Here is a 144,179-nt window from a genome sequence, read left to right as displayed (position 1 = left end):
GGCCCTGAGTTCAATCCTCAGCAAAGGGAAAAGAGAAAAGAAATACAATGAGAGTCCCAGGAAGTTTTTTTTTGATAGGACCAGGGTTTGAACTCAGGGCTTCACACTTGCAAAGCAGATGCCCTACTGCTTGGGCCACACCTCCAATCCATTTTCCTCTGGTTATTTTTCAGATGGAGTCTTGTGAACTATTTGCCTGGGTTGGCCTCTAACTGAGATCCTCCAGGCCTCAGCCTCCCAAGTAGCTGGGATTACAGGCCTGAGTCACTGGTACCCAGCAGCCCCATGTAATTTTAAAATTGAAGCCAGCACTTCATGTCGTACACCTTAAATACATACAATATTTATTTGTTGATTACATCTCAATAATGCTGGATTTTTTTCTACTGAACACATTAAAAAAGTAAAGAGGGGTAGGTAAAATTAATTTTAGTAATAGATTTTATTTAACTCAATGTGTCCAAAATAATATTTCAGCAGGAAGGAATGTAAAAAAATATATACTACTGGGATATTTTATATCCTTTTTCTTTCTCAGTCTTTAAAATCCAGTGCATGTTTCACATTTAAAGCTCATCTCTGTGCCCCGTGTGACCACATCTCACATGGTGAAGGTCACCTGCAGCCCTCAGTGTGATTGCAAATGAGCCAGCACTGACTGCATTAGTCACTTCAGCTTGCCTCCAAGCCAGGGCGATTCTTGGCAAACTTGTAGAGGACAGGAAACACCTGTGAGCCCCAGACAGCTACAAATTCCAGCTGGAGAAGGCCTGAGTCGGATGGTTCACACCTGATCAAATTGCTTCCTCCGAGGGGAATTTACCGTGAGGATGAAAAGGGACATGAGGGGAATGAGGACCTACCTCATCGAACCTTGCGGAGGAATGGAATCCTACTTCTTGCCTGTCATCATTCGTGGCAGCTCTAATGGCCCAGGGGACCTCTCAAAGCGACAGTACCCTGCCACTGATCTACAGATAATACTTTTCAGTACTCAATGGATGCCTGAGAGCACAGATCATAATGAGCCCCTCTGTACAAGCATGGTGACCCTGTCTGATAACTGTCATGGACACTAACTGACTAATGAGCAGGTCACTGGGGAGGGGTGTCGAGTGGAACAGCAAGACATTCCATCATGCTAGTCAGAAAGACGTTCCATTTTATTCAAAATTATTTACTTCCGGAATTCTTCCTTTACTACCTTCAGGTCATGGTTGACAATAGGTCACTTCAACCACAGAAAGTGAAATGGCGTTTAAGAAGAGACTGTGTACTTGACTTTCTCAGCTCCCGAGTCCTGCCTTCCACTGCTGTCGCTCTTCTCCAATTTGCTGGCACCCCAGGTGTTGGGATGGCTACTGGCTTTTCTTTCTTGACTTCTTTCCAGAGGTCTGTTCACTTGTGCAGTCAACTTTCCATCGGTATGATGAAACACCTCAGATAAACAACTTAAAGGAGGAAAGGTTGATTTTTGGACTCATGGTCTCAGATGGTTTAGTCCATGGTCAGGTGGCCCCTTTGTTCTGGGAGGAGGCTGCTGTCAGGACAGCCAGAAGAGAGACAGAGAGAGAAAGAGAGAGAGAGAGAAAGGGAGGGAGGGGAAGGAACCAGGGTCCCAATACACCTTTCAAGAGCACACCCCAAGTGACCCACTTCCTCTATGCCCCTCACCTCCCAAAGTTTCCATCCCTTCCCCAAAGCACCAATCTTTCAGCACATGAGACTTCTGGGGACATTTCTGATTGGAACCATGACCACCCTGCTAGCTGCTTTCTCCCCTATGTGTCTCCCATCCAGGTCTCCAGGTGGTGGCATCTATCTGGGCCCCTCTAAGATGGCTCCTCTCAGAAGAAGAACATTCTCCCTAGTGCCTTGGTCTTGGATCCTTGTTGAAGCTTCTCCAGTCAGTAGGAAGAAGTAAGGGAAGAGAGTCGAGGAGTGATATCCCTCAAGGTTGGGTGCCAAGCTGGCATACACTGCCCACACCAGGCCACCTCTGCTCCAAGACCCACCCCAGCCCCTCCTGGCTTTCCAGAACCAATGCCATCTCCAGTGACTTCCTTCACCAGCCATACTGGAAGGAGAAAGAAGAAAGAGAACAGACCCTCCGCCCCCCACCACCCTACACACACACATTTCATATTTCTCAAATTGCAACTCGAAACCCTATCCCCTCCACAACAGGCCCATTTTTCAGTCTCACAAACTCCGCATTGTCTTTGACCTTGATCAGAATGCTTCTTCCTGCTGGTGGAGTGGCTCAAGTGGTAGAACACTGCCTAGCAAGCCTGAAGAGGCCCTGAGTTCAAACCCCAGTACTGCCACCACCAAAATAAAAAAACAGAAACAAAACCCTAGTATCAGAATGCTTTTTCCTAAGTGTGGACTTAGGTGGAAAGAGAGAAGAGATGGGAGCCTTGACCTCTTCCTACATGTGAGAGACTGGGCAACAACCTGGCTTTCCATGGCATCATTTTCTGATGTCACCTCTCCTTCACTGCATGCTACCTGTCCCCCAATCTCCATGTTTGAGCTAAGGTTAAAAGCAGTATGCATTCATTTATCACAGAGGATCCCAACCAGGAATGATTTGCCCCTGTCCCCAGGGGATATTTGCCACGTCTGGAGATATTTCTGGTTGTCTCAGCTGGGATTTAAAATGCTACTGGCTTCTCATGGGCAGAGGCCAGGCATGGTGCCAAATATCTTACAATGCACAGGACAGCCCCCCTGTCCTCCCCTACACACCCAGTCAAAATGTCAGTAATGGTGAAAAATCCTGAGCTTTCATGAAAAAAGGATTCCCCCACTGGTGGTGGCAGGGGGAAGGCTGGAGGAGGGAGAGAGAGGGTGAGGCAACCTAGAAGCAGGTTGGACAATCGGGAGAGAGGCCTGTGACACGGGATGAGCCCACTGGAGTGTTGGGGAGGTCTTGTGTTAGGTTAGGACAAGGGGCTGGAGCAATGGCCTGACGGCCGTGGAGATTTTAAAGTGTAAAATCTAACTTCTGACTGTCTGTGTGCCAAACCCAGGCCAGAGCCTGGCATCACATTTTGAAAGATGAGAGCTTTGCACGGTGCTCTGCAGTAAGTTTGAAAAAACAAGGAGGGGAAAAAAATACAGTCATTCCTTCATATTCACAGGGTTCTGCATCCATGGATTCAATCAACCACAGACAGAAAATATTCAGAAGAAAAATATCATGTCTATACTAGACGTCCACAGACTTCTTTTCTTGCCATTTTCACTGAACAATAGGGTATAACAACAATTTACCTTGGATTAAGATTTGTAAATCGTGATTTAAGGCACCCAGGAGATATGCATCCCTTACACACGAAAGCATGGGATTGGAGCAGCCACAGACTTTGGTGTCCTCTGGGGTTCTAGATCCAGGCTGCCAGATGACTGCATTGGAACTTAAGGGCACAGGGGAGTAACACAGCCTTCACCCAACGTCTGAAGAAGTCACCTGTGAAAACAACCAGCCTTCTTCCCCATCCCCAGGTGGGTCTGCACACAGCAGCCTTGGAGTCTCTGGTCATCTCCCACTCATTCTTCTGTGAACGGGGTCTGATCTCAGCACTTCTCAATACATGACGGAGACAGGGAGAAGGAAGGGATAGCTGTCATCCTCCATTCCTAAGCCATCAAATCTAAGGAACAGAGAGGTTGGGTGAGTAGCCCAATGCCCCACAGCTGGTAAGGTACAGAAGCAGGACTCTAACAAGTCTGACAGGAGAACCTTGACCTTCACACTTTGATAATCATGCCAGGATTCCATCTCCCTTTGGCCAAAGCATTGACCCCTTGCTTGGTCCAGAAAGGCCACAAGCGCCAACCAAGTCACACAGCTGCTTTTCTTCATTCCTTCCTTCTCCCTGTCTCCACCATTCTCCCTCTGCAAATTTAAAGGTGTGGAGGGTAGGTTTGCTTCCCAGAACTCTGCCAGCCATTCTAAGGAGCAACTGAAAAGCTGTAGCTGGTCCCAGCCCTCTGGAGTTGGCATCACAGGGAGGGAACACAGGCATTTTTTAAAAGCTCCTCCATAAGGGGAGGTGAGCTCATTTCCTGAGGAAATGACAGTAGAGGGTGTCTTCAGGGGCCAGCCAGGCCTGGCTTTAAAACATCTGAAACGGCCCACGGTGTAATCAGGCGTGAATAGTGACTCAAATAAATTATGCATATTTGTGCATTAATGTATTATTTGATTCATGCAGTCCCTCCATATAGTTAGTCTGGGTGACCCATGGTCTCATCAGTTTCTTGGATGAAGTAAAAAAATCAGTTGCTTTGAAATATTTAGTGGCCAAAGAGAAACTCAGGTCATTAGTGAAAATTATAAGCAAAATGACAGCAGAATTCTCTCAACTGGAAGGGTTGAGCCCAGGTCGTCAGAGCCAGATGCTGTCCTCATTCCATGGTCTTTCATGAGACCAAGTGTGGATGACCACAGTGAGGCAGGACATGAAGATCCCAACACCCAATTATAATTTTAACAAATAGGGCTCTTTCTAAGAGTCACATTCCTTGTGCATGGCTTCATGAAAACACAAACATTCACCTTATCCTCAAAAAATGCAGGCGCTCTGGGAAGAAAATGCTACCCACTTGGCCCCCTGGCCAGGCAGCAGGAGCTACAGATGGGTGCCAACGCTGGTGCTTCTGCCTCAGCAGATGACCAGTGTGGAGTCCAGGCTTTGGGATGACAGCACCTGATGTCGCTCTGTCTTCCATACAGGAGGCACATCAAGCTGGCCTCTCAAGGTCAACACTTAGGAGAGGAAAGAGGTCTCCCCAAAGCCCTGTGTGTGGACTAAGGCTGATACTGTATTTTGAGCTCCATCTGATTTCTTGACTCTATGTCCATTCTGTTACCAACCTCAAAGGGAAATAGGAAAAAGAAAAAAGAAAAAGCACATAATACAGGGAACCCTATGCAATGTGTATTACTGAAAATAACTTCAGTATGCCTAGTCCCTGGGTAATCATTTTAGAAGGCATCCCCAGCCCTGGGAACCTCCGCCACTCGTTGAGTGTGAATTCATGACTGCCCTCTTCTCTTCAGTGGGGCAAGGTTAGGTAAAATCAACTGGTGACCTGGTGACTCAAATGGTGGGCTAGTGTCAAATCTCACTATCCAAGGCAGAATGCAGGTAAGATTGGAAAAGAGCCAAGAATAATGAAGTCATCTCTGGGAGACAGATAGGGGACTTTCACTTTCTACAATTTGTTAAGCAATGAAGTAAATTATTTATATAATATGACAAAATGCTTTTTAAAGAAAGGGAAAGACATAAATATATAAAATGTAAACACTTAAATTCTCAGGGAAAAGAAACAGTATACCAGAGAAGGAAGGAAGGAAGGAGGAGAGAAGGAAGGGAGGGAGGGAGGAAAAGAAGGTTTAAAAATTATGTGACCATGATTCAGAAGCTTAATTCTCATGGTTTCTCACTGATCACTCCGGTATTCTAAAGGATCCAACCTCCAGGTTGTATCCTAGGGGTCCAAAATGGGCGCCATCTTTAAACAACTGTTCTGTGGCCATGGATTCAGGTCTAGCCTCCATGTACTAACTCCTGATGACAAAAGCCTTCCTCTGAACACTAGTGGAAAGTTCCAGAAACTGAAAACTCCAGGTGCTAGTGGAAGAGAAAAACTGTAATTTTAAGCCAAATTAGGGGGAAAGAAAATCAACATTGGATTGGCTACACCAATCCCTCTGATAACAGAAAACAAGGCTGCCAACAGGCCTTTGAAGGCAGTAAAAACACACACGTCCACGCAATGGATTCCAGTCAAACTAACCAGTAAAAGTTGTTCACAAGCTATGCATTGAGTCCTATTTCCCCTAAAGTTACCTCTGAGAGACTCGTTTCTGCACAAACCATCCCACAAGAAGATTCGCTGGGTGTTCACCATCCTCCCAGAATGCCGCAAGGATGGGGAAATACTCGCACCCTAGGTACTTAATACTTCTGTCCCTCCAATGATGGTTACAAGTGATAGAAGGGGTGAGTCAGGGGACAGTGCTCCTTACCGCTTCTCTCCTGGGTCAGCCACCTTCCCTTGGACTTCCCACTGTCACGTGAGTGGGCCAGTGCAGAGGAGCAGGCTGGCGTCTACACACACCCTCCACATCACACACACACACACACACACACAACAGTGATATATCACATATGTCATAAATACACAAACACATACACACCACACATCACAACACACACCCTCCACACACTATTTAAATACACTACACACACACCACAGCTCAGGACATAGCATGTACCCACACCTCTCACACACCACACTTACCACACATCACACACAGCCCACACGTGATGAACACATTTCATACACACACACACACCACACAAACACACCTTGTAGGCCCGGATTGTGCAGGGAAACCCCTTGTGCCCATCTCCAGTCAGTGTCTGACGGGGCACAGGGACTCGCCAATGCTGGAAGGCCATTATGCCACGGGGAAGACAAGTGTAGCAAGCCCACCCAAGCCACTCTTGTGAGCACCATGGCGGGGCTGTCCCTGGGCAGAGAGACACTGGGTGTCACTGCCTTTAACAAAACAAAATGGGAGACCTTCCACATTCTAGAAAGTGTGAGTGGCTCTGACTCTGTGAACCATACACCTCAACACTGAATGAGCAATCATGTTGTTTGGGGCATTTAAAATGAAATAATAACAGCGATAACATTTTTATAGACAAAAGTAAGCTTCAATTTGCAATTTTGCTGACACCAAACCAAATTTCCACCTCTCAGGTAAGAGCTCAAAGTGCTCAAATAGAAAAGGGTGATCCATTTGTGACTGCGGTCATGGAAAGATCTCTGAGCTGAGGCGTCCTCTGTGGGACTGGAGTTGGGGACAATGCTGTAACAGCAATGCACAGAGTACATCATGTATGTGAAAAGGGACTTTATTCCACGGCCATACATGCATATTGAGCACACAGAAGAGGACTTGAAGGAAGATCCATGACAAACGCCCCACAATTGTCATCCCCAAGGAATAAAGCAGGGAGAAGCAAGCTGCCTGGAGTGGGGGGGGGTCCTCACGTTCGATTTTCTGTATTTCCCACTTATTTGAATCTCTGAGAAAGAAAAATGCATTTGAGTATTAATTGCATAACTTGCCATGCTCAGGAAGGCGACCCAGCCGAAGGGACTTTCCAGGCAGCAGGGCGGCAAGGAGCGCGGGCTGTGAGTGTGTTGCGCCCCAGTTCATGGTTCCTGCAAGCCCTCCAGGAGGCCGGTCGCCGCAGGCCCTCCCCGCGCCCTCAAAAGCCTGCAAGCGTTCCCAGGCCCTCGGGCCTGCCGCAGCCCAGTGCGCCCTGCCCGCGGCGGTGTCTGGCATGATGGTGCGCGGGAGGCACGACGGCCCTGGCTAGCTGAGGCGCGGGGGCGGCGGTAGCGGCGGTGGTAGCGGGCTCCGGAGCGGCATGCCAGTGCCCCCCGGGCGCGATGGCTAGCGGCAGCGCTGGGAAGCCCACTGGCGAGGCGGCTTCTCCGGCTCCCGTGAGCGCCGTCGGTGGGGCCAGCTCGCAGCCACGGAAAAGGCTGGTGTCCGTCTGCGACCACTGCAAGGGCAAGATGCAGCTGGTGGCCGACCTGCTGCTGCTGTCCAGCGAGGCCGGCCTGTACTCTTCGAAGGCCCCGCCTCCCCATGTGCGGGCGCGGAGTCCTTCGAGCAGTGCTGGGACACCATCATCGGGCGCACCACGGGGCTCTCCATCCTCACCCACGACGTGCAGAGCCAGCTCAACGTGGGTCGCTTCGGAGAGGCGGGGGACAGTCTGGTGGAGCTGGGCGACCTGGTGGTGTCGCTGACCGAGTGCTCGGCACACGCGGCCTACCTGGAGGCCATGGCTACCCCGGGTGCTCAGCCTGCTCAGCCAGGCCTGGTGAACCGTTATCTAGTGACACGCTGCCGCCACAAGGTGGAGCAGGGCTGCGCCGTGCTCCGAGCCACCCCATTGGCCGACATGACCCCGCTGCTGCTGCTGGAGGTGTCACAGGGCCTGTCGCGCAACCTCAAGTTCCTGACGGACGCGTGCTCCCTGGCCAGTGACAAGTCCCGGGATCGCTTTTCGCGCGAGCAGTTCAAGTTGGGCGTCAAGTGCGTGAGCACCAGTGCGTCCGCGCTGCTAGCCTGCGTGCGTGAGGTCAAGGTGGCGCCCAGTGAGTTGGCGCGCAGCCGCTGCGCGCTCTTCAGCCCGCCCCTGGTGCAGGCTGTGAGCGCGCTTGTGTGCTTCGCCACCGAGCCGCAGTTCCTGGGTCGCGCGGCGGCCTTGAGCGCCGAGGGCAAGGCGGTGCAGACCGCCATCCTGGGTGGCGCCATGAGTGTGGTGTCGGCCTGCGTGCTCCTGACCCAGTGCCTCAGGGATCTGGCTCAGCACCCTGATGGGGGCGCCAAGATGTCGGACCACAGGGAGAGGCTGAGGAACTCGGCCTGCGCTGTGTCTGAAGGCTGCACCCTGCTATCTCAGGCTTTAAGGGAGAGGTCTTCGCCCAGGACTTTACCGCTAGTGAATTCTAATTCTGTGAGTTAGCACCCCCACCCCTACACACACGCACCCCATACTCCTTCTTTCCCCACCCCCACCCCCAGGCTAAAGGGAGACACTTATTCTCTGCCCCTCTGCATTTATACCAAAGAAATCATGGGTGACACCCCCTCCCCCTCGTGTCAAATGCTCAAGAGGAATCTTCAAAAAGCAGGGCCATGCACACAATTTAACACAAGCACCTGGAGGGCCCAGGGATCCACCCGCCCATACCCAGTAGGGACTGGGAGATGGAAGTTGGGTAATTACTGGTTGTGGCATTACCCTTCATTCCAGCCCATCAATTAAATTTTATTAGTAATCAGGCAGGAAGGAGGTCATGGGTTCATTTTTTTTTAATTAAAAAGTTACCTCAGTTTTCACTCCTTACACATGGATGTAGCTACCTTTTTTTGTATTTGTTTGTTTGTTTGAACTAGGGATATACTTGGTGTGGAAAGAGTATGACTTCGCTACGTGATTTGCAAGTGGGGGGAAGCTACTGTGAGCGTGTGCTTTATTTTTTAATTTACACTATAGAGTGATTTTTTTTCCCCCAATGTCAAGTTTTTACCTTGCATGTACTGGAGTATTTATTTCATCTATTAAATTGTTATGTTTCTCAGATGGCTTTTTGCGATCATTGTAACTCTTTTAATTTTTTTGGTGGGACTGCAGTTTAAACTCAGGGGCTTGGAGCTTGCAAAGCAGGTGCTCTACATTTGAGCCACTCCTCCAGTGCATTTTGCTCTGGTTATTTTGGAGATGGAGTCTCTTGAACTCTTTGCCCTGCCTGGCCCTGAACCTTGATTCTCCTAATCTCAGCCTCCCAAGTAGCTAGGATTACAGGCATGAGTAACCAGTGCAATGATTGAATTTTCAAGAACTAATTTTGCATGCTTTGCATCATCTGAGGAAAAGGCGACCTTGGTCGTGTGGTTATTCTGTTTGCAGCCCTTTCTCCTTTTCCCTTAAGGGATTATTCCTTTGAGCAGCCTAGGGCCCAAGAAGAGACACATGTATGTCATACTCTTTTTAAAGGCAGGTGACACAAATATGATTGAATTATATATAGTGCCTGTGGTGGGCTGTTAGTGGGGGTTTTTGCCTTGTCTCTAGTTTCTCCAGGAAAGCAATTTAGCTCCCTTTGTCTGCTCATCTTTCCATCCTAATGAACCAGGTTCAGGCTGACTGAAGTCTCATTTGTATTCTGCCTGTCATTTTCAGATTAAAGCACTTCCTTAATCCTGTGTGGGACGCCAGCCTCCCCAGCTCAGAGGATCTATGTTTGGAACCTCAGCACTGGGTATCAAGTCAGAGTGCTTAGCATCTTTCATGTGCACAGGGATGAGGCAGACAAGATCCCATGATTTTAGAAAAAAAAATTTAGAAAGTTCTAGACTGTTAAATATTCTGGAAAGTGTTAATGCTAGAACTGCAGCATAATTGCAGGCAAAAGCTTATTTTTGTGATCTTGATGTGCCATGGTTGATCACATGTTGGAAGAATGGTTGCTGATTGTGATTTGAATAGTTTGAAATTTAAGATAGTTTATCTTTTCTGCAGAAGTTTAAAGGAGTTTGAGAGGTGGGTAGTAATGGTAACATTGTCAATCTTGGTTAATAGTTGAACAGTTTCTTACTAAAAGAACAACAGATTTATTTACAGTTCTGGAGGCCTGAGAGGGCCACATGGGCAACCTCATACATTCTTTAAGTCTGTATAATTTACTGTTTTCTTAGAATTTGTTGTGCTTAAACCATGTATTTCCCACAGATCTGAAAAGCATTTTTCACTATTGTACAGTAGAGAGAAGAAAGTCATATTGGCTGTTTCTCTTGCTTATATGGCTGTGTTTATTGCAAGAATATGGAATTCAAGTTTAAAAATGTCATTAAACCTGTTTTGGGTAAAAAATAAAATAAAATAAAATAAAAAACACCACCACCAGCACCAACAACAAAAACAGGATGGGGGAATTGAGTTGAGATCCATTACTAAGAATTACAGCTTTTTTAAATGCATGCCTTCCTCGGCAGGCCGCTGTGGGTTTGGGGTTTGTTTTTAGTTTTGATGCTAAGGAGATTCTCAAGATTCCTAAAAACCCTCATAAAAACCCTGAGAGCTGCATTTTCAGTGTCCTGTGGGCCCCTAATGCACTTCGAAGCAGAGGGACTCCAGGGACTGGATGGCAAAGAGGTCACCAGGGCAAGTTTGGGACCAGAAAGTCCAGTTTCAACTCCACCTCCACTTGGTTTTCCTCTCCATCCTGTAGACTGGAGTCAAAAATAGTACAACCAGCCCCCAGTGTCCATGGGGGAGGGGGTCCAGGTCCACAAAGGACACCAAAATTCAAGATGTTTGCTGGGTGCCGGTGCTCACGCCTGTGAGGACACTCAGGAGGCAGAGATCAGGAGGATCGCGGTTCAAAGCCAGCCCAGGTGAATAGTTCGTGAGCCACTATCTCAAAAATATCCATCACAAAAAAGGGCTGGTAGAGTGGCTCAAGGTGGAGGCCCTGAGTTCGAACCCCAGTGCTGCAAAAACAAATCAAGATTTTCAAGTCCCTTGTGTAAAATAGAGCCTATATACCTCCTCCTGTGCACTTGACAGTCTCTCTAATTTACCCACAATACCTAATGCAATGTAAGCAGTAGTGGACACTGGTGAGACTGTATTGCATAGAGAACCATGACAAGAAAAAAATTCGGTTGGTGTGTGTTCAATGCAGAAGGAATTTTTTAAAAAATGTTTTCATTCCTCACCTGCAGAGCCTGAGAATTCAGAGGGCCAATTGGGTCTGAGCTATAACCACGCCATGCACTGGTATTAATGAGAAATTCATCTAAGTCTCTATAGTTCTTCTAGAAATATTGTCTGTTGTTATTACTAACACACCTCTAGGAATTCCCACATTCGTTCAATGTAGAATGAAGAAGAGGCCACCAGCCGGAGTCAAATTTGAACCCCAAACATTCAGCATCGGATGACTATTTCTTAGATGTTCTCTGTGTACCATCTGTTCAGGGTGTTAGCAAGGGATGGGTGCACAGCTGTCCTCTGGGGTTCCCCTCCACCCCAGGGAAACAGGCAGTGATTACAACAGAGAGGTAAAGGCAGTAGGACTCCCCGGGAGCACGTGCCCTTGGGACAGGCAATCTGGTCACATCCTGGAGAGAGAAGCTGGGTCACTTCTCACACCTAAGATTAAAACTGGTAAGTCCCTGGCACTAGAGTGCATCCCAGACACAACTCAGGAGCAAGAGCTGGCTGGGGAGAAGGGACTTGGCAGGTGCCAGCAGTGAGGGCAGTCCAGAGGGAGGCGGACAGGGAATAGAGACTGAGAAAACACAGTGCATGTCTAATAAACTTGCCCCGTCTGTCACCTCACACACCCTGTCATAGTGGGCTTGTCCAGCTCGGCCCAGCTGAACCTGGGGAGGGGTCAGCCTGAGAACTGCGACCTCAGTGGAGAAAATGTGCCTCTGGTATAGGGAGGGACCTTCCCAGCAGCAGAAAAGGGAAGGCAGGCCAGGCCTGAGGTCCTGGGGAGGTTAGTGCCCAGGGATCATGAACAAAAAGCCCCCAAGAGCTCATTAAAACCTGTTGCCAAGCCCCAGACAGTGAGGTCCAAAGATAATCTAAGTGACAGGAAACTCCCATCACACAGCCCCTTGCAGACACCTGGCCAGGTGAACTTGGAGGAGGGTGGGTTCTAGATCCTGGAGTGAAGCTGGTGAGGTGAAGAGGCCGGGGGTAGCAAACAGACATCATCACCAGTTCTCTTGGGGCAGAGAATAAGACAATCAAGATTCATACCTGAGCCTTGTTTCCTTTTTGGTTATGCTGGCTAGTTTCCCTTTCTGCCACAAAGAATGACCCACAGATAGGATTCGACTCACACGAATGCTAGACTAAGGATCCACCAGTCCTGCTGTCGTCAAAGACCTGGCAGCCATGTGTCCTGTTACAGAGGCCACCCCATCCCTGTCCGATCGACCGATCGGTGTCGCCTCCCCCAGGACCAGCCAAAGAGGAGTGCACTAGAACCATGGCTTCCTACTGTTGGGAGTTTTACTCAAAAGTAAGAGAATCAGGTTGTGTGAATCAAACTGAAAGGAGACAGAGAGAATCTGAAGTCATAAGAAAGTCATGTGATGAGGACAAAGAGGACAGAGGACACTGGAGGGGAACCAGTGAGTAACGGCAAGAGCAGCAAGAAGACAGAAAAGAAAGGCTGAGAGAGAGACCAAGCCTGGTGAAGGTGACCACTCAGAGGAGCCCAGGGTTAGCTCAGTTCCTTCACAGACAAGGTGGCCTCACAGTTCCTCACCTGCCTGAGCAGCCTGAGATCGTCTCTGTCCCTTGGGATTCAAATAGCCTGAGACACACAGATGATGCCTGGGGGGGAAATGAACCTTGTAAGGATTAGAAGAATGGATGTGGCTGTTTTTTCACCCAGTCTCTGCTACTGTGAATCACGGTGGTGGTGCAGAAAATACAGACTGGGGGAAAATTTTGCCTGGGAGAGGAAGGCAGGGTGTAGGTACCAGCACCTTGTGAACTTTGACTGTATCGTGCAGGATGCTAAGACCAAAAACTCAGGCTAAAGGCAGTGATTCATTATAAGAGCCATTGATGATGCCAGACATGGTGGCTCAGGCCTGTAATCCTAGCTAATCAGGATGCAGAGATCAGGAGGATCACGGTTCAAAGCCAGCCTGGGCAAATAATTTGTGAGACCCTATCTTAGAAAAACAAACCCATCACAAAATATACCATGCAATTGGAAACCAAAAGCAAAAAGGAATAGCTATAAGAAGACTTCAAATTAAAAACGTACCCAGTAAAAAGTGGTAGAGTGCTTGCCTAGCAAGCGTGAAACCCTGAGTTCAAACCCCAGCACTGCCCAAAAAAATTGATGACTCCTTTTTAAAGTGCCATGGAAATTCAAAGAGTTTCTGGTAAATATTTTTATAAGAATTGACTTTCTTCATTTTTGCTCTAATGTGAACATCACCTTTAAAATGTAGACTCAAATTCAAATCCATTACAAAAGGTATTAATTAGGCACTGTGGAATAAGCCTTTGCCTCAGTCCTCAATTTGCCTTCCTTGATTTTATCTTTCTCCAATGATAATATCTGATTTGTTATTTTTTTTCTATGTTCCTCCCACCAAATTACTTCTTTTTTCTTGGTGGTGGGGGGTTAGGAAGAACAAAAACTCTCTCTTAGGTAGTCACAGCTACCATCAGTTTGCTGAGCCATCCTCTGTTCTTCCTCTGCCTCCTCTGTCCTGTCTTGTTTTTAATCAGAAGCAGCTTTTGCGAATACTTTGTTTCCTCAAGTCTCCAGCTTATGTTTTGCTTTTTTTTTTAAGATATGAAAGCAATACACATTTGGTAAAGCTCTTAATTCAAATTCTGACTTTTGATCTTTCTCTGGACTAGCAATAGGCAGTCTGATCCTCTGCTGAAATGGCTGGATGCTGGCAGCCACGCTGGCACCCAGTCAGTCCTGCAATCCCAAGGGGATCCCCAGGGGCTGGTGGAGTGGCTCACTGTTACAGCACCCACCCAGCAAGCATGAGACCCTGAGTTCAAGCCCCGATACTGCATAAAAAACAAAAACAAAAACCGAAAACCAAGGGGATCCCCACAGGTTAATTGTAGAAAATTCATTTTCTGCTTCAGGTATTTTCAACTGAGGGTGAGTTTATCAGAATATAACCCATCATGAGTCAAAAACATCTGTTGTAGAAACTTTGAAGTAGGGAGAAAGTTATCTGGCTGTTTCATAGGGACCCAGTCCCAGCCCTTCCTCCCTATGCCTGTCCACATGAAGTCCAGCAGCAATTCTGGTTCTGCATCCATGCCTCCTACAGCTCTTTAGTGAAACTGGTTTAGGAAGTGGGGGGCGGGGGCGGGACCAAGCCAGGATCTTATTAGGAGATGAATGTTGAAGAAGGAGTCAGAACCCAACTGCCCAACGTCTTCCTCCTCCACCCGAGGGGCTGGGTGCATCTTTATGCTGGATCACACCTTCTAGGTCACATCCAGGATCCCACTGCCAGCCCTGGATCCAGGTTCAGAGCCTGGATGAGCTAACAGCAACCTGGTGGTGCACAAAGACATGAAGTGATCATTGTGAGCTCTCTCTCTCTCCCTCTCTCTCCTCGGAGGATGCACTTTCTGGTGCCGTAGGGAGACATATGTAAGATGGTCCAGTGAGATGTCAGCTTCCTTCTTGAGGAGGCCATGGAAGCATTCATGCTGTCACCATCGAGGTCTCTGCTGGTGGGTCTCCCGTGGAATCTGGTCACCGTCCACTGTGTCTGCTCCACAGCAGAGGCGAGAATGGTAGTTCTCTGAATAATTGCAACCACAGCTGTGGCCCTGAGATCCCTGAAACAATGATCCGAGACTTCCAACACCACCTTCATCCTCAGCACAACCCCATGAAGCCAGGAGGTAATCAGTGTCACCCCCACTCACATTTTATTCATCTTATAGTACACTAAAAAAATAAGAAATGTGCTCTGATCCTCGATTTGACATAAATCAAAAGAAGTGTAATGGGAACAGGGAAACATAGGGCCACTGGATTTAAAAAGGGATCTCTTGAGTGTCTGGTGTCCAAGGACTTTTGTGGGACAGTAGGGGTCCTAAGAGTCGGGGGGCTTTAAGTGGACATTCACTTATGTTCTCTGTTCATAATGAGATTGAGCTGGTTATCGAGGGAAAATGCTTAGGAGAGCAGTGTTTGGAAAGTGTAAGCAACAGTTAGCTAAATGCTTCTTTGGGATGGAGTTAGTAATGGGAAGATTTGGGGACATCATTTCTTTTGATGATTTGTTTATTTGTTTTGATGGGACTAGAATTTGAACTCAGGGATTCACAGTTGCAAAGCAGGTTCTCTCCCACTTGAGCCACTCCTCCAGTCCATTTTGCTCTGGTTATTTTGGAGATCAGGTCTCATGAACTATTTTCCTGGGCTAGCCTCGAAATTTGACCCCCTGATCTCAGCCTCCCATGAAACTAGGATGACAAGCGTGAGCCACCAGTGCCCGGCTTCTGTGGGTGATTTTGATAACGGCTTGTGGCAGGCACTACAAATTATCTCTAATATTACCTCCGACATTATCTAGTGTACTTCTGCTCAGGACAGGTTAGAAAGGTAACGCCGTGCTTCCCAGATTCCCCTACAGCAAGCAGTAATGGAACCCTGGCTGGAACCGACCCTTCTCACTGTTTGCCTGAGCAGGCGAGCATTCTAGGTTGTCCCAAATGCATCCCCGCGAGACTCAGGAGGCAGAAGCACTCAATGGAAGGTGACACTCAGGACAGGCAGTAAGAGCTCCAGCCTGGGACTGGAAGCATTTGTTCTTCCAGGACAGGCATGCCAAGCTTCTTAGCTCTGGTCCCAGTCACGTGTGAGCCAGGAACAGAGAGGGCTCTCTGTCCTGTGATGGCATTTCTTTGGATCGCTTCTTCCTGAATAGGTTGTATCCACACTTGGTTCCCTGGCCCACCTGGTAGTGCTGAACTCACTCTGCCTAAAGCAGCTGGGTGGTGTCTGTTGTCTACTTTGAAGAACACCTGGCCTCTTCCTGGTGCTCAGGACAGAAGGTGGCAGGGGGACAATCATGAAAAACCAGAGCGTATCTTTTTGTCTTCTCTGGTGTTCACAACTGACCAGAGGAGACTCCCGGACACTGAAAAATGGTTCTCAGGGTCTCACCAAGACCTCTATGTCTAATAGTTGAAAGGCTAATATTTTCAGATTGGCCAATCTGAAATATGAAAGGAAAACATAATAGTCCATTAAAAAAAAAGATTATAATCCTAGCTACTCTGGAGGCAGAGATCAGGAGGATAGCAGTTCAAAGCCAACCCAGGCAAAGTAGTTTGTGAGACCTTATCTTGGAAAAAAAACCCATCAAAAAAAAAGGGCTGGTGGAGTGGCTTAAGGTGTAGGCCCTGAGTTCAAACGCCAGTAATGCAAAGAAAGAAAGAAAGAAAGAAATGTTTGAAGAAAACTTTTTGTTATTTCTGAAGTCAGATTTTTATTTACTTGGTTTTTTTTTTGGTGGCACTGGATTTTGAACTCAGGACCTCACACTTGCTAGGCAGGTGCTCTATGACTTGAACTATACCCCCTCCAGCCTCAAAAGATCATAAGCAATTATATTTCTTCTGAGAACCATATCTAGATCTGATAACGTGAATATCAGAGAAATTTAGACTTACTTAAAATCTGGAAGTTGGCCTGGGTTTATAGTGAAAAGAACTTCTTCACCAATTTCAACATTAAAATCTTGACCCAGGCCTACCAGGTATGGTGAGCAAGTAGTCACTTAATGAGTTAGTGATGATGGTGAGAGTGGGAAAAGGAAAGTTTTTAACAAAAACCAGAAGTGATTCTTATTTTGAGACTAAATGGAAAGAGATTTGGGGGTTGGAGGAGGATCTGGGTGCAGTAGACCTTAAGTGCCATGAAAAGGAATTTGCTGTCCAAAGAAAGTATTTCCCCCATTTTAGTAAATGGTAGCACCCTTCACCCCATTTTCCAAGCCAGAAACCTGTGAGTCATTCACCACACTGTCTGTTCTTCCCTTCTCATGTCTGGGCCATCACCAGACGTCTTGGTTCCTGTTCCAACATGTGTCTTGAACTCATTCATGTCTTTCCAAGTCTACTGGCAGCAACTTCTCCATCCAACTTAGCATCATCTCCTCCCTGGGTGTCTGCAGTGGCCTTCCAACCAGCCTCCCTGCCTCCAGCTTGGCCTCCAACAACCCAATCTGCTCCTGTAGCTTGAGCTCTCCTTTAACCCCACACTCCAGACCATTTATGTGACCCCTGACCTCACCACAGCCAACCAGATCCCAGGCCTGGTCCTCCTCTCCTCACCAGCCTCGCCTTGTGCTACCTGTCTCCTCCTTCCAGAGCATACACAAGACAGCATCAGGTCTGCTTGGACTGTCCTTCACCTGGTTCCTCACAGGATTCATTCTGTCAGTCCTAGGTCTGCTGTCCTCCCTCGCCTACACCTTCCTATCTCAAAAGGGCTTTCCCTCCCCACAGCTTCATTCTTCCCCCACATGCTACTCTCTTCCCACACAGACCATTGCAGGATTTGTAGTTACATACAGTCAGCCCTCCAGCTACAGCATCACATCCCTGATTCAATTGTTCTCAGATCAAAAATGTCCAGAAAAAAATCGCATTTATAGTCAGGTGCCAGTGGCTCATGCCTGTAATCCTAGCAACTTGGGAGGCTGAGATCATTTGGGCAGAATTTGAAAGTACAGAAAAAAACCGTACAGCGGTCACCCCGTGCCCTTATCTGTGGTTCTAACTTTTCTCGGCTTCAGTCACTGTGGTCAACCCTGGCCCCAAACTCTTACTGTAAAATCAGGTATTTTGAAAGAGAAAGGGAGAGAGAGAATGTTTGTAACTTTTATTACAACCAGTTGTGATCATTGTTCTACTTTACTAGAGTTAATCTCTGTGTTTAACTTATAAATTAAACTTTCTTGTAGGTGTGAATACATGGGAAAAATATAGTCTATATGGGATGTGACATGCTGCAGTTTCAGCATCCCCAGAGGTCGTGGAACACCTCCCCTGCAGGTAGGGAGGGGCTACAGAGCTCACTCTGGTGTCCAGGGGTGCATGTTTAAATGTAGCCCTAAATTTAAGTGCATCCACTGTAATGAAATGCAAGGAAGAGACTTCATAAAATCAAGAAAGTAGTTGTCCTCCCTTTGGGTAGGGAGGACATGACAGCATTGGCTGTATGTTCCATTGTTCTGTTTCTTGACAAGATACTTACTTTCTGGTAAATACCTGTCTTTAAAAACACCAACTATGCCGGACAATGGTGGCTCATGCCTGTAATCCTAGTTACCCAGGAGGCAGAGATCAGGAGGATCGAAGTTTGAAGCCAGTTCCGGCAAATAGTTCGCAAGACCCTATCTCAAAAAAAACCCATCACAAAAATAGGGCTGGTGGAGTGTTCAAGCCCCAGTACCACACAAAAAAAAAAACCCACCAAGTGTGCATAATAATTACATCCTGAAAATACCAGTTCTTTTGAGTGGGGTCCAAGGGGTGTGACTTCAGGCCTAGTCAGCCACACTTCTAACAGTGATGCTCAGAGAGTTAGAAGCAGGTGGGCCGGACTTGGGAACCATTGACACCCTCATAGCTGGATGGAGTTTTAAGGGACTCCAGGAAGTTAGCTCTGGTCCCCAAGTTATTGTTCTGGCCTGGTCAACTCAAGTCCCCACAGGGACTTGGATCCAGGAGAGGTAGATATACAAAGAATAACATCTTCCAGCCTAGCTTGATTCAACTCTGAAACAAAGCAAGGGTGAGGCTCAGAATTTCATCCCTGTGTCTCTAAGATCAGAGTCATGTGTCCCCTGCTTCACCATGAGTTTTCTTAACTGACCACTTTTTTTGGCTTTTACGAGAGCAGCTGTGTGCCCATAACCTGGGATTGTTGTTAGTAACCTGGCATGTAACAGAGGACATCATTTTGCCATAGAGAACACTGGTCCCAGTCCCAACATGGGCATGAAGTGACCATGTGCTCATGTCCAGCAGAACAGAGCCCTGCTGAAAGGCCTGGCTGTCTGGGGAGCCACACCTGCAAAGTGCAGAACACAAGGGCTGTGCATACCCAGACTTTCCCCCAGGCTACTCTACCACAGCTCCAGGACCACACTTCTCCAAGGAGCCCTTCTCCCCTCCCCACCCCACAGGGCTCTGTGCTTGGGAAAAACACCAGAGCTGCCACCAAGGTTTGCAATGCTCAGGGTGGAAGTCCACATTGAAAACCACTGAGCCGGAACTAGCCAAATATACCCATTCAGCAAAGCAAATTTTGTCCTGAGGTAGGCCCTAATTCCTCCTGCTACTCGCCAAAGAACCAGTGTTGTGCTGTGTTGTGTCCTGTTGTGTTACCCCCCACTCCACACTTTTGACATTTGCACACAGCAGGGTCCACCTCTCTCTTTTAAGCTCTCCTCTCCTTTTGGATTTTACAAATTTTTGAAAACCTGTACTAAGAATCCCTCCAGTGTCCACTGAACGCAGATGCATTTGGGCAACATCTGGAATCCCTATCTTTCTTTCCTGGACCCAGCAGGCAGCTTTTTCTGAAAACCCCCTACCCTGACAAGCCCACCTGCCACCTGCTGTCCCCCTCCCGCCTGCCCCATTGTTCCTGACCAGGCCTTCTGTGTGTGGAATCCTCCTCCATGCACAGAGGCAGGAGGTGGCTGCCATCAGTGCCTTCTTAAGCCAGAGCATTAAAACCAGGGTGGGCTTTGAGGCAAATGATCGGGGGGCATTTCCTTGCATCCATTTATTGAGTTTGGAACATCTGTGCAGGAAAAAGAATTTTACATATGCAGGCCTAACCTCTCAGCACACTGTCGAAGGATCGCAAATGAAAAAGTTGTAGCCACACAAAGCAAAGAGGTGCTGCTACTTGGTGGGTGGCATCGTGGAAAAAGCTTTGGGCTGGGAGGAGAGAGAAAAAACTTCTCATCCCCTTGTCCCTGCCAATAAACTGTTCTGGGTCTTAGGCAAATTGCATGGCCTTCAGTTTTTCTCACTTCTATAAGTGACACAGCAATGTCTTCCAGCTCAAAAAGTCTACAATCTGTGTATTATCATCTATGTAAGGTCACAGGCAAAAACTTGACTTCAGGACTTGACCATGCTACTTGTCCCCACCCACGTTCTCACCGCTCTGTCCCAGGCATTTTTAAATTTCCCACATGCCCACTGGGCCAGCAGGGCCACCAGCCCATCCTGACAGCGTGGTCGATCTTGAAGTCTTCCTTCTTTGCCCATGAGGATTCATGCGTGTCCTCAGTAATCAGCCAGCTTCTTTCCTACCTCATCCCTGGATGGCAGAGGGAACAAACACCACCACACACAACAGGAGCAATGACATCACAACCAGAAAGAAGGATGTCCTGCCAAGTTGTTAGTGTTCAGCCTTAAATTTAGTCCACAGCTTCCTAGAAGCCAGGGAGAAGACACCCGGTAGATAAACAATGAGCACCTTGGAACAGAAACTTGGCAAAGATACAAGCCAACACTTAGAGGATTTACACCTTTCCTGTACCCAGTTTCCAAAAGGCATGTCTATGGGGCTCTTCCTACGAGAACAGAAGTGACAGAGCAGACCACACACCAGGTAGCATGTCCGACATGCATCTGGCTCGTTGGTGTGCCATTTCTCCCAAAGACCTGCAGAGTGGCCTGTCTGTCTGTGGCTGTCAGGTGACCACGAGGGCTCAAGAGGAAGGGAAACAGAGTCAGGGCACAGCGGGTGGAGGGGTTGGGCAAGTGTGCTGTTGGGTGTGGGGGTTAGGGAAGTCCTCTCACATTAGGTGACATTTGAGCAGGAAGAGGTAAGCCTCCTGGATACCTGGAAGGAAAGCATTTGAAGCAGAGGGAAGGCAAATGCAAGGCCCTGACACAGACAGAGCATGGAGGGTTGAAGGAAAAGGAGGGAGGCCTGGGTGGCTGGAGCAGGGTGAGTAAGAGGAATTATCTCCCTCCGGGCAGGGCAGAGAGCATATGCTGTATGACCAGCCAGGACATTGGCTTTCACTGTAGGTGACAAGGGATGACATAGTGGCTTCTGAGCAGCATGTGTCCTGGGCCAGGTTCTGAAGCACACATCAAGAAATAGCCACTGTGACTTCTTCCTCCTTCAGTGTGACACAGAGAGTCAGGACACCTCCACCCCTGCTGCTTCATCATCCAAACTGAGGATTTCTCAGGGTGTGCGTGATCCTAAAGATGACTGCCAACTTAGACTCCACCGTGCTGCCTCCTCTCGTCCCCAAATACCACACACTGGGTAATACATGAAGGATAGACACAATTTCTCCCAGTTCGTCTGAGGAGGACTGTGCCTACTTCCAAAATGGCACCTCAGTGCTGGGTCCTCACACCACAGAAAGCCGACAAAGCCAAGATACTGGCCTCTGACTCATACATAAAACCTCAATCCAATCCATGAGGGCAGAGAACCCCCAGCCTGATCACCCACCAAAATCTCTACCACTTAATACTATTGCTTTGGGAATTGCTAAGTGTGAGTCACTCATCACTGGAAAAGTGCCAAACTAGACAAAAAGATCGGAGGGATATTCCCCAGCATCTTCTTAGCTATCAGGTGCAGAAAATAGGATGAAGGCAGAACTCATTCTTCTAAGTTGTTTATTTGTGGACAATAACCAAGTATAAATTTTGTTCATTGATACAAAAAAATAAAACCTTATTTTAGACCCTGGGATGTTACTATTCTGTGATGGGTTTTGTGGGGATGTCATTCATTTTACATAGAGAAGACTGGAAGGAAAGGAAAAAGAGGGATGCCCCAATGGCCACCCCAAAACTTTCTAATTAGATTAGTAAAAAAAGGCAGGCATTGGTGAGTCCCCTCTGTCCAAAGGAAGCCTGTTGAGTTAGATGACTTTCTGCCACAAGGAGCAAAAAGCAAGGGCATCTCTGTTGTTCCTGGGTTGTTGTAACAAATCGCCATGAACTTGGTAGGTATAGCAGCAGAAATTTTTCTCTTCTACTTCTAGAGGCCAGAAGTTGTGGGAGGTCACTGTCCCTCCAGAGTCTCTAGAAGAGTATACTACCCTGCTCCTTCCAGCTTTTGGAAGTTCCAGGCATTCCTTGGTTTGTGGTTCTGACTGATCCTGTGTCCATTGTCACGTGGCCTACTTCTCCCTGTGTCTCATATCAGGACTTTCTTTACATCACAGTTCTGGGACATGGATGGATCTTTCCAAGAGCCACCATTTGATTTTTTTTTAAGCAAAACACAAACTTAACAGCCTGATAGTTGTCTATATGAGGCCTTAGAGTTTTCTGACTTCCTTAAAGATGCCTGGGGTGGCTGTAGAACATCTTGAAATACGATGTTAACTGCACTTTTATTTATTTATTTATTTATTTATTTATTTATTTATTTATTTATTTATTTTTGTGATGCTAGGGATTGAACCCACGGCCTCACACATGCTAAGCAAATGCTCTACCACTGAGCCTCTTCCTTATTTACCTTTTTCTTTTCCCCCATTCAGTCGGGCATGACCTGCATTCTAGTGATCCTTGAATGAACCGCCATCTTGAAATTGTGAACCAGAGCCCCTGAGCCTGGTGCAAGGGCTCCTTAAGCTGCAAGGGGCAGCTCAGGCAGGGCACAGTCTCTGGAGTACCCTGTTCCCCAAAGGAAGTAAGCACAGTAAGCAATACCCAGAAACCTCTAGGAGACTCTGGGGTGACCCACTTAGTGTGGCCAAAAGGGTCGTCTATTGAGAAATGGCCTTGTCGTCTCAGTCAGACATTCTGAGCACCAAACCTTAACTGAAAAACTGACTTACTTTGGGAATGGAAGTAATATTCCACCAGAAATTGAGAATTGATTGCAGACAGAAAACGAAGGGCCAGTGTGTGTGTGTGTGTGTGTGTGTGTGTGTGTGTGTGTGTGTGTGTATTTGTGTGTGTGTGTTACTGGGGATCAAACTCAGGGCTTCGTGCATGCTAGCAAGCACTCTATCACTGAGCTACATCCCCAGCCCTAGTTTGGGTCTTAAATATCCCTTAACTGAAAGAGATGAATCAACTGGGATTGTAATACATATATGCATGAAAATGACAGAAGAAAATTCCTTGTGTAGCTATTTTTATCTCAAACTAGCAAAAATGTCATGCTTCTCTTTAAAAAAACAATTAAATGTCCCCTCAAAGGCTCATCTGTTAAAGACTGACTCCATGTGGCACTGTTGGGAGGTAAGACCTAGTAGCTGTCCTCAAATCATTGGGGTTGAGGGGAGGGGTCCTTGAAGGGGATAGTGGGACCCCAGCCACTTACTCTTTTTTCTCTTCCCAGCCTTGAGTGAGGTGAGTGGCTTTGCTCTCTCTGCCCTGCCATGATGTGTCACTAACTTGTCACAGGCCCAAAAGTAATGGGGCCAATCAGTCACAGACTGGAACCTTCAAAACTCTGACCCAAAATAAATCTTTCTTGTTCTCAATTGATTGTCTCTGGTATTTGCTATAGGATGCTAACTACCACGTGAAGAATACATAAATACCTCTTAGAACAGAAAAGTAGTGCAGGTAGGAATTTCCTGGGAGTGACATTGGCATAGGATGCCCAGCATTTGGTTAAATATTCTGGGTTTATCTCTAAGGCAGTTTCTGGCTAAGATTAACATGGACTGCTGGGCTGAAGAAGGCAGACAGTCCTTCCCTACATGAGGGAGCATCATCCAATCCACTGGAGGTCCCAACAGATTGGAGGGTGAGATGCATTGTTGAATTGCTTATGTCTCAGATGGGATTTCCTAGGAAAGACACTGGGACTTTGATATATGTGGGTGAGAGGTGGATGAGTCAGGACTCACAGCGGCCATCCCAGGGGAGAAATGCAGAAGGAGCAGGGGGGCTGTGGGGAGTCTGGAGCTGAGATGGCCCCTCAGACTTATCCCAACCTCTGCATAGCATCCCTCTCACAATGGACCAGGGAAGGTGTATGCCTCCCATCACCAGCTTTCTAAGCTGAGGTGAGCTCCCCAAGACAGACTCAGCAGCGTTGTCACCAGCCAACACTCATGGCAGCTTGCCCGCGTGCCCTGAGGGAGTTTGGGCCACACAGCACAACGTCCACTGTACCTTCCTTGTTTATCCAAGGAAGGGGATTTTTTTTAACTAAACAATCAAGAGACCAAGTCATCCTCTATGGTATATGGGGAGGTCTTCCTTGAGTGTTTAAGAGCTTTGACAAGCAAAGCTGAGTAAGAAACAAAAAAAGAAAACTTGTCCTCACTGAGTGCTGAAAGAACTCTACAGCAATTGACAAGAACACTGAGACACTAGGATTTGGAAAGGAAAACAAAATGTCTAAGGTGCTTGCACAAAAGATTGGCATTAAAGATGGAGCCCTACATAGGTAGGCCGGCAGACTAGCATGAAGGCCAATGGTCTCAGACTAACATCTTAGGTTACAGCAGCTCTGGGCTTATTTATTTTGCCCCATCAGGTACACTGTGTTCAAAGAGTCTCCCTGTGGTACATGGAAAACCACAGTCCATTTTTTCAAAGGAGAAAACACACACACACACACACACACACACACACACACACACAGAACTATCCCAAATATATATATGTTCTGAGTTGTAATTATTTGCCATCCTCTGTTGCAGGAAAATAGAAGGCAGGAAAGAACCAGGTGATAGAATCAATTGTGTACATCATGGTTGAGAGAAAGACACCAAATTCAACACAGAGTTAACCTGACTGTAAACTGAAGCTTTCAGAGTTCACACTCACCAATGACCACCTCCCTTGGCATAGCACACTGGGGTTACCTCGGAGACCATTGTGAAAAGACCATTTTCTTTTATTTTATGGTATGTTGAATCAATTTATAGACACCAAAGCATTTGTAGTGGCTCTTGACCCTTTTTTTCTTTTTTATTAGGATAGATTCGTTGGGGAGGGGGACTCATTGTGACAATTCTGAATAGACTTACATTGTACATTGGTTAGATGGCCCCCACCTTCACTCCCCCTCAACCCCTTCCTTCCACACCTAAAGCAAGAGGGTTCATCATTGTATTTCACATATGTATATGAAGTCCATCCCCCATATTCCCTCACCTTCATCTCCTCCATTCCCTCCCTTCCATAAGTATCTCCCTCCCTTCCAATACACACACTGTACCTATTTTGCAGTCCTGTCTTTTGTTGTTAATTTCAAAGTCGACATTCAAAGGGGTTTCTCAATGTAGCCACACTGTGAGTACACTTTACTTTGGTCAATTCAACCCTCTCTGTTACTCTCCCTTTCCCCTTCTCTCCCACCCTTGACTTTTCAACAGCTTTCAATACATATCGTTATATCCTCCACCTGCCCAGATGTTATGTATTTCAATATTGCTGACTATCGTTCTCTTTTCCTTTCCCTCCTCCCCCAAGTTCCACAGAGAAATTCCACTATTACGAACATGTTCTACATACAGGTTTGTGTATGGTCGTGTTTGGTTTTGTGGATATGTTTATCGTGTCTTATAGCATTTTCCCCTGCAGACAATAACTTCTCTCTGCAAAAAACCCTATCTTCCCTTCTCTCCTATTGCATTTCAAGTACAATTTAGATTGAAGGATGCCTTCTACAATATCAATGCTTATAGGAAAAGAAAAATCAGACCCCATGCTCCTGAAATTTCCCCAACAGAAAAGTACTTCTCCATGGTATGTATTTAGTAGCTTAATTCAACACAAACTTTCTGTTGGTCTGTGTGCAAGTGTTATGGCAGGCATTGAGACACACGCTCGACTAGGACACCATCCCTACTTTCAAGGTGTGAGCAAGACTCTTCCAATAGTAAGCAGGAAATTCCAGGACAGCACGTAAAAGAAATGATGACAGGATGCTTTGGAAGCCACCTGCCCACTCCTGCAAAGGAAGTTAGAGAATGGGGAAAGATTTCATGAGCTCAGGCTCATGAGCCTCACCTTAGAAAATGAGTAGGAGTTAAGTGGAGGAAAAGTCCTTTAAGAGACCTCAGGCTTGGGGAAAAAGAACTGAAGGCTAGAGAGGAAAGAAATGGCATGTTCAGATGCATAGAGTCATTGAAGAGGAACATGACCAGAATTTTCTTTAGACTAGTTGTTCTGGCAGCTCTGTGAGGAAGGATTTAAAGGAGATGACACAGAATTGATGAGACCAATGAGGAATTTCTTATGGAAGTCCAGGTAAGAGATCCACTTAAATGAGGGACAAATGTGAGAACCATTTTAGAAGTAATAAGAGAGCTGGGTTACTGACAGGTCTTGGGAGGGAAGGGAGGGAGAAATTAAATGTGGGTCCAGGGTCTCTGGATTAAGCAACTGGGTGAGTGGATGGATAGATGGATGGATGGATTGATGGTGGATGGATTGACAAATGGATGTATGTATGAATGGATGGATGAACTGATGGGTAGATGAATGGTTGGATGGATGAACTGATGGGTAGATGGATGGATGGATGGATGAATTGATGGGTAGATGGATGGATGGATGGATGAATGGATGGATGAACTGAAGAGTGAATGCATGGGTGGAGGGGAGATGAATGAATGGATGGATGGATGGATGGATGAATTGATGGTGGAGGGATAGATGAAAAGATGGGTGGGTGGATAGAGGGGTAGATGGATGGATGGGTAGATGGGTAGGTGAATGGATACACAGATAGTTGGACAGACTGACTTTAAAGTTTGAGGGAATAGTTTAAAATGTGTGACTGTAAATCTTTGAACAGAGGTCTAAGGTAAACATGAACTTGGAATAATTCACATACTCAAACCTCATAAATGTATGGAGTTTTGTTAGGTTTTATGTTCTTAATTCACTGCTGTATATACATCACCTAGAACAGTGCATACACGTTAGATACGGTAATTAAACTCTTGGGAAGGAAAGGAATGGGTAGAGAGGTGAGCAGAATGAGAAAGAAGCCATCAGAGGATACACAACCACATAGAACTAGACACTTCATTGGGATCTCCACTGCTACCACTGCAGCATCAAGCACCAACTCTACAGTTCAAGTTTAATCAAAATTATGAAATAATGCTCAACTCATGCAATTATCTACAGATTAATAGAAAAAAGATGAGAATTTTCTTAATCTCTTACAGTGCAGAGAAAGGTCCACTTTATATATTTTGACTAATTTTTATGAGTTAAAGTAGATTTCATAAAAGGTTGAGAAAGTCACCCATGCACATGCAGACACAAACCCTGCATCTTTCATCTATTAAAAAAATGGCTTGGAAAGAACAAATTACCCAATAATAAAAGGACACACGTTGGTGTCCAGACTCATATTCTAGTGCCTACTCAGAAATCCCATTCAAATGATTAAATGGCACTTTAAAACAATCCTGTGACAAGCAACCCCACTCCCATACTTTTGGTGAATAACAACAAGAGGCAAGTCAGAAGTCCCGGAGTCATCCCTGACACCTCCTTCCCCTCATTTCCCATAGCTACGTCATCCCCAGGTCCTGTCAACCCAGCATCCTGTCTAGTCCTTCTCCCCCATCACCCACTCCAGTCCAAGGAACTTCCACTTCCCCCTGGACTTCGGGAATAGACCACTAATTGTCCATCTTTTCTGGTCCTCTAGATGACAGATGTCAGTCTTCTTTTATTTGTTTGTTTGTTTTCCTCAAAATGTAAACCTGATCACATTCCTCTCCTACACAGAGCATCTTGTTGGCTTCCCATGGCAGACAGGATGAAGACAGCTCTCCTTTAAGTGGCCTAAACTTCACCATATGTCCTCCATGTCTCTCAAGCCTCATCTGGTCCTACTTTCCTTGCCATGTCTGTGCTTGACATTCCTTCAGGTCTTCATACAAGCAGGAACAATCTTTCTCATTGGTCCCCCAACCCAAGCCAATCCTTGAGTCTCAGATAACTCTACTCATCCTTCATCCTTCAGCTTGAACATCTCTTCCTCAGCCCAGGGCAGATTTCACTGGTAGATGAGTTGATGGAACTGCTCTGCTATCCCTCAGAGCACATGACCTCACTGCACAATCATGCATTGTCTTTACTGGGTAATTAGACTCTCATTCGTGCAATCAACAAATAATATCTGCTTTGCTTCCAGCTGGACCATACACCTCATAACTGGTTTTTGGTCATTATTATACTAACATCTAACTCTATGCTGTGCTCAGGTAGGAATTCAGTAATATTTGTTGAAGTGATGAATGAATTTATGTGTACACTTCCTCCAGAGGCTTTGGAAAATAGCTCCCCAAACATAAATACTACGTTTTTGCTCCCACCTCTCTGTTATAACACAGCTTGTGCCCAAAGGTCCTCTTTGACAAAGGGCTCAGTTATTCATCCAATTTAACTTCTCAAGTTGACGGAAAAACTAGAACAATACCCATGTCACAAGCTCCTTGTGTCTCTTCCCTCCACTAAAAAGAAGGAATGAACTAGAAATGCCAAATCAAAGGCCCTCCCATGCTATCCTTTACCATGACACATAACATGGACACTTTGCAATACAAATAAAGCATGAAATGTTTTTAAAGCATTACTTTGAGCAATTCATATATTATGGAAAGTTGTTTTCATATTACTGATTAACTATTCAGAATTTCAGAAGGTGAAGATGGGCTTTGCAAGTACCTTCGAAATAACTTACACTGTCTTTTAGTTAGGGTTTACTCACTTCCTCAGTCATATGAAGACAGGTCTTATTGATGTCATTATTATCAGGGCCCCCAATCAATAATTGCCATTTTCAAAACTTGCAGATTTCTTTCTTTTCTCAAAAAATCAGGCCAGTTCATCTATTTTAAAACAATGTCCAGAGGTTGCAATTCTAGTTTATAGATATTATTGTTTCCTTTTTGCTTCCCTCCCCCAAATACTAATGTTTAAAGAGAGAGTGTTGATGAAGCGTCTTATGAAAATTGAAAACACAAGGAACAAGGGCTCAGAATATCTGAAATTTCTGAGGCAACAGAAACCCATGTGAAAGGTGTTTAATCTTTTGACTGAAGCAGCTCCTGAGCAAATTGTCTTTGGGTCCATTGCACTGATTAAGAAAAATTCCATTTATGACTTAGTTGGTTCAAAGACCTCACAGCTTATGTATAAGAAGGTTCCTTGCAGGAACTGCAGAACTGGGTCTATATAAATCCAACATGGGTAGTGAAAATTCTTTTCTCACATTCAAGGAGATGGTCTTCGTGTGTGTGTGTGTGTTTGTGTGTTGTGGTACCAGGGATTGAACTCTGGGACTCACACTTACAAGGCAGGTGCTCTACTGCTTGAGCCACTCTGCCACTCCTGTTTTATCTTGGTTTTTTTCGAGATAGGGTCTCTCAAACTTTTTTTACCCTGGTTGCTTCAAACCACAGTCCTCCTGATCTCTGCCTCTTAAGTAGCTAGGATTATAGGTGTGAGCCACCTCGCCAAGCTCAAGGTGATTGTCTTAATGGAGGTTTCCCCAGAACCAATCCTGAGGACAGATCTGAGTAATGATTTGAGAGTGGGGAGTGAGAAAATACATCAGGCAAACACTGATAAAGGCACATTATCACCAAAGTCATCCTTGTGGATAACTAACAGGAGTCCAGTCCCAGTGAGGAACTTGGGGAGCCAGTGCTAAACACAGAGGTCAGAGTGACTCCAGTGCAGAGGCAGGGGAGCTGGGGTGTTTATACACCCGTCAGTTCTTCTTTCCAGGTTGCTTCCAGAGCTGTCATGTGCTTGCTTTTCTAGCATGTCCTGTGAGGGCCAGAAAACGGCCAAATGCAGATGCTGACAGATAGAAGTTGCATTTGTGTCTTCAGAAGGGTAAAGGAAGGGGCCTGGCACCAGCACCAAGACATCTGCCACCAGGTGTGCACTGTGCAAAACCAACTCCCGTTTACTGATGCTTGCTCCATGCATGGTCCTCTGAATTTATTATTTCATTCTCCAACAATAACAGCCCTCTGAGGTAGGTATTATCTTTACTAGCATTTTACAACTAAAATGTCAGCTTCTCCAAGGTCATGCATTAGTGTTTAGCATGGTGGATCTGGCTCCAAAGTTTCCATTCTGAACAAGGGCTGTCCCTGTCCCACCATGACTCCACACAGACGCCCCCATTCCACCGGAGCTCAGCTCAGGCAGGACCGAGACCAGCCTGTCCTTCCTGACCCCCAGTCCTTCCTTTGCTGGTTCTTTCCTGTTGGCATTCTAAAGCCATGCCAATTATTCAACAGTCAGTTGACCAAATGCAGGCCAACCTTGTGCAGTGTAGAGGAGCTCTGTGAGCCTTTGAAACTTCCAAGCAAACACTCCGTGTGGCAAAGGCTCAGGGAGAAAGGAGGTTGAATGAATCTTCACAGCGTGTGACTAAAAGCAGACCTGAGCCACCAAAGCTGCAAGAGGTGGCCCCGCACTTGGAGGCACAAAGTCTCTGTTATCTGCAGTTGGAGAGGAAGTTCCTGAAATTGTTAGTAATTGTACGATGAAGCCTGGGATCCTCCACCTCAAAACCAAAATGGGACCAGTGACAGCACTAATGTAGACTGTCAAATTATTTTCAGAGATTTCCCCTCCAACAGAGAAAACTCCACCTACCTAAAATAACCTCCCTTTACTAGAGTCATTACTGTGGCAGTAATAAAAGGCTTTCTTTTATAGAACTTGCTGTGGACTCCGTGAATTCAGACCAACCCAAAGGCCTGTTCTTCTCTGAAAGTATCATAATGACTTCCTATATACACTCGCGCATTTAAGTCACAGTCTTTTAATTTTGTCTTGAATAAACCCTGAACTATTTACAGTGCTAATTTCTTAGGGACCCTCCTTATTTTTTTTCTTTTGTATTTGTCCAAAGAATCTCCTTCCGTTCTTTGATTCCATGGGAAGCCCACTACTGAGGGAGAAAAACATCATTTGCCCTGTAATCTTTTTAAAACTAGAAAGCTGTTAGTTATGTGTGGTGGTTCTTGCCTGTAATTCCAGCACTTGGGAACCTGAGGCAGGAGGACCTTGAGTTTGAGGCCAGTGTGGGCCACACCTGCAATCCTGGCTACTTGGGAGGCCAAGATCGGGAAGATCAAAGCTCTTCCGTCTCCTCCTCCTCCATCTCCTCTTTCCCCATCTCCTCCTCCCCATCTCCTCTTTCCCCATCTCCTCCTCCCCATCTCCTCCTCCTCCCCATCTCCTCCTCCTCCTCCTCTCTTTCTTTCTTCTTCTTTTCTTCTTCTCCTCCTCCCCCTTCCCCTGCCCCTTCTCCTTCTTCTTTCTCCTCCTTCTCCTCCTTCTTTCTACTACTTCCTTTTTTTCCTCAATACTGGGGTACTCAGAGCTTCACACTTGCTAGGCAGGTACTCTAACACTTGAGCCACTCTGCCAACCCTTTTTTGTGTTGGGTTTTTTGATAGGGTCTCCAGAACGATTTGCCCAGGCTGGCTTCAAACCACGATCCTCCTGATCTCTGCTTCCTGAGTAGCTAGGACCACAACCTGCCAACACCTTGATCTTGGACTTCCAGCCTTCAGGACTGTGAGAAAATTAATGTCTGTTTAAATCTCTAGCCTGTGGTATTTTGTATGGCAGCCAGAGTGAACTGATACAGTCTCCATCCATGCATCCATGAATCCCCTGCCCCCTCAGCATCCTGCTTCCTTTGGATGGAGCTGGACTAGGCATCCATCCATCCACCCATCCATCCATCCGTCCACCCACCATCCATCCATCCATCCGTCCACCCACCATCCATCCATCCATCCACCCATCCATCCATCCGTCCACCCACCATCCATCCATCCATCCACCCATGCTTCCATCCACCCGTCCACCCGTCCATCCATCCACCCGTCCACCTGGGCCTGGCGGGAGGCACGCACCCTTCCCCCGCGGCAGGCAGCGACGCCCAGAGTCTGGGCCGGACGATGCACTCCAGAGCGCGGCTCCCCAGCGCATCTCAGAGCCGAGGCCTCCCGGGACCGCTCCCCGCCGCTTGGCAGGCTATGGGATCGCGGAAATTCCGGCGCGTCCGCCGCTGCCACCTGGACCCTATGCGCCAGCAGCGGCTTCCCCGGGAACTTCCTTCAGCCCCAGGATCACGCCGGTGAGGTGGGGGGGCGGAGCGCGGCCGCGTCCTGAGGTGACTCGCGGGGTGGCAGAGCGCAGGGCCCCAACCCCGCCCCCACCCCCGGGATCGGACTGAGCTGGGGGAGTGGGGGGTGCGCGGCGGCTGGGCTGGGGGAGCGGGAGGGGGGCGGGGGGGCGCGCGGGGCGGGGCCAGGGCGGGTGCGCGGCGGCGTCGGCGGCAGCAGTATGAGGCATGCGCTCGGGGTCCCGGTCGCGAGGAGGAGGATGTGGCGCGCAAAGGGGAAGTGGGTGCCGGATACAAGCTGGGAGGTAAGAACCGGAGCGCGAGGGCCGGGAGGGGCGGCGCGGCAGATGGCGGGACTCGGCCCCGCCGGACATCCCGGGCATCGAAGGCGCCGAGCGGGGGCGCGGCGGACGGGCGCCCTGGCCAGGGTGAGGGCCGGTAAGGTGGGAGCGAGGAGCGCGGCCGCGTCTTGAGGTGACTCGAGGGGTGGCGGAGCGCGGCGCCCCACACCCCCCAACCCCCGGGGACGGGCTGGGCTGGGGGAGCGGGGGTGGGGGCGGGGGGGCGCGGGGCAGGGCCAGGGCGGGTGCGCGGCGGCTGGGCTGGGGGGGCGGGGTGGGGGGGAGGCGCGGGTGGGGGGGAGGCGCGGGTGGGGGGAGGCGCGGGTGGGGGGGCGCGGGGCGGGGCCAGGGCGGGTGCGCGGCGGCTGGGCTGGGGGGGGAGGCGCGGGGGGGGGGCGCGGGGCGGGGCCAGGGCGGGTGCGCGGCGGCGTCGGCGGCGTCGGCGGCGTCGGCGGCGTCGGCGGCGTCGGCGGCGTCGGCGGCGTCGGCGGCGTCGGCGGCGTCGGCGGCGTCGGCGGCGTCGGCGGCGTCGGCGGCGTCGGCGGCGGCGGCGGCGGCGGCGGCGGCGGCGGCGGCAGGAGCGGCAGGAGCGGCGGCAGCAGTAGGAGGCGTGCGCTAGGGGTCCCGGTCGCGAGAAGGACGAGGAGGATGTGGCGCGCGAAGGCGAAGTGGCTGCCGAAAACAAGCTGGGAGGTAAGAGCTGGAGCGCGAGGGCCGGCGCGGCAGACGGCGGGACTTGGCCCCGCCGGACATCTCGGGCATGGGCGGCGCCGGGCGGGCGCCCCGGCAGGGGAGAGGGCCGGTGAGGTGAGGGGGTGGAGCGTGGCCGGGTCCTGAGGGTGACTTGTGGGGTGGCGGAGCGCGAGGCCCCACACCCCCGGGGACGGGCTGGGCTGGGGGAGCGGGGGGCGTGCGGGGCCGGGGCGCGGCCAGGGCGGGTGCGCGGCGGCGTCGGCAGCAGTGGCAGCAGTAGGAGGCGTGCGCTCGGGGTTCAGGTCTGGAGAAGGGGCCGGGCTGAGCGAGGAGGAGGCATCCCAGCTGCTCCTGAGCCCTTGACAGCAGGGGTCCCCCGCGCCAGTCTGTGTTGGGGCCGCGGGAATCTCTTTATTTACATTACATCATAAGGTAAAATCATTTTTTCTGTCTCAAGTAAAAATTTCATTATTTCCTTGGGTCATTGAGGTCTCCTTGTTACTTTAAGAATAATTTAAAATCAGGTGTAATGTGATGCCAGGCAGTCTTCTCCTGTAACTCTTATCATGTGCTCTTTTTTGGGTGGGGGGATGCGGGTAGGTACTGGAGTTTGCACTCAGGCCTTCACACTGGCACTTACTGCTTCAGCCATGTCTCCAGCCCTGAATCCTGTGCTCTTTTTTGACTGATAGGCCATGTCGTGGGAGAAAGATTTAAGATTGAGATGGCAATTATGTCCTGCTTATTTAGAGACACACCAACAGTGTTTTTAAAAATGTTACTTGTAACATTAATAATATGAAAGATCTGTGGTTAGTAGTTATGCTTGTTTGTGCCATACACATGTGTATCAGTTTTTCTTTACCCTTCTCCCTTCTTTCTTTCTGTGCAAGGAAAGTTTTTTTTAAATCACCTTAACTAAGTGACTTTGGTGATTTAACATCCCAAAAGATCCACAGTTTCTTCATATACTACTCTAACCTCTTCTGGGAGCCCAACCATGATGTAAGCATTTTCATTCATGAATTTGATGATTCCACATCACTTTTTTTACTTTGTATACTGAGCTATTTCCTGGCATGTACACACACCAGTTTACCATTAGCCTATAAAGCAACGATAAAAGGTAGAACAAAAGATAAGTCTGGAGTTATTTTAATAGTGTTGGAGTTGCTCATACTGATTTGCATCAATGCAGTTTGGATAAGGTTCCTAGCCAAATAAATTGAAATCTAAAAACAGCTTAATTATCTCATGATTTTTGTGGATTGAATTGTGTTGTGAACATATTGACACAAAATTTTTGTTCTCTCTGCAAGTTCAGAATGCTCTGCTATATAGCTCTTTTGTTATAAAGTAGTATTTCTCTTATGATTTGGTTGAAATGTAGAATTCTGCGTTATTTCAGAAAGGTTAGGCCTGGAATTTAAATTATGTTCTACTCAAATTATTTTTGGAATGAATTTGTGTTTTTCTGAGCATTCTGTTACTCTTGAAACATTTTAAATAACTTTATTATTTTATATGTTAAAATATTTTATATTTTAAATAAACTCAATTATTATGGAACTGGCGTAACATCCCTTGTGTTGGAGTCAGATTTCAGCTCTCTTAGATTGTATTCTCATGTAGCTGTGGACTCCAGCTCTTCCTCCAGGAAGGTCAATGCTTGTAATTTAGTACTGTGTGAGAACAGTTCTTAAAGAAATATTTGGAGTTTTCCTCTGTAGGACCAAGTTGGAGGCTGGGCCTTTGGCCCATGGCATCTTTCAAGCCTCCTGTGGTTGACGAATGGTGAGCTGTAAAAAAAGTTCTTTTTCTTTGCTTTCTTAGGGTTTTCTGACTTTTTGGGATACTTAGTTGCCAAGAACATTTAGAATAAAATGAGTTGCATTTAGGAAGTACGATTTTAGCTCAGTTGTAATTCATGGTTCGAGTAGATGATTGAAAGTGAAACCATTTTGATTGATACCCTATGTTTCTCCCTCTTTTCCTCTCCCCCCTCTCTCATGCTGGGTATTGAACCCCTGCTCTCACAAATGTCTCATGCTAGAGATGATTTTTTTTAAAGCCTGGTGACAACTCACAGATTGTCACCTATCCTTAAATGATAGGAGAACTAAATGAAACTAGAGCTTCATGTTCCTTTAGGTTGAACTGAGTTGTTTGATGGGGAACAGAGATGAGTAGTCAGAGATGAGTGGTAGATGAACTAAGAGGTAGAAAATAAAGCAAGCTCGTGGTTATGCATTTGAAGACTTAAGTGGCATTTGTTATTTTTCCTAAGAACCAGATAGCTTTGTTATTTAAATATATATAAGGAGGAATCTATTTGTAAGTAATTGTTTTGTTGTTGTTTTGGGGATTGAACCCAAGGCCTTGTGGATGTTGGGCAAGTGTGTTCTACCACTGAACCAACCCCCAACCCCTATTTGTAAGTAATATTGAAGAAATGAATAGTTCTTTTTAAAAACTTTCTAATTTTTAATACTGTGTACTTCTGTAGGATTTATGAAAAGTTGGGGACTGTGATGATTAGTTTTCCCAGTGTTTGGAAAAATGATATATATAGTGTCAGCATTGTTGTTTTTGTCTTAACCTAAAGGAAGCAGTGATAGGTTAGTCCTCTGGCCATGAAGGCTTTAAGTTTTTCAGAGTCTTTTAGAACAAGTCCTTTTTGACTCCTGTCTAGTGCTTTTATCCTTCAGTAGCTGGGACTGCTGGCCACAGGACTCAGGGTCCCAGCTAGCAATGCATTTTTTGCTGTCCTTTCTCAAGCCACTTCTGTGGACTGGGAGGTAGAAGCTGTTCTCTCTCTAGCCTACCCACCTTCTCCTTCTTACCAGGCAGTACTTCTTCTTTCATCACTTTTTTTGCAGTACTAGAGATTGAACCCAGGACCTACGCACGTGCTCTATGACTGAGTTATACCTCCAGCTTTTTTGGTTTTGATTTGTTCTTGACACAGAGTCTCTCTTCTACCTTTGCGCTGACTTACCTTCAGCTTAACTATTCCCCTCTCCTGTCTCCTGAGCAGCTAGGATTACAGGTATGAACCACCATGCCTGGCTTCTCCTTTTTGATTCTAGCCCAGCTTTTCATTCACCTCTATGGAATGAGTTAGTATTGATGTTGAGAAGATTCATGTGTTGGATAACGTATTGTTCTAGAAATGACCTCTAAAGTTCTTTTCATCATGGTAAGAAAATATAGGGATTTCACTTAATTGTTGCTTTGCTGATACTCAGCTGTTCTGTGTAACGGTTTGTTTTCCTTTTGGGTACTTGCTCCAGGTCTAGAACAAATATGTAAGTTCAAGCCATATAAGAAGAGTTTGAGCTTCTGCCTTTGTAGTGCCTCCTTTCTAGTGTACTTAGAAGGCTAATTTTTTACATCTGACTTTACCACACTGTGAATATTATGTTAAGGAATATAAAAACGTTAAGGATTTTTGGTTTTTTGCGGTGCGGGGGCTTGAACTCAGGGCCTTCACTTTGAGCCACTCCACCAGCCTGATTTTTGTGAAGGGTTTTTCGAGCTAGGATCTTGTGAACTATTTGCTTGGGCTGGCTTTGAACCTTGATCCTCCTGATGTCTGCCTCCTGAGTAGCTAGGATTACAGGCATGAGCCACCAGCACCTGGCTATTGTTAAGGTTTTTTAAAGAATATGCTCAACATAAAATGTTCATTCTTCCTTGTTATTCTCTAAGATTTCAGGTCGAGGGCTCATAGTTTTGGAAAACAGACAAGTAATACATGATTACAGATGAAAAAGTATCTGCTAACCACAAACCTTTTATGTTCAAGTTAGTATTTATATTCATTTAGGTGTATTTTTGGAGTGGATTGATATAACTTATTAAAATGTATTGATTGCCAGTAATTTAGTAAATGCTCTTCCTGTTAAGAAACTCATGTGGATTGGGGAGTTGCTGTGGGTCCACTCTAATCAAAATACAGAATCTTTACTTGAGCATAGTCCCTGGGCTGCTATTGGCCTGGCTATTTGAGGAGGCCTTGGCATCATTCATTTTTGAAAGTTTCTTATTTAAAGATTCAGAGGGGCACACAAAGTTCCTGGTGTCTGGTAAACACTCCCTGCCTTATTCTTTCTCTCTCTGTGCTGATTGAGTCATTTGCTTTGACAAAGCTTCGATGGAGGTTTCTTCCACATTTAGTTTTATTGATGGAGGCTGTTGTGCTAAAAAGAAAGCTGTAACATGTGGAAAGGTGGTGAGTGGGTACTCAGAGCTTTTGAAGTACTTGTCTTTCTTCCTAGGGGTCCTCTAGAAATTGATCATAGATTACTTGGCCAAATTTAAAACCCAGGAATTTATTGCAGGCATTGTGGGTGGGAAGGAACATCAGTCTTTCTGTACTGAATTTAATTATTCTAAATATGACCCATTGCTGCTTGTATGAGTGCCTTCTGATGCAACTATGGTGATAGCGATGACCTCTCTAACAGCGCTGAATATCCTTGACAGCTTGCATCTGTCCTCTTCAAGTATTTTTAGTCTGTCTTGCCTCTGTGGCTGTGTCTGGAAGAACTGAGGATGGATTGAACTGCTCTGGGGCTGCTCCAAGTTGTGGCGGACGCTCTTTGCTACTGTCTTCACCATCCTACCACAGTCCTGCCCTGATGAGGCTCCTTGCCTTTGTCATTTGGTGGATTAACAGAGACAGAACCATTTGTTAGTAAAAGTAAAAAGTCATGATTATCAGAACGCTTTTTAAAATAAAGTATGGCTAGTGTTGATGGTGCCTAACAGTGTGAAAGTACTCACAGCCACTAAGCTGTATGGGGATCAAAAATGACTAAAATGCTTAATTTTATGTTCAGTATATTCTGCCACTATTAAAAAAATTAAAACTTCAAATGGATTTGAATGAAAAATGGAAGTACTTTCATTACCCCAGGATTGAAGACTGCCTTAAATAAGTCATCAAAAATCACACTCATCTCACATACACACACACACACACACACACTCACATACACACACAAAAAAAATCACAACAACAACAAAATAAGCTAATAAATGATGGTAATCAGACCCTGAGATTCATCTATACAGAAAGTGATTTTTAGGTCAGACTCCAATATTTGCAGTATTTATATTTGTAAGGAGGATTGACTGGTTTGTCTGAGGTTCATGGTGGACAGTTGGAAACAGTTTGTTTGGGGTTGTTGTCTGGGATGGTAAGCTGGCCCCACTTGAAATAAGAGTAGTTTGGATTGCAAGGATCACAGGTCACTAGGTTAGGTCAGATAGAGGCAGTATCAGTCTAAGGGCAGAATCAGTCTCAGCTTCCAGGACAGACACTAGAAGGGCAGTGGGATAGTCTGGGAACTGTCCCTGGAGTCTGGATGTTCTTGCTAGAGACGCCTTGGGCTGAGCTGGGATCTCTCCTGGAATGCCAAGACTCCTGTTTCTGCTATTCCCTTCCATTTCTCCTTGCCAGTGGGCTTTCTCCAGTAGTTTCCTTGCTTAAGTTGCGTGCACGTGTGGCCCACTGTGGTTGCAGTCATGGCCCATCCATGTCTTGACTCTAGTTCTAGTACTCACTATCGTCTGACTTCACCTTCTGTGGCTCTCTCAGCTGGATACTTTGTTTTCGTAGACCAGGTGTTCATCGCAGTGGAAGGTTGACTAGGATCAGTGGCCTGCTGATCATTTAGAGGAGTCAGAGTGAGAAGAGATTGTGTGAGAAGGGGCTGTAGCAGAGGCCCTGGCACCTTAAACTGTCTCCATTAAGCAGTAGAAAAGAATAGATATTGACTCCAAATGGGTTTCTTCTGTTCGGTTGCTGTAGTGATTAAACTTTTTGCAGAGAAAATGTTCACTGTAGCTACAGATAGGAGACCAAGCATCCTGAGTAGCCTCTGTATGTGAGTGTGTGTGTGCACGTGTGGGCATGTGTGTCTGTAATAAATCGCTGGTGGGTGGTGTTAACTGTCCCAAAGCTTGCACTTTGAACAGTGGCAACTCAGGATGCCCCAGAATGCAGTGTCTGTGTAGTCTTTCCTCTGAGGAGGTTCTCAGGTAGAATAAGGAGGTTTGGGGGATGCCAGTAACATCTGAGGTATCATAGTTCAGATGTTTGGGTGGGCCTTTTCCCCCTTCCACTAATCATAGGGCCATAAGATTAAAAGATTAGAAGGGTGCATCCTTAGAAAGAAAGAGAAATGTTGCCCTTAGAGTGGTTTGGGAGGAAGAGCACAGAAAGCAGCCTCTGTTTAAGCATCTGACACCTGTATACACCCTTATAATGGGCTTTTCTTCATATATCTTCCCTGTCTGTAATCTCTTGTTTTTCATGAATTCTCACAGTACAAGGAAGAAACAGAAGGAGAAAGTAGGAGTAGATGGCAGGTTGAAGCCTCTGAAACAACAGTTGTTTGGAGGTACTCTGTAAAAGGCTGAGAGCCTGAGCAACATTGAACTATTTGGATTTATAGTGGCTTAGTAATTGATGTTTCACAGTGATGACCTTGAATATATGGTATTCAGAAAAGCAACGCCTAGTATTATATCTGCTTAACAAAAGAGGAAAGTATATAATGTTTTAGTAAAACATAATCACCAAAGTAGTTTTAGTAGTTTAAGAATTTGAGTCCCTTTTTCTTTTTGGTGGTACTGGGGTTTGAACTCAGGACCTCATGCTTGCAAAACAGGTGCTGTATTACTTGAGCCCTCCATCAGCTTAATTTCTATTTCAGTAACAACTTTTTAAAGATATAATTCATATACCACAACAGAGGTGTAACATTTGAATATCTTTAAAAATTCAGTGGTTTTTAGTATATTTATGCAGCTTTCATCACTATCTAATTCTGCAACATTTTCATCACTCCAAAAAAGAAAATCTGTATTTATTAACAGTCACTCTCCATTCTCCCCTCCCCCAGGCAATTACTAATCTCCATTCTGTCTGTATGGATTTGCTTATTCTGGACATTTCATATAAATGGAATACTACAGTGTTTTTTTGTAACTGACTTATTTCTGTTGGTATGATGACTAACTTATTTCTGTTGGTATAATATTTTCAAGGTTCATCTGTGTTATAGCATGTATCATTACTTCATTTCTTTTTTTTTTGCAGAACGGGGGTTTGAACTCAGTGCCTTGCACTTGCTAGATAGGCACTCTACCACTTGAGCCGTGCCTTCATCTCTTACTTCATTCCTTTTATGGCCAAATAATACCCTTTTGTAAGGATATCATTCACTGGTTCATGGGCATTTGAGTTATGCTGCCATCTGACCATTTTGAGAAATGCTGCTATGAGCGTTAAGTTTTTGTGTAGACATGTTTTCATTCTCTTGGGTAACATAATGAGTGAAATTGTAGCAATATATGATACAGATAATACTTTTTTTTTGTGGTATTAGAAATTGAATCCAGGGCCTCATGCTGGCCAGGCAAGCTCTCAACCACTTGAGCTATGCCCTAACTTTTTTGTTTGCGAGATAGGATATTGCTAACTTGGCCCAGGCTGGTCTTGAACTTGTAGTTCTCCTATCTCTTGTCTCCTGAGTAGCTGGGCATATAGCAGCATATTACCATGCCTAGCTCTATGCTTAACTTTTTTTTTTCCTTTTTGATCATGCTGGGTTTGAACCCAGGGCCTTGGACTTGCTAGGGTTGAGTCACAACCCCACCCCTTTTTGTTTTAGTAAATTTTGAGGTAGAGTCGATTTGTGTCTGGGCCAGCCTGGACCACGATCCTCCTGTTTCCCTGTATAGGGGTGACAGGTATATGCCACTACTTCCAACCATTGGTAGATACAGGGTCTTGGGAACTTTTTTGCCTGGATTGGCCTCAAGCTGCAGTCCTCCTGATCTTTGTCACCTGAGTTTCTAGGATTATAGGCTTCAGCTACCATGACCAGTTTAAACTTGATTTTTTAAGGAACTGACAAATTGCTTTGCTAAATGACTGCCTTGCATTATATTCCTGCTAGCAAAGTATGAAGGTTCCAATTTCTCTGCGTCTTTACTAACACTTATTATTGTCCATTCTTGTGGATGAGAAATGGTCTTTCATTGGATTTTGATTTTGTTTTTTTTGTTGTTGTTGTTGTTGTTGTACTGGCGTTTGAACTTAGGGCCTTATGCTTGCTACGCAGGTACTCCTACTGCTTGTTCCACTCTGCCATCCCTTTTTTGTGGTCTTTTTTTCCAGATAGGGTCTCCAGAACTACTTTGGCCGGGGCTGGCTTTGAACTGTGATTCACCTGATCCTTGTCTTCTGGAGTACCTAGGATTACAGGTGTGAGCCACCATTGATTTGCATTGTTTTTTGGCTGTTTGTATGCCTGCTTTGTAGAAATATCTGTTCAATTTCATGTCTGTTGTTGAGTCAAGTCAATTACTGTTTTGTTGCTGAGTTGTAAGAGTTTTTTAAAAAAATTATTGTGTATATCATTATCAAGTAAACAATTTGCAAATATCTTCTTCCATTTTTGGGGTGCCTTTTCACTTTCTTGATAGTTTCTGTTTAAGTGCGGAAGTTTTAAATTTAAGTCCTATTTAACTTAAGTTGCTTAAGTTTTTGATGTCATAATTCAGAAGCCACTGCCTATTTCAAAGCCATGAAACTTTACACCTGTCTTCTATGAGTTTTATAGTTTTAGCTCTTTCTTCCATTTAGGTCTCTAGTTCACTTTTGAGTTAATTTTTGTATATGGTGTGAGGTTGGCTTTCAACTTTGTCTTTTGTGTATAGAGAGCTGTTTTTAGTGACATTTATTGAAATAAGACCATTATTTCCTCATTGAAGTGTCTTGCTACCCTTGTTGAAAATCAAGTGACTATAAATGTGTGGGCTTATTTCTGGAGTCTTAGTTCTATTTAGTTGACCTATATGTATTTATCCTTCTGCCATTACCACACTTTTAATTGTTGTAGCTTTGTAGTAAGGTTTGTTTTTTGAGACAGGTCTCACCACAAAGCACAGATTGACCTGGAACTGATTGCAGTCCTCCTTCCTCAGTGCTGGTATTACAGGTATGCACTACCACATCTAGCTATAGTGAATTTCAAAATCAAGAACTGCCAGGCCTCCTTCCTCCAACTCTTCTTTATTTTCGAGGTTGCTTTGGCTATTCGAGGTTTCTTACATTTCCATTTGAGTATTAAGATTGTTAATTTCTACAAAAAGGCAACTGGAATTGTTAAATCTGTGTATCTATTTAGGGAGTTAAAGTCCTTTCTTGGGGATCTGCTATATGCTTAAGAACTCTTGGCTAGCTCAAGCACTCTTGCCTCAGCAACATAACATGCTTTAATTTATTGACACAGTAGGCTGACTTGGTGAAACACTGTAGGTCACTTTTAGGCTGGAACTCTACTTTTCAAGTTCTAAGAGAGCTTGTAGGATGGTTTCTTGTAGTATGTGTTCTTTTGATGTGAAAATTTCCTGATGCCTTGCCTGTATAGGATAAAAAGTATTCTGGTTAACACACATTCCAGTTACTAGGAATTAGCAGATTACATATTAAATATTTAATTATCAGAGTTAAAACATGTTACAATAAAACCACGATACTGAAATTTATATAAGTTTTATTGTTGGATGCATTAGAAGATACTTTGGAATCTTGTACTGCAGGGGCCATGTGATCATCAGTTGTTATTATACTTTTGAGTTAGTTCACTTTCTGAACAAGTAATAGCAAAGTGCCTATTTGTGCCAGTCCCAGGGAAGGACAGACTCAGCTCCTGCACTCATGGAGCTAACAGGAGGAAGACTAACATTAATCAAGATGCCATGTGAATTCCAAGTAGAATACAGTGCTATGAATGTGAGTGCATTGGATCGTAAATGGATTTGACTAGTCTGAGTTTGGGGACACTTTCTGAGCAGAACTCTGGAGGAACATGGAGATTGATTGAGGAAAGAATTAGGGGAAGAAATTCCAGGTAATCAGGTGAGCTGGTTAGTGGGATATGTGGAGATGACGGGGTTGTTTTGGCTGTGTAGCTTTTGGGAAAAAGTATGTGAAGACCTAATTTGTCTTTGCTTTACTCTGTCCCTGGAAGAAATTACCTACTGTTTCTGAGCTTGCTTACTTACGTTAAAAAACTTACATAGCAGTTTTTATTTAGAGATAATTATATGAAAACACAAAGAAATCCAGGCTTCTGATTGTTTTCATATAATTCAAAAGTAATTATTTCTTTGTGACCTTCCATGATTGTCCTCTTGCAAATACAGTTCTGGCAAATTGAAACTTTATCTGATCATTTTTCGTAGTCTGACATTAGGATTTACTTCATTAACTATGTACTCCAGAAGCCTGTAGAGATAAAAGTCTGTAGGGGAGCAGGTGAGGATGTAACTGACTCAAGCAGTTCATAATACTGTCGTAGGGCATTTGGAGGAACTGGGAAGACTTCCTGGTGGAGGTAGACTTTGGCCTGGAATCATTGATAGGTCAACATGATGGTTGGAGGAGAAAAATCAAGCAGAGGAAATGGAGAAAAGGCAAAACCAGGAGAGGTGGTGGTGGTGGCTGTGGCTGGAATTCATGGTGCATATGGGTAGATAGTCCTGAAATAGTAGTAGTGACTAGGAGCTTAGGAAGTCTCACTGAGGAGCCTGGGTTTTATTCTGTGCTCTGGGAGAGGCATTTATTTATTTATTTATTTATTTATTTTCAGAGGAGTGGAATTGATTGGATTGTCAGTTCTTCTTTCAGATGCTAATATGGACCACCTTCTGACCTCTTTAATCTCCTCTCCACTCTGCACAGACACCATATTAAATAATCTGGATTCTGATTGTGCCAGGATCTCATTCTTCCTCATGGCTATAGGCTTTGTACCTTGTTCTTGCCTTGATTTAGAAGTTACACCTTCCTCTAGAATGCAGTACACATCTCACACATGTGCTTTCTGACTCTGTGCCCTGGGTTTCAGCTTAGATTAGACTTGTCTCTTTCCAGATTGGATTGAGGACCCTTTCTCTGTGTCCTCAGTCATAGCATTCTATGGTTTTCCTGGCTGTAGCATTGGAAGTGCTTGTTCTCATTCTTCCTCAATTAGATGCATGTTTGTAGATGTCAGAGACTTGAGGCTTGGACTTAGAAAATGCTTGTACGTTAAGTGAATGAATGAGTAAGCAAATAGGAAGGACTGGAGTTAGGAAAATCACTCCTGGCAAGAATTGTCTGTAGTAAGAATTATCTGGGTTGAAGAAAGAACTTGTATGGCTGAGGGTGGGTGGGGGTGTGTATGTGTGTGTGTGTATGTGTGTGTTTTGTCATTTTGTCAATTTGATAGTGACTTGGAGGGACAAGGAATAGAGATAGGGTAGATGATTCTTCCAAGAATTTGGTAGTATATGCAGATTACTGGTGGAAACGATAGGGAAATTACTGATGTTCAAGGTGAGAAACAAAGTCACATGCTGGTGTATCTATTGGGCTATGAGTTTATTAGATTACCAACTGATGTTATAACAAGTGACTGCAATTTTAGTGGCTTAAAATAGCACATGTTTATTGTTTCAGGGTTTTCATGGGTTAGGAGTTCAGAATGGCATGGCCAGTCTGCAGCCTCCCAGCCCCAGCAGCCACAGTCCAGGTGTTGGCCAGGACTGGGCTCTCATGAGAAGGCTCAGCTAGGGAAGAATCTGCTTCTAAGCTTCTGCATGTGGGTCTTTCCCACATGGCAGCTTACTTCATCAGAGCTACAAAGGAGAGTCAGCTAGCAAGATAGAAGTAATTGAGAGCCCATCATCACCTTTGCCACATTTTGCTGGTGGGAAGCAAGTCTAGTCACGTAGAGGGGGAGGGGATTGCACAAAGGTATTAACATTGGGGATGGGGTTTATGGTAGGTGTATATCATGAAGTTTGTCTACCACGGTAGGGAGGGACAATGTGACTAGGAGACATTAGGGCAGTTCCTCAGATGGAAGCCCTGTAGAATGGAAAGATGGAAGCTTTCAGTAAGGGACATTTTGGAAGTGAAGAAGTTCTAGGAGAAGGTTAAGATGTGGCCTTGAGATGACCTTCTCAGGCAGCTTTCTTGGCTCTCTCCCTTCATCCCCATCTAGGGGCATAGGTGCCTTTTCATGTCTTCTCTCCTGTTTATAAATTATCATACTGTCTTATACCTGCCACTGATAAACCCATCTACCTTGCTAAAATAAAATTATTTACCAGAGGTTCCTGGCCATTGGAGGGGTCTGCTTTTATGAGGTTGTTGAGGATGAAATGAAGTGATCCATTTGGGAGTATTTTATCTGAGGTAATGTGATATGCAAACTAAAGGTATTAAATATGCAACCTTTTCTCCCTGTAGTAAGTAGAATGCATGAAATTTAAGTTATATTTTCCTTTTTAACTTGGGTTCATGTTATATATGTTATTGAACTGGGCTTTGTTTAATACCGTGATATTTTCAGGGTCTTTTGAGTGGAGTGTTGCTTTTATGATAAGTGATCCCAAACTGCTGTACCTTTCAAGGTCTTGTGTTCAGTTTTTACTGTTTAAAAAAAACCTGTCTTTGCTATTCCTTGTCACTCTTTTGCTTCTGCTTCTATGTCAGTTTTTAGCTCTCTTTCTTCTGGTTTGTTGCCTCTGATCTTCTGTGGGCTTGGCAGCCTGATAATTAAGCTTGTTAGAACTGTGAGTAGTTTAATAGTAACTATGCTAGGAATGTGGGTCAGAGAGCCTCTTCTTGCAGTAAAGTAGGTGAGCTGGTGTGCGTGGACTTTATAAAAATCTCTTGGCCTTTCGAGTGTGTCCTGGCTTCCTTCCTAGTTCTAGCTGTGTTTGGATTAAGAGAGGCCCAGATAGCTGAGTTCCATTCAGGGACATGTGGCTGCCATTTTCTCGGTATACGCCTCAACGCTCTGTTATGAGAAACTGTGTCATTCCTGCTTTAGCTTTGATGAGGTTTCAGTTTTTTGAACAGTAGTGATAGGTGACGGGTGGTCTGGTTCATGGACCAAAAACTGTTTGAGAAGCACAGAAAATCTTCTTTAGACAAGATCAATATCCAGGCATGCACAGCAGTGTCTGTGCCACTGCCTCAGTGCCTTTAGGAAGTCCACCTCCCAGGTTACATTACAGATAATCTGTGCTGCTCCTCAGTATGTCCATTGGCTTTAGCTTTCTGCCAGAGCAACCTGAGTACTTTCTTTGTGGAGCAGCATTTCTGAGTTCCTAGGGAGTGAGTCCTGCGTTCTTGTGAAAATAATAGCTCAGAACAGTATGGGGAGCCTGGTCTGGGGCCCTGGCCAAATGCCCGGCCCTGCCTTGGCATCCTCTTTTCTAGAGCAGGCATAATGTCTTGTACCTTTTAGGATGAAAAAATTTTATGTAAGAAAATGATTGTCGTATGTATGCAGTATTAGATGAAAGACCTAGTTTGTTGGGTTGGTTCTGTTGGTATTTTATCTTCGAGTAGTTAAAAATGGTTAGCATTACTACTAAAGTACTACTGAGAAATATAATTCTCAGTCTTACATAGTTTTTTTTTCTGAATATGTTCTAGAATATGTATATTTGTACAAATGGGGATATTTATTAAGGGCTGTCTGATTACTTTCAGACTGTTGAGTATACTTGCTTCCTGGCCAAATTAAATGTATGAAAATTCTGCCATATACCGTCACCTTAATCTCCTTCTTTCACAGTATATGGCAGATGGACTTCATATACCTATATGAAACAGAACTAAGAAACTGCTTGCAGTTGCTTTAAGTGGGGTGGGGAGGAGGTTGAAGAGGGAGAGACAATGGGGGCAGTGTAACTAACGTAGGATATAAGTCTCATTGGAGTTGTCACTACGAATCCCCCCTGTATAATGACTATATCCAAATAAAAATTTATTTAAAAAATTTATGAAAATTCTAATGCCACCATGATTCATAACAGGAAAGATTTTTTAAACTTCTGAAATCACTTTAAATATACTTCATATGGATCTCTGGTAATAGTGACTCAAGTAATCTTATTTTTCAGGCCATAAATCAGGTTTGATTTATAGGGCTAGTTCCTGCAAGCTGCTTAGACTCACAATTATTTTGTGGGCTGTTGTAGCCACTTGTTTGCTTTTGAACTCAACTCTAGGTGTTGAACTTTATTTGAGAGCCTAAAATGACCTGTGCCTCAGTTCCCTTAGAGGCTAGCATTTCCTTGTTTTATTGTACCTGCCCAAGTGGAGTGTGGAAAGAGTAATAGTATAGTAGCATGTGTGTGTGTGTGTGTGTGTGTGTGTGTGCATGTGCTATAGTTATACTATAAAAATTTACTGTAAAAAGAGCTTTTGGGAGGTACAAGATTTGAACTCAGGGCCTTGTGCTTTCTAGGCTAGCATTCTACCACTTAAGCCATATCTCCAGCTGTTTTTGCTCTGGTTATTTTTGAGGTAGGATCTTGTTTTTTATCCAAGATGGCCTGGACTGCAACTCTCCTATTTGAAATTTCCCACTGTAGCTGGGATGAGAGATGTGCACTATCATGCCCACCCTTTTGAGATGAGGTCTCACTGACCTGAAACCACCTTCTTTTTGATCTCAGCCTCCTGTATAGCTTGGGATGATAGGTGTGTGCCACTGCTCCCAGCTGTTGGTTGAGATGGGGTCTCATGAACTATTTGCCTGGACTGGCCTGGACCTATATTCTGCTGATCTCAACCTTCCAAGTGGCTAGGATTATGGTTATGAACTATTGGTGGCTGGCCAAAACATGTCTTTTGACAGACCTTGTACTTTCTTATTTAGCAGACTTGTGCTGTAGCCAAAATTTTAGTATTTGTGAAAACTATTGCGCACCCCCCACACACATTCTTCCTTAGTTGGCCTAAAGTAACTTTACTTATATTGCCTGAATTCTTTTTTTTTTTTTACAGGTCATTATTTTATTTTATATTTTCCTACAGCCCCTCACCTACCACCCAGTCTCTCTTATCCTATGAAAGGTCTACTTCTACCAGTCTGAATAATCAATGCAGCAGGCAGGCAGCTTGTTTCTTTTTTTTAATAACGGGAACAAAACACATCTAAAACCGAAGCTTCTGGAAGAACTACTTACTCTTGCCAGTCTTGTACCTCTCCTCGAACTTGACTTTGGCCTCCCATCTGGCTTTGTGTTTAAGAGCTGGGTCTCTAAAGACATCCTTATTGACAACAGTCTTGTCCAAGGGGATGTCCACAGAGTACCTTGTGGGCATAAGGTGATTGTAGTTATAAACTTTCACGAAAGACTTTATCTTTGACCTCTTGGCGATTTTCTTCTTGCCCATTGCAGCTGTCACTTTGCGGGGATATCAGTCAATTCCAGCCACCAGAGCATGGCTGTAGGGGTGATCTGAGGTGCCATCATCAGTGTTCTCCACGATGACGGCTTTGCGTCCGAAGTAGCGTCCGGCTAGGACCAGCACCACTTTCCTGGGTTACATGAATTTGCCCATTTCGACAGCAACCAGAAGTCCCACAGCAAAAAGGGTGCCTGAATTCTTGAATGAGTAAAAGAATATGACTCCTTCCAAAAAATTCACAGCATTGCTGGACTGAGACTTGATGGCTACTGATTCTTAGGGGCAGGAGCACTGAGGCACAGGATCTCAGAGTGATTGTCTTGGGGACCAGAGGATAGGAAGCAACAGGGCAGTATTACCAGAGGAGAACTGTGCTTAAGGGACAAACGGCCTTTGGTAAATCCCAGGGCAGGAGATGGGACTACCTTTTTTTACTTTCTGTGAACTTTAAGAATGCCATTCATCCATAAATGCAACAAATGTTTGAGCTTCTGTTATGTGGCAGACATTGAATTAAGTACTGGAGGTACTGGGATGAATAAGCCAAACATCCCTTCAATGATACCATTGATACAGTCTGTTTTGGAGTATGTCAGAAAAATGTTTATCAGAGAAGAAAGTTCACTAGACTTGTTTTAGATACTGAATGACTAGGGATTAAAGGTGGAGTTGTAGGTTAGCAGAAGACATTTTTTGAAAAGAGTAACTCTTCTATAATTAAAAGACAATTTACAGATGACATTGTGCAGAGACTTTTAGCTGATCCTGAACCTGTCTCTTCTACTGGCCTTTTTCCAGATGTCCTTACAATTAGGTATGCCTGCTTCGTGGCCAAATTCTTGTCAATGGAGTGAGCACAGAGAAGTATGCTACTTCCAGGCCTGGGCCCCAACACCTTGAGTCATGAGTATGTGTCCTTTCCTCAGTTGTCTCAGTGCAGAGGAGTCCAGTCACCCAGGAAGCCCCCAGCCACGAGATGGAAGGGTCATGGGTGCCAGAGCCACTGCTTAGAGGAGAGCTGTCTGCTGACCAAGGACACATGCTATGGACTTTACATGAGCTAGAAGTAAATAGTTATGGCATTTGAGTCATTATACAATTTGTTCTGTAGAGTTAGCTTGCCTAACTAGATACCTTGCCTAGAATGCCAAATAGAACTGGTGAGTTTAGTAAAGGGGCTAAGAGTTTCAGGCTCTGCTTTAACTTTTTTATTTATATGTAATGATCTATGCAGTTGCCATGGATTTTAAGAGTCTGTCTAAGTCATGATAGAATAAGTGGCAAAAAATGTTTAATGTATTCACTTCTAGTTGGTACAGTGGTTTGTCGCACTCAATATGGCCTTTCTCCATATTTGATTTAATAAACTATGTGGATCCTCAGTTAGCTTTAAAGGTACTCTGTGGAGACTTAAACATCCTCAGTTCTTATTTCAAAGAACTGTAAATACAGTTTTCATCATGCTACTTCTCTTTTCCAAAGCCTGTAATCACGTCTTATCATACAGCATTTTGTTTCATTAATCCATTACCCCATACCACATACATATAATGAAAGTGCCTATGTTTAACATCCTGACCTAGGTTCTTTGAAGACAGACAAAATGAATAATATATAGGTCCTGCCTTCAAAGAGTTTGTGCTTGGTACACTGATGGTTACTACCTTTACTCACCTTTACCAACTACTCCTCATTTTAGCCTTTCTTTTTCTTTTTTTGGGTGGGACTGGGGTTTGAACTCGGGTTTTACCTACAAAGCAGGCATTCTACTGCTTGAGCCATACCTCTAGTCAGTCCATTTTGCTCTGGTTATTTCAGCCATGGGGTTCTCACAAACCATTTATCCTGCCTGGCCTCAAACCTTGATCCTCCTGATCTCAACTTTCCAAAAAGCTAGGATTATAGCCACTGGTACCTGACTCATTAGCATTTAAAAGTCCATGTATTATTTTTTCATTTTTTTTCTTTTTTAGCATTGTCTCCTTAACTAGATACTGTAATTTCTGAAAGCAGGGATTATATTTTCCAGAGTTCTGCATCTCCCCTCTTGGGTACTTCTAGCAGATACAGGGCACTATATTTAATTGAGTATTCCTATAATTTTTCTTAATTATCTTGCTTGGATATTCGAGCATAGTTTTGTATTGTAGTCTGCATTAACAGACAAAAGTGCTTTTTTAAAGTTGTTTAGGGATTTATGGTATTATGCAGTTGAAGAGTGTCAGGACTGGTAGGGTCATTCTTAGATATTTACCTAATTCCTGATCTTTTAGGTTGATCATCTGGTTATCGATAGTAAGGTATGACTGTTAATCTTGGCACGGCATCACCTTGGGCTTGTTAGAAGCATTTGCTCTTGTCCCACATAGACCTGTAAATCAGAACTTGTATTGAAATGAGATCCTCAGATGACCACATGCCCATAAAGTTGAAGAAGCCCTGCTCAAGGTCACCCTCACATTTGACTTTTGAGAAAACCAAGAAAGTCAGAGTTACCCAGAGTCACAAGACTGGGATCACTTGGAAACCTTTAAAAAATATTGGTGCCTGGGTCCCTTCCCCAGACATTTTGCCCTAATTGGTCAGAATTGCATCTTGGGCATCAGAATTTTTAAAAAAATCAATGATCAAGTGACCACCTGAGGCTGAGAACCCTTGATTTGGTTAGTGACAGAATCTAGTCTTTTTTGATGCTCTAACCAAGCATTCCTTTCACTCCATCATGGATAATCTGTTCAGGAACAAGGCGAAAATACCCAGAGTGTTCACAGTAATGCACCTCTTTTTAAAAAAAAAAATTCCTTTATAATGTTTACCCCAGTTAGCATCCTTCTTACTGTCTGCCTTGCCCTTCTGGAATGTTCCTCCAGGAGGGCAGGACCTTTGCCCTCCTGTTCCCTGCTAGGTCTCAGCTGTGACAGTATCTGGCATGTGGCAGGTGCTTCTTTCATATATATAGACCAAATGGAAGGAGTGACAATAAGGAGGCATGTGTTTTTTGGGAGGGAGATAGGCTACTCTGAAAGTACCTGTGGGGCTGCATAATTCTGGGACCAGGGGCTTCCTGAAGGACCATTGGCCTGCATGAACTGAAGGTTTGGCCAGGAAGAACAGCAGGACTTCTGCAGCTGAGGGAGGACTTGAAACCATCTCTCTCTGACTTGAATGCTTTTGCATTTCCATTCTGTTGTGTTGTTAGCAGTGAGTAGGGACAGGAATAGACCACTCCCGCTTTTTAGGTACTTGGGACTGGCCCTCCTACTTCCTCAGGGGGTAAAGCCATTATAGTAATGCAGAAAGGCATCTCGAGGTGGTTCAGTATGTGATTCTGTGAACAGGGCCTGGCACCAGAGTATCTACTTCCACTTGTTACCAATCACATTTTCTTGTGCTTTGGCTTATTTGCTTTGAGAACCTGGAGTTTTTGAGGTTAGAAGGACTTAATAGATTTTACTTTCAACTTACATGAGTGCCTTTCCTATAGTTAATTACTAAGACTGTTTATTATGGCAATGCTGTGGAGAAAGCATGCTTGGTTTTTGCCTATAATACTTATGTTATGTATGTTATTTTAGTGTTTACGTCTTCCTATTTGTTATTTGGAATGTTTTACCACTAATGATCAGATTTTGAAGTTCAGTGTGAAAATCTTTTTTTGTGAAGCTGTTTTTTCATATGTCCTACCAAGTATTAGTGATTTTTTTTTTACTGCAATACTAGGGTTTAAGCTTAGGACTTTGCACTTGCTAGGTAGGCTCTCTACCTCTTGAGCCACGCTTCCATCCCATTTTGCTCTTGTTATTTTTGAGATAGGGATTTGCTTTTTTTGCCTAGGCCAGTCTGGACCATGATCTTTCTATTATAAGCTTATTGCCATAGCTGAGAGATGACAGGTATGAACCACTGTGCCCAGCTATTGGTTGAGATGGGGTCTCATGAACTTTTTGCCTGCCTTGGCCATGAACTCTGATCCTCCCTGATTTCCACTTCCTGCCTCTCAAGTAACCAGGATTACAGCCATGAGCCACCTGCATCCGACCAACCATTAGTGATTTTTAAACTTTTGACCTAAGACCATTGTGAAGATGTCTTGAAAAGTTATCTTACGCTATTTATTTTCAGTAATAGAAAGCCAGAAAGTGTTAAGCCTTGAATGTAAGATGTCTTTTTAAGTTCGAGTTCAGAAACTGCATAGAGATTAGATGTTATCTTCGTGTGACCTAGGAGTCTGCTGCTGGAAAGTGGCAGATGTTAGAGGAAGTTGGGGTTCTGTTGACTTCACATCAGTTGCTTTGCATAATCAACTGTAATTCCATGTTCGTGGTCATAGATAGAACTAACATTCTGAGGATAGGCCAGAATTTATAGGGAGAATCCTGGGATCCAGATGTTACTACAGGCTATTACCATAAGCGGCTACTGTTAATTGGTGGGGGGGAGGGCAGAGAGAGAGAGAGAGAGAGAGAGAGAGAGAGAGAGAGAGAGAGAGAGAGAGAGAGAGAGATCCTACAATAAGAATTTTCCAGAAACAAAAGAAAGAATTAAAGAGCTGATGGTTATTCTGGTTTCTAGGAGTCATATTATGGGGAAAGATTTATTGTATGGGCCCTGACAATAATTTGACTTCTGAAGCACTTGATAATGGATATAAGGGAGAGGAAAATTAGAAATACATGGAAGTCAGTTTAATCAGATTTTAACATTCCTTTTGGCATTAAAAATTCAGGCAATCATCAGTTTATTCTTAGGAAATCTTAAGGTTATTAAAGATTATTAACAGTAGTGTTTTATAGTTGTGAGTTCTTTTTGAATTTAAAACACTTTGGCATATATTATCTTATTTAATTCCCTCACCTGCCCTGTGACATAGGAGAGAGAAGTGTCATGTTTCCTTTCTGTTGATGAGGTAGAACAGAGAGGTTCAGTTACTTTCCAAGGACAACTAATAACTAGTAGAACTGAGCTCTTTCTTTATATTTTAAATATAAAATGTTACGGGTTATTGTTGAAGTTGTAAACTGTCTTTTGTTTTCTAAGTATAGGAATGTGTGGCTTATAACTAGGATGAATAATCTAAAATTTTTCCTAATATTGCAGCCATAAGAAAAGTTTTCTTAGGATTTTACCTAATATTGCAACCATAAGAAAAGTTTTTGTAGGATTGCTGGGTGGCAAGACCCATTTTTTTTTTTTATTTTTAAAGTTACCATTGTATATGTTCTTAAAACTTTAATTTTATCTGAGTGAAGTGGTCTGAGATCAGAGACTATGTCTTCCAACTTCCTCTTGACTTACTCTGTCTGCCATAGTGCCTGTTGGCACTCAGTGCAGATTCTTTTGTGTGAGTTGGGTATTGGGTATATTGCTGGGAAATGGTTAATGATGTTGATCTGACTAACTGCAAAATGCGTACAGTATCTGTTCTTAGTAAATGTTTACTCTATCCACAGCACATGTGTCCCATTAAAAAACTACACGAGTAATACATGTTCACGAGCATAGATGTCTTATACATACACACCCCCTTAAGTTTTGAAACAATCTTTGCAGTGCAAAGAACTTGGCCCTGCTCACCCAGCCATTTGTAAGTTGGCAATATTTTTATCATTCTCAAATATTTTGTGCATTTCTTACAAACAAGAACATTGTCCTTCACAACTAAAATACAGTAATCAAAATCCAGAAATGAACACCGAGGCATTTTTACCATTTAATTCTCAAATCCTATTTCCCTTTTGCCTATTGTCCCAGCAGTGATCTTTGTAAAAAAAAAGTTCAGTCAGAACCTTGGGACACATTCAGTTATCTCTTAAGTCTTCTTTAACACAGAACAGTCTCAGTGTTTTCTGACTTTTGTGCCCATGACACTTTGAAAATTGCCAGCCAGTCATTTTTTGGAATGTTCCTCATTTTGGATTTGTCCAGTGTTTCTTTATGATTAGATTTAGGTTTTGCATCTTTGGCAGGAAAATCACAGAAGAGCCAGAATATATCTTTTTCAAAGATTAGTTTTACATTTTATTTTCTGTTTCCTTAGAGCGTTTCCCAAAGTGTATTCTGCGGAACTAGCACCTACTGTGTTCTCAACACCGTGCCACCTATAGAAGGTAGGATTTGAAAAAAGCTTTTGACTTTTGGGAAGGGGTGGGTTTGGCAGTGAGAGTCACTCCTTCATCACAGTGCAGTGAAACAGTCTTTGACCAGGTCTTTAGAAGGCCTGGGTTCTGCCTTTTAACTGCTGTGTGATCTTAGATAAGTTACTTAATCTTTTTGGGGTTAGTAGAAATTTCCTCATGTTTCTGTGGGGATTCAAAAAGTCAATGGATTCAGTCACACAGAAAAGTCAGAGCACTCTGTGTTGGTCGTAATACAGTTTTATAGTTCTGGAGTCCAGTACCAGGTGATATAGAGTAAGAACATGTGGCATTGTGGGGAAAACCACGGGTCATGTTTGAATCCCTTTTGAGCCATTTGTAACTGAATCCTGGGCAAATTAATCTCAGCCTCAGGTTCTCTATCTGAAAAGTGGGAGTGATTAAATTTTTATGTTTTATCATGAGGAGATAGAGAGCACAGTGTAAAGTCCTTTCTGGGTGCCTAAGTCCCACAAATGTTTGCCCCCTGATCAATAATAGAAAAGAGATTCACTTGATCATATGCAGGTCAAGTTGTAACCCAGTGAAATACAGTAGGAGAGGATGTGTCTAAGCTTAAATTGAAGTGATAGATCACAGGGTTTATGTGCCTCCATTTACATTTTTTTAAATTGAAAATGTAAATACAGATAAATAGAAGTTTATTGACTCCAAGCTATGAGTTGACCTAAACCTGGACCAGAAATTTAATAACAGATTGATAGTAAACAGATACATCTGGACCACACAAAAATAGGAGGGTGCCATGTGTTGATCGCATAGCTCTATGAAAAGGAGAAAGAAAGGTTGTTTAGTAGCAAAACTAGCTATGCTTTTCTGCTTAAAAATTACTTTCTTTTATTTTTAACCTTCAAAAATATTTTGGATAATTACAGCTGTGTTTAATTCATTTTGGAGACTGTCTGGAAAAGAATAATGCAGACTATGATCAATGCTTGGCACATAGTTGGTGCTTAATTAATGTTTACTTTGGATGAGTAGTGATTTGAAAGTTGTAGATTAGTCATGGAAGTATTTGTTGCTGTGAGCACTGTGCTGCCTTGAATGCAACAATGTGTGCTTATGTTTTCCTAAACCAGTTCCTGTCCCAATAATTAAATCTGAGCACATAATAATTATACTTAAATAGGAGATTGTAGAGCTTCCTTTAGTCTTACCATTCCAAGTTACTGATCAGATATATTCCTAATAAGATTTAGCAAGTGGATACACTGATACACCAATTCATTTTGAACAGTTTGGTCTAGAGGTTGAGAAGTTAACCCTAATCAACTTGATTGAGTAAGTGTTCATCATTGCTTATAGTACCAAAATTATTTAATTTTTATTATGAATCAAAATAGATGTATCATATCTAGGTTAGAGTCATTATACTTACAGTTTCCCTTGTAGAAGTCAGAGTGTTCAAGGAGCAGGTCAAATACAAATCTCTGGATTTAGATTTAAATAAAGGATTGGGCATTGTGAATGTCAAGTTTTTAGAAATAAAACCAGAAGCAGGAATATTTTTTGTCTTAATGAAGTGAATGAGCATTTTTTGTACATTTTAGAAAGATTTAGCTAAATTATACTATACCTATAAAATTATCATTTAGAAAATATCTGAAGGTTGACTAGAAAGGATGGTTCATTCTCCAGAATTGTAACTGTCAACCAAGTAAATCATCTGTCAATTTCAAGAGCTTCACTAGTTATGTTTTTTTGTGAAGTAGGTTAGAAGATTATTTTGGTCATCTATCACACATGCATATGTGTAGATAATGCTAATGAAATGTTTTACTGCCATTTGGTTGGCACTCCCGTTTTGCAGTGTCAAAGTTTATCTTTGAATTGACTACTGAGATGCAATTGAAACCAGTGTATACCTTAATTTTTTTGTTAACTTAAGATACTGTTACTAGATTTCAAAACTGGCACATGTATTTAATTATTTAATCATTTATAGCTGTTCTAAAAGCATGAAACAGTAGCTTTTAATTAAAAAAACCCATTTTTATGCAGTATTGCCACATGAGCAGTTCTTTTCCAGTATAAAAGCAAAGTTTCTCCTTATCACACTTTAACCTGAAACACTGAAATTTGAAAGTAGGAGGTGTAGCATTTTGCTTTTTCAAGTTCCTAATAATTCTTTCTCCAGTATTGAAATTGCCATCTTCACAATGCGCAGTGGGAAAATTTACCCATGTTTATGTTTCTTTAAAACATCCAATTTATATTCAGTATGAACCTAAAATTGTAGAAGTGGCACAGTTTAAAAACTGATTAGGGCACCCATTGCCCTGTCATACTCCTCTTCCTTTTTAACCCCTGACTGCACATTCCCACAAAGTGCTGTCTTTAGAAACTTGATTGAGACAGTGCTTACACAGCCTTCTGCTTCTCTTTAAAAGCCTTTGGGCTAAATCACCACCACCTGATTTGGTATCAGAGCAGAAGACCAAAGCTTTTCCTATAGCTGTTAGTTATACTGAAGAGAAGAGAACCCCTACCCCCCCTCACACTGTATTTACCACAGGGCAGCTGGACTCTTTAAAGAGGCTTAAAGGGACAGGAAATTAACATCAGGTTGTGAGCACAGAGAGACAGAAGCCAGCGTTTAGTATTCTTTTCATTTGTGTTGAGAATTCTGCTTTAAACAAATTGCTTTCTCAGGGATATGACTGTTTATATGCAAAGCATAAGCATTGATTGAGCACATAGCCTAGTGGTATTTTCTTATAAGGTCCCTGTAAATATTGAATATTTGAATTGAATATAGATTTTAGAATTTTATTTCTACTTTAGAAATCGTATATATCATGGGAGTTTTTAAAAAATGAGAATAAAACCACTTTAGGAGCAGAGAGAAGGGAGGTAAAGGCTCTTATGATTTGGTCTTCTTTGCTTTAAAGTTTTATAGCCCATGGCACCTCCCTTGGGAAGATCGAGTGCAGGGAGCATGCATGAGCACATAAAATTACAAAGATGTTACAGTGTGCAGTTAGTACAGAACTTTCTCCTAGTCCAACAATTTTCTTGGTTTCTAAGCAAAATATTTAAAAGAGTTTAATCTTATTTTGCTATCAAATTAAAACTTTAGATTCTTAAAAATAGTTTTTAAGTTTTTCCAAGTTTTTATACTGTTGTAGAAATACATGATGGTGTTATAATTCAGTTGGTTATGTAGTTCATGCCCCAAAAAAGATTTAGTGCACTAAAACTCAGTCTTAAGTTCATCCCTATAAAGTATTCTGTATGATGTAGTAAATTTTTTAGACTATTTCTATGCCCAGTGTTTCCCTTTTAAGATCTTTTCCATGAGAAGAAATGTGTTAATCAGATGAGAAATGTTTGGAGAAGGTTTTATGACCTTAGAAAGTATTTTTTAATTCTTTTATATTTTTTACATGTTCCAAAAAATAGACTCTGCCAAACAAAATTATAGTAAATAACAGGAAATACTGTTTTTTACTTTTAACATTATCAGTGTATGTAAGATTGCTGAATTGCAAGGTGTGTTAAATTATTGATCGATTTTATAAATTTTACAGGGATTTGTACATGAAGGAGAATGAAGTGATCTCTAATTCTCTTATTAATGATTTGGGAAAACTGAAAATATTAAGTAACTTAGCCAAGGTCACACAATTAGACTGTAGCAGAAGTGGGGTAGATTCTTGGAATCTTAACTCTTGAGTTTGTTGTTATTATATCTTACTAATACCAGAAAAAATGATAAAACTGTCCAACTAGAGCAAATCCAGTCTTCAGTGTTCCTTAGTACCTACTTATGCATTGTATCCTTTATATGTATATTTGGGATTTCATTTAATATTAGCTAAAATGTAATTTGAAACTTTTGGCCTAAATTTGCCACAGCTGGCAAGGAGTTTTGAACCAGGCAGAGGACATGTGTTACAGGAGTGGGATAATAAATACAGTGTAAATAAGTGATTGAAATAAATGTGATCTAAAGAAATGATCTCTTCTAGAAAGCACCAGCTAGACAGATTACCAAGTTGTCAGACACACTGTCTAGTCTAAAAGTAATCATTTTTCTCTAACTCATTTAGAAGAGTTACATTTTGATGATGTAGCTGAAGAACCAATAGTTCTACAGATATGTACATGTAAATCAAGTTAATTAAAGTGATATGTTTTTAGATTCAGGATGGAAATGCCAGCTCTGTCTTATCTGGTAGCCAACTATAGGTTTAATTCCTTATAAGTTTAATGATTTGCTTTTGAAAGGATAAATTTCATTTGTGTTCTAAGGGATGAAGTTGTATATAGTTTATGAATAAAGTAGTCATGTGTTACAATTCCTACCTAAGAATCTTGAAACCTTTTCAACTAGTTAATAAAAGATTTATGGGTTTTGTGGAATTAAATGATTTTGCAGTTTTGATGTACTTCATGGAAACATGGGGAAAGGATCTTTAAAAGTAATATTCTGGTTATGGGCAGCTGCTGGGATATTCCCTGTTCGCTTGCTTGTGTTGGGGCAAAACACAATCCTATTTTAGAACCTCACAGCCAGGTTCCTGCTGCCATCCATGTGATAAGAGTGTAGGCAAGTGCAACCTAGAGGAATGGAGACTAGAGGCCCTTTGATGCTCTTGGTCTTACAGCTACTAAACTGAGCTGCTGTTTCTTACCTTGCCAGTGTACTTAAAAGGAGGCTTTTTTCTTATTTTCTCTGAATTTATTGTTTTCTTCTTTATAGATGATCATGGGAACAGCAATAGTAGTCATGTAAAAATCTTTTTACCGAAAAAGCTGCTTGAATGTCTGCCGAAATGTTCAAGTTTACCAAAAGAGGGGCACCGTTGGAACACTAATGAGGTAGATAAATCACTGTTTTTAAGGGCATAACTATTTTAAAGGCAAACTTTCTAGGCTATTCTCATAGCACTCCTTTATATTAACTTGAAATTCAAAAAATACTGAATTAGAAAATTGTCAGTGAGATTAATCTGGATTGGACAGGAACCAACATGTGGACTGACCTGTCTCTGATCTGCTTGGCTTGCATTGAAATGTAAAATGTGCATGCTGACTTAACCAGGGTAACATGAGTTTCTGTGCTGTGTGTTTTCTTGCCTTTTGGCGTCTTGCATTTGGTGGTTAACCCTATCTGCTTCTCATTTAAACATTATCATTAGTTCCCGTGTTGTCATGAATGAATGAATGTGCAGCCCCAGTGTTTCACAGAAAATACAGCGCTTTAACAATGTGAAGTTTCTATAATTGGGAAGAACAGGCTCCTTATGAGCAAAACATCTTTAGTCCTCTCTGGTGAAGAAAGTTTGCTTGGAGAATTCTCTGAGTTACCTTAATCATAGGAATTTTTATTAGAACCAAAGGCAATAATAGTAGATTATATATTTGGCATCCAGATAAAAAGTAAATCAATGAAATAGAGTGAACAGAAGTTTATCTTCTTGGGTGACGTTTCCTTTTTTGGTAAATTTTAATATGGGACCATATTACCTTGTCATCTTTTTTTTTAACTTTGACTTCTGAATTTTTAAATTTAGGATAATAGCCATTAATGTGGATAAGAATTGGATATGTGTCTGTTTTAATTTAAGGTAATACTAATTACTGTGCTGCTGAGAATTGGGTATATGGCCATCAATATGTGAATTATATTCCTTTAAGTTCAAATGGCTGCAGTTAACTAGTTTTGACAAGTTGGTCTAGGTCCATTCCTGTTCAACATTTACTTCCAATTTAGGTTAAAATACAGCTTCCTACCCTTGATAGTTACTCAGTTTTGTTAGGACACAAGAAGAAAACAATGCTTTTGAGCCTTAATTTTGAAAGATTCTTTTGTTTCAACTTAACTCGGGAATGCTTTTGTTTTTGAGTTGTGGGAGGTTATATGGATGAAAGTCTCTGTACTTTTCACAAGTTAAGCATTTAAATACTAGAACCTTTCAGCTTTGCTACCTTGTCTTAATTGATTTTTAAATCTCTCTTAAGGTATATGTATTTTGATTATTTACATGAATGGTATTTGCCCTTTAGGTAGAATACTTTTGTGTTGACAAACATTACTTTAGAGGCCTATGTTTTTAACCAGTTTTTTTAATTGACAGTGTCATACATTTTAGACATGAAAGCAAATATATTAAAAATTAGTCTTAATCATGGACTGTAACTCTTATCAGTAATATAGTAAAATTTGGAAGCCATCCAGTAATTCTCTACATGGTTATGAATTACTTAAAAACACAAGTTTCTTCCGGGTGTTGGTGGCTTACATTTATAATCCTCGCTACTTGGGAGGCTGAAATTGGGAGAATCATGGCTTGAGGCTAGCCCATGCAGATAGTTCTAGAGACCCCATCTCCAAAATACCAGAGCATAAATGGTGCTAGAGGTGTGGTTCAAGTGGTAGAGTGCCTGCTTTGCAAGCCTGAAGTACAGAGTTCAAACCCCAGTCCCCCCCCCACTTAAAAAACCAAAAAAACAGGAACCTCAAGATTCTTAATATTCCCTGAGACATAAATTTGATGCAATATTATTATAAGTTAGTTCTACTTTATAATTGTTAGAAAACACATAATATATGTTTTCCAGTATTATATTCCATGTAGAATTGATAATATAATTATAATTTAAAATTATATTTGAAACCAGATAGTCTAATGATTAAAATTGTTGGCCTTAAGAGTTACAGAAGTAGATATAACCATATCAGAAATTTAATTGGTAGCTTATTTAGATTGGTGGCTTAAGCTAAAAATTTTGAGCAATATCGTTCATCATTCACATATTTATTTATTGTAAAACACCAATAAAGAATTTTTATAGAGGACAAGATTAAAGAATATGAGGTTGACTCCTTTGGAGACCACAGGTTGCTTTCTCTCAGCTTACAGAGGAAAATGCATCCCTCTTTCTGTGAAATGTGAAATTGGGGATCTAGATGAGAAAAGGTGGATTGCTTTGAGCAGGTGATTGCTGCTACAGTAAGCATAACAGAGAAGGTGTGTTTCTAAGGGTGGAGACAGCAGGAGGCAGCACAGCTAACAAGGGCAGCCACACAGCATCCATTCCCCTTGGGATTGGTTGTTCTTTTAGTAATTTGTTAGTTCAGCACTGACAAAAACTCTTAGGAGAGAACTGAATTTAAAGGTTGGCCCATATTTCTGTGTAAAGGACCTTGGCATGTTTCCCCATTTTCTATTTCTTGGTTTTAGGAGAAAGGAATACTAAGTATGATGGTGGGAGACTTAACTTACATTAGGAGCTGTTAATGCCATAGGATGTGATACAGAGATGATACCCTGTCATTGTTACTGTTTCTTTGCTTTTTAAAAGCTGCCTTGGATAATAGGAGGAAGAAAACAGTACAGTTACTAAACTAGTTGTTTCTTTGGTCTTCCTGGGCATTGGCATTTTCCCCATACTCTTCAGCCTGCCGTCATTCATGGTGACATTCAAACCTGAAAGAAACTGAGTTCGATGGATTTACTTCTCACAGGGGCTTTCTAGTCCTAGGTGAGGAAAATCTTGTTTAGTCACTGTTTCTGAGAGATCCCTTGACACTCTCACAAAGTGAAGCTAGTCACACTGCCATTGTTAAGAGCCCATTTTCCTTCAAAAGTGGAATAACTGCATTTTGGTTGAGGGCCACATGAAGTAGTCAGCTTGTACTGTGAAGCTGTGTTGTACAAAAGCTGAATTTCTTTAGATCTGACTTCCTGGGATAAGGGGCTTGTACTTGAAGATGTGTGTGGGCCAGAGAGCAGTGGAGTGCATAGTGGAGTTGTGTTTTCCATCTCACTTCTACACAGTCTGTTTGCAGAGTACAACTGGCAGCCAGAATTGCCTGTGTGTAAGAAATTGCAGCTCTCATCTTTCTCCGTCTCCAGTGTTGTTTCATATTCTCTGTATTCTCTCTCTCTCTCTCTCTCTCTCTCTCTCACACACACACACACACACACACACACACACACACAGAGCTGGAACTCTTGGGTGTAATGTGACTCTTAAACTTTTTTTTGGTATTCAGGTTTGAATTCAAGACCTCATACTTGCAAGGCAGGCGCTTTACCACTTGAGCCACTCTGGTAGCCCTTTTTTGTGTTAATGTTTTTTGTCTGACATTGATCCTGCCTCCTGAGTATCTAGGATTACAGGCACTAGCCATTAGCACCTGGCTAGACTCTTGAACTTTAAGTAATTCCTTTATTCACATTTGTGTTCACATTTTTGAAGTTATTTGAAAAAATGCAAGTTTCAATGTGTATGTGTTTGAGTGTTAAGAAAGCGAGAATGAGATTGTGTCCTGTAAAATGTTGCCATGTGTTGAGTACCTGTTCTTTGGTAGTGACTGTGTACTTTATATAGTTACTTCTAAGCCTTACAAATAAGATTGTAAAATGAGCCACAGTTCCTTTTAGAGATGAGGGAGTGTAGGTAGACAGGTTAAATAATTTGGTCAGTATAGCACACTATCAAGTTTCTGAACTTCATTTCTTCTGTTACTTAACTCATTCCTAGGAACTTTTTGGCATTGCTGGGGATCCAACCCAGGGCCTTGCAACATACTAGGCAAGCACCCTACTCTCAGTGAGCTACATCCCCAGCCCCCCCTAGAAACTTTCATTCTATTATTTGTTGTCTAGGCCTTTAATTAAAGACCCCATCACTCTAAACCACATTAGTGTGCTCAGCAAATCCATTCTGTAATGTAGTTTTGAATTAGAAAGAGTGAATGGAGGATTAGTATTGTAGGTTCATATCCAAGTGTTTGGTGAAGCTGAAAGTCACTAAAAGGAAGACTTTGAGAAGATGAAGAGAGATCCTCAGTCTAGTTAAGGTACTTTAACCTTTTCTAACTGATTGGGATACATAAAGTCTCCTGCCCTTCTTGAATAGTATTTGCAACTTCAAAATAAATGAAGTGCTGCATCGAAAAACAAATCAACTTTAGGTCATGCTTTCTCAACCACGAACATTGTTCCTCAGGTTCTGAAGACCATGAAGGAAATGATGATGGTGACTACATCAGTAGTTGTGGAAGCTAATGTTCATTGAACATTTTTTGTTTGATAGCCACTATTGAGTCCTTTACAGTGTGCAGTCACACACAATCCTAGAAGTAACCCTTATCCTCATAGTACAGGTGAGGAAGCCCGAGTCCCACAGGATATGAAATAGTGCTTCTGGAGTCAAGAGAGCTGCAGAGTTGGGCTGCCTGGCTTCAGGGCTCATTCATTCCCTCCTGTTCTGTCCCAAAGATCATTTTCAAATGGACTTTTCCAAGATTTCATTGCTATTAGGACTTCTAATCCTTCTGTCTTATAGAATTATTTGGCTTCTTTATTCATTTGCATTTTAAGTATGATAAACTATTTTTTTGCATGGTTTTATATTTTTTAAAGTAGCGCTCATTTCTTGTGGAAATAGTTTTGCTTCTTAATAATGAATATTAATATGTGCATTCTGGATAATGAAGAAAATTATCCAGCTAATGAAGAAATTTTGTTCCTGTGTATACTTTGAGGGCAAGGCCTGATTTTTATTTCCCTGGCAGGGGAGAAAGAACATATTAAGCACAGTGCTTGTTCTTTAATGGAATCAACTTTTATTTCAGTTGGTATTCACATCTTTATTGGGTGAACTAGTACAAGGTTTTTGCATTTTAAGTTAATATTTTTAAGGCCCAAAGCCAGAAATAATTATGCTAATGCAAGTTTCTGATTGCATAAATGACTACTTCATAATTACATTCATTTGTACTCCATACATGTTGTCTAGACTGGAGTTTCTTTTGTTTAGTCATTAATTAGCTGTTTGACTTAAAATATAACTACTGTATTCCTGATTCTCCAGTTCTAGATTTCAGATGGCATTCTTCCAAAGCTAAACCAGTGTAGTACCATCAATCTTTTATATTGAAAATGTTTGCCCTCAATATGTTCAAATCACTTTCGTGTGCTACAATTTTTGAACTATTAATGTTCTTTGTTTTCCCTTTAGTACAAAGTTTCTCTACAGTAAGCAAACATGATGGAATTGTTTGTACTGACACTTAAAACAGCACCGTGTGTTTTCAGTTTGGTGGCATCTTCACAGGTTGTCATATTAAAATGGATTTTTAATGGTAAAAAATCTTTACAGAGATTTTAGGTCACAGAGATGATACGTTCTAAGCCGCATTTTAAGATCCTGAAGAGAAACCTGAGTATAATTATAGTGGGGTTTTTTGTTTGTTTGGTTGGTTTTTTTGTTTCAGGGTAAAGGGAGAATTATCTTTTTAAATCCTGAATACTTTTTTAGGAAAAGTGAACTTTTAATTTGAAGGCTGTGAGAATTATTAAATTATAGTTTCACTTCAGTTTTTTTTAAACAATAAGCTACCTTTTGAGATCTTTCAAATCAATTTTTTTTGGTGTGTAGGCATATATTAGATACAGTGCTTTTTGTGTTTTTAATTTTTTCCTTTGTATAACTTCATAAAGTCATGGATTTAGGACTATAATTTTTCAGTGATTGCTTTGCTAGTGTATTTACATGTTAGCTCTTTGAAATACAGAACCACATTTTGGAGGAGATCATTTGGGTCTTAATGTGAGCTTAGCTGGAAAACACTAGTAGTGCTCTAATCAGAAAGACCAGAGAGATATTTTGGCTTTGATGACCTGGAAAGTTAGTTAACACTGAAATATGGCTTTGTTTTGCTTAGTTTTTAAAGGAGCTCGTGGTTTGAATGGTCCCAGATTATTTTCTGAGTCCAGGCAGGGCCTTTCTAATTAAATTGCAAATGTGAAAATGCACATATGAACAGCACACAGAGAACCAACTTGGTTTGATTTGTGAATACAATATATGGAATTAAGTTTCAAATTGAATGTGATAATTTGTGACAGTGGGTTAAATATAATTCCTGTATTCAGTTTAGCAGTATGAAATGAACCAAATATATTCTATGCCCCAGGTAAGCACAGGGGTGTTTATTAGGCAAGCTGTGTTAAGTGGGCACTTTCTCCTCTGTACATACATTGGAAGCTCTATCCTTCCGCACTGGTGAGGACAAACAGGCGAAGACCACTTATTCCAGGCAGGGTGGACTGAGGAAAAGAAAAGAAGCAGCTCTCACCTGTAGAGATTAATGTTTATAACATTTGAATAAGATGGTAAAGGGGAGGAAATTCCTGTGAATTTCAGATTAGACTTTAGCTGTTTTATTAGATTACTTTAGTATGCAGCACCCAGAAGAATATTGAGCCCATAGTCATTGTTCAGTAAGTGCTTGTTGAATGAAATGTATAAAACCACAACAAACTCTATAAGCTTCTTTATTCTTGGAGTTCTTACCAACATAATACTCAGATATAAATAGAAGCTACAAACGCAATACAATATACATTAACAATGTTAGTTAATGCAATGGATGGTGTTTGCTAAAACTAAATTGTGTCTTGCAATATGAATATCATACTTGCTGTTCTCAAATGGGTTCTTTGGAATTTGGTGTGTAGTACTATCCTGTGCCCTTCAGTCATTCTACCCCTTTTCCTCATTGGGAGATCATTTTTTGCAGAGCAAGCATTGTTTTAAGTCCACGTTAGGCTCTGGTACAAATATGTCATTCGTTAGCCCAAGAGCAATGTAAGTGGCACGTAAGCAAATGTAGTCACGGCTTGCCAACTTGGACAGTGGGGTTTTCTGTCAATATTTTTGTAGTAGGTATTATTTTTTTCTAATTATAAATTAAGATGTGAAGTTAAAAATCTTTTGTAAACCATGTATCCCTGATAATCATTCCACAAAGCCTGAATTGAGACCCACTACTGTCTTAAAAAGCATTAGGAACTGGTGCAGAGCAGGATCTTGTCGCGTGTGTTATATAGGACACTTGCCTGCCCAATCTCTGAGTTGTAGGTGGTGGCACTCAGTGTCTGTTGAAGATTTGTCTTTAAAGACTTTTCTTGCTTTCCGAGTTGTTTGAGAGTATAGGATCTTTCAGGAGACTGGAGTCCAGCTTGTGATTACAATGTTTTTGGAGGAACTGGGGTTTGAACTTAGCCTTGATAAGCATGTACTCTGCTACTTGAGCCACACCCCCAGCCCCTTTTACCTTTAGCTGTTTTTTGGGTAAGGTTGTAACATTTTTGATAAGACTTTTCCTTGGCCAGTGATCCTCTATCACACTACCTGCCTAGCTGAGATTAGAGGTGAGATTTTTCAGCTTTTTTTTTTGGCAACATTGAGGTTTGAACTCAGAGCCTCACACTTGCTGGGTAGGTGCTCTTATGGCTTGAGCCACTGTGCGAAACCTTTTTTTGTGATGGGTATTTTCAAGATAGAGTCTGGTGAATTTTTTGCTCAGGGCTGGCTTTGAACCAAGATCCTCTTGATCTTTGCTTCCTGAGAAGCTAGGATTATAGGCGTGAGCCACTGGCACCCAGCTAATATATGTATATATGGATATATATTTGATGGTACTGGGGCTTGAACTCAGGACCTCATGCTTGCTAGATGCTCTACCACTGGAGCCACTCTGCCAGCCCCTCAACTGTTAACCATTCTGTTATTTTTATTAGGAAAGTGTACAGTTCACTGGTTTTTAATATATCCACACAGTGTGCAACAACCACCACCCATTTCCTAATTCCAGAATGTTTTCATCACCCAAACAGCCTCTGAACTTGATGGGGTTAGCAAACTTGGGGGCAGGCTGCCTGTTTTTCAGGATCTTGGGTTCTTCTTTTATATTGTCTCTGAAATTTCTATGTTCATTTAGTCCTGAAGCTGAAGTTTGGACAGATTGTCCTTTGGTCCAGGTTATAACTTACTGTCCTGTGTCCTGAGATTGCATTTAAAAAATGTTAAGGTGCAGATGAGGATCCACTTTGGGTCCACACTGTCTAAGTCAGAGGTTTTAGTGCAGTCAAAACTGTGACTGTGCAAGAATGTTATTGATCCACACACCCTTTAGGGATACTTGGAGTGAGACTTTGGGTGATGGTGACTTCCATAGAGGAGAAGCTGAAGCCTGTGGTAAGGTAGACTGAGATGGGAAGGGAAGGTTTACCTAGGGAAGCTGGCATTCTTTACCTGAGTGGACTTGAGGCTTGAGTGGGGCACAGTCACCTGGAGACTGCCAGGATCCATGTGAATGTCTGCTCCAGTAGATCTGGCTAGGGTCTGAGAATGCATGTCTTCCTTTTCTGTCTGTATTTTTGTTTGTTTGTTTGTTTGTTTGTGGTACTCAAGAGTTGAACTCAGGGTCTCCTGCTTATTAGGCAGGGACTCTACCACTTGAGCCACACCACCAGCCCTTTTTGTTTTTGTTGTTTTTAAAATAGAATCTCGATTTATGCCCAGGTCAGCTGCCTGCGCATACCAAGATCCTACTACTTGCGCTTTCCTTGAGTAGTTGGGATGACAGGTGAGTAGTTGAGATAGGGTTTGGGAACTTTTTGCCCTCACTGACCTTGAACCAAGATCCTCCCAGTCTCTGCCTCCTGAGTAGCTAGGATTACAGGCGTGAGCCACCACGCCTAGTGAGAATGTGTGGTTCTAACATGTACCCAGGTGAAACCCATTTAAATGATGCTGCTCTACCTACAGTGTCTCCTAATTGACATTACTTGATCTTAGCTTCAGCTTTGCTGTCTCCACACCGTGTAGGTATATTTCAGTGTACTTTGGTTATGAGAATACAGTTGAGCTTCCTAGAGTCCTTTTCTCTATCCAGTAAGTTCAAAGCATCGCTGAATGCAAGTGGGTTTTTTGGGGTACTTAAGTAAGGTATCTGTTAATGTCTTGTTATTTAGGCAGCCCTTTTAAAGCAGGGGTGGTAGTAATGGGGTGTGTGGGAACATTGTGTTTTTTTTGATATCTCTCCAGGTGGTAGCATGATGGATAGTCTTCCCTCTCTTATATCTCCATTTGGTTCTGGTAGCTGAAATTGACTGAGATTCTCTTATCTCTGCTTCCTGGATAGATGAGATTATAGTTGCATACCACCACACCTGCTTGTTCTTTGGAATAAGGGTCTTACTAACTTTTTGTTATTGTTTTGTTTTATGGCTGGAGCTGGTCTTGAACCTAAATCCTCCTAGGTCCACCTTCCAAGTAGCTGAGAGCTAAATGTCATAATCTACCTATCTACCAGCCTACCAGATATTTACAAGGACAAGTTCTGTTGAAGTGTTTAAAAGCTGTTCCTAAAAATAACCCAAGTTTTTTTCCAGTGTTAATTCTTTTACAAAGTTACAAAATCAGGGCTGGTAGAGTGGCTCAAGTGGTAGAGTGCCTTCCTAGCAAGCATGAGGCCTTGAGTTAAAACCCTAGTATCACCAAATTAAAAAAGAAAATCAAGTGAATAACAACAACAAAATGCAAAAAAGAATTCCCTTCTAGCAGACGGGCCAGGGTGAATGTGGTGAAACAGAAATGTGTCTAGGGGGTTGTTCGTCTGTAAGGAAGGATGTTAACTTCAGGTACGTACTTTCATGGGTTTCTGCTGACCTGCTGAAGTATGTTGAAGTGTAAAATGTAGAGAACCGAGAATTTACATTTGAGGAGAAAGGAGGGAACTGGGAGAACCTCAGCTCTGGGGAATTGAACAAGATGAAGGTAGGGCATGCCACTGTGTGCATGCATGGGGCATCTGTCCTGTAACTGCAGTAGTCCAGCTTCATGTAACTCTGCTGTCATTATAATTCCAAAGGAGTTCTTTGGAAGGAAAAAGAAGTGTCTGTGGAAGAAATAAGGAAGCTTGTCTAGGTGAAGTTGGCCACTTGTAGTGCCAAGTCAAAAGAGAAGCAGGTGGTCTGAGTGGCTGGGAATCAGGGAATGATTGGGATAGTCAGCACTTGAGCTATACTGTTACTGTCTGTGTAACTCATACAGGGTACTAGTCTGCATTCCTGCTCCCACCCCCCAACACACACTTTTGTGGTGGTACTAGGGCTTGAACTATATACCACTTGAGCCATGCCTCCAGCCTTTGTTTTTGCTTTAGTTATTTTTCAGATAGGGCTTCATATTCTTACCTAAGGCTGGCCTCAGACTGAGATTCTTTCATCTCTGCTTCCTGGATAGATGAGATTATAGTTATGTACCACCACACCTGGCTTGTTCTTTGGAATAGGGTCTCATTAACTTTTGTTTTGTTTTGTTTTATGGCTGGAGCTGGTCTTGAACCTAAATCATCCTAGCTCTACCTTCCAGGTAGCTGAGATTACAGGTATGAGCCAGTGCACCTGGCTTTTTTTGTTTTTTGATCTCCCCATGTAGCCCAGGTTGACTCCCAATTCTCCAGCCTCCTGCCTCTGCCTCTCAAGTGCTCCTTTTTAAGGAGATTCAAGGTCAGTCAGAAGGCCCCAGGATAAAGTGTGGAAGGATCACACCCTCGTAGTGTCTGGGGGCTTTTCCTGGGAGCTGGCCCAGAGGAGGCTTTTCAGCTGCCATTCGGGTTCTTACTCAAAAAGGCTGCAGGGGACACTTTTCCAGAAAAGAAGGGGGAAGACACTTAAGTCTGTTTACCTTTTTAAAAGTTCAGAAGGCATTGAAAGAATGGGAAAGTGCCTTCTGCTTCCCATTTCTGAGAAAAGGTTCATTGAAATGGCTTGAAATTAGGCAGGATCTGTAAAACTGATATCTGAGTAAAGTCACTCCCATTTTCCTGACACATCTTTAAGCTGTGTGATGACTGATTGTCTTTCCTGGTATCAGAAGACACTTGCTAATGTGTGTGTTAGAATTCTGTTTTTGAGCTGTGGAACAAAATTTAGACTTCTTAACTCCTGATTATTTAAGATTCATTTTTGTTAAATACTTTAATTATTACTAATCAAATTTTTTTATATTGAAACATTTGCAGTTTTTAATAATCCATTCCTCAAGCAATTCAAAGAATCTGCTGTGGTGATTATGTATTTTTTATTTCATAAATGAGGATAGTTTTGGAATTAGCACCTGTCATCATCCAATACACTGATGACTGATGTCTTTTCATTGAGTGTCCTTTGGCTGCCCCTGCTAGGCTGTAAGTTCTGTATGGACAGGGATCTTCATCTGTGTGTTCACTGCTGGAGCCTGAAAGTTTAGACCAGCACCTTGCTACTAGTGCCTACGGACTGTTCATTGAATGAATGATTGAGGAACCCATCAACACTTGCTGCTAAGTTGCTGCTTAAGTGGACTGCTCTTTATCCCTGAATTAAACAACCTGCCTTTGAAATAGTCACTGTAGCACCCAACAGATCCATAGGAACTATCCCCAAAAACTTGTGATGCAGAGAGGAGCAAATGTGTGCTCCCTAAATGCCCACAGATTCCCAGCATTGCAGAAGGAAGGAAGAAAGGAAGGATCGAGCGAGGCAGATATGCTCAGTCTAGACCTCAGACTCCTCAGTCAGGGAAAGGCACCAAGGAGTGAGCGAGGGGAGGCAGGAAGCCATGATCATCCTCTGTGTAGGAGTGCTTGCAGGTGGAAACATGCAGCCTGGGAAAGAGGGATGCTCTTCCCCACCTGCAGCTTTCCACGATACAGCACTTAGAGAAAATGCTGCTCTTCTCAGAGTCCGGCCATCAGAAACACAGTTGTGTTTCAGAAGTTTTTCTGTGCTGGTGTGGGCATGTGTACATGTATGTGTATATGTACATGCACATTTATTTACCCAGAATAGGTCTACTCACCCGCAATTTTGTAGTCTAGTTTTCTCATAACATGTTGTATGTTAGGTCTTTCTTGACAGTAACCATGGCATCATGTTTACTGACTGCATATTAATACTGTCTTTTACTTCATGCCATCATTTATGCATTCAGCAATGTTTTTGAGGGCCCACTATGTACCAGGCACTGGTTGGAAATACTGAGGGTACCAGACAGGCATAGTCCTGTTCTTGTGGAGCGTACATTTTAGAACATAAGTGAATAAGTAGGGAAGAGTTTCAGAGAGTGCTCAAAAGAAAACAACAGGATGCTGAGGTGAGCACTCTAGGTGGATGTATTATAGTGTTATGGGAGACCTTTAGAAGTGATACATGAGCGACATCTGAATGATGAAGGAAGGCCAGCTGCCTGAGGATCTGGAGGAATAACATTCTAGGTGGAGTGAATAGTCTTTGCAAAAGCCCTAATGCGGGAAAGTGCTTAGTTTGAGGAAGAGTGAAGAAGACACTGTTGGTTAGAGCAGAGTGGCCTTGTGGGAGATGAGCTAGCAAGGTGGACCAGGTTGATCTAGGAGTGCTGCATAGGGATGAAGCCTTGGGGTTTAGTTTTAGGCAGTGGGAAGTCATCATAGGATGAGGTTTCTGGAGGTGACACCATGTGGAGTTTTCTTTTTGTGGTCATTCTCTGGCTGCTCTGGGGCTATCAGAGGAAGCAGAGAGACCAGTTAGGAGACTGTTACAGTCATTGGTGTCTTGGTAAGAGATGACGGTGGCAGAGAACAGGGAGAGAAGTGAAAGTATTTTAGAGATGGAGCTATCAAACCTGGGGAATTGGATGTAGGGTAAGGAAAGGAAAGCCCAAGAAAGAGCCCTTTGGGCTGGGGGCGTGGCTCAAGTGGTATCGCTCATGCATGTGGCCCTGGGTTCAGTCTTTAGTACTAAAAAAAAAAGAAGAATGAGCCCTCTGCACTGTTGGTGGTCTTATCACTGAGACAAGGAAGACTGAGGGAGGAGAAAACGGGGCAGGGGAGTCAAACAGTGCTCTTCTGGGACGTGTGAAGTGGGAAATGTTGGTTAGACAGCAGAGTGATGTTGAATGGGCTGCTGTGCATAAACCTGGGTGGAGGTCCTGTCTGGAGATGTACATTGCAGAGCCATCGGTGTACCAGTGGTGTTTAAAGCTGTGGGCTACATGAGGTTACCCTTGGTGCAGAAGATAGATGGAGAAGGGGACGTGAACCTGTGCAGAGCAGGAGGAGCCAGCGCAAGTGGCTGCAGAGGCCACAGCAGTGGTGTGACGAGGCAGGTGTGAGACTGAAGCTGAGAAAACAGGTTTTAAGGGTGGCACCTCAGTTTTCTGCTTCAACAAAGCATCACAAATTCAGTGACTTAAAACAACACAAATTTTATTATCTATGGTCTGTAGGCCAGACACCAGACATGGTTCTTACTGGGCCAGAATCAAGGTGTGGCAGGGCTGTGCTCTTTTCTGGAGACTCTAGGGACAGTCTTTCCTCCTGCACCACTCTCTAGTGGCTTGTGGCCTCTTTCGCCATTCTCAGAACCTGCAACCTAGAGTTTCTTTGGCTTGCCTCCATCTTCACATTTCTTTCTCTGAGTCTGACCTCTCCTCCTTCTCTCTCTCCTTTCCCACTTTTAGTGCTTTTTCTTTTGGCATTGCTGGGGATGGAACACATACTAGGCAAGAGCTGTACCATGAAGCTACGTTCCTAGGCCCCCCACCCTTCTACTTTTAAGGTCTGTATTGTTTACACTTAGTCCACTTGAATAATTCAGGAAAATCTCCCTCTTGAGAGGTCAGCTGATAAGCAACTTAAACTCCATCTGCTGCTTCAATTACCTTTTGCTTTTTAACATATTCACAGGTTCTGGGGTTCAGGATGTGGTATCTTTGTTGGTGGGGATGTGCCACTATTCTTCCTGTTGGACAGGGTATAGCCAGAGATTATTAACTGGGAAGTTGAGTAAAATGGGGATGGAGAGGTCACCATTGAATTTGGTCATGCAGAGGCTCTTATTGACCTTGATGAATGGTTGTTGGTAGAGTGGGTTGAAGAGAGAGAGATGAGGACACAGAGGCCATAAATATAAGTGATTTATGATGGGAGTTTTGCTGGGAAGGAAAGTAAATTGCAGCAAGTATTACAAAGGAAAGGCACAGAGAACAGATCTGAGGGTGAGATAGAAGACCTACTGTAGGGCAGAGGTCTCATGGAGGAAGGGGCCTGAGGATAGTGTCTGTTGGTGTAGGATGGCTGGATGAAGAACCTAGCGCAAAACCATGAAATGGTTTATAGAGACAGAAACATGAAGATAGAATTAATGAAGCTATTATAAATTAAGAGACAGAACACCCTGATTCCTGTACTTGCCCCTGGGTCTGTGGACAGGATATTCGTCAGTGGCCACTACAGGGCCCTCCAGCATCAATGATATGCTCTTATTATTCCATGGGGAGTTGAAGTCAGTGTTGGACTTCTGGCCTTTCTTCCTCAGGGAGCCTGGACCACCTGTGATCTGGCTACAACTCAGTGCTATGGTGCCATGCATGCTCCATGCCACACAGGGATCCAGTCCTTTTCTCCTTACTTCTGCTCTTACCTGCTGCCTGCTGAGTTGTAGTCCTGCTTCAGTTTTTCATTGCATTCCAGTAGCATTTATTTATTCACCAGAGTTAAAATCTTTTGTTTTTTTGGGGGCAGCACTGAGGTTTGAGCTCAGGGCCTCATGCTTGCTAGGCAGGCACTCTACCACGTGAGCTACTCCACCAGCCCAAGGCCTAGATTAACTTAAAAAATTTTTTTGGCAGTTGTTGGGTTTGAACTCAGGACTTCATGCTTACTAGGCGGGCACTCTTACCACTTGAGCCACTCTGCCAGCCTCACCAGGGTTTATTGAACCCTAGGTTCTGGGGAATACTGGTCAAATGCCAGTCTTCAGCTAGCCTAATCTTCTGGCCTCTCTGTGCCTGCACCCAAGCAGCTCAGTGTTGGTGGAGAAAAACAAGACACAAGGCCAACTACGACCTGTATGTAATTGGTGGCCATATGCCTCAAGTGGGCATCATCACCAAAACCTTCAGTCTTGCAGGATTCTGCCCATCTCCACCTGTTCTGTTGTCCATGACCATTTCATCTTTTTGCCTTCCTCAAATTAGGCTCCAGCACCCCCCACCTGGAGCCGATGAACCTGCTTCACATCAGGAAACAGAAGCCAGTGGGAGCTCCAGATCTGCCTGTCACCAAACTCCCTTTAAAAGCCAGTCTGCTCCCATGAGCTATGGACCCCAGCCCTTCTCCCCTCAAACACTCATGTCCATAGCTGCCCTTCACTCTCCTGCATCAGTGATTCCTCCAGTTCCACTGTGCTATTCAGGTGCAGAGATGTACAGAGCCCCTGTGTTGTACCTGTCCTGGGATGGAAGTCAAACCTTGCTGACACATGGTCCATCCCTCTCTCAAAATTTCCTTCTTAACATCAAAACATCCCCAAAAGTAATCCGCATATTTCTTGTACTTTCTCACTGTAAAGTGATTCTTAAGATTCTCCTGCCTACCCCCTCTACCCCCTCTATAAACTACCTGCCAAGTTTTCCAACAACATGCAAAATGCCAAACCCAACGGCTGCTTTGTCCGCACCTTACTTAGCCAGGTAACTAACAGCTTCTAGCTGTTAGTCCCCTCTGAGGCACTGTCTTCTCCAGGGTAACATCCTCTTCTGGTGTCCTACTTTGTGGATCACTTCTTTTGTCCCCAGTTGTCATATTCTTCTCAGTCCACTTTTTCAAGGGTAAAGGCCCTTGGTGTGCCCCACCCCAATATAGTAATTCCATCGCCTAACAGAGCCTCACACACCTTCTCCATGTCCCACATTAAGCCCCGACCTTTCCTCAGACAGCTCCAGATGCTTATTGGCAGCTCATGTGTAACTGTTCAAAATCAACCGACTCTACATTAGTCTGTTTTTTGTTAATGTAACAAAATAGCTGAAACCTGACTACTTACCAAGAAAAATTTATTTAGTGCAGAGTTTTGGAGGCCGAAAGTTCAGGATCCCATGGCCCCATTGATTGAGCCTCTGGTGAAGTCCTAAATGTAGATAGCATCATTGTGAGAACAAGTTCGGGAGGGAGAGGTCATGTGGCAAGACAGGAAGCCAGAGAGCAGGGGCCAGGCTTGCTAGTTTATAACAACCTTAGTGAAAATTACCTGGAGTTTTTTGAGAACATCATGGGTACATTTCAAGGGCAGCACCCTCAGTGACCCGTTTCTTCCCACTAAGCCTCACCTCTTAAAGGTTACAGCACCTCCCAAAATTCTGACACTGAGGACTACATTCCTCACACGTGACTTTTAGGGATTACACTCAAGCCACAGCAGACTCTTTCCCCAAATCTGCTGGCTCTACAGTAGACTTTATTTTTATCTCCCCAATCACCAAGCTCTCTTATGCCTTCCCCACTTCTCTGTCACACGGTTTTTTGGTGTGTACCCAGGCCTTTCTGCAACTGAGTGAAAGAGTCTGTAGTTACTTTCACAGAATCATGGCTTAAATCATGCATTGGATTATAGAAGAACTAACTATTGAAAGACTAGCAGTCTTTCAATATGAATGATATAGGTTTGTGATACACATACATATGCTTCTTAAATGTTCTTAAGTATCAGTATGTAGTGATGGGCTGTAATTCCCGCAAATTTGAAAGAGTGATAAACACAAATGATATTTCATGCATCAGTGTTGGTGATTGGTTAACAAAACCATTATCACAGGTGCTGCCTGTGCTGATGCTTGTTGTTTGTATTTATATCTGTGAAATAAGGATGTTCTTCTTTTCTCATCTAAGTTCATGGATACTCTGTTGTATTTTCACCATTTAATCCTTTCATTTTTCTCCTGCTCACTGTTACTACTTATTACCTGGACACCCACAAGAGCCATCTTCTCTGGACCTTCTCTACTGCATTCTCTACCCAGCAGTCAGGAATGTTCCCAAAAAGTAAAATGCAAATCAGATCTTGCTGACCCTTACTTTATACTCTTCTATTTCTTTTTACTACTTTTCAGATAGAGACTCAAACATTACTGGGTTGTCAAGTCTCTTTCTTGAGTCTGGCTCCTCCAGTATCCCCATCAAGTCTCCCTGAAGGTCTTTCCCATGCCTGCCCTGGCACAGCCATGCTTTTCTTCCAGGTCTTTGAATGTGCCTTGTCTTTTTACTTCAGGGCCATTGTCCCATCTTTTGTTCTGCACTGAATTAATCATACTACCTAAACATAGCACCTTTGAGCAACATAACATTTGTTGTTTGGCTTTCTCCCAGTCTGGCGTACAGGCAGGTAAAGTTTAGGTGATTCCTTTGTGGCTAGGGCTAGATTATAATCTGGAGGTCTGACTGGAGAAGGATCTGTTTGCTAGTTAGTGCGATTATTGGCCTTGTGAACCATTGCACTGAAGTCTTCAGTTCCTTGCTGGTTTTTGTCTGAATTGTCCTCAGCTTCTGCCTATTTCTGCCTTCCTAGAGTGGCTACTTGGCTTCCTGAGAGCCACCAGGAAGCCAGGATCCTAGCAAGGAGGATGTTATAGTCATGGTAACATTCCATTATGTTGCTGTATTCTTTTGGATAGAATCAACTCACAGGTCTTGCCACTCTCAAGGGAAAGGGTTTACAAAGAGGACCACAATTTTGGGAACCACCCTGGTGTCTGCCACATCCCTCTGCCCCATGTTCCTGTCCTTGTAAGTATTTTTAGAAGAAACAGTTTCCACATACCTCTGCAGAGAATGTCTTGCATAGAGAAGCCTTTATGTCACCATGTTCGAGCTGTGCACAGCACGCAGGAGCCAAATCCCACTCTTGAATTGGCCATCTTGAAAGATGTTGTATCAGGTGTTTTCCAGAGTGGTCAGTTGAAGCAAGCAGGAGAACACCTTTTCTCTCCTAAGGTTCCTTCTTGTCCTTCAACAAACTTTTCGTTCAGTGCTCATTTGCTAACGCTTTGTGCCTGGGTTAGAAGCAGGATGAGCAAGGTAAGAGCTTGCAGTTTGGAGCTACATGTTCCTCACTTAAGTGTTAGTATTTTTTCAACTGGAAGGTCTGTTGTTTTTGTTTTTGTCTTTTTTTTTAATTCAGTTCCATTTGGACATAGCCAGCATGCTGTATGTCAGACTGCAGTGCTGTGAGGCCAGCTTCAGTATCACTTTCCCTCCTTTTATGACCACCAAGGCCAGCGTTCACAACTGACGGCAGGGGAACCAAAGGGTTCTGGCAGATTTAAAACTGTTTTCAGTAGCAGTTGTTCTATATTTTTTCAAGCATAATCTTTGGGGAACCAAGATCTATAAAACTGGCAAAAGTGGAGAAGGGTTTGAAGCCAGGGAGTGGGGCAAACTGCCTGCTTGGGTTTGTCACCTCCTCTGGTAGAAGACTCCATAGTGAGCACTTGGAACCCTGGGTGGGAGAAAGGAAGGTTAACAAATAGCTGAGGAGACAGGTACCTAGACAGGTAGAACACCACGTTAGTGCCGCTCCATTCGTTCCCTGACAAGTTGCTCTCAAATGGGGAGTTGCTGGCCTCTTAAGGGTATTTTTGTTGTTGTGTTACGTTCTTTTTCTTTTTTTGTGGTTCTGGGAATTGAACTCAGGGCCTCATGCTTGCTAGACAGGCTCTACCACTTGAGCCACTCTACCAGCCCCTTAAAGGTATTTTGAAACAAGTGGGCATCATGGTGTGGGTGCCATGATGCTGTACCAAATGGTAAAAACATCCTTACTGAGAAGCTTCAAGAAGCCAGACTTCTCCTCTTAGTCCAGTGTTCTCTCTTTGTGTTGTTGGTGGTCAATCCTAGTTGCATATGAGATAGTTATTCACAGCTTTTTGCACATAACTGAGCTTGGCCAACATGTAAATCGATTCAATTAGAGTCCTGGGGGTAGGGCCCGGTAGGGTTTTTTTTTTTTTTTTTTTTTTGCTGGCACCGTCTGTCGGCAAGCCCTTTTATGCGTTTTTTTCCCCCATAGTTCCACAGCCTGGGTGCTCCCTGGACCTCCCCTTGAGGGTCCCCCATTCTTTGGTCTCCCATCCACCATTCCTTGGCTCTGACCCGTATCCAGCAGCAGGTTTGAGATAGCCAAGTTCCCATGGGATACACTGTAGTGCAGGGCTTTGTTCCCATTGCCATCGGCCAGGTTGACCACGTACGCCAGCAGCTCAGTTCCCATGCGTGTCACACCTCGCAGCACCCCAGCCATGGACTCAGCCTGAGAGCGCCGCTGACTGGACACTCGAAACCATTCCTGGCCCACAAGACACGCTGCGCTCTGCCGGGATAGGGGCAAAGAAGGTGTCACGATGGTTCAAGGCAAGGTGGCAGAGGGAAGCTGTGGAGGCGGCATGGGGAAGACCCCTTTGGTGATCCCGGCAGTGTGGAAGTCTCCTGATGGTCAGAGTACGGAGACCATAGGAACTCAAGTAGAGGGCTGAGGCCACACCTCTTTTGGAGAGTTCCCAAGTTCTAGAGGACACGGTTCTACCCTTCCGGGAAAAATCTGAGGGAGAACTTGGAGGGGAGATAGTGAGCGTTTGCTCTTGGGAGTCCAGGAGTGGGGCTGGTACTTGCATTCGTGCTTTGGGAGAACCAAGGAAAACAGTGCTGTGCTAGGGCAGAGATTCCTTTGGAAAATCTGGCCTCAGCGGAGGCCCCAGGCGACAGGGCACCAAACTTGGGATTCGAGCTCCAGAAAACCGAACGCACTTCCCTAAGAGAGACTGAGGGAGTGAGGGGAGGTCCCTCAAGGGACCTCAGCGCCCCCACTGGCAAGCCGTCGCGGGTGACTCCTCGGGCCGGCTCAGCTGCCAGTGCAGCACAATACACGCCTCTCTCAAACGCGGACTCAGCTCACACCTCCCCTGTGTGGCCAGCTGAGGTTCTGACTCCGCCTCAGGCTTGGAATCTCGGGTGTCCTCATCGTTGGGAAGCCCAGGGGTGCTGGAGTCGGATTTCCTGCTGCAGTCGTCCCCAGAGCTGGAAGAGCTACTCTGGGCTTCGGCGGCACCGTCATCACTGTTGCTGTCGCTGGCATCCTCACTGGAAGAGCTCTCATACTCTCCGTTGAGGACCCCAACAAACTGCAGGCTCTTGGGTCCCGGGCTAGGCTGGGCACCAGGTGTACCATCTTTCTTCTTCATAATGGACTTGAGGATGCCTGCAGGGGCCATGGCCTGGTCTCCAGCAGTGGATACAGATGGGGTCTCCAGAGTAAGGAAGGGGGTCTCTGCTGGGGGGTCGGTCTGCGTAGTCTTCTCTGCACAAACCCACGGAGTCTGGGTGGCGGCCTCGCATGATGGGGACCTGGCCGCCATCGCTTTATTCTCCGCAGCCTTGAGGGCCTCTTCCAACTCCTGCAATCGGCTCCGCAGGAGTTCGCTCACCCCTTGCTGGTGTTCCAGGCTGGCGCACAGCAGCTCCAGCTCGCGCTCTGCGGCCTCGCGCAGCCCCAGCAGCGCCTCGGTCACCCACGCGTCCGCCTCAACGGTCTTGGGGACCACTTCCACGCTGGCCTCCCGGATCTCCGGCACTGCCTGGGTACCCGCCTCTCGGGTCTCGGGCACAGCATCGTTGCCCATCTCCTGGGTCTGAGGCGCCCCATCAAGGGTTGCAGCCGCCCCGTCTAGGATTTGTATCGCGCCCTCGCTGCACCTTGCAGCCAAGCTGTCGGGGCCATCAGCCCGAAGGCTGGCCCTAGAGCGGACGCCTCGCTCAGAGGTGGCCAGGCGTTCAGTGAGCCGCCGCAGCTGGGCGAGCTTGTCCGGGTGCAGCTCAGCTTCCCCGTCTGGCTCTGGTTGCGCGCGCCCAGCCAGTAGCTGCGCCTTCTCTGCATGCAGTGCGCGCACCTGCTCTTGCAGCTCGGGCAACGCGCGCGCCTTATTCTCAAGCTCGCACAAGCGCCGCAGTGCCAAGGCCATCTGCTCGCGCACCAGCTGCAGTTGCACAGGGCCAGGAGAGGCAAGGGCGGGGTTGGGGGCGGGGCTGGGGTAGGACTACTGCGGCCAGACCCACGCTGACTGCGCCGAGCCGCGCGGTAAGAGCTGAGCGCGAGCTTGCACGCCTGTTCCTGTGCCTGCTCCAGTCGCCGGCTGGTCTCCAGGAGAGTGTGCTCAACCGGAGGGTTACGCACGAGTGAGCGCGGCGACAGCGGCGGCAACAAGAGACCCGGAGACGCTCGGGGAGAGAGTGCGCCCAAAGCTCCTCCATCATCACTGGCCAGGGACTCCCTGGATGTCCAGGCGCCTGGGCGCCACACCCCCTGGAGGCCCGGCCGCAACGTGCGGGGACGGCGCGCAGATGAGGGTCCTGGGGCTCGGCGGGAGGCAGGGCCGCGCTCCAGCTCCTCCATGTACTTGAGGAAGTCCAGGTCCAAGTGGAAGCTGTAGGGCATCTCCACAGTGTAGGGCGAGCTCGGGCTGCGGGCGCTCCCGTGCGGCCCGCTCACAGGTGAGGGGCGGTCAGACCAGAGAGTTTTTAGAGAGAAGGACAGAAATAGGCGCCCCCCACCCCCCGTAGGGGTTTTTTAAAAGTTCTCCAGGAGTCTGGGTGCAGTGGCTTAAACCTGTGGTTCTAGCTACTTGTGAGACAGAGATCAGAAGGATCTCTTTTTGCCCTAGGCCAGCTAGGGCAAAAATTTCCTGAGACCTCATCTTCACCGGTGGCTGGGTGTGGCGACTTGTACTTTGTTATCCTAGTTATGCAGGGAGGCACAGATAGGAGAATCATGGTTCAGGCTAGCCTGGGCATAAAGCACAACCCTGTCTCAAAAATAACCAGTGCAAAAAGGGCAGATGGAAGGACTCAAGTGGTAAAGTGCCTGTCTAGCAAGTGTGAGGCCTTGAGTCCAACCCCCAGTACCACTGCCCTCTTTCCTCCTTAAAAGAAGAAAAAAGTTCCTCAGGAGATCTGAAGTACTGCCAGGGTTGGGGATCATTGCCTTAATTTACTGCTAACTGCTTTCAGAGGCTGTCGTTAAATAAATTGTGGTTAAAAATAAGCAAAGGGAAATCTGGAGGGTAACATGTTGTAATAGACAAGTGGATCTGAACCAGTTGACACATCTCAATTCGGGTTCAAATTGCTAAGCAGTGTATAATACTCAAAACTTGGTATCTGTTAGGGCAAAGACTATCTCTTTTTTGGGGGGTTACTTCTTTACTCTTTTTTTTCCTTTCTGAATATTTAAGGCTAATAGGGTAAAGCATTTGTTTGTAACACACAAGGTTATTTTTTGATCTTTCCTTCCTGAGGTCCATCTCTATCAGTTAGCTCCTGTTCTTTGTCCATACCTTTAATAAGGCCCTGAGATGTCCATTTGGTTCCCATTCACCCCTCAACACTGAGCATTCCTAGTAAGTGGTCATTCAGTTTGGAAAGATGTATTTTAAAGTTGTTGTGAAATCCCAGTGGTTAGAAAACTTTATATTGTTGTTTAGTGAGGGAAAGATGCAGAAAAATGATCACATCACCTGATGTAGGGAGTTCTCAGAATAGGCATTGGCTATGAATGGCCTTCTAGTTTTTCCCTTGAGGATAGCTGTATTATAAGGCTAATTTTAAACACCCTCTTTGAACACTTTCAGATCACTTTTAGTATATTTCTCTCTGTCTCTGACATGCCTCTCATTGACAACTAATTTAGTTTTAATCTTACTTTGCTAACTTTCCAGAATAGTTCTTTTCCTCCTAGCTCACTCATTAATCTATAGATTTCTTGTTTTATATCAGTTTCTGCTTGTGAATTTTTCTGTAAATTGGTGGCAGTGATAATGGTTTAGGTCAGTGTCTTTTTACTTTTTCATGAGATTGCATTGAAAATATAATTTAGTCTTCAGTTAGGTTGATGACGATGACTACCACTACTACTACTACTACTACTGGTTTTTATTTTTCTTTCATTCTTCAGACAGGTCTTCCTATGTTTCCTAGGCTGGCCTTGAACTCATGATCCTCCTGTCTCAGCCTCCTGAGTGCTGGGATTACAGGCATGTGTAATCATGTTCAGCTGTATTAGTTAAGGTTGACCTGATAATTTTTTTTTTTAATTTTGCAGACTGGGTCTTGCTATGTAGCTCTCAGGCTAGTATTGAACTTGTGATTCTCCTACTTTTGCCTCCCAATGCTAGGATTGTAGATCACGTGCAAGTGGGTAAATGTTTTGCACACATCATGGGTATGGGTAAATATGATGTATATATTACATAGTGCTTCGGAGTTGGTTGTGAGACCACTGTCTGTAGCAGTTTTGGAGAACTACTCTTTATGCCAGTGTACACAGTGTGGTGTTTAACAGTGAGGTTGTGAGAGTCTGTTTGCTGGATCTGGCATTCTCTCCTCCTCCTGTCTTGTGCAGCTCAGGTACTCTGTGCTTCTGGACTCAATTTTTAAGGATGGTTTGGAGTACTCAGTGAGTTAACAGGTACAACATAAACACAATGTATTATGAACCATTAGTCACTTGCCCATTGCTGATCTGTACAGTAAATAATATTGAAGCAGAAGAAAGCACTGACTATAAAGTAAAAAATGATGGCACACTGGCTTGCATTACCAGGAGACCGAACTGAGTGAAACGTCAAGTCACACAGTGGTAGGCGCCATGTATCGTAGCAGCTCCACCCTAGGTGTGTTCTCAGCAGAAATGTGTGTGTGAACCAAAAGATGTGGAGGAGTGCAGGAGCACTATTCCAAGTTCTCTAAAACTGGAAACAGCTTAAGTATGTGCAAGAGCTGCATGGAAAGTTAATTGTGACATGCTCACATAGCAGAAACTGTGAAGTCATGGAGGCAAATGAAGCATTGTGTGTTCAAGAAATGAATAACTTTCACAAACATAGTGTTGAGACAAAAGAAACCAGACTCTCACAGTTCAGTATTGAATGATTCTGTAGACAAGTTCAAAACATCTTTGAAAACAGGTAAACTGAATGTATGGTGTTAGAGTCGGGAGAAGTAGTTAGCTTTGGAGAGTGGGGAGGAAGTGGAAGTCTGGCTTCTGGGCTGCTGGTGGTGTTGTGTTTTGTGTAATACACATATGAACAAACACACTGAAGATTTGTGGGTTTTTTTCTGTTTGTAGAACTTTTCAGTAAGGAGGTCATTAAAGTGGCATAGAATATAAAATAGCTTGTTAAGCAACAGTGAGAAACCAGCCAAATACTTGCAGTAATGCACATAGTCTTACAAAATGCATATTCTGATTTTGTTTTTTTAAAGTTCAAAAAGTTAATGCCAGGTTGTTGTTTAGGGACACATAGGCAGCTAGTGAGGGAGGCAGCAGTGAGGGAAGCAGAGCCACTGTGAGTATTATGGAATAAAGAACTCTTTTATTACAGAAATAAGATCTTATACAACTCTGGGAAAAACTGGAAACAAGAGCCCAAAAGAAGGGACTATAGGATCAGGGAAATTCATTAAGCCACCTTTCCTGAAGCACCTGTGTTTGGGTAGGCAGGTCAGCTGCTAGCACCTGCTAGCGTGAGACCACATGGGCAAACTGATGAAAAAGTGTGTGATAGGTCTGCTCTTAGCATGTAGTGGGAGCTGGGGACTTCTGTTGGTTGGCGAGGCCAACAGCTAGGAGAAAAGCTCTTGAGAGAAGAGTGTGCAGACAGTCTGTTACCCTGCCGCACCTCCTTTTCTTTGTTTCAACATCTCTTTGGAAAGTAGTGGCTGTTTCTTCTCCATATCTCTCTGTTACCACCTCAGCTACCACAGCCTTGGAAAGTAATGGGTGTTTCACTTTCACCTTTTAAATCTTGTGCAAATGCAGGAAAGGGCATCGTGGGAAATCCAGTCTAAGCAAATCATTGGAGTTAGAAACTGCCACAGTGATGGTTGCACAGTTTATATGTAAACTTTTTAAAAACACTTCTCAAGTTGGTAGAGTTTATGGTATGTGAATTATGTCTTAATAAAGTTGGTATTTAAGCAAAAACAACCATAGGTTGAAACTGTAAAGGGAAGCATGGAAACAATTAGTAAAAAAGTTAGGCTGGTGATTCCTTTGTGGGAGGAGGGCTTATGAGAAGGAGTTTTCCACAGTTTAGAAAAGTTTGTCCTTCATAGGAGAGAGGGTCCACACGTGCTTACTTATTAACATGCAGTCCTGTGGTGGCAGGGAGTAAAATAGCCCAGTTTACAAAGTTATGGTCATAGTCATTTTCTAGCTTTATAAAGATGAGAAGATGCTAACCTGGATGATCTCAGGGTTCCTCCTTGAGGTCTGGATTCCAGAATGGTAATTGTTTTTTTTTTACCAGGTTATACCTATGTTACCCTAAACTGCTGATCTTTGAAAAACTAGAGAGTAGTAACTATGATGCTTGTTAACTAGGGCTCCAGACAGGTCTGAGAGTAAGTTTTTAAAATAGGTCAGTGGGGTAGTTGTGTCACTTTTAACTGAACGTATTAGATTTCAAAATCTGAGCCACGATTTCTTTGTACTTAAAAGTAGATTTTTACAGATTCATTAAATCTTCCATATCAAATCTGTTTTGATAATCAGAGAAACTGGAGCATTGTCATCATCTTTATGTACTGGAAAATGCCCCTATCTGCTCCCTACTTACGTGGTGCCACTTTTCATTGAATGCTTGTTAGGGCTCTTTTCATTCTGTATTTAATAAGGAAGCAATTGTCCAAGTAAAAGGCATGCAGCTTTCCTGCCGGGGTAGTAGTCATACTGTAGTTTTGAAATGGATGTGAAAGTTTTTTAGAGAAGTTCAAAACAGAGAGTATCGTGTATCATTTGTATGCAAAGGTTAGATTTTTTTTTTTTTTGATCTAGTTATGTAGGCTTTTAGCTGCTGCTTTTGGTGTAGAACATACATAGAATGTTTTTTTGAATGAGATTATTTCGACATGGTTTAAATTTGTAACAATAGTCTCCTTATTACTAGTGGTACCTTCAGACTATTTGTAAAACTTCAGAGATACATTTGTCACATAATGAGATTCTTCAGAGTTTGATGATTTGAGTCAGATGTCACTTTTAATGCCTCTTCCATTAAGAAATAAATTTTGATGTTTTCTAAACCAATTCTTAAGCATTATGTCTGCTAATCCTTTTCATTCAGTGGTCATTTGGCGTGCCTACCGAGTACTGTTAAAGAAAAATTTATTCATGATACGCCTGCCCTCACATAACCCCTCCCCCAAACCAGTTAAACAGTAGCCAGACTGTATTCAGGTGGCTATCCATAGGAGTACAGCAATGGAGTTTTGCAGTAGGGGAGAGAGCAGACCCAATTCTGGGTACAAGGACAGATGAGGATTTATAGCCACGAAGCTGGTGGATGGAAAATTACTAAGAAGAAACATGTAATGAGGGAAGGAGCAAGGGAGAGAAGGAGGGAGGAAGGGGGAGGGAGAAATTATGACCGGTGTTAAAATAAGCATGGTGGTGCATGCCTGTAGTTCCAGTATTCAGGAGACTGAGGCAAGAAGACTGTGAGTTCAAGGCAAGCCTGGGGTACATAGCACATTCCAGACCAAGACAGGACTATATAGGGAGACCTTATCTCATGAAATAAAAAAACAAAACTACAAAGACAAAAACCCTCTGTTTTTAGTTACAGAAGGATCTGACTTGGGAGCTAGAACCAGTAGGATTTAATATGACCTCTAAGATGTGTTAGCTGTTACCTTTTTCCAAAACTGACATAAGACAGATTAACAAGAGAAAAGATAGATTCTAGTCATATAGGTACTTATTTCAGGGGTATTTACAAAGAAAGATGACTGAAAGGAACCAGAATTTAGGACTTGTATGCCATCTTAATAAGGTGGAGGGGAGGCAGAGAGAGGGCACTTATATGAAAACACGTAGCTCTTTGAAAAGTTAAAGGGCCCTTAGGATAGATGGGAGGTAGGCTAGTTTTGTGATGTGATTTGGATATGTAGTCTGTTTGGGTGTCTTCTTACCTCACAAGATTTGAGTTGTTCCTGAGCAGGGGATTTATAACAATTTAGTTCTTTTGGGAGGCTCTACATTTAGGCAGATAAGGCATTTTAGAACTCAAATACTTTGAGCTTAAATTTTTTTTAAAATGCTATGGTGACCTATTCTGGATCCCTTTTTGGCAAGGGAAGGGAGAAATTACTGAGATTCTGACTTGAGAGTGGTACTATAGAGAATGAAATACATAAAGAAGAACAGCTTTTTGCAAATTTGGTATTTATATTTTGTAGTTGAGCTTGGAGCACAAGTTGGTTATTTAGGTAGAGATCCTAGGAGGCAGTTGGGATGTAGAGATGTAGATCTGGGAGCTCAGGAGAGAGCTTGAAGAAACTGAGAGTACTGATGAAATTTTCCTAGGAGAGTAGGAAGAATGAGAAAAAAAGAGGTTCTAGAAATAAAATAGAGGAAGCTAGAAAATGGGGGTAGTTAGGAAGGAAGTTGAGCTTACAACAGAGCTAGTAAGGAGGACTTGGTGATCATGAGGAGACTTGGGAGAGTTACATACCTGTTACTAGAGTCCTAGACTGTAGGAAAGCCTGACTTTGGGGACCAGCAGACCAAGTCTGACTACTTTGCCCCTGAAGTCAAACAGAAAATAATGGTGAAAATCAGGAAAGAAATTTATTCTGTGTAGCCATACTGGGAAGGCAAGGGGGACCAAGCATCTTCAACCTTGTATTCAGGGGGTACTGACAAAAGCTTCAAATTTAAATAGGGAAGGAAAAGAAGTGGGGGGCAAGAAGCATGCAAAGGTCAAGCATAGTCTTGGTTGATCACTGCCTGCATATTGGCCTTGTGGAGATTGAATAAGAAAGTTGTGGTTGCCCAGGGATAGTTTGAACCGATCACAAAATGTTCAGACCTGTTGTTCCTAGACTAAGGCGACCACAGGAGAGAGTGGTACAGAGAAGAGGATAAGTCAAAAAGGCAAGATGGGAGGTAGTTCGTTTAGGTTTAGGGTGATGACTAGAGACTTCTAAGGCTCCCTTCAGGTGGACTGGAACAGGATATTGTAAAAAATTGGGGTTGGCAATCTGTTGATTATCTTGTCTCTGCAAACCTTAAAAATACCTTAGTTACTCTTATCTTCATGTCTTCAGCCTTGAACAAGAGGATTACCAGCTTTGCACAGACATTCCTTAAATGATTAACCTGTCTATGTGCAGAGTTGAGCAGGAATTGGACCCAAAGTTTAAGGTAGACAGATACAGAATGCAAATCTTTGTCCTCCTTTTAGTTACCCACCTGGCTGATGTAAAGATTTAGTACTTTTTTGCAAAAGCATCCTCTTAAGACACCATTATAAAACCAAGGGAGCACATAGTAGGGAGAAGAAGCAGTAAGGATCAGCAGTGCCAGGTTGCAGAATAAAATACGTGTTAAAACATTTCTTGGTTTAGTATATGAGAATAGTAGTGTTTTGAGGAGGAAGTAGAGGACTATTTAGGATTTGGAACAGTTGGCTTATCACTTAAAAAAAATTAGGTCCCTACCTTATGCCCTATTAGCAATGTAAATCTAAAAATTAAATGTAAAAGTTGGAAATAATAGAAATACTAGAAGAAAATATAGGTTGATATTTACGTAGTTTTCAGATGGTAAAGGCCATTCTAATCATGATACCAAAATCAGAAAGGCTGGCAAATTTGAGTGCATATAAATTCAGCATTTCTAAGTGCTAAAAAATACCATAAAATTAAAATGTAGATGGCAGTCTGAGAGACATATTTGCTACATATTTGACAGAGATTTATTATTCTTTTTTTGGGTGGTGCTGGGGATCCAACCCTGTGCGTCATGCATGCTAGGCAAGCACTTTATTACTGAGCTACATCCCCAGCCCTGCTTAATATTATATTATCCTTAACATATAAAAGAAAAAACCTAGCCCTAAAGATAAATCCAACTAAGACAGACTGTGCAGTTGATTTATCTCCCTCGGGGTTAGAGAGAGGTTGGTTAATGGGTACAGGGTGTGGTTGGACAGGAGGAATAAATACCAATGTTCTGTGGCACAGTAGGGTAGCTGTGGTGGACAATGATTAATTGTGTATTTTGAAATAGCTACTAGGGAGGATTTTGAGTCTAGCTAACACAAAGAAATGATAAATGTCTGAGGCCATCGATACACCAACTACCCTGATTTGATCACTACATACTTTATATAAATATGAAGTGTCCCACAATGATGTACAATTACTGTGTCGATTAAAAATTTTGAAAAGGAAACAGTCTATCCACAAATGACTAACTGGAGATTCTCATTAAGCATAGCTCATTGAAGATGTCTTTGTCTCTCCTTCCTTTCAAAAAATTTGATAAAATGTCAGAAGGAAATCACAAAAGGTACAAACAAAAGGCAAGAGAGAATGAGAGTGAGAATTTTCTGTTTTTGTTAATGATAGGCAAAGAGTTCGGGCCTCTTCCTGATGAGAACAAGTAAAAGGATGTGTAAAATTTAAAAGAAATTTGTGCCAAGGTAGTAGAGTTGAGTGTTCAAAGACAATGGATAATTCAAGCTACCTTGAGGTGGATATTGGGAGGATCAAGGTTAGAGGTTAGCCCTGGGCAAAAAATTAGTGAGACTCCATTCCAACAAATAAACTTGGTGTGCCTGTGATCCGAGGTATGCAGAAGGCACAGGTGGGAGGCTGGCAAAAATGTGAGATCTTATCTGAAGAATAGTTAAATCAAAAAAGGGCCAGAGGTGTGGCGTGGCTCAAGTGTTAGAGCTACTTGTGCATCAAGTCCAAGACCCTGAATTCAAACTCCAGCACTGCCCTCTACCAAAAACAGACAATGGAATGAAGTTTCAAAATGTTAAAAAGGTAAACTACCAAAGTAGAATTCTATACCCAGCAAAAACCTCCTTTTTTTTTTTTAAATTTTATTAATTTTTTTGATGGTCCTGTGGTTTGTACTTTGGGCCTCATGCTTGCTAGGCATGCCGTCTACCACTTGAGCCACTCCCCTAACCCTCCAAATCTCCTTTAAATGTGAGAACAAAATTTCCCCCTTTTTAGGGATAATTGATAAAATTACAGAGTCAGTAAGGACATAGAAAATCTCAGTAATACAATGAACAAATGTGACCTAATTGTGATCTCAGTGGGCTTACCAGTAGATAAGACACAGTGGAAGAGAAAAATGGCGTACTGACAATAAGGAAATTAAGATGAGAGATGAAATACAATGAAACATGACATAAATGCAACATTGTACCTAGTAACTGTAGACTTTACATCCTTTTCCTATGCACAGAGAACATTAATCAAAATTGCTCATCTTGAAAGCAAGTCTTGACAATTTCAAAAGACTAAACTCAGGATATCAAACTTACTATAAAGATAGGTTCAATATTTGAAAAATTGATCAGTATAAATCACTAAATTAATAGAGTAAAAGCAGAAAAATAAGATAATGTCAATAGATACAGAAATTGCTTTTGATAAAATCTAACATCCTTTAAAAATGAAATCTCACGACACGTGAATAAAAGGCAACTTCCTGAATTTGGTAAAGGTTACTTAGAAAATCCTACAACAGGCATCATGTTTAAAGATGAACATGTTAAAAGATTTCTTCTTTCAGGTTGAGAAACAAGTACCTTATTTTTAAGGTACTTCTGTTATTTCTCTGGAAGTTTTACCTAATTCAATTAGACAAGAAAAATAGAGTTCAAGAATCAGCCTGGAAAAAATAAAGTTGTGATTTTATAGATTATATAAAAATATCTACATAATACAGGAAATTCAGCAATATCTCTATAACAAAAAGGTTTCAAGATTCAAGGTAACTTTGGACACATCAGCAGCAAACAGGAAAGTATTGAAACATTTACAATATAAAAATCATAGTTTTCAGGAAAAAACTAAAACGACGCAAAGGCTCTATACAAAAGCAATGGACATTATTGAGCGATGTTAAAGACCTAAACAAAAAGGGGATATACCGTGTTCATGGATTATAAGACTCAATATTGTAAGATGTTGATTCTTCTCAAATTCATCTGTACATTCACTGTATCAGTCAAAATGGCAACAGTTATTTATTTACTTATTTTTGATGTGAAAATTGACAAGTGGATACTAAAATGTATGTGGAAAGGCAAACAACCAGGAATAGCTGAAATAATTTTGAAGAAAAACAAAGTGAGTAGACTTATGCTTCAGGGTAGCAAGACTTGCTATAGAAGGCTACAATAATGAAAATGATATGGTTCCAGTGAAAGACCATTTAAACAAAATAGTCTAGGAAAAGAGCCACACTTCTATGGAAATTTGATTATTATCACAGAGGATTTTACAGAATAGTGGAGAAAGGATGGTCACTGCAGTAAGTGGTGTTTGGGGACTGGGGATATAGCTTGCTCTAAGATGAACAAGACCCTGGGTTTGATCATTACAATGAATGGATGAAGAAAAACACACACACACACACACACACACACACACACACAGAGAGAGAGAGAGAGAGAGAGAGAGAGAGAGAGAGACAAGGAGTTAGTTACTCATGGAAAAAATATAAGAGTGACCCCTACTTTACCCCCTTCCCCACAATTCCTAATCCATATCAGTCTGGATCCAGTCAGGAGTAAATTTAAAGAAAAATGTAATATGAGGAATTACTGATTATTACAGGAAATTGAAGTATGAGGGACTGGCTAGTAAAAAGTGAAAAGAAGTCTAAAGAATGTGAGGAGCAGATACATGGAACAGCTGCTGACCCAGTGCTGAGTTAGGAGCACCCTTCTGTCAATCCATCCCCCTGTCCTGTCCCCCCACCCTCCCTACCCCCGGGACTGGGATCCATACTGAATCAAGGGCACGGCTGTTGTTTACTGTTTTTGCACAGCAAGAGAGCCCTCAGGTGTTATGCTGGAACGTGATGGAAATTACCCTCTGGAACTTGCCAGAAGCAACCCTATAGAGTTCCAGAGAAAAGCTCTTTATGGGGAGGTGTCCACTGGAGGTACCTTGCTGTAAAACCACCTAAGTAGGATGCTGGGAGGAGCTGCTGGGAATTGCTGGCTGCATTGTGCCAGTCTCTGGAGTCCAGAGAGGCTGAGTGTGCTGCAGGATCAGATGCTGTAGAATAACACACTTAGTGTGGAAAACCTGGAAACTGTACATATCAAGGTACCAAGACGACACACCTTTGTATTAACTCAGCATTTATTCAGTAAACATCACTGGATGTTCTCCCTATGCCAGATGAGATATATGAATGGACAGAATAGACATTGAGCTTGCCTTTGCAGACTTTAAGCTCTGGTAAGACATTGAGCCTGTATTGAGTCACTTGAGGTTCTTCTTTGTGCCAGGGAATAGGTATGGAGTTGCTACCTTCAAAGAGAAATAACCACTGAGGCTTCAAAGAGAAATAAGCCACTGAACAGGTGACTTAGTTAGGTTTATTAATAAACTAATAAAGCAGGTTTATTTTTAATCATAAGAATAAATAAACATATCATGTAAAGGGATGTGAAGGAAAAAATCCAGGCTGCTACTAGAGAGAAGGCTTTAATTTAGAGGGCAACCTTCTTTCTTTTTTTTTTAATATGGAATGCTTCACGAATTTGTGTGTCATCCTTGCGCAGGGGCCATGCTAATCTTCTTTGTATCATTCCAATTTTAGTATATGTGCTGCCAAAGCGAGCACTAACCTTCTCTTTCTTAGGAAGCTTTTTTTTTTTTTTTCGGTACTGGGGCTTGAACTCAGGGCCTACCTACACCTTAAGCCACTTCACCAGCCCTTTTTTGTGAAGGGTTTTGGAGATAGGGTCTCCAGATAGGTCTTGCAGACTAGTTGACAGGGTTGGCTTTGAACCTTAATCCTCCTGATCTCTGCCTCCTGAATAATTAGGATTACAGGCGTGAACCATGGTGCCCGGCTTCTTAGGAAGTATTTTGTGATGGAAATGATGGTGATGACTTAGTTCCATGAGATAAGACGAGTGACCCAAACAGGGGAAGCTTGTGGAAGACCTTGTGGGGAAGAGCTTGGCTTCTCTGAATAAGTGAGAAGCACAGGAGCTTACAGGAGAGGGTGAAGTGAATAGTCAGGCTATGAGAAGACATGTTACGTTTTGTTTTACAAGTGGGGTAGCATGTGCAGCTTCTGTTGGGATGGAGAAACCTTAGAATACAGGGCATTCATTAGCTCAGCAAACATTTGAATGTGTGTATGCTAAGCTAAGCAGTATTGAATGCCCCCACAATGTACAAATCACAAAAACTATCCCTCTCTTTGGGGAGCTTACCTTCTAAAGGGAGGAAACTGTTGACAAATGAATAATCTGCTATGTGATGTAAACCTGAAAAACAGAGCCTCTTAATGAGAGGTACAGGGATGCTGAGGTAGGGTGGACAGTGGGATGGACTTAATATCACTAGAATGCCAGGCACACTTGTTTTACTGTCTTCAGAGCTAGAATGACACCTGCCACATGTGAAGTGCTCAGTATATAATTGTTGTATGAACAAGTTAATGACACATGATCCCAGAGATAGGAAGAAATGAGTTGTGAAATATGGAGGAAGGAAAGTGAGAACAGTCATGAATGAAGACATATTGTAGAGATATTAGTGTGGATATTCCCAACTCAAATTATAGTTGTATTTGCTTTGAAAAGATTTGACTATTCAATTGTATCTTGAATTCTTTGAGTTAGCTTTGTTTCATGGTACGAATTTTGTCTACTCCATGTTTCTCAGGTTTATTAATATAATTTATAGATCTTTCTTACCTACTGAGGCATTCATCTAGTGGAGAGGCACCTGTTTTCATTAATTTAAAAATCAAATTTGTATTATGTATTAGTTTATATATTGGAAATCTTTGATGACATGTCTTTCAGCATCATCCTGCTTAAAGTGTGTGTGTGTGTGTGTTGTTTTATGCCATTTAAAAAAACTAGTTTAGCTGCATTTAAACTGCAGTGATTATGTACTAAAATTAAAGTTACATTCCTTGCATTGCTACTGTGGTGATCCTGTAGTGAGTATTTATTTTCATGGGCCTTTGCTAAGTTTGCCTCATGGTGATCTTGTTTACTTGAAATCATATCGGCAGGGCATAACTCCTTTTAATTTAACACATGAGATTGTCCTTTATTTGCTGAGTCTTAGCGTTTTATGTAAGGATTCCAGTGCTTTGTATGACTTTCCTATAGCTAGAGAAGGTCTGCCTCCTTCTGACTGCTGGGTGTAGGGTGCTCTTTGTCAAGAAGACTTTGATGTGAGCATTGTAAGATCATTCTGGAAATTACCTTATGTTTGAAAGACTTCTCATGTTAATGAGAAAAATAGCATATAAAATCACTGTATCCTTTTTGCCTTGGGTTGCCTATCCCTTTCCATACAAATTATATTAGATTTCTGTTAGAAAAGTGCATAAAATAATTATAAAAATTATTTTTATAATTTTATTATCTGAAAAATTCTGACAATATAGGAATTGGAGATTTAAAAAATGAAAACTTTTCTGTAAAGTTGTACATTCTAGAAGATGATCAATGTCAACAATTTGATTTTACTTTTTTCAGTGCTGGAGATTGAACCCAGGACCTTGGATTTGCTAGGTAAGTGCTCTACCACTTGAGCTATGCCCCCAGTCCATTTGTTTTTATTTTGTTTTTTGAGATGAGTCTCACTAACTGCCCAAGTTGGCTTTTAATCCTCCTACCTCTGTTCCTGAGTAGCTAGTATTATAACATGCACCACTATGCCTGTCTAACAATTTTTTTTATACCTACGTGATTCCATTTTTGTGACTGTAATAAAATACCCATGGCTGGGAACTTTAAAAAGGAAGGAGGTTTATTTAGCTTACAGTTTGGGAGGCTTCTCTGGTGAAGGCCAAACTGCTCATGATAGGTACATGTGTGAGAGAGAGAGAGAACATTGCTAAACAGGAAGCAAGTGAGGCCAAGCTCAGACCCTCATCCCCTATGCTTACTTTTTATTGACTTTGTTCATGTTAAAGAGTTCTTACACTGCAGAAACTTGCCAAAGCTCAAGCTATTATAACAACCTTTTTGCAAAAAACCAGGGGCTAGAGAAGCATCTTAATCCCTTCCAGGATGTGCCCCCAGTTGATCTAATGACCTCCTCCTAGGTGCCACCTGTTAGAGATTCCACACGACATCTCAATACCTCCACCTGGGGATCAAGCCTCCGATGAACAAACTTTTGGGTGATACTCTAAAAAAATCCAAACCATAGAATATCCTTCTTTGGGCTTAAAAATGTAAATCATGAATGTGTGATATATGTATGTATGTATGTGTATAAGTACGTGTGAGCACACACACACATACAGGAGAGGAATCATGTGTACCTCTTCCTTACGTGTTTTCTCCTCATCAGTGACACAGTGTATTATGGGCATTTTCCATGTCAGGGCATACTCGTGGGTGTGTCCATAATTACATAGCAAACTTTTAAACCATTTTCTACTTTGTTCTTGTACCTCAGTGATGCACATAACATTCTCTTTTACATTTTAGTGTGTGTGTGTGTTGGGGGGGTGAGGTGTGGCTTTTTAAAAATTCATATGTGCATACAATGTTTGGGTCATTTCTCCCCCACCCCGCCACCCCCTTGTACTGGGCAGAAACTGTTTTGCCCTTCTCTCTAATTTTGTTGTAGAGAGAGTATAAGCAATAATAGGAAGGACCAAGGGTTTTTGCTGGTTGAGATAAGGATAGCTATACAGGGAGTTGACTCACATAAATTTCCTGTGTATGTGTGTTACCTTGTAGGTTAATTCTTCTTGATCTATCCTTTTCTCTAGTTCCTGGTCACCTTCTCCTATTGGCCTCAGTTGCTTTAAAGTATCTGCTTTAGTTTCTCTGCGTTGAGGGCAACAAATGCTTTCTGGTTTTTTAGGTGTCTTACCTATCCTCACCCCTCCCTTGTGTGCTCTCGCTTTTATCATGTGCTCAAAGTCCAATCCCCTTGTATTTGCCGTTGATCTGATGTCTGCATATGAGGGAGAACATAAGATTTTTGGTCTTTTGGGCCAGGCTAACCTCACTCAGAATGATGTTCTCGAATTCCATCCATTTACCAGCGAATGATAACATTTCGTTCTTTTTCATGGCTGCATAAAATGTCATTGTGTATGGATACCACATTTTCTTAATCCATTTGTCAGTAGTGGGGCATCTTGGCCCATTTAGCCAAGTTTCCATAACTTGGCTATCATAAATTAGTGCTGCAATAAACATGGGTGTGCAGGTGCTTCTGGAGTAACCTGTGTCACAGTCTTTTGGGTATATCCCCAAGAGTGGTATTGCTGGATCATATGGTAGATCAATGTTTAGATTTTTAAGTAGCCTCCCAATTTTTTTCCAGAGTGGTTGTACAAGTTTACATTTCCACCAGCAGTGTAGAGGGTTCCTTTTTCCCTGCATCCTCGCCAGCACCTGTTGTTAGTGGTGTTGCTAAGGATGGTTATTCTAGCAAGGGTGAGGTGAAATCTTTGTGTGATTTTAATTTGCATTTCCTTTATTGCTAGAGTTGGTGAACATTTTTTCATGTGTTTTTTGTCCATTTGAATTTCTTCTTTTGAGAAATATCTGTTTAGTTCACTTGCTCATATCTTTATTGGTTAGTTCACTTGCTCATTTCTTTATTGGTTCATTAATTTTGGAAGAATTTAGTTTTTTAAGTTCCCAATATATTCTGGTTATCAGTTCTTTGTCTTTTATGTAGCTGGCAAATATTTTCTCCCACTCTGTGGGTGTTCTTTTCAGTTTAGAGACCATTTCTTTTGTTGAGCAGAAGCTTTTTAGTTTTATGAAGTCCCATTTATCTATGCTGTCTCTTAGTTTCTGTGCTGCTGGGGTTCCATTAAGAAAGTTCTTATCTATACCTACTAATTTCAGAGTATTTCCTACTCTTTCCTGTATCAACTTTAGAGTTTGGGGTCTGATATTAAGATCCTTGATCCATTTTGAGTTAATATTGGTATAGGGTGATATACATGGATCTAGTTTCAATTTTTTGCAGACTGCTAACCAGTTTCCCCCCAGTTTTTGTTGAAGAGGCTGTCTTTTCTCCATCGTATATTTTTAGCACCTTTGTCAAAGACAAGTTGGTTATAGTTGTGTGGCTTCTTATCTGGGTCCTCTATTCTGTTCCACTGGTATTCATGTCTGTTTTTGTGCCAGTACCTTGCTGTTTTAATTGTTATTGCTTTGTAATGTAGTTTGAAGTCAGGTATCGTGATACCTCCAGCATTGTTCTTTTGACTGAGTATTGCCTTGACTATTCGTGGCCTCTTGTGTTTCCATATAAATTTAACGGTAGATTTTTCAGTGTCTTTTGAATGTCATTGGAATTTTGATGGGAATTGCATTAAACATGTAGATTACTTTTGGGAGTATCAACATTTTTACTATGTTGATTTTACCAATCCATTAGCATAGGAGATCTTTCCACTTTCTATAGTCTTCCTCAGTCTCTTTCTTCAAAAGTTTATAGTTTTTCTTGTAGAGGATGTTCACATCCTTTGTTAGGTTTACACCTAGGTATTTGATTTTTTTTTTGAGGCTATTGTAAATGGAGTTGTTTTCATATATTCTTTCTTAGTTTGTTCATTATTAGTATATAGAAGTGCTAATGATTTTTCTATGTTGATTTTATATCTTGCTACCTTGCTATAGCTATTGATGATGTCTAGAAGCTTCTGAGTAGAGTTTTTTGGGTCTTGCAGGTATAGGATCATGTCATCTGCAAATAGGGATATTTTGACAGTTTCTTTACCTATTTGTATTCCTTTTATTCCTTCTTCTTGCCTAATTGCTCTGGCTAGGAATCCCAGTAGTATGTTGAATAGGAGTGGAGATAGTGGGCATCCTTGTCTACTTCCTGATTTTAGAGGGATTGGTTTCAGTTGTTCTCCGTTAAGTATAATGCTGGCTGTAGGTTTGTAATATATAGCTTTTATAATGTTGAATTACTTTCCTTCTATACCTAGTTTTCTTAGAGCTTTTGTCATGAAATGGTGTTGGAACTTATCAAAGGCTTTTTCTGCATTTATTGAGATGATCAAGTGGTTTTTGTCTTTGCTTCTGTTAATGTGGTTTATTAACGTTTATTGATTTTCGTATGTTGAACCTCCCCTGCATTCCTGGGATGAAGCCTACTTGGTGGTGGTGAATAATCTTTTTGATGTGTTGTTGAATTCGGTTTGCCATTATTTTGTTGAGAATTTTTGCATCAATGTTCATTAAGGAGATTGATGGCCTATAGTTCTCCTTTTTGGAGGTGTCTTTGCTTGGTTTGGGGATAAGTGTAATACTGGCTTCATAAAATGTGTTAGGCAGTTTTCCTTCCCTTTCTATTTCATGGAACAGTTTAAGGAGGGTTGGTATCATTTCTTCTTTAAAGGTCTGATCAGCAGAGAATCCATCAGGTCCTGGACTTTTCTTTTTGGGGAGACTCTTGATTGCTGCTTCAATCTCATTTTGTGTTATAGATCTATTCAGGTGATTAATTTCCTCTTGGTTCAGTTTTGTATGATCATATGTTTCTAGAAATCTGTCCATTTCTTTAAGATTTTCGAATTTATTTGAATATAGGTTCTCAAAGTAGTCTCTGATGATTTCCTGGACTTCCATGGTGTTTATTGTTATCTCCTCTTTTGCATTCCTGATTCTATTGTTTTGGGATTTTTTCTCCTCATTTTAGTCAGGTTTGCCAGGGGTCTGTCGATCTTGTTTATTTTTTCAAAGAACCAACTTTTTGTTTCATTGCTTCTTTGTATGGTTTTTTTGGTTTCTATTTCATTGATTTCAGCTCTTATTTTTATTATTTCTCTCCTATTTGTTTTGGGATTTGCTTATTCTTGTTTTTCTAGGAGTTTGAGATGTATCATTAGGTCATTGATTTGGGATCTTTCAATCTTTTTAATATGTACTCTCATGGCTATAAACTTTCCTCTCAGGACTGCCTTAGCTGTGTCCCATAGGTTCCGGTAGGTTGTGTTTTCATTTTCATTGACTTGCAGGAACTTTTAATTTCCTCCTTTATTTCATCAATGACCCATTCTTCATTAAGTAATGAGTTATTCATTAGAATAGCCATCATCAGCAACACCACCAACAACAGGTGTTGGTGAGGATGCGGGGAAAAAGGAACCCTCTTACACTGTTGGTGGGAATGTAGACTAGTACAACCACTCTGGAAAAAAATTTGGAGGCTACTTAAAAAGCTGGATATCGATCTACCATTTGATCCAGCAATACCACACTCTCGGGGATATACACAAAAGACTGTTACTCCAGAGGCACCTGCACATCCATGTTTATTGCGGCACTATTCACAATAGCAAGTTATGGAAACAGCCAAGATGCCCCAGCACTGACGAATGGATTAAGAAAATGTGGTATCTATACACAATGGAATTTTATGCAGCCATGAAGAAGAATGAAATGTTATCATTCGCTGGTAAATGGATGGAATTGGAGAACATCATTCTGAGTGAGGTTAGCCTGGCTCAAAAAACCAAAAATCGTATGTTCTCCCTCATATGTGGACATTAGATCAAGGGCGAACACAACAAGGGGATTGGACTATGAGCACATGATAAAAGCGAGAGCACACAAGGGAGGGGTGAGGATAGGTAAGACACCTAAAAAACTAGCTAGCATTTGTTGCCCTTAACGCAGAGAAACTAAAGCAGATACCTTAAAGCAACTGAGGCCAATAGGAAAAGGAGAACAGGTACTAGAGAAAAGGTTAGATCAAAAAGAATTAACCTAGAAGGTAACACCCACACACAGGCAATCAATGTGAGTCAATGCCCTGTATAGCTATCCTTATCTCAACCAGCAAAAACCCTTGTTCCTTCGTATTATTGCTTATACTCTCTCTGCAACAAAATTAGAAATAAGGGCAAAATAGTTTCTGCTGGGTATTGAGGGGGGAGAGAGGGAGGGGGCGGAGTGGGTGGTAAGGGAGGGGGTGGGGGCAGGGGGGAGAAATGAACCACGCCTTGTATGCACATATGAATAATAAAAGAAAAAAAAAGTAATGAGTTATTCAGTTTCCAGCTGTTTGCATGTTTTTTTGTCTTTACTTTTATGTTGAGTTCTAGTTTTATTGCATTGTGATCAGATAGAATGCATGATATGATTTCTGTTTTCTTATATTTGTTGAGGCTTACTTTGTGCCCTATGATATGATCTAATTTGAAGATGGTTCCTTGGGCTGCTGAGAAGAATGTATATTGTGTAGGAGTTGGATGAAATGTTTGTAGAAATCATGTAGGTCCATTTGATCTATGGTATATTTTAGATCTAGGATTTCTTTATTGATTTTTTTCTTTGGATGACCTATCTATTGATGATAGTGGGATGTTAAAGTCTCCCACAACCACTCTGTTGGAGTTAATATATGCTTTTAGGTCCTTCAGGGTATGTTTGATGAAATTGGGTGCATTATAGGTTGATAATTGTTATTTCCTTTTGGTCTATTTCCCCTTTTATTAGTATGGAGTGTCCTTCTTTATCTTGTTTGATCATTGTAGGTTTGAAGTCTCCTTTGTCAGAGATAAGTATTGCTACTCCTGCCTGTTTTGGGGGACCACTGGCTTTGTAGATCTTCTTCCAGCCTTTCATCCTAAGCCTGTGCTTATTTCTGTCTGTGAGATTGGTCTCCTGTAAGCAACAAATTGTTGGATCTTCCTTTTTAATCTGTTTAGTCAAATGGTGCCTTTTGATGGGGGAATTAAGTCCATTAACATTAAGCATTAGTACTGATAGGTATGTGGTAATTCCTGTCATTTAGTTGCCTTAGTTGTTTGAAGGTTTGATTTTGTGTACCTAAGTTGAGGTTACTCTCTACTTTTTAGCTTTTTCTTTTCCTGTAGTTTGGTGCTGTCTGCCCTTTCATGGTTATGTTGAGTTTCACTTTCTGTGTGCAGAATCCCTTGAAGAATCTTTTGTAGTGGTGGCTTTGTGGTCACATACTGTGTTACTTTCTGCTTATCATGGAAGACTTTTATTGCTCCATCTATTTTGAATGATAGTTTTGCTGGGTAGAGTATCCTGGGGTTGAAGTTACTTTCATTCAGTGCCCGGAAGATCTTACCCCAAGCTCTGTTGCTTTTAACGTTTTTGTTGAGAAGTCTGCTGTGATTTTGATGGGTTTACCTTTGTATTTTATTTGTTTTTTCTCTTTTACAGCCTTCAATATTCTTTCCCTCATTTCTGTAGTTGTTGTTTTAATGATGATATGCCATGGGGTATTTCTATTTTGATCTGGTCTGTTTGCTTTTCTGGAGGCTTCTTGCATCTGTATGGGAATAGATTTCTCTAGATTTGGGAAAATTTCTGTTATTATTTTGTTGACTATATTACGCATTCCCTTCGCTTGCACCTCTTCTCCTTCTTCAGTGCCCATGATTCTCAGGTTTGGTCTTTTGATGGAGTCGGTGAGTTCTTGCATTTTCTTTTCACTGGTCTTGAGTTGTGTAACTAATAGTTCTTAGATTTTTCCTTTAATTACCAGTTCATCTTTGAGTTCTGAGATTCTGTCTTCTGTTTGTTCTAATATGCTGGATTGGCCTTCCATTTTGTTTTGCAATTCTGTTTCCTTCTTTTTTCTGAGGTTTTCCATATCCTGGGTTGTTTCCTCTTTAATGTTGTCTGTTTTTGTCCTGAGTTCATTTATGTCTTTATTAATCATGTTCTTTGTTTCATTTTGGTGTTTATACAGTGCTTCTGTGGTTTCCTTTATTTCTTCTTGTGCTTTTTCAAATTATCTATTTTTTTGTCTTGGAATTTCTTGAGTGTCTCCTGTACATTTTGGTTGAGCATATCCAGTATCATCTCTATAGAATTCTCATTGATTACCTGTAGTATTTCTTCTTTTAGATTGTTCTTGTGGGCTTCATTGGGTTCTTTGGCATAGTTTATCTTCATTTTGTTGGAGTCTGGATCTGAGTATCTGTTTTCATCATTCCCCTCTGGTTCCTGTACTAATTTTTTGCTGTGGGGAAACTGGTTTCACTGTTTTTTCTGTCTTCCCTTCATTTCCTTTGGTGTTTTTACTTTTTACTGTCCCTGTCCTGTGTGCGATTAAGTATTTTCTAGTTTGTAATAATAACAATGGTGGTATTTAGAATGGAAGTGTGAGAGGAGATGGAAAGCAAAGAAGGTAAAGAAAAAGAGAAAAACAAGTAGAAAAAAAAAACAAACAAAAAGTTTTTTTTTTCCTGAGGTTTTCCATATCCAAAACAAACCAAAAAGTTTCCATATCCAAAACAAACCAAAAAGTTTCATAGATATAAACAGGGAGAGATAGTGAACTAATCAACAGTAAGCTTGTGGTCCTCGTCTTCCCAAGCCGTCTGGGCACTGCCATCTGGTGACGGCGTGGGAGCCCTCTGGTTTCTCCGTTTAATGTGAAGTGAAGATGCTATGCACAGGCTGGAGGTGTGGAGGCATCAAAGTTTTGCCTTTTCTGGGTGGTTTTTCCTGTAAGGTATATCTCCAGCGTCTCTCCAAGATTTTACTTTAGGAGGCGCACTTTCTGCTTCCTCCCTCTAGCTGCCATCTTGGAATCGAGGTGTGTCTTTTTGAGACTGGGTCTCACTAATTAGCCAGCCTGGTCTGAAACTCATTGTATAACCTAGGCTGGCCTCAAACTGCTTCCTTATCATTTGCATATTTTTGCATACTTCTCTAGACTCGTTTCGTTACTTTCTTAGGACAGATGTGCTTGTTGAAAGATAAACATTGGCCATGTACCCTTTGGAAGTGCTATACCATAGTTGACTACTCAGCTGAGTATGGGTGTCTGTTTCCCCAAACCCTCATCAGCAGTAGGTGTGTTATGCTCTTTCTCAGGCCAGTAAGTGAGAAACTTATGTCTGCCTCCCCTCTCCCCTCCTCCTCCCCCTTATTTTTTAGACAAGGTCTTTCTGTATAATCCAAGCTGGCCTCAAACTTACAGTCATTTCTAGTTCAGCTTCCTGAATGCTGAGAACACAGACATGTATCACTGTGCCCATGTCTCCTTTTAATTTGCATTTCTTTGTTTATTCCTGTTATTTAGCTCGTTTTGATGTTTATATTTATGTTATGTTGATCTTACTTTTTAAAATTATCTTCTTTAAAAGTAGGTTTTTCATCTTCTTTCTAATTTCTCCTGTTAGTCACCTATATTTCATCTTAATTTTCTTAACGCATTTATGTCCTCAGACCAGTCCTGTGAACAATGCACCTAAACGTTGAATCTTTCTGGCTGTGATAGCAATTTTAGGAAAGTGTTCTCCACATTAATTATTAGCTATTCTGTCTAGATTTTCTTTTTTGTTTTCACATTTTATCCTTTAAAATATAAATTTTATTTTCCTCCCAAACTGATTACTTACTACTGACTTCAAACACTCCATTTACCATGTGGTAAATATTCACAGTTACAGAGTTCTTTTTCTGGATTCTCTGTTTGGCAATCAGTTTATTCTGTGCCTACATTAGTTTCACATTGTTTTTTCTTTCCTTACATGGTGATTTTATTTTATTTTTCTTTTTCATATACTAGAAAGAGGAAATTGCCACTTCTGTTCTCTTCTTAAATGTCTGTCAAAAAATGGAGTGTTACCGTGGCAGTAGACATTTATTTGTCTGTGTGGTCTCTGTTACTAGTTTCAGTGAGTGAAGAGTACGTCTTCTTTTAGAAGATGTGGGTTGGTAAGGAAAACTAATTAGACCAACTGTTTTTGCCATTGAGGATAGAGTTGAAATAATCTCCTCTAGTCATTTCCTAGCTTTTTTCACATCTTGGAACACATCAAAATAAAGGTTTTTGTAGGGCCTGCTGCTGTGGGTATCTTTGGTCAAGTCTAGGTGGCCTTATTCTCCTTGTAGGGCATGACCCATAACCCACTTGCATTGTGCTGGGAAATGTTTTAGAAGCCCTACTCTGAGGCTATATTCTCCTGGTTTCAACTTTTTCAATGTAGGCCATGACAGCTTGATGTTGATTTAATATCTGGAGAGCCAGATTGTTCTAAAAATTAAGAAAGTTGGGATTAAAATATACCTAACAAAATTTACTGTTGTAACTTTTTATATATATAACTTAGTAGTGTTAAGTACTCTCACAGTGATGTACAACTATCACCAGAACTTTTATTTTCCCAAGCTGAATCTCTGCCCCCACTGTCCTCCCCTGAGTCCCTGACAACCTCCATTCTACTGTCTGTGAGTTTGACTACTCAAGGAACCCCATAAAGTAGAGTTACACATTTTTTTCTTCTTCTTGTGACTGGTCTCTTTCATTTAGTGTAATGTCCTTAAAGTTTCTCCATGTTGTAGCATGTGTTAGAATTTAAGGCTGAATAAGATCACTTTATGTAGAGAGTACCTTTTGTTTATCTGTTCATTCACTGATGAATACTTGGACTACTTCTGTTCTTGATATTTTGATTAATGCTGCTATGAACATGGGAGTGCAGATAAGAGAGTCAGACTTCTTGAGCTTTCTTTTTCCCTCAGTTTTTTCAGCTTTTACTCAACTCCAGTTGAATTTAGCTCTCATTATTCCGTGGACCCTTCTTTCTTAGATTATTAAGCGATCTCAAAACTGTTAAATATAAGGATCCTTTGGTATTTGTTTTATGATATCTCTGGCATATTCAACCATGCCTCCCCACCTTCCCCAGCTCCTGGATTGGTGCTTGTGCTTATGCCTGATTTTCTCTTGTGTATTGGATGCTTCTTCCTGCTGTCCTCCGCCTGATGTTTGAAAGTGTAATTTTCTGAGGATTGGACCCTAGACCTTCTCTGTGACCATTAAATGTGAATATTTCTCAGGAATTAGACCAAGGGGATGTCTGTCTGTCTCTCAAAAAAAAAAACCACCAAGATAACCGTTTTTTGTTGTGAAAAATAAGGAATAGAGGTGACAAGAATGTGGACCATATGAATCATACAATTTTTCTGGGCATAGTGACTTGAGCCTGTGATCCCAGCACTTGGGAGAATGAGGCAGGAGGATCACAAGTTCCACGCCAGCCTGGGCTACATTGTGAGACCCTGTCTGAGGAGAAGAAAAGAATCACAGTGCTTTATTTTGAAAGGTATGGCAACATATCCCTCTGCTCCCCCAGCTTTATGAGGTATAATTCATAAATAAAAATTACATATGTTCAAGGTTTATATACATGGTTCGATACATGTATATATTGTGTGATGACTAATAGTCAGTACATGCTATAGCATACATATTCTGTGTGTTTTGGGGTAGTTGAGGACCCTTAAGATCTGTTCTCTTAGCAAATTTCAAATAAATTATCCAAAGGCTTGGTGGTGTGGCTCAAGTGGCAGACTGCCTGACTAGCAAGCATGAGGCCCTGAGTACCATCAATAAAACAAAAACAACAACAGATGCTCAAGTCAAATCCTGGGGTCAGGTTTAAAACAAACCTTTTAATTTTAGGAACGTTTTAGAGCTATAGAAAAGTTGTAAGAATATTACAGTTTGGTGTACCTTATACCCAGTTTACTATATAGTTCACTTAACACACCAATGAACAGTACATTATTATAAACTGAGCTCCACATTTCATTCAGATTTCCTTAATTTTCCCCTAATGTTCTTTGCTTTCTGAGAATTCCATTCAGGATGTTACATTATATCCAGTTGTCACATCTTTTTAGGCTCTAATAACTGATGGTTTCTTAGACTTTCCTTGTTGTTATTGACCTTGACAGGTAAAGTATTTTATATGGTGTTCTTCAATTTGAGTTTGTCTGCTGTTTTGCTCATAGTAGACTGGGGTTACATTTTTTTTGGGGGGGGTGGGGTTGGGGAGAGGAAGACCACAGAGGAAAAGAACCATTCTCATCACATTATATCAAGGGAGTCTGCTATCAACAAGGCTTATTACTGATGATTAACCTTGGTCACCTGACCAAGGTACTGTTTGGTTTCTTCACTATAAAGTTAGCATTTTTCCCCCCTTTGGGGGTCATTTTGACACTTTCCCCTTTTTTAATCTATATTGGATCTAAACCAATTTCTGCAGGTTCTTTTTCCCAAATAAATTTCCATTCTGTTCAAATAACTTTTTTTAAAAATTAATTATATTTTATTTTTCATTCATTCAAATAACTCTTTACAGCCACCACTACTGAGCTCCATAGCAGAACTACCTTCTCAATATCTCTGCTGGAGGACCCGAAGATGGCTCTTGTCTCACATGTCTGAGAGGAGAGGCTTCCTCCTCTGTGTCCTTTGTCTAAGTAAGAGGCACTTTAGCCTTCCAGGTATTCAGGTCACAGTGACTTGTGCCCAGACTGCTTTGGAGCTCTCAACCCCATGTGCCTGGTATACTTTGATCTCTTCCCAGCCCAGTGTCCACCTAGACCCCACAGTGGTCTTTAGAAAGCTCTTTCCTCAAATCACTTTTCCTCACTGGGAGCAGTGACTCCCGTTTTATTTAGATGTTACCTCTGCCTCTCAGCATACTCTACAGGCCTCTGTAATGTGGTTTGTCCCCTCTCCAGCCTCTTGCCTGGTCCTTCTTGCCATTCTGTGGTCTAGCCACTGGTTTCATGCCCTGAATTCTTTCAGCACTGTAAACTGCTTGTATAGTGCTTTCCTCCTTAGAGCTATAGTCACTCTCCACCTGTTTTCCTCCAGATCTCAGCTTAACTATCACATTTATTTCTTCAGGGAACAATTCCCAAATCCCTTGCAGGATGGAAGAGGTACCCTCACCATCAGTTCCCACAGATTCTACACTTCTTCAGATACCTGTGATGCTAGAAGTTGTTTGTTCTGTGTCTGAATCATACCTGATTGCTAAGGTAGTTCACTCTTCACTGTGTATGCTTCCTTGTTCCCTGGTCCTGAAGTCTGCTCTAGAATAGGTGCTTGATATATATTTGTTAAATGGGTGAATTTTGTCAGAAAACAGTCATGTCATTTTTAGCATGCAAATAAATTCTTGATTTCTTTCCCTTAGTCCACTGATTTAAATACCACGTGTGTCCTTTTAAATGCATTGTGTAAGGTGCTGTGAGAGGTTCAGTAGTAGATCTTGAAGTATTTGTCCCTTCATTCATTCTCTCATTCATTAAACATGAATTGGGAGTCTCTGTGTACCTGAGCCCTGTGCAGGGTGGGGATCGGAGTTTGTGTGAGCCTGTTGGGGACTGGGGAGAACCTTACAAGACTGACCCTTCAGTGCTTGTGTTGTGGAGGAGGAGAGATTGAGACTAATGAAGTTTGAATTCTAGCTCTACCAGGTTTAAGATTTATAGCCTTGAAATTAACATTTACACATCTACAGATGGAGACAGGAGTATCTCCCTTGTAAACTGTGGAATCAAGTAAGAAAAGGGATGTAAGCTGATTAGCATAGTAATCATAGAGTTAATGTTTATTACTTTTTAGATTCTGATCACTATGCTGTGCAACTTACATTAATTGTTTTACTTAATTCTCATGGCAGCACTGTAAGGTAGGTAGGATATTTTTATGTGATAAGTGAAGAAAGTGAGGCTTAATTGAGAAAGTAAATAATACATTACAGGTTGTAGAAGGAGTAAGATGTACAGGTATTGTTTAAAACCAGGTTCAACTACATTTGATTTTTAAAGCCTAAAAAGGACTTTTTATCTCCTATTACTATCCGAGCTTTCAGTGGGTTTGGGTTTGTTTGGGTTTTAAAGACTTTAGGCATCTCTTGGCATTTAAAATTTTTTAAGTCTTGGGGAAGTGCTATCATAGCTGTTACCCATTTGAATTTGTTTTTAGATTTGCATTTTAGCAGCTTTGATACCTATGACTGCTTCCCTCCATCCCCCTGTATCTGTGTGGGGACTGGAGGATGAGGTTGGATCAGATTGGCTCCACCTTGGCAGGCTTTTTGAACTTCTGACCCATCTCACCTGGGGGGTTCTTCAAGAGTGCAGATTCCCTAGCCACTTCTTTGATGTTCGGAATTGTAACTTCCTTGTGTGGTAGAACAAGGAAACTATTTTTTACAAGTGATAAGGTTTAGATAGGGGATTTTAATTTTTTCAGTCTGAAGTTTGAGAATCAGTGAATAGAAGTCTTAGTGATCCAGACTGATTCATAGGAAGCCAGTAGAATAATTCAGTGAGCACTTAGGTAACATGGCTAGTAAGTTTAAAAGCAGGTAACATGGGAATAAAATCAACAGTGAGTGAATTTGTTTCCTTTCTTGTAAATTTGTAGTTGGGGGGAATTTAGTATATATTTTGTCATCCTTTTCCCCCATATGAGGTAGCCCTAGAAAGCAGTGGGTCTTGACCATGACAAGGTTGGCTTTATTTTACAGACACGGTAGACCAACTTGTAGAAAAAACTTAATATTTTGTAAATTAGCTTGTCTAAAGTTCATTGAAAATAGTTTTTTCTAAGAGAATCTTGTCAAAGTATTCCTTGATTTTTGATTTAGAAAATAGGGTAATTTCCAGTGTATGACCAATATAAAAGTAATCAATACCAAATATTTTAAATGCATGGTGTTTATGTGTTTATTGTGTATTTATTTTATTTGTGAAGATTCTTTTTTTTAATCTGTGAAGATTCTCTTTTTTAATGTTAGCTAACAGGAAGACAGCAAACAGCTCAGGGACAGCAGCTCCCTCTTGGTGTTCTCTGCAGGGATAGCCACAGCATGGCTGTGTGAGGGCAGATCCCTATCTTGTGCACCCCTTCACCTTTCTCACCCTCACACAGCTTTATTGAGGAATATTTAACATATAATAAATTGTACATTCTTTTCAAAAGTACATTTTTAATATGCACATAGAAACTGTACATATTTGTGGAGTACAGTGTGACCTTTCAATACATCTATACAATGTATAGTGATCAAATCAGGGTTATTTGCATTATCTGTTAACTCAGACTTTTAAAATTTTTCTTTGTGTTGGGAATATTCAAAATCCTCTCTACAGTGTGTCTTTTTTAAAAAATTTCCTTTATTCATATGTGCATACAATGATTGGGTCATTACTCCCCCCTTCCCCCCCCACCCCCTCCCTCTCGCCCCCGCCCCCTCGCTTCCATGCAGATACTGTTTTGCCCTTAGCTCTAATTTTCTTGAAGAGAGAATATAAATATTACTAAGGAGGACCAGGTCTACTAGCTGTTTTGAAATAGATAATTGCAGCCCACCATGGTCATCCTAGTATATTACAGAATATTAGAAGTCCTATCATACTGTTAAACTATCCTGTCTCCCATATCCTTCTCAGGTTTGTAGCCACTCTTTTACTCTCTATTTCTATGAGGTCACCTTCTTAGCTTCCACATATAAGTGAGAACATGTGATATTTGCCTTTATTAAATTGCAGTCTTGTTTATGTTTCACTTCATAAGTGAACATAAGATATCACATGACCATCTTCATGTTATGATAATGAGCATATGTGCCCTTCAAATATTTCCTTCCCCCCACTGTTTTCACCTTTTTGGGAAATCTTGGAAGCCATTGGGGAAAAAGGTTACATTGTTGAGGATAAAATAGTAGGTAGGAAGGTGTTTGCCTTACAGCTTTTAGCTTTTGTTTCTTTTTTCCTCTTACCTTTCCTTTCTCTCTTTTCTTTCTTTCTTAGTCTTGGTGTGTAGTCAGGCTGGCCTGGAACTTGAGAGCCTGCTGCCTCAGCCTCTCAAATGCTGGGATGACAAGTATGTGTCAACATGACTAGCTTTGATTTTTTTTTTGAGGAATGTAGTGAAATGATGCAGTGATTGTAGGCATAGGTTGTTGTATTATTTATAGAAAGTTTTGAGAAAATTACATATATCTTAGACCATCTTGGAAGTGTATTTTCTAAAAAGATTGGAAAACTGGTAGAGATGGTGAAAGAAAGACACCTCTGTTGGACCACAGTGGATGAGCAACAACGATGACAAACAGATACTTCTGTTTTTCTTTGGTTTTTTAATGGATGGCATTTCTGTCATGCTAGAAAAACTAACATAAATCTTAACATGAAATGGTAATAGAAATATAATGCCCACTTAACTGAAGGACATATTTAGCTGAAGTGCATTTCATGTTTTATAGAATGACATGCTGATTTATTTATATTTATAGATTAAAAATAATAAATTTTGCCTATCACTGTAACCAGCTTTTGCCTGGGTATTTCTTTAATTGCTGAATATACTTGCTGAGGTTAGCTTCTGTTGCAGAAAGCCATTCTATATATGTTAATAGCCATTTTGTAAAGAGTTAGTAAAATGTCTAGGGTTCTCTTATAATGGATTTCTTCAGCTGCCTCTTGTGTCTCTGACTCTGAATTTCTTTCCAGTTCTTTCATTTATTTTATTTTGATATGCTTGATGTAAAAATGGCTGCATTTCTGTCATGATTTAGCCTTTTTAGAAATGGTATTCTTTGTTCTCTGTTTATTTGAAAGCTAAACCGGTTTCTTGTGCTTTATAGATGCTCCTTCTTGACAAAGAGAAGAAGAAAGATTTGTAATGGGTAGTACCGATTGAGTTTATTGGGGGATGTATCCTAGCAGAATGTTGTCCAGATAGAGTTTACTGTGAGAGAGAATCCCCTGGAGAAATCCGCTCTTATGGGCCATGATAACTTAGAGCTCTGTGAAAGACTCTTGGTGCACTGCTTCCTTCAGACACTCACCCACAAATGTGGTGGTAGAGAGTCATTTCCAGATTCAGCATGTATGCTACAGTTACATCTATGAGGTTTTGGGGGTTGGTTAGGATTTTTAAGAATTTTCTGTTTAATTCAGTTACTAGTCCCAGAAGAGACAAGTTGTAATTTGAGTAAGTCTACCTGAGGTTGACCTGCCTTCTGTACCCTTTATAAGCCTCTTCAGTTGGGGCTTTGGTATAACACTCAAGTTTGTTCCTGTACCATTTCAGCCATTCATAATCCTCAGTGACTGAAGAAAGGTGGGCTTCTGGGGAAAAAGGAACATGGATGATTTTGGTTCTCGAGGCCTACTGCTGTTTGTGGCCTGGGATAGGGCTAGGAGGCATTGAATCCACTGAGGGCTAGGACTGGCCCCTTGAAGGTGGTGGGGAAAGGTAGTTAGGTCTGATAACCTCTGAGGATTCAAAGTATACTACTTTTGAGGCTAAATAGACAGGTACCAACCAGAATTGGTGTTTACAGCATTGTTTCTGTGGGAAAATGTATGTGAATTCCACACTCCAGTTGCAACAAATGGATTGGACTCTAAGAATGTACTCTTCACTATTGTTAAAGTGAATCAGTTCTTCCTAGGGTTGTGTTTGCCCCTTAATGGCTTCTAGTCTTTTTTTTACTTACTAAATTATTTCCAAGATTCTGGACTGTGAGGACCATAGTAATCTCCTGGCAGTCTTTGACTTCTCCTTCCCAAATAGCAAACTCATTTGGAAAAGATTAACTAAAATCCTTCATTGATAACTTTCTTTTTTGGAGGTACTGGCGTTTGAACTCAGAGCCTTGTGCCAATTGAGCTGTGCCTCCAGCCCCTTTGCCTTTAAGTTATTTTTTTTTTAGATAGGGTCTTGTAGTTTTTCCTGGAGCTGGCTTGGACTATGATCCTCCTATCTGCCTACCTACTTACTTACGGCTTCCCATGTATCTGGGGGCCACAGATGCGCACCACTACAACTGACTTGTTGATTGAAATAGGATCTTGCTAATTTTTTGCTTGGGCTGTCCTTGAACTACAGTCTTCCTGATCTCCACCTCCTAAGTAGCTGGGATTTCTGGCTGAGCCACTGCACCCAACTAATTTTTAAAAAATGATCTAAAGCATTTCCATTTTACATGAGGAGATTGACTTCCTTTCTGTGGAATTATTTGTGGGCATTAGCTTGGTTGTAATATTAGGTATTCAAGAGCACTTCCTGAGGACTTGGAGATTGCATTATGTTCTGGTAGTCTGTGAAACTTCTGGGAGGGATTAATAAACTGGCAGAAAATTTGGGGTGTAGCTTTTTTTTATTGAGTTGGTGAGTGTGAGAATGACTTAGATGACTTTTTAGAAACATCTAGAATTATTTCATCTTATTGTCAGGAAGAGGTCACTTAATAAATACATTTTTAAAGTGATACATAGAGATATTTGATCTGAATAGGTTTTGTTGGGGGGGTTGTGTTGCTGGGGGAGGGGTGTTGGTGAACTCAGTGTGTTGTGCTTGCCGGGCAGGCATTGTACCATTTGAGCCAAGCCCAAAGTCCTTTTTGCTTTAGTTACTTTTCAATAGGGTCTTGTATTTATGCCCAGGCCAACCTGGACTGCCATCCTCCTATTTAGGCTTCCTGCATAGCTGGGATGTCAGGCACATACTACCACATCCAACTTTATATTGGTTGTCGTGGGGTCTTGTGAACTATTTTGATTTTGCTCATGCTGACTGTGAACTGTGATCCTCCTGATCTCTACCTCTCAAGTAGCTGGGATTACAGGTGTGAGCCACTGCGCCTGACCATTGCTTTTTTTTTAGTACAAAATATTTTAGGAAAACAAAATTTGACTAACATTACACTGCTGCCTTCTTGCTTTTTGTGGCAAACATACTGAAATAGTCTAAATGATGCTACTAGACACGTGTACTGTTTTGATGGGGTATCGATGCCTTCTGTAGCTTTTAAAATTGCTTGCATGCATCCCAGCAACAAGTACATATATATGACAGACTCTGTGCGAGATGAGCATTCCAAAAATGGAATGCTGGTTTACTTTTCAGTAACTGTACAACTTAAAGGAAAAAAATCATGTTTTTAGCAATGTGGCCTTCAGGCACTAATACACTTCTAGTCAGTGCATGAATCTTTGCAAGTTATTTGAACAAAACCTAAGCAGAGGGAACAAAAATCTGGCATTTATAGTCTATTTATTTATTGATTGCCATAAATCACTAGAAAGAATACCCTTTTCCTTTAAATAATGAAATCCGTTTGGACAGTTGTGTATATTTTAATATTTATTTGGGGAACTTGATTTTAACAAAGTTAGATCAATTGTTCAGTACTGTGGAGTACAACTGAAGTGGGATAGTGGAGGAGGTGGAGCTGGAATTCATAAAGGAGAACAACCATGTTCCTTTTTGCCAGTTTTGTGCTCCCCTTTCACGGGTGGCAGGCCATTGTGTCCATTGCTGTCTAGAATCTGCATCTAGTAAGCATAAGGAGTTTGGGTCCTGAAATCAGGGAATGTAGCTTGGTCACACTATCTTCAGGAAAGATACTCTTTCCAGAGATGATTATAGTATGATGCTGGTCATTTGCTAGGGAAACTTGAAATTATCACCGTAACTGCTGCTGCAAGGTTAAATAACTTTTTCAAAATGAAACCTCACCTCTTTCTATTCTTTAAAAAAAACCATAACTTAGTTTGTTAATGGGGACAATGAGTAAATAGTAATATTTGTTGAAGAAATAAGGCATGATACCTTTTTCCAGTTGTGGATACTCCTCTGTCAAGCTCCTATTAACTCTTATCTAATTCCAGTAGAACTAGCAAGATATTTTGCTTAAAATGTCTTTTTCCGCCCTCTGCAGTGAAAGTTGAATGTGAGAACAATTCTTAATATAGATATAGTTACACAGTTTATTTTTATCATGATTCACTTTATTGCTGTCTTGCAGAACATTGTTATACTAAATGTTCCAGTAATGGAAATTTCATGCAGCTACTTCAAATGAAAGAAATTTGCAAAAACTCAATTTTGGAACTCATTCCTTGAGTAGAGGCAAAAATCTTACCATGCTGTGACCAAATTAGATTTCTGATATGTTGGCAACTTATCAAACACTGTCATTTCCAGAAAACAGGGTGTAGGCTCCAACTGAAATGCTAGTACTTCTCAACTACTTCCAACTGGAGACATTTTACATTTTAATATGACTGATTAAATGTTTACAAAAATATTTGTTGGTAACAGATAACTAAAATTTGGTTTTGTACCTAAGTAAAAATGGCTCTCCATGGAGTCAGGAATGAGCGTGTTCATTTACAGTGGAGCCTTCTTTTCAAGAGCTTGATTTATAGTTCTCAGAGATATCAGTTGTACTTACTGGAGCTCCTTTGTTTTGCAGAGATCATGATGCAGCTGTCCTTTTGGATTTCTTTTTAATAATGTGTGACCCTTCACCTTTGATTCCCTGACCTGCATTACCTTGGTAACCATTTCATTTTTTAATTTAATTTAATTTTTAAATTTTGGTGTACAAGCTGTAACATTTCATCTCTCAAAGTGTAGCACACTGATTTCCTCAAAAAGAGATGCCCCTTTGAGTGATAAACTTGCAAAATGCTGTCTTCATTTTCTGTATTGAAATTCATTTCAGTTTTTAGGGCTTGGATGTAGCTCGGTGGTACAGCGCTTGCCTAGCATGCGTGAGGCCCTGGATTCGATCCCAGCACCAAAAAAAAAAAAAAGAAAAGAAAAGAGAAATTCATTTCAGTTTTTAAAAACAAAGTGTAATCTGTGTTTTCATCCTTTTAAAACTTAAGTTTAATGAGTACATTTCCCCATACAGGATATGCCCTTTTCTATCTACATTTTGCAAAAGCTGTCAATTGGCTGATGTTCACATAAAACTCACACACACACACCCAGAACACCCCCACGTAATCTCTTTTCTTGAAACTGACACACATGCGCTCATACCCTACTGTCACCATAGTTAGCTGCAGCTTGAGCTTACTAGTCGTAGCTGCCACATTCACATCTTCAGATTATGTTTTGTATTCTCATTACAATTGAAAGAAAAAGCTTACACTTTTAATTTTAAGAACTAGGAGAATACAAAGTTGTCTCATTACCAAAATTCATCTTTCCCCGCCTTTAATATTTTATGTCTTTGAAGCGTAAAGAAAAGCAACAGTTTTAACATGATCAAAAATGTGCTTTTGTTTTTGCTGAAACCTGGTCCACTCTGGTGGTCCCTGTACCAAATTGATTTATGCCATTTGTTATTATTTCATGATTTTTTTTTCAATAATACATTTCTTCTTTTTTTGGTGCTGGGATCGAACCCAGGGCCTCACACATGCTAGGCAAGCGCTGTACCACCGAGCTACATCCCAGCCCTCAATAATGCATTTCTGTTGTATTCTTTTCATAAAATTCTTAAGAGCAAAACAAACCAAAATCAAAAATCAAACTTTTGAGTTAATTCTTTGAACTGCCAAGATGTTCCTAAGAAACCATGTTTTGTTTTTTAAAAAGTGAAATGTCTTAGCATGACCCAGTGAGGCACAGATTATTTTTTAAGTGTCTCATTATTTTATTCTCTAACATTTAATGCCAATGTTTTAATTGCACACAGCTGAAGCTGCTAAATGAGCACTGAAATGGATTTAGGTCTTCTCTGAGCTTTGCTGATACCTATAAAAGTTTATATCATTCATTAGAACCAAAAATTAAAATTAGTCATGGTGAGCTGTTCATTGTCGATCGAAACTCTTGTGAACATTTCAAGCTTGTAGCTTATTTTTGCTTGTTATACCTGCATACCTGAAAAGCCGCCTTTGGCCTTTTGGGTATCTTTTCTTTTCACAGAATTGTAGAATAACAGATTGGAGAAATATACAAGGTAAAGCATCCTATGACTATAAAGCTCCTCTGATTATAAATGTGCCAACATTTGGGAGCAACTTCCCCGTGGAACCTTGAGTTTTCAAGTTTTTTTTTAAAAATTGCAGTGCATTCTGCAGTTGTGCAGAAATGTTTTCCAAATCTCAAAGGACTCTTTTTTTTTTCCTCTCTGTCTCTCAACTCTGTCCTTTATTTGTTTCTTTGATGCCATGTCCTTCAAGAACCAAAGGAATGACTCAGTTCATAGAACCACAAGGCTGTAGGGGACGGAGACTGCTTGTTGGCTCCACTCCTTTTGCTGAGGGATGAACTGATTGTCCCCTGGAGAGTCACAAGCTCCTTGTTGACAAGAGTCAGTTGACTAGGCTCGCCAGAGTCAAATACTTTATTTATAAGTGTAATAAAAGCTGAAGAGACATTAATAGATACAGAAGAAAAATGTTTTCACTGGCATGTTTTATTTTGTGATTAGATCAATTAGATTTTTCTTTAAAGTACTCTGCTTAATTCATTTTCAGATAACCTAATTTTTCTAAGAGAGCTAGCACATGAGTAAATTTATTACTTATTTTCAATGAACTTTGGTTATTTGGTTAGTATTTAAGACTTCTGGTAAGTTGTAAGTCACCTGGATATTGTTTTTATAATAGTTATTCACTGAGAAACCCCTCTTGTGAGAGTTAGAAAATTTGCTTTGGACTAGCAAGGTCATTGGTTATGCTCTTGGTATGTGCTAAAGGAGTTACCCAATAGTAAAGCACTCAAACAGAAGATTTTTAAAAGCCTTTAATTTTGATGTAAACACAGTGAACCAGTATTTGGCTGATCAGGAGTTTTTAAGACATTTAATTGATGCTGCTCTGTTTTTATCATGTGTGCAATGCAGGTACTGTATGTCTCCGACTTGCTTTTTAGGGTTGTTGGGAGGATAAATGAAACACACTGGGAACTCAGAAGAAAGGTGCTTTTGAAACTGAACCTCCTCCTATGACTGTGCCAAGAGGCAGTGGTAGTGCACCCCGTGGTGAAGGGCCAGGACCATGGCTCTGGAGCCAGGCTGCTGTGGTTCGAATCCCACCTCGGCCTCTTGCAAGTGGCCTGACTGCAACACATTACCCAAGCTCTCTGTGCCTGAGTTTCCTCGTCTTTAAATTGGGGAAATAATAGCACCTCCTCTCAAAGGATCATGGTGAGTTTTAGGGGAGTTGATGTATGAAGGTCCATAGAGCAGTGATGGCATGCAGTGTGGGCAAACCTGCACACTGTGAGCGGGACACACACCTTGCACAAGATGACATCTTAACACCCCCCCTCCCCATCCTCTTAGTCTTTTCACACTGGCTTTGAGACTCTAGCATGCTTGGAGGGGACTGCATAGTTCATGGTAATTAAGTGCCTCTAAAACAGATGCAGGTTGATGGGTAAATTGAAACCTGGCTTCCTAATCTTTTAGGAAGGAAAAGTTCAGTTTGAGAAGAGCTGCCTTTTTAAAAAAAAAAAGCTATTTTTGACTATGGAGACAAGGAAAGAGACCCACCTTTTGCCTGGTTAGTCTTACTCTCTTTTAATTGGTTCAGTTGTCTAGCTAGCATTCAAGAAGTGAGGGTATTGAACTGCTGAGAAGTTTCTCTTAGCTATACGAGACTTCAGTGTCCTCTTGAGTAAGCAGGAAGAGACCTCACTACAATCCCGAATGTCTAAAGTTGTTTCCAGTGCTTTCCATATGTTGTAATCATTCAGTTTATCCAGGAGGTGGTTGGAATACAACCCCATTTTGCACATAAGAACACCAATGCCTAGGTAGGTTAACTACACTGTCCCAGACTACTAGGATTTTGCAGAACTGGCATGTGCCATCCAGGTGCTTGCTGTTCATCAGCAAGAAACAATTTTAGCATAATAGCCACCTAGCTTAGTAAAGATCTCATATGCTGATGTTGCTGGCTCCAATAGTTCACTACCACCATTGTCAGGAAGGGTATTATGTTATGTGTGTGGCACTTAGAGGCCCTTGGTCCTGGCTACATACTTGTTGAGCTTTTTCAAACTTGGAACACTGGCCCCACCCTGTGACTCTGATCTTTTTTGTTTTAGCAGAGAACCATGGATTAATAAGTTCAGGAAGTTTATTTTATAAACAAGAAGACGTTAATAATAAATAATTTGTACACATAGAGATTTGTGCTTCTAGAATATGGTCCAGTGCTAGTAATCCTACAGTAGGCTGCTGTGTAAGTTAAAATGGTCTCTGTGGGCCAGTTGAGTTGTTCAACCAACACTAATCAGTATCTGTCCTGTAGGCAAAGTCCCTCCATAGTTCTGCAACATTCCTCTGTGAGTGAGAACTGATCATCATGCTTAGTTACAGGGTTCAAGAAGTAGAAGACTGTGCTTTCTTCCATTTTTCTTATTTCTCCCCTTCTTTTATGAATTTATTGTCCCTTTTCCCTTCCCCTGTTCTCCTCTTCCATAGTTCTGCCCTCCCTCTTTTTCTCTTTCTTCCATCTGTCATCAGACTGTAAAGTACTTGAAATCCTCCAGGTGCCTAGCACATAGTAGGTGTTTCAAATGGACTTTCTTAATTTGTCTTCCTATCTGTTTTCCAGTTGGGTAGGTAGGAACGACCCCTTATTAGCCTGAACACTGTTAGGTTTTGTTTCTGATCGTCTAGCCTAGCTGGATTCATTTTGAGAATTTAGGTAATTTAGTAGCACTTTTTTTTGTTTTGTTTTGTTTTTTTGTTGTTGTCACTATTGTTTGTTTGGTGAGACTGGAGTTTGAACTCAGGGTTTTGTGCTTGAGCCACACCTCCGGTCCATTTTTCCTCTGGTTATTTTGGAGATGGGGTCTCGCAAACTATTTGCCCAGGCTGACCTCAAACTGTGATTCTCTTGGTCTCAGCCTTGCAAGTAGCTAGGATTACAGGCGTGAGCCACTGGCACCCAGCAGTCGAATAGGTTTTGATAGGCCGAGAAACACCAGGCTTTAGCCACTGAGTAGACAGGAAAGGTGCTCGGAAAGGCTTGGATTGTTCTGGAGCCAGCTTAAAAAGTTCTACATACCTGCTGCATAAGTTTTTGTGCTGTAAGGTCTCTGATTACGTGGTTTGAATCCCTCTCTTTTGGTGATGAGGAATCTGCTCCTCAGAAGAAGGAAAGTCAATAGGACTTGCTGCTGTAGCCTCCACTGTCATCACATTAATAATGTATGTTGGGATGGAGAACAGAACAAACTTAACAGCACAGAGTCCTGCAATTAACTGTCTGCCTTCAGAAATGTTGGCAGAATAGTCAAAGTACTCCTGTTTCTACCTTCATAGGTGCAGATGACATAAGGTTGTGGTGATTCTGATGCCGAGTGTAGGCCTCCTTAATGTGGAGTCAGGAAGCTCTGTGTGTGGCCCCAGACCCCAGCAGATTGGCCCAAGTACCAAGTGGCTGCCTTAGGAGTCCCTTCTGATTGCCTTTAGACCTCCTGAGACTTTTGCAGAGACTAGAAACACATGGTGAAGGTATGGAAGGATATTTGTCATTCCTCAGTGAGAATCTGCCCTAGCCAGAAAGGGAGTTAATGAAGAATACAGCATCAAAATTGCTACCAGGCAGGAAGTCACGTGGCATGTTCAGAAACATGCGAGATGGCAGACATTCACATACTTACCATAATACTTTGATTATTGAGGCTTGACTAGTTGTTTTTCTCTCTTCTGTGATGATCCTTTTTCTTAATTCACCATCTTTTCCAAAAGAGAATAAATGACCTAGAACTTTATTGTGATGATGTGAAGATGGTAGAGGAGAAGGTTGAAACTTGTGGCCAAGTTCTGGGTCTTGGTCTCCCTTACCAGCTCTAGTTTACCTTACAGCACCTGAGTTATATTCGTGCATATAGTAGACACTCAGCAAATGCTAACTCTCTTCATTTCTCATTAGCACAGGTAATTAAGAACAGGAGCTGTAGACTGCATGTATCTGTGCAGAGATATATCTATAAAGTTTTAATTAAAGAAGCACCAGACCAGACAGATGGTTCTTCTCCCTGCATCCCATAAACCAAACAGCCCTGGCTTTTCGATCTTGCAAGCAGGCAAAGCCGAGTAGCAGCTTTCTTGGTGGTACCAAAGGGGAGAGGCAGTCTTATTAGCTGGTCATAATCTAATTTTGGTAGCACTCTGTGTGATGACAGATCTGGGGAAAATCATTATAGTTTGATATGGAAAGACAACACATCAAAGTTATGTCCCAACCAAAGCTTTTAAGCTTCAAGTCAAGGGCATTACCATAGCCCAGCTGATAGATCACAAGGCCTGTGGTTTTGTGCTAGATTACAAGAGCTGACAAAGTGTTATTTAGGATCATCAGCTAAATACAGTATTAAATTAGAGCACCATCATTCCTGTGTTTCAGGTTTTGTCATTGTATAGCAATGCAGAATTGAGATGTGACTTGTGCCAGCCTGTCTCATGCTGGTCCTCTGCTATGTCACAATGACCTTAATGGTCAATCAAGTGCAGAATTTAAAAAAATACATAAAACAACCACAGGGGTAACAGAAGTGTACATATCTCAGATCTCACCACTTCTTAGGACCTTCTAGTGAACACCAACCATTTATTCTAGTCACATCACCATCAGCAGTGCAGGGCACAGTGGGAAGGCCTTGAAGAGCATGGCAACTCACCTTGATCTCTTGGGATTGACTACTCCTCAACCCCCACAACCCCCAGTTTCTTACCTTGTCTCCTTGTTGTTTACTTAGCCAGGCACATGGTTATTAGGCATTCAGTACAGGAAGGCAGTTCTGCAGTGAAACATTGGTGTGTTTCTACCAACCACATCTCACTTTGTTTTCTGGGTTAAGCCAGTATTAAAGATGTTCATTTCTTATTTCACAGTGAAACATTTTAGTTCAGAGGTTAAGAGCATAGTTTCTACTTTGCTAAATAGGGGTGACTTCCCTGTCCCTGTGTTGCTTTTAAAGGAAGATGAGCTTTACTCAGAGGAGCCCATATTACTCTGTGAAGGACATAGGCATCTTTACTTTCCAAATCTGTCATATAATTGTAGCTTGTGGAATTGTTTTATCTATCTTAACACCATTTGTAAATCAAAACTCTGTTATAAGGAGAGAAATATATGTGTGGGTGTAAGGACACATGGCAAACCTACGGTGTCCTTTAAACCAAACCTGCGTCTCATTGGTAGACAGAAATTTGTCCACCACTTCTGGCTTGGGGAAGACTTGATTATTTGGTGAGGTGTTCTTTGGTTTTAAAAGAAGTCAATTAAATATAAATTGCTTTGAATAAATAGTCTTTTGTGGTATATCTAGAAAATATCATAAGATCTATCCAGAATTGTGTTAGTAGTAAGTTAAGCTGGCATTTTCCATGTGGAAGTTCAAACCTAACTATAAAATATATTTCTTCTGTAATTTGGTTTAAGACCACAGAGTTTTATATTGTAGGAGGTATCTTCCTTAGGTAGCTATGCCTAAGGAATAGGCATACCCACCTAGAATGGTATGTCTCTTCCCCCACCCCACCCCTGCTTTGTTCTCTTATTTCTTTGCTGGTACTAAGGTTTGAACTTGGCCTTCACAAGCACTCTGAACTTGAGCAATGCCCTAGTCTTGTTTTTGTTTTACTTAGTTTTCAGATAAGGTCTCATGCTTTTTTGCCCAGACTGGCCTGAGCCTGCCTTCCTATGCCTCTCGTACAGCTGGGGTATAGGCTTCTTGTTTGAGATGGGAGGTATGTGTTTGTGTGTGGGCGTCCTCACTAATTTCTTTGCCTGATCTGGTGTCATGCTTGCTAGGCAGGCACTGTATCACTTGAGCCCCTCCATTAGCCCTTCTTTTGTGTTGGTTATTTTGAGATAGGTCTTGATTTTTGCCCAGGCGGGCCTTGAGTAGTGATTCTTCTGATATCTGCCTTCTGAGTAGCTAAGATAACAGGTGTGAGGCTCCTGCCCCTCCCCTCCAGCTAAATATTTGTTCTTTAAATTGAATGCCTAGTATGAGGTACTGTACTAGGTACCTCGAGTAAAGCAGTAAACAAAACCAAACCATTCACCTTGAAGACCTTATTTTCTTGTAGAGGGAAAGGGACAATAGCAATAAATAAAAAACAAGTAGTAATCGAGTGTTAGTGTGTGCCAGCTGCATTTACCAGGTCATGTATTCCCCAGAACATTCTGGGGAAGAAGGTGCTGTTTTGCCCCTCATTTCACAGATGAAGAAACTGAGGTAAAGAGAAGTTAACTTGCTCTGTGTCACACAAGTAATGGTGCCATTGACATTCCACCAGGCAATCTAATTCTAGATTTCATGCTCTTACATACCATGCTTGCTTTGACTCTGTTAAAAAAAAAACCCAAAGCCAAACAAACAAAAATCTTGTCCAATCTGTTTATTTCTAAATAATAAAGAAATAAGTGTCAGTGATAATGGTTATGATGAAGAGCAGAGAAGCAAGGTAAACCTTATGGAGGGGTTCTGGATGCCTGTGTGATGTTTTAGTCAATGTGACTTGAGCAGGAGTCTCCCATAAAATGATGGGAAGGGTGTGGCATACTAAGCCACAGATATTTGGAGTGAGATATCCCAGGCAAAGGGAACAGCCAAAGCAAAGGCCCCAGGATAGATGTAGGTTTGGCAGTAGTGAAAGAGAAGTCTGGACAGTTAGGCGGCTGGAGTTGCTGCCCAGAGATAGGGAAAGAGAGGTTCCAGGAGCAGCATCCTGGGCATCTTTGCAGGTCATGGTAAGGCCTCTTTATTTATTTATTGTTTTGAAGACAGAGTTTCAAAATAGAGCTGAAACTGGCCTGGTACTCGCTTTGAAGCCCAGGCTGGTCTTGAACTCAGGATCCTCCTTCCTTTGCCTCCTGAATGGTGGGATTACAAACGTGTACCACCATGGCAAAAGCCTTTTGGTTTTACTGAATGAGAAGGAAGCTGTCCAAGAATTTTTGAGTAGGAAGAAAACATGATCACTCTGAATATAGGGCAGAGTCCGCATACCATGGGCCGGCCCCCTGCTCATTTTGGTACAGCTAGCAAGCTAAGAATTGCTTACATTTCTAAGTCGTTGAAAAAAATGAGTGATAATATTTTTGTATCATATGAAAATTATATGAAATTGAGATATCAGGGTCCACGTCAGTACTGGTTCTACTGGAGCAGAGCCTCACTGGTTCATCCACATTCTACCTGAGGAGCTGTACTTGTTTATTCGTATACTGTCTGAGGCTGCTTTCAAGCTGCTACAGCCGAGCCTAGTCCTTGTAACAGACTATATGGCCTGCCTTACCCTTTACAGAAAATGTACCTATCTGCTCCCTGATTTAGGGGAGCAGGGTAGAAGCAGGAAGCCCAGGGCAGAGACTGTTTCAAGAGCTGATGGTGGCTTGGACCAGGACACTCAGAAGTGGTCAGATGCAGGCCATGTTTTGAAGTAACAGCTGATACATGGCATTCACATGAAAAGTGTGAGTGATGACATTGGTGTTGCGCACAGGGTAACGTGGAAGAATGCATTTCACCATTCCTGGAATGGGAGACCATGGGAGTGACAGGTTGGGAAGGAGGGCAAGGAGAATGTCAGAGCTGTGTTTTGGACATGTTGGCTTTTAGATGCCAAATGGAGATGTTGCATAGGCAGTCTGTGGGGTCTAACTCAGAGGAGAGGCCTAGGCTGACGCTGGACATTGGAGTGTTTTCAGTTTGTCTGAGAGGACTTTCAAGCTATGAGACTAAAGGAAATCCTTTAGGGAGCACCTATAGATTGCAAGGTTCAAACAGGTAGTCTTGGGGTACCCAGTGTTAAAGGGAAGTTGGGAAGAGAAGGAAGCAGAGGAGACTGAGAAGAAGCAACCAGAGAACGCAAACCAGGTGACTAGGGTGTTGTAGAGGCAGAGTATGGTCATGTGTCAAGTGCTGCTGAAGGTCAAGCAAGGGCTAGAGGAGTGGCTCAGGTGGTAGAGTGCATCTCTAGCAAGTGTGAGGCCCTGAGTTCAAAGCCCAGTACCACACACACACAAATTATATATTTCTAAAGGTCAGGCCAGTACTGATTGAGGATTTGCTGTGGATTTGGCAGTGTGGGGGTCACTGGTGACTGAAAAGAGCTATTTGGGTGAAGTGGTGAGGACAAAGCCCAATGCCAGGTTCAGGTGGAAATGAGTGGACAGGAAGTAGAACTGATATTTTGGAGTTCTGTTTTCTGTAGCTAAGTACAGACTAGGGAGGGCAAGAATTAGACTTTAAACCAAAAATGAGGATTTTGCCAGGTGAGTTCAGTGGAAGGAGGAGGGATGAGGAAGCTGAACATTGTGTAGAAAAGTTCATGTGATGATGGGTCATGTGATCCATGCCAGGCAAGGAGCAGAAGAGGCAGGAGGGAGATGAAGGCAGATGAGGTCATGGGTCCAGAGGATTCAGTGTAATTTCAGAATGGGGCTTGAACTCAGCTCTTAAGTCTAAGGCAGGGCAGCCCAATAGCAGTCAGTGTTAAGGGAGCCATGTGGATTTTGCCATGTTCTAGTAGCCATATTTTTAGTAAAAGAATGAATTGAATTTTAATATATTTTATATATATGAAAAATGGGTGAATATGTAATCTGTAAAAATTATTGAGATACATTACCTTTTTTGGCACAGTTTTGCCAATTGGTGTGTATTTTTTACTTTTGGCACATCTTAATCCAGACTGGATACATTTTTAGATGCTCAGAGGCTACATGTGGCTCATGACAGTCCTACTTGACAGCAAGGTCTTGGAGATGGCTATGGAAGTGCAGTCCAGTGTTATTGGAGGAGTGGGGTCAAGGAACATAGTTCATGAAGGACTGTCTGTGTGGATCTAAAGCCACTTTGAATGCTTTATGAGCAGAGCAGGTTTGTGAGGCAAGTGAGAGTTCAGGTGCTTCAGTGGCCTCTCTTCTAACCTGCTACCCATGGAGCCAGTCTCAGGGGATCTGAGGGACTCTGAGGGGCCGCTCAGACCTCATTTTAAGTCTGAGTGGTTCCTCTTGCAATCATGGGCTTGGGGCAGGATTTTGAGTCATAGTGACGTAAGAGAAGCACAGGTCATCATTTTGACAAAAATGGCAGCTTTCTGTTGTTCATTTGCTCTCATTCAGAAGGTGACCTTTCATTGAGTCACTAAAGAAGGTGTTGCCCATGTGAACAGCTTGTTATAGGAAAATTTTTCCCCAGGAGAAAAATAATCCTTCAGTGTCTTGTCTTTATTTTGGCATATCTTTAGATACCAATCTTTATTTTGGCACAGTCCTCAAGTTCTGTTGGTAGTACTTAGCTCAATAATTTTATACGTGTTTGAAGCAGACATTTTATAGCTTCGTGGCAGTCATGCACAGTATAGGCAGCAGCATGCACACTCTGTCTGCCCTGTGATCATTTTGACAGGGCACACATGGTCAGCCTTGTATCAGGCAGAGTGTAACTACGGTAGATGTTATATGCATAGATCCACATTGAGTCTTTGAAGATTAATAAAAATTGATGATGTCAGGAAAGTACTTTTTAGCCGTGCAGGTTAGGTAAAAAGAAAGATAGTCTGAAGGAGACCTCTGCAGCTCATTTGTTGTTCCTACTTTTCATACTAAGAATTTTCATAAACTGTTAATCTGAGCCCCACAGGGAAAGGCAAATGAATATCCATCAAGTTTACTTTAGGTTACCTTTAGCTTGTTTCTCGCAGGGGTAAGATTAGCAAAAAAAGAAAAAAAAAGTCCTCAGAGATCCCCAGAGCCCAGTATTTAGGAAGACCCCACTTTGAGCCATGCATTTGTGCACTCTTGTTCTCAGATGACTTGTATATTGAAGGAGCAGTTACTTCATTTTGTAGCAGCTTATGTCAGGGAATGAGGGATCTAAGTGGTCCACAGGTTGTCAGTGCTCAGGCTTCAGTAGTCTGGGAGTATTGTGAGAGTCTGCAGGGCTGTGAATTGTGTTTCTCTTTAGCAATGGTGTTCTCCTTCTTGCACCATTACATTCATGTGAAAACAAGCTCAGGAAACACCATTTCATAATAATGGAAGCTTACTCATTACATAAGTTTCTTAAACTCTCTTTATTCTAATTAAAGTGTTTCCATTTGATGAGAAGTGTATGAATAGCAAGAACTAGAAATTGAACAATAAATTAAAAGAACATTAATGACTTTATCGCAATTTGTTTTGAGGTTTTTCTCCACACTAAGTGATGTTTTGCTTACAAAGTTACCCCTTCACACATAAATTTTTATGAAAAATGAACTGGAATGTATCCCAGCAAAAGAAGGGCTATTTTCTGATGCCACTGGTAAATTATAATACATGTTATGGAAAAGAACCAAAGTACTCACTTTTTCAAAAGCATTGTTAAAGTAATTACTTAATTGGCATGCACAAAATTGTAGTTTCTTTGAAAGTGCAGGTCAGTGTCTCGGACACTAGAAAGTAAATGTTCTGATATTTTTTCATTGTTTTTAATTTAGACTTGGGTCACTGGAAAGCTCAAAACATCTAGGGTGTAACATTTAAGGTTGTTATTTAGTTTTTTGGAAAGTTTACTGCTAAAACTTAAACTTTAGCATGACCAACTTAAACAGCCAGCATGACCATAGCCAAGGCAGTGTTTGTCCTGCAGTAGGCAGGCACTTGTACCTTCCTTGTCCTTAAGGCAAGGCATCCACATGCGTGCTAGTATTCTGGCCCTTCTGTTTGTGGTTATCTGGGTTTGCTTCTATAGCACCATCTTCATTAACCTGAAACTCCCACCTCTGGGTGTAGATGTAGATGAAAGTTGAGAGAACTATCCTCCACAACCCTTCCTGGTCTGTTATAATGAGTCCTTACATAATTACATCTTACCTACCTCTTCTCCCTTTCCTAGACATTCAGGCACTTCATACAATCCATCCTGCTTGATGTTCCTTTCTTTGGCCCAGCCCTTTCTCCTCACTTCTGCGTAATCTAGGAGAGAGGCTCCAGAGGCTAGTCAGATGCCACTTCCTGGGGTCATTTCAGCACAGCCTGTCCCTTCAGTTCACTCCTCTCCTGGATATTGCACCCATATCCCAGAGAGTCCTTGCCACACTGCATTGTTATGATCTCTTTATTGGTGTCTTTAACCCACTACATTGGGACCTTTTTGTAGGCACACACACAAAAAGTGAGGGCTTCCCTTACTTTGTTTCCCTAGAGCCTGTTTCAGCATCTGTACATGGTTGTGAGTGAATGAATCAGGGTGGATGGGTGGGGGAAGTGATGGTGGAATAATGTACCTTTAAGGCAAAAAGGTAAACTTGATAACTGTTTTTGGAGAAAGAGAAGAATAAATATTGTTTCTGTTCATGCACGTCTTAAAATATTGGTAGCAGAAAGCAAATGTGCAAAGAGCACATGGAAAAACAAGTCAGAAGCTGCTGTCTGATTCCAGAGATGGTCTCATGTTATGTAAAAAGTAATTTACATTTAATCACTTTGAAGTCTGCAATTTGTTGTTCTGGTATCTTGTTACTAATTATTTAGTTTTTTAGGGAAATAGGTTACAAATGTAATGAGTACTTTCACTGCAAGATGCCCACAGCTCTTTTCTTTTTACTCATGACCTTATGGTACCAGATTCTAGGTCTGTGAAGGTGCCTCCTTGGTGAGCACTAGAGGCATACCTTTTTAATCACCTTGATCATCCCATGGAATTAAATGGTCATGCTTACATTCTGTTAATTTGTGGGTTGCCTGAAATCAGTCCTCACACAAAAGAGCATCCAGCCTCCTCTCCGATGTGCTTCAGCTTGCCCTGTAAGACTCATGAGCCTGTCATTCCCTGTTTTACCTGAAGTCACTCACTTGACTCTGCCCTATATTAGTCCCTGAGCAAGGGAAGTGAGTGAACAGATTTCTGAGGCTTCCCTTTTGTGTTCATGCACGTTTTGGTAATTTCAAGGCCACTGTGCATATCACCTGTCACCTGTTAGGATCTTAACATTCATTAGGAAATGTCCATTTCCTCTTGTAGCCTCCAGCATCTCTTCTTCTAACCCAAGACACTGGCGTACAAAGTGTAATTGGAAGTTCTGGGGATTGAAACCCACCTTCTTAGTGCTGTGCTTCACAGATCTAACAGGGAGCCTCTGGAAGCATTGTGCTCTGTTATATCAGTATGTGCTTAGACATGTTAATCTGAATTAGAGAGCTGATTGTATGTAATGACTCCCCTGGGATTCAATGTTAGGAAGAAACAAAACAAAACTGAAGTAGTTGCTGAATATGCATAGTAAGTAAAAAATTCTTCTAAAATTAGTGTTAATTGAATCTGGACCTTGATCATCTTTGAACCTTTAATTTTTAATTTGATCCTTTAAAACAGTTTTGTGGTCTCTGAAAGATACACCCTACAACCTATGAAAGTTACGCTGTTGTAATGGCATAAAAGCCCTTGAACAGGATAAGATTCTGGATATGTTAAGCGCTAAGTCATACATGTGTTTGTATATACGTATATGGAATGTGTGTGGGGCAGATGTACACATATATATAAAGTAAGTATGTTTAAAATATACTTCAGTTTGCCTTTATTCAGCTTTTTCCTTCTCTGCCTCTGGAAATGGGGCAAATTTTCTTCAGTTAAAAACAGAAATAGAAGCAATGGTCTTGACCCATTTTACACCTGTTTATTTCAGGCTCTCACCACACACTTGTTCATGGCGCAGCAAGAAGAGGAATCCACAGAGCTGGAACTGTAAGGGCTGACACATTGGGATGAAGCTGGCAGAACTTGTAGGGAGAGCTTTACCATCCTTCCAGCTCCATATCTGGCTTCAAGACAGGTCTATTACTGAATTAATTTGAATCAAATGTTACTAAAAAGAAAACAGATTATAGTGACCTATTGTTGCTTCATCCAGAGTGATTGTGAAGGATCCCATGGCCTGACGTAGCTCTGGAGAGCAGATATCTGTCCATGTGCCCCTGGTCCCAGAGGCCACAGTGACATCTGTGACGCCCCTCTCTTCCCCTCACCACCAAGCATTCCTATTCTCACTAGCATCTATCCCAGCATGACCTGTTTTGTGTGTTGATTACTGTTTCCCACAAGAATGGAAGCTCTGTGAGAGCAGGGCCTCTTGTCTTGTCCTGTCTCCGCAGCTTACAGGACAGTGGAGTCTCAATAAATGCTGTTGAAAAACTAGTGGGCCACTAGCGTTGCGTCCTTTCTCAATCTTTAACTTGCTGTTTATATACTGTATACCTGCTAAAATGGAAAAGGGTGAGAATTCGGGAGTAAATGTAAAAGCTGTTTTATTGAAATAACTGGCAGTCTAATGCGAGGTGGTGCAAGAAGCCAGAGCACGTGAGGACTATGGATCTGTGAGTTACAAACTCACTGTATGTTGTGTCACCGTGCCTCCCAAACAGTGGGAGACAGGTGGTAGGAGAAACATGAGTCATGTCTCGACTATTGCAACGTCAAGACATCTAGGGAGAATCTCGAGAGAAACACCAAGAAATAAGAGTAGGAAGGTAGAAAATAGGCAAATACTGAACCATTTCCTTAATATTTAATAAACTTCATCAAGTATGCAGGATAAGTGAAAATATTTTTTAGAACAAGTGAACGTCGCTGGTGAACTTGTAGACAAGGACAGACATGGGCCACATAATGACATTGTGGTCCCCATGGGCCGCATACATGAAACATGTGGCCTTGTGATCTCACAGCTGTCTTAGTTCTTGTCATAAGTTCACACCCTGATGTTCACATGACAGCGAATCACCCAGCAGCACTTATCTCAGTAAGTGCCTGTGTCATCAAGCAGTGCCTGACTCTCTCAGTAGTACTAGCCAAGTACTTTTGTTCCATAGCACCCACACAGATGCTGTGGTTACTCCATCTTTATGCTTTGTATATTGGCATAGGCCACAACACCTGTACTGTTTTTGAAAATCTTTGAGAAGCTTTTTTGTTTTTAAATAAAGAACAAAAATGAAACCAAGTAGTCACTATCCTGTAATATAGGCTGTTATCTCAACGTGAGTTTATTTGTAGCACAAACTTGTAATGGATTGTCTAAAAGAACTAAAACTTCTTTTCCAGATATAGCATATTTTGTCAGATTTTGTTCATTTCATTGTGAACATTGGATGTTACACACTGAAGGGATCAACTGAAACCAGGACAAAGATGTAATTAAACTTGAATTTTATTTCACATAGAGAAATGACCATATTTCTGATCAAATCAATAAAGTTTCAGTTTCTTTTAAATAAAGTATGAAAGTGAAGACCAGGTTTTTATGTACCACAAAGCCAAAACAAAAACAAAAAACCTTTTGTAGTGTTAGACACTAACTGCTGAATTATTTTGATTACATATTCTTAGCCTCCCATGAAATTTCTAAGAAGTGTCATTTTCTGGGATGAGAATATAATTGCAGAAAGTAGTTAAAGAGGCAGAACTTACAAATTTGTATTTATAGTTTTGTGAACACATAAGTCACCAGGGGAAGATACACATGTAAGAAAAATTCTGGATTGAATTCAAGAAATGCAGTGTTGAACTTTTTACTAAAATAGAATTAAACCCATCGGGGGAATGTTGTATTAAATAAGTTAATGGGCTTAGAATAGCAGCCTGGGAAATAGGACTAGTAAGCTTTTGCCATTTATTCTTGGAAAGATCCTAATATGAAAGATTAAATCATATTTTAATCATGCTTAATAAAGTACACAATAATTTTGTTATAGTGAGTGTTCACTTCTAATTCAATAATGGCTTCTCAAAGCAAAGAAGAAACCAAAACATCTTTCTTGGTGTTCTTATGTACATGTAAAAGATGCAGGTTCAGGTTTTCCAAATGACAGCCCCTGTAACCAAAGATGGAGATGCAATTCATCACTTTTATTTTGAAATGTTACTTTCATAAATCTGAAGATTTGATTAACTCACTGTTCTAATATATTCTGGCACTGCATGTGTGCACCTTTAAGTTTTGTGGAGTTAAATTGAAATTTATGACTGATGACTGAAGCCACTGTCAAAATTGCATACTTAGCACTCCATTGATTTGAAATCTAGGTTTCATTCAACATTCCTGCAGTCTAAACTGTCATAAGCTTTTAAAGAGCAACTCCATGAATTAGTGCCCTCTGGTGGTATACAGAGGACATCAGGCAGAGAGGGACTGACCTGAGAGCAGTCAAAAAGATCATCTAAAGAAGAGCTGCTTTATAATTGGTTCATTCTGATAGCAATTCTTTTTGGTTGGATTTGAAAACCACCTGATAGTTGATTTGTGTCTATTTGTAATTATATCTTTTCTTCTTCTGTTTGGTGCTTGTCAATTTCTTACTCCCTTAAGCCATGGCCCTGGAGTTGACCCAGTGACAGCCTCACAGTTTGGCTTCTTGAGTAGTTTAGGTGGATAATGGACCTCTGGGTGAGGAATTTTCAGGTGGACTTGCTGTAAGAAGGAACTTGGCCAGCATTCGTAGTTCCCATGAGGAGCCAAAGCATCCATTTTTAGATGCGTCTCTTACTTGCCTTTTCAACGGGAGACCATGTCACTTCCTGGATTAATGAAGAAGCCTCCCTGCTGGCCTTTGGGTGACTCACAGGTCCAGCTTGGAATGAGCCTGTTAGTGGGTGTTTGTTTTCCATTTTGGCCTTCCCTGGAATCCATCTTTCTCACTGAGCTCCTGTGGTCAGAGTCTTCTTACTCTCTGGGCTTTGGAATCAGGCAGATCAGGAACTGAATCCTACTTCCAGCTCTGAAAATCTGCGGGGTACTGGGGAAATTGCTTTGTTTCTTATGGGTTTCTTTAGCTGTGAAATAGGCATGATTTCTAACCTATATTTTGAACCTCTGTGTAGAGATGGCTGTGAGGGTAAATGAGATGACGTGTCTGAGTCCTCCTGATAGATTGACCTACTCAGACTGCTACCTTAAAGATAAGCCCTCACCCTTTGTCAATTTCAAAGGTCCTTAAAAAACAACAAAACTTTTGGAATAACTTGAAATGTACAACAGAGTTACAAAGATAATTTGAAGTTTCTATAAACCACCTCCTGCAAGCCCCACTTTTCCACTATGGAGTTTTCCTACCTAATCACTGTGCACTTGGGTCAAATTTGGTTTAAGTGCCTACTTAGCTCTTTGCTAAGACTGAGGTATTTGTATTGAATCCCTGAACGCCTTTGTACATGGGGCATTTGCTTCCAAACCATCCTGTTTGTACCTGGTTCCATTCTGTGACCATTTGACAGTAGAAAAGCATTCTGTGATTTTCCAGGATCTTCACATCTAAGTATTTTCCTTATTTGTGCAATTAATGAGCTGTGCAGCCTAAGGAAAGATGGGGTAGTCACATCAATTTTAGCCAGACACTTCTGCAGTCTCATAGCTGCTTTTCGTGGCATTGCAGTTTAAGATAGAAGAACATGAATCTTCAAAAATAAATAATCCCCAAGCATTTCTTGTCTTTAAAAGTAAAAATTCTCAGTAAGACCTTAATCTTTTCCCTGGCTTCCCAAGTCCCAGGCCTCTAAGTAAGTATTAATAATAGGTAGTCTGTAATTAATATTATTTAAAAATAGTTGCAACTCATTTTGCATACATTAGCAGCTTAAGAAAAAGATGTAACAGACACCTTCTCGTCTGGTTTCTTACCATCCTGGAGGGACAGGCAGGTGAGCTTTGTCCCTTCTTTTTCATGAACCTAGATGAAGTAAGGAAGACCAACCTAATTGGGGGCCACATAGCAAAAGTTAGAGCCTGGGTCTCACAGTGTCATTCTACTGCCTGAGTACTTGTGGCCATGTCTATCTACATGACTTCCCAGAGCATGAGGACTGTGAGGTTTTGGAAGTGCCAGTGTTCCCCTTCTACATTAGCTTAACTCCTAAGTGAGCAATCTCATGCTTTTAGTATACCTTATAATTCTTTCATTCCTAGTAGACAATTTTCACATTTGTTTCAGCCCAGGTCTTTATTGAATATTAGGAAATGAGCATTGTTTGGCCTGAATTAACAAAATCCCACCATCTTGCACCTGAAGAGGAAATCCTGGATCAGGCAGCCATCACTTCATCTTGTGCTCCGTGCAGTGTGGACACCATCAGCACCATTGCAGGGTCCAGGATAACTGGGGCCTCTTCTGTGATGCTACATCTTGTCTGAACTTTGCGTAACATATTGTGCTAGAGATAAACCCTGACAGTAGAGACGTGACATATTTTTTACAAGAGCCACTGAGATATTTGAATGAGATGATGTCGTTTGAAAAAATGATAAATGGGCCAGGTTCTTGAGAAGCTAGTAGAATGTTTTACTGAAACACTGGGACCCAGTCAGAAAACAGCATTGAGTCACCCAAGAAAAATGATTTTGCAAGTATGATGGTGTGTGTGTGTGTGTGTGTGTGTGTGTGTGTGTGTCTCCCCTTTTATGTAAAGTCTAATGCCTGTTTCTGGGGTGTGAAAATTAAATTTTTGTTTTCATATGCCTTCATCTGTTTCAGTTTTGGTTAGATGTCCATTTCTAATAATACCTCAGAGGACAACAGCAGGTCTTACAGATTGTAAGCTTGTTCATCACTTTATTGAGTTTGGTGGATTTTTAAAAAAAAAAGTAACAGTTAATTCTATAAAGTCAAAAGTCAAATCTATGAATTAAGATAAGTTCTAACCTTTTGAACTCCTAACAGCATATTAAAGACCCCCACCCCCACTCCACCTTCTTAAGGCTGAGGAAGTATCTGAGTATTTGTGGGTTGTAGTCTGGCCCTGCAAGTTCTGGAGAGTATCTGGAGTAAATCCTGGCTGGCTTTCCTAGCAGTTCCAGGTGTCATGTGATACAAGTCTTTGTTGTTGATCTGGTTGCCCTCTTCAAGTTTAGTGTTTTTAGGAAGTTATAAAACAAATAGAACAGTCCTGAAATGAGAGTATAAACTTTGAATTCTGCAACCCTGTCAGCAGGGAAGTGTCAGTTTCAGAATTCAAAATGAAATTTTAGTATCCCATGTACATTTGGGTGATTTGCTCATAACAGCAGGCTTGGGCACTACCAGGGGACATGCATGGGGCCGAGTGCCTGAGATTGACTGCAGTTGTTGGCTTTCTTTGGATAGTGAACTTTGCTGTGAACCACTGAGAGTTTTAACACTGCCCTTCTCTTAGTGCTGGACTTCTGTAGTCCATGGTCCTAGTCAGAGAGATAATGTTTTGCGTTCATTTGAAGCCTATTACCCTAACTGGAAAAGAGGTTAAGGTTTTGGTTGCATAATTGATATAAATGGGGACTGGGGATGTACCTAAGTGTTTTAGTGTTTGCCTACCATGCACGAGGCTCTGGGTTTGATTCTCAGTACCATACACACATGCAAAAATTCTGTTAATGACCCAAACCAACAAGCCCACGCCCATGTTTACAAATGATCCAGTTATCCAGTGTTCATTTAAATTACAAATTTCTTTCAGCCACAGGTAGGTGCTTCTTTCCATGTCTTTTTCTTCTTTACCCATCACATAGGTTCACACCAAAAAATAACACAGGCTACAATATTTAAATTATGAAAATGAAGATCTGAGCTTCAAGATGTGGCAAAAAAGAAGCAGAGAACTGGACTGATCGTTTATTTGAAGGTTGGGTGTAACATATGAATGAGTGTCTTTTTAGTCCCCACCAACTTCACTGGTCTGAAATAGGCCTTTGGAGCAGGTTTTGCATTTTAAGTTCAGTTTTGAGAAGCAGCCATTCATGGTGAAAGTGAAGTTGCCAGGAAGTTTGTTCTAAAGATGCTGCCACCCTCTATTTCTGTGAACCCAGTAAAAATAGCATGGAATAAAGTTAATTTATGCTGCACTGAATATTTCATGTGGAATTAAGGGGCAAAAGCTGCCTTTAAAAAGCATTAGGTTTGGAAAGAATAAAGGCTTTGTAGGTTCTTTGGAAGGTACTATAATTAAAAGATTTGCTCAAATGTATTTTTCCTTTTTTGAAGAGTTTAAAGAAATCCATCCCTCCCTTCCTAAATTGATTACCTCTCAAATAGCCCTGCTTGGCAGTCAGTCCAGTGAGGCTTCTGCTGTGCTTATAGACCTAAATATTTAAATAAAATTAAGTGTATTAATTGAGTAGAATAAAAATCATAATTCACTACAATCAATTTCATTTTGTTACAGACATAAAGGGAAGTTGGAAATAGGAAATATTTAAACAATTTTTATGTCATTGCATTAGTGGAGAAAAAAATTTCCATACAAAAGATGCAAATTGTAGTTGGTTACATAGCAATACTTTCTCTTTGGTGCTGGGGATTGAGCCTGGAGGCTGATGGATTCTAAGCACCCACTCTACTTCTGAGCTGGAGCACCAGACATGAAATTATTTCTAGTAAAAAATCAAAGTAACATAGAAATACAAACAAATCACCTAACCACAATAAAGATTTTCCAGCAAAAACTTAGATAAAATCTTATAAAATAATATATTAATGATGATTCCATTATTCACTGTTGCCATTGTTATCCAACATTTTATGACATTTGAGCTAATGAAATGATTTGCTAAAATAAATATCGTGCTTTTCAACAAAGGAAGCTGGAGAAATTTGGACAACCATCTGAAACAAAGCAAACAAATAAATCAATAAACACACTCATATTAAACGTAATGCCACAAACATAAATAGAAGTAACTCAAGTGAAACTGTGACTTATGTAAAGTATGAAACTACAAGCTTTTTTTGAGAAAATCTAAGTCTCCTAAGAATAGGAGAAGCAATATTAGCATGACAGCAAAAGCATGATTCACAAAAGAGGAAACTGTTAAAGAAGAACTCATCAATATTAAAAACATTTTCTTACAAAAGTATCTCTTAAGAGACTAAAAAGAGAAAATACTGAATAAGAGGGAATACTTGAAATTCATATATATGGAAAAGGATTTGTATTTGGAACAGATAAACACCTCAGTAAAAATCTAATTAGAAAATGGTCACATGACACAAACAGGCATCTCTCACTGAAGAGTACACACAGATCAGATTTAAATATATTGAAAGTTGTTCATCCTCATTAGCTACTAGAGAGACTCAAAACTACACTGGGATTATTTCTACACATATAACAGAGTAACTAAAATAACAAAATGGCACCAGTGATGTCAAGGATTGATACAAATTGATCATTTATATATTACTGGTGAAAATGTAGAGTGGTATATTTACTCTACCATACAGACTCCAGCAACTACATATTGGGGCAGAGAAAGAAAAATTTATATTCACATGAAAACTTGTAAACAAAAATACATAGTACCTTTATTCACAATTGCACAAAGTTATGAAGTAGCACAACTGCCTTTCCATGAGTGAGTAAATGATTACACAAACTTCTACACTGATACCATGGACTATGACTCAGACATGAAAAGAAACTGATTACTGGCACAATCATCAAGTTCGATGGCTCTCATGAGTACTTTCCTGAGTTAAAAAATGATATCAAAAGATTACATATTTTATGATTTTAATGATGCAGTATCATTGCATTTGTGGAACCAGAGATACAGAACAAGTTCTGCTTACAAAGGGTTGAGGTGGGGGAGGTATGCTAATAAAAGTGTGCCACAAGAGATCCTGATTATGGATCCATTCTCTTATCTTGACTGCTTCTGGTCATATGATCAATTGTATAGAACTTAGCACACACATAAATGAATAAATATAAAATTGGTGAAGTGAATAATTTTAATGTAACATGTCAGTGTTAATGTATTTCTGAGATATTGTTAGGAAAGATGATACTTTTTAGCGAGGGATACTGAATAAAGAATATACCAGCATTCTCTGTAACTGTTCTTGGAACAGTTACAACTACCTGAAAATAAAAATGTATGCATCACGCAATAAATTGCTTAAACAAGGAGAGAATGAAAAGAAAAATATATTAAGGTGATAAAATTAAATATGTAGAAAAATGAAAATTATGGAAAATTTTAAAATATAACAGGGTATATAACAGTCAATAAACTTTTAAATGGTAATCATTTAGAATAAAGACTGGAAAATGTTTTGTTCACAATAATACACTATTAGGGATAAAATTCAATCAAAAAGATAAAATCATCTGTAAGTCCATGAAGGTGAAATATGAATGCATATGAAGCATGAGTGGAATATAATTCTGAATGGAAGCTTTCATGCTACAAAATGTTTCAAGTTTTTCCAACAATTTTGCATATATACCACTGACTTAATAAGATTCCTAGTCAGATGAGTTGCTATATTATTTCCTACATTTAAGAAGATAAGAAATTCAAATGGCCAAAAAACACATGAAAGAATGCTCACCATATCTAGCCATAAAAGAAATGCAAATCAAAACCACACTAAGATTCCACCTCACCCCTGTTACAATAGCCATCATCAAAAACACCAACACACACAAGTGTTAGAGAGGACATGGGGAAAAAGGAACCCTGGTCCACTGCTGGTGGGAATGCAAGCTGGTGCAACCACTCTGGAAAAAAGTTGGAGGCTTCTTACAAATCTAAACATAGACCTGCCATATGATCCAGCAATCCAACTCCTGAGGATTTACCTAAAGGAATGCAACACAGGTTACTCCAGAGGCACCTGCACACCCATGTTTATTGCAGCACTATTCACAATAGCCAAGTTAGGGAAACAACCAAGATGCCCCACTACTGATGAATGGATCAAGAAAATGTGGTATTTGTACACAATGGAATTTTACTCAGCCATGAAGTAGAATGAAATCTTATCATTTGCAGGTAAATGGATGGAACTGGAGACCATCATTCCGAGCGAGGTTAGCCAGGCTCAAAAGACCAAAAATCATATATTCTCCCTCATATGTGGACTTTATATCTAGGGCAAATGCAGGAATATGGTTGGACTTGGATCACATGACAAGGGGAGAGCGCATACGGGAGATATAGGAATAGGTAGAAAACCCCAAACATGAAGCCTTTCATGTCCCCACTCCAGAGGAACTAATACAGAAACCTTAAAGTGACAGAGGTTAACATGAGAAGCAAATCAGTAACCATTGTAAAGATCAGTTAGAGATGAATCAACATGGGTTGTAACACAAAAGCAATGCTAGGAATCTCTCTGTATAGCTATGCTTAACTCAACTACCAGAAATGCTTTGTCTTCCTTATTATGCTTATATCTTTTCTTCAACAAAATTAGTGATAAGTGAGGAGGGGAGAGGGTGAGAATGGAGGGGCGGGGTGGAGGGAGAAATGACCCAAACAATGTTTGCACATGTGACTAAATGAATAAAAGAAAGACATGAATCACTAAAATATAATTTGAACAATTATTTGAATATAAGCTTATTCAGGGTGAGGAAGTAAATGACATATATTCAGCTATTATGGGACCCTACAAAGTAGAATTGCTGCCTAAAATTACTCTATCCCTGACTATTCTTCTCTCACCCTGAGCCCTTGGTAATCACTGTTCTATATCTCCATAGATTTGCTTTTTCCAGAAGTTCAAATGGTTAGAGTATGCCTGATGCAACATTGCTTTGTTTTACTTAGTAATATACATTCAAGATTCACCTATGTCTTTTCACCTCTTCATTGCACATTTTTAGCTCTAAATTACAGTATAGTCACCCACTGAAGGCTATCTTGGTTGCTTCCCATATTTGTCTATTAAAATAAAACTGCTATAAACATCTGGATACTGGTTTTTGTGTATTTATAAATTTTCTGTTCCTTTGCATAAATACCAAAGAACACAATTACTGGGTCAAATGGTAAAAGTACTTTTAGTTTTATAGGAAACTTCCAATGGTATTCCAAAACAAAAGTACCACTTTTCATTTTTGGGATAATAATTGAGAGTTGATCAATGTAATTTTCAGTGATGCCTTCATTGATTCCTTTTGTAAAATATTTTGCTTCCTCCCTCTGTGTTCACAGAGACGCTATATTCTTATTCTCATGTCTATCATATGTTTTGCCATGTGAAAGTACAGTGCTATGAGCAGTAATAGATATGTTTCCTTACAAATAATTCACTTGTTCAAAAAATTTTAATGAAATAAGGAAGTTCTAATTTTGGTCTGTCAGATTGCCAGGCAAATTATCAAGGGTAGAACATTGCCTGACAACATTTATTGTGCAAATCTGTACATAACTGTAGTAACTTATACTGACATTGGAAGCAAACAATCTTCACATATGTTTTCAATTAGTCCTTGGCAGGTACTTTGCTAGTTAAATACATAATTGATTCATGTGAAAGAGAGTTGCATTAAAAATTATTGACACTTTGCCTCAGATTTTGAGCTACAGAGAAACAACGTTCTTACTGTAATAAGTGGTGAACTTTTTAAAAGTAAAATCTAATGAGGTTAGTATATGTCTTTAACATTTTACTTTCAGATTGAGGTTCATAGAAGATCACAAGAAGAATGTGTACAGAAAAATAAACAATGCTATCATTTTACAAAGAAAAGGAAATATTGCTGTCAATAGATTATTGCATCTAAGAGGATATTTGTATTGCTTAATTTTGGTACTCATATCACATTTTCTTTCCATTTTCTAGGTTTTGCAATGCAAAAAGTAATAAACCTCTAACTTATCTATTTGGACCTTATAAAATATGTACTTTTTATTGGTACTCTAGCATTTTATTACATGATCTTAGCATTTGAGTCTTAAACCCATCTATATTTGTTGGGTGGTAATTATTTGATGGAACTTACATATACTATGTATTTGGTGACTTTCCTTTTATATTGGGAAGTGTTCTTTGTCATATATGTTCAGATTTCTTAAATCTCCCATCTTTGACTCTTACAATAAATCTGCACATTAAAGAAATTTGTCAAGGTATGTTTGGAAAGGGAGTGGCTAGATTATGGTTCAATAGTGAAATATGCCTTTTTTGAATGGGGCACAACAGGAATTCTTAACTGCTTTAATTTTATATATGTAGTAATGACTTATTGGATTGGTCTATTAAATTGGTATGAAATCTAGATGATTTAATACTAAAAACAAAATTCATTAAAAACTGTCGGGCTGGGATGTAGCTCGGTGGTACAGCACTTGCCTAGCATGTGTGAGGCCCTGGGTTTGATCCCAGCACCAAAACAAAAACCAAACAAAAAAACCCCAAAAACTGTCATGAGGCTGGATGTGGTAGCATACACCTGTAATATCAGCACTCAGAAAGTTAGGCTGGCCCTCTTACAATTCATAGTGCAACTCTGTTTAAAAAAACAAAGGAAAGTATCATCTTACTAGCCAGGTTCAGAAAGCCAACGGCCTCCTATTTTCTCTGGTATATGGAATATAGACTCAATACATAAACAAGCAACATTACATACACATGGAAATATATAGAAAACTCTTAACCCAAAGTGGGACTGGTAGAGGAGACTAAGAGTAGAGGAAGAGAAGGAAAGAAAGATGCTTCACATACAAAATGGAATATAGATGGTTAAGGCACAAGAGATTATGAAAATAGCACACTAAATAAAACCAAAGAAAGAAATTATTAAGTAATATAGTCCAGATATAAGTTTATGTAAGATAAATGAAGGACTTTTAAAAATGCATAGAATAAAATGTGTGATTGTTCATGTAAAACTAATTTATACCAGTAAGAGACAATAGTGTGAAAAGGAAGATGATTTACACAAAGATATTAATCTTCTTCAAATTGACAAGAAATAAACAACATATAATTCACCTCTGTGAAACATACAGAAAAACAGAAAAATACCAAAACAAGAAGACAAAAGCCCTCCCTAAAAATAAGAACTCTATTTTTGTAATAATGAAAAAAAACATATTAAATAGAACAGGTCTTTCTTAAGAGCACATATAAAAATGTAGGGAAAAAACACATGCAAATACATATATATATATATATATATATATATATATATACCCACACTCACATATATACTTGTTATAAAATTCTGAAAACTTACATCTTTAAACAAGAGAATATTAGTTTTAAGGACCAAAACATTAAAATAATTTTCAGCAAACAAAAATACGAGAGCATTTATTCCCAGTTCCTTGAATAAAAAGAAGAGCTTTCTTATGAGACATAATAAAAATGTTGATTAATACGACACCCCCACCCCCGGAGGGCCACGGCAAGCTTTGGGGGCTGCGGCTGCAACAATTTCACCTTGGTGGCGGGGGCGACAACCAGAAAAGCAGCCCGCACCGTATCCAGAGGCCCATGAACGCCCTGGTGGTGTGGTCCCGAGGGCAGCGGTGCAAGATGGCCCAGGAAAACGCCAGGTGGCACAACTTGGTGATCACCAAGCGCCTGGGGACCCAGTGGAACTTTGTGGGAAATGGAGAAGCGGTGGTTCATGCATGAGGCCAAGCGCCTGCCAGGGATCTGGTGGGTGCCGACCTGGGCCAGTTACTGCACCCGAACGGCCGGACGCATGGCAGCTGCAGCCCATTGCAGGACCAGCTGGGCGACCCGCAGCACCCGAGCCTCAAGCGGAACGCGATCAGCACTTCACATGTCCCAGCACTACCAGAGCTGCCTGGTGCCCCGCACGGCCTTTAATGGCACACTGCCCCTCTAGTACATGTGAGGGCTGGACAGCAAACTGGAGGGGGAAGAAATTTTCAAAGAAAAACAAGGGAAATGGAAGGGGCGCAAAAGAGGAGAGTAAGAAACAGCGTGGAGAAAAACCTGATAAAGCTCAAAAGGAAATACAAATCTCATCACCCACCGCAAATGACAGCTGCAAAAGAGAACACCAATTTCATCCAAACTCACGGAAAAACCGCGATGCCAACCAGAAAACTTTTCTAAGAGATCCTGGACTTCTTTTGGGGGGACTATTTCTGCACAGAGAGAACTGAGGGAGTGGGTTAAGGACAGCGGGAAATGTATAGACCCGTAGGAGAGAAAACTATGCAAAACTTTTAAGAAAGTTATAGTGGTATATATAGAAACTGCGCAGGAAGTTTGCAAAAGTCTTTACAATAATATTTAGAGCTAGTCTCCAAGCGACGATGAAAAGTTTTAATATTTGCAAACAACTTTTGTACAGTATTTATCAAGATAAAATGGCAATCAAAACGTCCATTGTTTATAAACTGAGAATTTGCCAGTAGTTTTCAAGGAAAGGCTTCTTGCTGAATTTTATTCCTGCAGCTGAAATTCAGTACTGCTGCAAATGTGGAAAGATAAAAGTTTTCAAATTTGGACATTTGTACAAAAGGAAAAAGTATTAGAATAAGTACTGGCAAAATCAAATCTGTGGTCTTCTTTAAAAGGGCAAAAAAGTTTTAGGTTGTACTAAATTTTTTAACTTACTGTTAAAAAGCAAACAATAAAGAATAAATGGCCTCGCCAGCTGACATCGTTGGTAATTTGTAATAGCTTTTGTTCAATCCCACCTTTCCATTTTTTCAGATAAAAAACATGGAATTACTGTGTTTGCAGCATTTTCTTATGGTTTGTAATATTTCTGTAAATTTATTGTGATATTTTAAGGTAACCCCTTTTATTTTCCATAGCTGTATTATTCCAATCAGTCTGCTGACATTCAGTATATGTATTTGAACTAATACCATCCTTATAACAGGTACATTTTCAACTGAAGTTTTCACTCCATTATGCACAGTTGAGATAAATAAATTTTTGAAATATGGGAAAAATGTTGATAAATATGAAGACAAAAATTAAGCAAACATTAATGAAACGACAATAATAATCAACACTATCTTATTTTTGCAAAATGTTGAGAGTGAATTTAGTGTTCTCATGGCAAAAATAGTCAATATATGATGTTATATATTTATATACAAATATATGTACTACAGTTAACCATATAAAGATTTGCATACATCTATTTTAAGCATCTTATCTGTAATAAATACAGTATTATCTATCAATATATAAATAAATTTGAAAAATATAAGATGAAATTAAACATTAGATGACCATAAATTTGAACAGCAACTTATCATGCTTAAAATATTGTACAGGTATTGTTTAGTAGAATATAAACATATGATCATTAAGATGATAATAAGTGTTTAATATTATGGCACTGAAGTAGTAGGTAGAGTACAGGGGGTAAGTTGTAAGAAATTAACTCCAGAGTTCACAAGTACAGTGCATGAAGCAGTAAACTGGGAAAACAGCATTTTGAAGAAAGTATTTTATGCAACAGTCATACAGTAGATGAAATGTGGTTTTGTGTGAACCACAATAACAAAGATATTTATCTTTCAGAAATGAGAGCCCAACTCCATCCTACAGAGCATAGGTAGAAAATCTGTGTAGCACACACACACACACACATACTCACACAGTCCTTGTAAAGGTGATAGAGAAGATGCAGGCAACTGAGACACTGGATACCAAGATCCTGCTGAGAACAGACACAGAGTGAAATAAGATGTCATGGCTTGGAATTCTCTCCCTCTAGATATCTGTCAACTCTTAAGCCACTGAATGCCAAAAGAGTAAGAAGTGAGCACAAATCTGAACCAATAGGACTCAGAAACTGCAAGGAATTTTGGAGAGTTATATGTGACTGTGGTTACAAAATGAGTCAAAATACATTACTATTTAAGGGGTGAAATTTTGGCAATAAGGAAAGAATACTGAGGAAAGTTCACATATTGCTTCCATTCTCCCCACTATATGTTTAATGAGTGAAACCAACTTATTAAAATATAACAGAAAGTAGAAAGTAAGCAAAACCAAAAATTGGAATACAGAATTGACCAATTAGTAAGATATTGGTAAATACCACATCTAAGACTTCCATTTAAAATTCCACTCAAGTGCAAACAGCAATAAACCAATCTTCACAATTACTGAAATAGCTTCATTTGACCCAGTCCCATAAGTTTATCTGCAGTTACTTTAGTGGCAGACTGAAAAACAAAATTAAGTCTTTGGAGAAAGTCATGAAAACTTGAAATTATATCAAACATGTGCCATACAAAATATCCAGCTTCCTCTGAAGCTAGAGCAGGAAAGATCAGGGAAAACATGGGAATTCTTAGGCATAGGGAATGACTTCCTAAGAAGAACATAAATTGCTCAGCAACTAAGAGAAAGAATTGCCAAATGAGATTACATGAAATTAAAAAGCTCATGTAGAACAAAAGAAATGGTAACCAAATTGAAGAGACTCCCCACAGAATGGGAGAAAAATCTTTGCCAGGTACACATCTGATAAGGGATTAATAACCAAATTTTACAGGGATATTAAAAAACTAAACTCCCCAAAAATTAATGACCAAATTTTAAAAATGGGCAAATGAGCTGAGTAGAGAATTCTGAAAGGACAAAATTACATGAAGAAATACTCAACATCTCTGGCCATAAAGGAGATGCAAATCACAACCACACTAAGATTCCACCTCACTCTTTTTGGAATGGCTACCATCAAGAACACAGACAACAACAAATGTTGGAGAGGATTTAGGGAAAAGTGAACCCTCATATACTGCTGGTGGGAGTGTAAATTAGTGCAAATACTGTGGAAGACAACATGGAGGCTCCTCAAAAACCTAAAAATAGAAATACATTATGTTACAGCAATTCCACTCCTAGGGACATACACAAAGGAATATAAGTGAGGGTACAATAAAGGCACCTGCACACCCATGTTTATTGCAGCATGATTCATAGTAGCTAAGCTATGGAAACAGCAAGATGCCCCACTACTGATGAATGGAAGAAGAAAATGTGGTATTTTCATAAGAAGGGGACTAAGGCAGAAAGAAGACAAATAAGAGATGAACCAACTTAGGTTAGAATACATTACATGGAAATATTGTAAGTAAACTCCCTGTATAGCTACTTTAAACAAATAAAAATGTCATTTCATTTTTCTTTTACAAAATAACAGTTCAGGAGGGTAGAGCAGGTCCTGTGCGGGGGGCAGGTGAGTGGTTGGTTACAGTGGGACGGGGAGGATGTGGAGAAAGTTTGTAGAAGGGTGAACATAGTGCAAACGCTGTGCACACATGCGTAAGTAGAAAGTGATACCTGTTGGAACTATTCCAGGAATGGGGATAGGGAGGAATAAAGGGGAATGGAGGGGATGAATTCAACTCTGACATATTTCATATATTGTAAGAAATTTTATAAATTCCTCAATGTACCTTCACCCAGCAGAACATTAAAAAAAATCCAATTTTA

General features: G+C 41.5%; 3 protein-coding genes, 2 non-coding genes and 1 pseudogene across 5 annotated transcripts; 2 read left to right on the top strand and 4 right to left on the bottom strand.

Annotated features, from left to right (window-relative positions):
• The first annotated feature begins 7,305 nt into the window (after nt 1-7,305).
• LOC109676969 (talin rod domain-containing protein 1-like) lies at nt 7,306-8,615 on the top strand. Its single transcript, XM_020153163.2, is given in 2 exon segments — nt 7,306-7,654; nt 7,657-8,615. Coding segments are annotated over 2 exon segments (1,086 nt in total). The 5' UTR covers nt 7,306-7,488; the 3' UTR covers nt 8,577-8,615.
• Nucleotides 8,616-32,606: 23,991 nt separating this feature from the next.
• Nucleotides 32,607-128,169, top strand: LOC141415489 (uncharacterized). The gene is made up of 6 exons (XM_074052204.1): nt 32,607-32,697; nt 32,983-33,293; nt 41,488-41,574; nt 54,614-54,683; nt 59,437-59,555; nt 127,661-128,169. Exons 1-6 carry the CDS (start codon nt 32,607-32,609, stop codon nt 127,721-127,723), a joined length of 741 nt encoding a protein of 246 aa, XP_073908305.1. The 3' UTR covers nt 127,724-128,169.
• LOC141415703 (large ribosomal subunit protein eL27-like) lies at nt 48,160-48,729 on the bottom strand (annotated as a pseudogene).
• Nucleotides 77,519-77,649, bottom strand: LOC141415990 (small nucleolar RNA SNORA61). Its single transcript, XR_012440928.1, has one exon. It is a non-coding gene; the product is annotated as a small nucleolar RNA SNORA61 (small nucleolar RNA).
• Nucleotides 79,188-92,475, bottom strand: LOC141415678 (KN motif and ankyrin repeat domain-containing protein 3-like). The gene is given in 4 exon segments (XM_074052652.1): nt 79,188-80,410; nt 80,413-80,873; nt 91,371-91,482; nt 92,436-92,475. Coding segments are annotated over 4 exon segments (1,836 nt in total).
• Nucleotides 91,950-92,056, bottom strand: LOC141415883 (U6 spliceosomal RNA). The gene has a single exon (XR_012440834.1). It is a non-coding gene; the product is annotated as a U6 spliceosomal RNA (small nuclear RNA).
• Nucleotides 128,170-144,179: the final 16,010 nt, after the last annotated feature.

The sequence above is a fragment of the Castor canadensis genome, chromosome 13 (assembly GCF_047511655.1).
Source record: "Castor canadensis chromosome 13, mCasCan1.hap1v2, whole genome shotgun sequence".
Taxonomy (NCBI): domain Eukaryota; kingdom Metazoa; phylum Chordata; class Mammalia; order Rodentia; family Castoridae; genus Castor; species Castor canadensis.
Note: the sequence above shows the minus strand (reverse complement) of the source record. Positions and strands in the feature narration are given on the sequence as shown.

Bases quoted from the DNA above. Each gene is read 5' to 3' on its own strand.
- LOC141415489 (XM_074052204.1), top strand. From the start codon at position 32,607: ATGGCGGGACTCGGCCCCGCCGGACATCCCGGGCATCGAAGGCGCCGA. The intron at 32,698-32,982 runs GTAAGGTGGGAG...CTGGGGGGGGAG, and splicing joins CCTGGCCAGGGTGAGGGCCG to GCGCGGGGGGGGGGCGCGGG. The intron at 33,294-41,487 runs GTAAGAGCTGGA...CTTTTTTTCCAG, and splicing joins TGCCGAAAACAAGCTGGGAG to ATAGGGTCTCCAGAACTACT.